Source organism: Vulpes lagopus, chromosome 6 (genome assembly GCF_018345385.1).
Source record: "Vulpes lagopus strain Blue_001 chromosome 6, ASM1834538v1, whole genome shotgun sequence".
Taxonomy (NCBI): domain Eukaryota; kingdom Metazoa; phylum Chordata; class Mammalia; order Carnivora; family Canidae; genus Vulpes; species Vulpes lagopus.
In genome coordinates this window covers 45371633-45515811 of record NC_054829.1, presented here as the reverse complement: position 1 = coordinate 45515811, position 144179 = coordinate 45371633, and the positions used below count along the sequence as shown (strand labels likewise).

The following is a 144179-nucleotide window of genomic DNA, read 5'->3' as shown; positions in this document are numbered from 1 at the left end:
AAGAATGTAACAGGAGCATGTAAATACAGTCCTTGAGTCCCAGCAACTTAAAAAGGGGCCTGTGCTAGTGAGAACATCATAGAAAATTCATCTCCAGCCCTTTTGGTAGCAATTTCCACATTTCCCCCCCAAATCTTTTTTCTCTTCTAAACATTCCATAAAAATCTCCATCTTTCACTGATTCTCCTTTCCCCATTCAAAACTTGTGTGTGTGTGTATTTTTTATTGTGATAAATATATGTAACACAAAGTTTACCATTTTAATCATATTTAAGTCTACAATTCTATGGCATTAAACACATTCACAGTGTCATGCAAGCATCACCACTATCCATTTCCCAAACTTTCCATCATCACAAACAGAAGCTCTGCATCCATTATACAACAACTTCCACTCCCCTCAGCCCTTGGCTCCTGAGAAATGCTTTTCTACTTTCTTTCTCTAAGAATGTGCCACATCTAGATGCCTCATATAAGTAGAAACACACAATACTTGTCCTCTTGTGTCTGGCTTATTTTATTTAGCATAATGTTACCTTCCCATTCAAAAGTCTCCAGATCTTCTTGGTCCATGAATTTCTTCTCCTGTCTTTCTAAAATAATTCATTGTAACATCTCCAACTTCTAGTCCTTGCTACCCATTATCTCTACAGCAAGAAGCAAAAAGAGCCCTTCTTAGAATTCAATAGTAATAGGATAAGATTGTGAATATGAAGATATGTGCCCCTCTCAACACTTACTCTTTAGGGGAAAATCCAATAGTTCTTTATACCAAGGTGAGAATGAGTAATAAAGCCTACATATAGCTTCAGGGATTTTTTTTTTAAACAAGAATCAGGAAGCCTTAAAGGAATGAAAACCACTCTGTGGAATTTCAGGTAGAGGAGATGAGGTGTGTGATATTTGAGGGTTATAAAGAATGGCAGTATTGCATTTTAGAAAAGCCACCAGAAACACACATTCAACAGAATATCACTCACCTGTCCCCATAACTGGTTCATTGCAACATCATTCCCATGTACCATCTGCTGGGATGATGAATGAAATCACCAGCAAATCAGAACTACCACCACTTCTCCTTGCCATTTTTTTCTCTCTTTTTACAATGGTATTGGTGGCTCTATGGGTAGTATGGGATACCCTGTGTTTTCCTAGCTTAAAGTAGCTGGCTTGAGATCCACTCAACATGAGCATCAGAATGCCTTTAAATCACTTTATCATACAATCTCAATTGAATTAGAAACATGGTCTGAACACTTATGAAAAGAGACAAAAAAATTGGCAAATAGATTTGCAGAATGTTGACTTCGGTCAAAAAGTGCATTAAATAAATAATGTACTGAGGCTTTTGGAGAAGATAACTAGATGAATGCAAATGCATATTTTTCTCTCTATAAAAAATCGTCCAAAGCATGCTGGTGCTCAGCATGTAGAAGCTGCACAGTGGTGCAGAGGTGCAGAGGTGATGCGCTGCTCTCCATTCTGAGCTTGCCTGACTTCTGCCTGCCCGAGCCTCACTGCTGACACAAGAGCCACAAGGAAGCTAGGCCTTCCCTGGTGACTGAGAACAGAGCTTGTCAACCAGCTGGGAGACAAGAGTCAAGCACTGGGAAGAGGTGGCAGATGAAAGGCTGGCTAATGTCATTTCCTCCAGAGGGTAGCAAATCAGAAGAAAGGTTTTCCTGCCTTGTGCAACAAGCTTTGTGTTCATGTGCCCTGTGGATGCTAGTGCCACTGGGTTGTGGGTAAGGAAAAACACATACTACTCAACACTGAGGCTGCTAAAGCTGCTTTAATTTTCCAGGAGAGTCCCTTTTATGGGGGAGAAAGAAAGCATCAGAGACATTGCTTAAGTGGATTCTGGGAACACATCTAGGGCTGTAATGAATGCAAAGTTATTGGGTACATGGCCTGAAGTACTCATTAATATAATGCAAATGTTCTGGAAATAGACTTTCTTTTCCATTCCCTTTAGGGCATTCCATTTATTTCTGCTATGTCCAAGGAAACCCATTTTTCCTTTATGCTCTCAGAACTCTTTATTATATGTCTGGTTTAAAGATCCCCTAAATGCCCACCCAGCTAATGTATAAACAGATAAGGGCAAATTCCTTATTCTAAAAAGAGTAGGCAACTCTGATGGTTAGCAGGGTCTTCACCAAAGTAGTGGAAGGCAAATGAACAGAAGGCGAACTCTGTGGAATTAGGTTTTAGTGCCTGGAATTATTACCAATGTTACATTTTTTTAATGCCCTCTGAGGAACAAGCAGAAGAGGAGACAAAAGAAAGCTTCGAGGCTAATCCGATGTTTATTAATGGCCCCAGGCTCAGTGGGAGAGAGAGAGGAGCTGAGATTTTGTACTTACCATGTGAAACAGGAAGGAACACTGAGCTAATCATATTAGATGAGAGACGTAAAGCCAGAAAATAGGAAATGAAGAGAAAAACCAAGCATCAAGGTCTCTTATTCTTTGGGCATCTACACCTACCTTTTTTCCCCCCAGTCTTTTATCTTGAGCAGAAGAAAAATTACTTTATATATTTAGGCCTCCAGATCTCTCAGCTCTCTTTACCTGTAATATTTCAGAGGTCCAGAGCTATATAAGTTAATAAGATAGAGGTTTTCAGAGTATACTCTCTCGTTCCCTCTGCCCTCCCTGCAGCTCCAGAAGATCACCTACCACTGGTCTGAGATACACTGACCCTGGTGTATCAACCTCAAACCTGTTCCTTCCCACGTTCCGTGCTCCTTTACAAACAGTTCAACAGATGTACCTAAAGAAAGACACGTTAAGGCAAACCTATATTCACTCCTGCCTCTTAACCTACAACTTCCAATTAAGGAAAGACCCAAATTTATGAGGCTCCCAAAAGTCTCTTCCTTTCAGAATTGGGAATGAATGTAAACATTTAACAAAATAGAAAATCTTAGCTTAACATACTGTTGTGGTTTTTTTTCCTACCATTTTGGAAATGTTAGTCTTGCTGCTAGTCATCAGATGTCTTGCTGACAGGTGCTTAAAAGGAAGCTCAAATGTTCAAGCTTGAATATTGCAGGATGAGATGCTACTGTGCAGGGAAGATTATGCTGCAACTGGATTTGGCACATAAGTCAAGGCAGTGTGGTGTGACAGGGCAAGGACTTTGGGTTGGTCCCAGCACTGTCGCTAATTTATTTACTGAAGGACCCTTTGTATCTCCATTTCCTTTTATACAAAATGGAAAAACACATTTTGTGGTGGTGTTCTGAGAGTCCCATGAGACTATGTATGTATGAAAAGCTTTTAGAATTATAAAAAGCCATACAAATAGTGTTTTCATAGTTAACTCCATATATCACTGCCTCACCAGTATTCCCTCCTCCCCACAATCCTAGCAAGTACCCAGTAGTCACCTACCATTCACTTTTGGGTAACCTGACCAAAATATATCACATCTAACCCACTACTCCTTCTCATGATCCACATTCCTCTACATGCTCTTAAACAGATGCACCTGGAAAAACAAACACACACCTTTGCAGGGCACATTTGTAAGATTATCCACTCTTGCCCCAAAGCTCCAACTTCCCAACTAAAGAAAGGACTCAAATCCAGTCTATAATAAAAGGCTTGTTTTTATAAATGCAATAAAATATTTTAGCATTATTTTTAAAGAAACTTAACATGGATAAAATAAAACATACATTAATTATAAAACCTTGTATCAAGGAAACACTTCATTTTATATTGTTTCACATGCCTAGACTTGAAAGGGGAAAAGTTGGATGAAAATAAGAGCTAAAATTTATTAAACATCACTCTGAGCAAAGCACTCTGCTAAGTATTATCAGGCCTAAAGTTAAAAAAGCATGACTCATTCAAATATAAAGGGAGCACATTTCAAAGAATTTTTAACTCATGAATGAGGGAACTGCAAGATAATTCAAGAAGAATCAGAAAGATGGAAGTATTTATAAAGACTGAAAAAGAAAGAGGAGCACTTGAAAACTTGAACACCAATAAAAATTAATTAAAAAAATAAAATAAAATAAAATTTAAAAAGATTTTTAAAAAAATAAAATTAAAAAAAAAAAAAAGAAAACTTGTAGTTTAAGTATTAACCTGGTTTATATCCTAGAGGGAAGTAACAGGATAATCTTGGGTTTATCTTTTCAATCCAGAAAACAGCGTCATCTCCTCTGGATAAAATTAACATGCATTTTTCTTTGACAAGAATCATTTGCATTGCTAGCAATTCTCTACAAATTAAATTTTACATTTAAAGAATTTCAAAATATCCTAATCAATAATAAATAGCAACTTAAAACAAAAGTACCCACCCAGAGAATCAGATAATCCACCCAACAGGTCTACCCACAACCCTTGCTCAATACTGAAAGGACTTATAGATTTCCAAATTTTGGATAACTGTGTTTAAAAGAATTTTATGCATAGTGTATGGAAGCATTTAGTATTTGTTATTTTGTGTGATCTACACAATTCTGAAAAGTTGTTATTCCATTTACACAGATGAAGAAACTAAAAATCAAGGAGACAAGTTTGTTCAAATTCAATGTAACAAATGATCACCTAGATCTGTTAAATTATAAAATCCTTGCTTTTCTAGCTACTATGTATATATTGGCCAAAGAATGTTTTGATTTTATTGAGATACAGCCTACATATGATAGTGTGCAGATATCTTAAGTACACAATTTAATGCTTCTTACATATACGGATGTGTGTGTGTGTATCTTTTGCCAAACACGTGTTACTATGACCCAGATCAAGCAATCGAACATTTCTAGTGCCCCATAAGTTCTCATGCCTCTTTCTACTCAATAGTCACTATCATCACTAACTCCCAGGTAACCATTTTTTTGGACATCTCTCATCATAAATTAGTTTTGTCTAATTTATTTGTCAAATTAGTTATGTTTTTCATAAAATGGGTCATACAGTAGATACTCTCTTGTGTCTGGTATCCTTTGCTCATAATTACATCTGTGGCACACACTTATGTTGTTCTTACATATGCTAGTATTCTTTTTAGAAAACTGTTTAGTATTCCATTGTATGAATCTTCCCAAACTTACTTATCTGTTCTCTTACTGAAGGACACTTGAGTTGTTTCCAAATTTTAGCTGTAATTCATGAGGCTATTCAGAATATTTTTGTCTGTCCTTTCCATGAACGTGAGCATATATTTTTGTTGGTTGCATACTCAGGAGTAGAATTGTTGGGTTGTAGATTATACATAATTTTAGTAGGTGCTGCCAAATATTTTTCTGAAGTGGTTGCACCAGGTTACAGTCCCCCACCAGCAGTTTATGGGAATTCCAGTAGGTTCACGTCCTTAGCAATACTTGATATTGTCACTCTTTAATTTTAACTATTTTGTGATATGAATAGGTATTCCTCTGTACTTACGTTTGCTACCTTTCCTGTTATAAAGGAAGGAAGTGATACAACAGTTCTATAAAGCATTAGATTTAAGAGAGTGAAAGCAAATAATACCAGCTGTATCTGGAGTGAGTGGATAGATCCCAGTGTTCCAATTTGGGGGCTACTTTAGATTTTATTTTTTATTTATTAATGAGAGACAGAGACACAGGCAGAGGGAGAAGCAGGGAGCCTGACGTGCGACTCGATCCCGGGTCTCCAGGATCACGCCCTGGGCTGAAGGCGGCGCTAAACCGCTGGCTGAGCCACTTGGGCTGCCCTGGGGGCTACTTTAATAGGTCAGTGTAACATACTAAAACAAACCTATATCTTTTTTAAAAAATATTTTTTAAAATTTATTCATTTGGGAGAGAGAACAAGAGAGTGAGAGTACAAGCAGTAGGAGAGGGTCAGAGGCAGAGGGAGAAGCAGACTCCCCACTGAACAGAGAGCTCAACTCAATCCTACCACCCCAGGATCATGACCTGAGCTGAAGGCAGATGCTTAACCGTCTGAGCCCCTCAGGTGCCCCAAAATTATGCCTTTTCTTGGTGTATTCCCTTCTGTTCATTTTGGATGCCATGATTTTGATGGTATTTACCAATCAAATCTACTTGATAAAAATATTTAGTAATATTAGAAGTTTTTTTTTTTTAATTTAGCACTGTATAAAAAGACTGTTAGGAAACTACTACTATGCAAAGAACTGTGCACATTTAAATAAATCTAACCATAAATAGAAACAAAATACAATTAATATAGAGAGATCTAACTTCAGAGTGGGTCCTTAGACTAAGGAAAGAGTAAACACATGGTGCTCAATAAATGTTTATGAATGATATAGATTGCATATCTCTCTTTTCATCATCTGTTCTGAGTGGGGCTTTGCCCTCTTTATTTCAGTGTTTTATGCTGGTCCACATTAGATCATTTACCTAAATCAAGGCAGCCTGGCTAATCTATAGAAAACTTACAGTTTCTGCAGATACCCTGAATTTACATTTTAAACAATCTACAACCATATTTCTAAATATGTAGTTATTTTCATTCCTACTGCACAAATTAATATAGCTTAGGACCCTAGGGAAGACTGCTTCCTTCAATGGCCAGACTGAATTTACTGACTCTTCTCTTTACTACTGTGGGTGAGTCTTCAATAGACAGCTATGATTTGGGGCAGGAAAAAAACAATTAAGCTGCCTGGCTTTAAATTCTATGTCCAGGGGCACCTGGATGACTGAGTCAGTTGGGCAATTGGGCATCTGCCTTTGGCTCGGGTCATGATCCTAGAGTCCTGGGATCCAGTCTCACATTGGGCTCTCTGCTCAGCTGGGAGCCTGCTTCTCCCTCTCCCTCTCCCTGCCACTCCCCCCTGCTTGTGTGTACTCTCTTTCACTCAAATAAAGAAATAAAATATTTTAAAAATAAAAAATCCTATTTCCATTACTTAACTATGTGACCCTTGGCAAGTAACTTAACCTCTGCGTACCTCAGTTCCTTCATCTGTAAGATGGAAGTAATAACTCCAACCTAAGAAGACTGAGAATTAAAGGAGTTTTTATTCATAGAGCATGTAGAACAATATCTGACACACAGCAACAATATATTGGTGCTTGTTAAGTAGAAGAAATTAAAAATTTTACCTCAAACTGTCTTCAATCACTCAAAAAAATCTCTCTTTGGATTCCTGTATGCCCTGTTCAAATGTCCCACCCTGGATCCATGTATCCTCTCACACTAGCATATACACAACACTCTTGATATCAGAAGAGCAAGATGCTCAGCAAGGGGGACCCAGAAAACACAACAACATGCGTGGATCACATGCATTAAGCTGAGTGAAAGAAGCCAGACACCAGAGGCTTCATATTGTATGATTCCATTTATTTGACATGTGGGAAAAGGCAAAACCACGTAGGATAAAAACAGATCAGTGGTTGCTGGAGACCAGAGGTCAGGGGAGTAGTTAACCACAAAGAAGCATAAGGAAATTGGGGAGTGGGGGAGGTGATGCAGCTGTTCTATATCTTGACTGTGGTGGTGGTTTAACAACTGCATGCATTTGTTAAAAGCTACAGAACTATACTATTAAGAGGGTGTACATTGTGCTATCTGCAAACTATACCTTAATTTTTCTAATGGAAAAAAAGGACCAAGATGTACCACAAAGTAAAAAAAAAAAAAAAAAGTCATTCAATTACACATAAGGAGTCCTAAAATATGTGGAGAACATGTCTAACTTCAGACATGGCCAGTTACTGCAGTTTGAGGAGTAGATCTCCAACAGTCCTGAAACTTTGGCCAGTCGCAAGATGATCTTGGAGAATTCATCTTTGCTTAACTATCTTGCAGGAAACATTTGAAATGTGCTATAGTTGTTTTGCATCCATTACTTACATCTGGCAACTAGAGGTCTGTTAAGGACTCAAGAAGGCATAAAAATAGCTTTAAGAATGGGCACGGTGAGTTCTCATGTCTGGTGAAACCGTTACTCCACCTGGATGGCTTCATCAGTAACTCTCTGGCATTGTCAAACCCTAGGAACCTATAGCCTGTCCCCAAGTCCGAGAGCATGTCATCTGGTCTTCTGCTTTGCTTGACTCTAAAATTTCATCCTTTATCATTTTAGCATTATGAAACTTCTTGTTCCTGGATTGTTTGTTGGCATCTTCCTATCAATCATGTCCCCTATGACATCTATGAAATGTTCCATGCAAAAGTCATCATCAACAGAAAATCAGAAATGGCTCCTTGAGCCTGTTGGACTGTCCCTCTTAATTGAGTAGAGTCTCAGATATACACTCTAGATGCAGCAAGTGCCAGTTCCCAGTCTCTTGAGGGAGTCCCTCTTTGGTTCTCTCCATTCCATTGGTCTCCCAATCTCCTAAAACCCTCTGATCTTTACTTTTACTCCTTCTTGTGCCTGGGTTGCCACTTATTCCATTGCTTCAGCATCTTTCCTGGAGAGAGCTGAAGAAGGCTTTGGATCCATTGAATAGATAAAAGAAGAAAGCCACATGTGCCCTTCTGCCCCTAGGTTTAGCATCCAGGAGGAGTCTGACTTTTCACAGCCCTCTAAGTGATTGCCTTTTGGCATCACTCCTGTGCTTATAGCTGGAAGAGAGACCTCCCTTCCTTCTACATAAGTTACATTATATAAACAAGTCCCTAAAACCTCTCTTACCTTGCAGGACTCAGAGCCCTGAAACTAAGTTCAGTCCCATGCATGTGCAATGCCAAAGGCATATTACTTTTGCCACCATAGAAAACATAGATTAATTGGAACCCTCATGTCTCTATCTGATCTTTTTTTATAAAAGTGGAGGTCACAGACACTGAGAAATGGCCAGAAATGTATAATATGAAACCAGTTTAGTAAGAAAATGGGTAGTTCTATGGAGGTCCACAATGGGTAGACAAATCAACAAATGCTGCAAAATCTGAGATTTGCCATTGTGGGACAATATGACATGGGAGAAGCTCAAGAGAGCAAGGATTGCACCACAGGAGCCAGAATTTTAAGTCATGGTTCTTAACTGCCACTACACGAATCAGCTGCAACAAGCCCCCTTCCAGAATGACTGCATCAGAATCTGTGGTGGTGAACCCAGGAATCTGTAAGTTAAAATATCTCCCCAGGGGACTCTGACCTTTGCCCAGATCCGGAAACCCCACGTGTAGAGGCTCCCCCAGGAAAGGAGCCCCCCACTGTTCTATGTGAATTCATATAGTGCTCACAAGGACTCTATAAAGAAGGTACTATTATCCCCATTTTACAGAGGAGAACACTAAAGCACAGAGGAAAGGTCTCACAGCCAGTAGGTGGTGGAGCTTGATTTGAACCCAGGTAATCTGGCTTCAGACACTATGATAATATTTCAACAGAATTATTAAGAGGAAATAAAAGAAGCAAAAATATGAAGTACATATTAACATATTTAAGAAAGGCATTTAACATGAGTTAACCTTTGCAATTGCACCCAGAAAGCCCCTACAAGGGAAACATGCGAATCTCTGAACATTCCACCTAAGGAGGTTTTTAATCCACTGTGTTTTATTTCCCATTGTGTAAAAGGCCTCCTTTTTTGTCTAACCTAGATGGACACCAATGATGTCATGCTTATTCGCCCTTTCCTGACCTAAACAGTAATGAAATTGAGGTCCTTGAAAAACTCTCCTATTCAGAGCCAGGACACTAAAAGCTTATTCGGATATGAGACAATTGTCCTGATATTATCTAGTCTAGACACACGGACTCATGAAAGAAGGTACAATTAAAATATTTTTGTCTGGAGTTGATGTCTTCAAATAAGTTTTCTAAAAATCCGATTTTAATATGTTTTATTTTTGTAAAGGAAGTGAGAGGGCAAACATCTTTCTCAGGTCTTCACAAGAGCACTTAATTGTGTTTCTTCTTTCTATATCCTCTAGAGCTGTCAAAGTCAGTAACTGAACCTGTGATTGGCAGGCAGAGAATTTCTTTGGCATCAGCCACAGGGCTCTGCACACCTAAACAAAATCGCTGAGAAGCTGGCCACTTACTCTCCCAGCATAGGAGTGGTGTTTCCTGAGATCCCACCAGAATAGTCGTGGACCTATTAATTTATTAAGATGGCAGTTTGGCCTATGTTGCCAGACAGATGGCTCACGTGTGACCCTTTTTCACAGAGCGCAGTTATTGACAGAACTGAAGACAGAAAAAAAAATCCTTTTCCTCTAGAGAACTCTGCTACTGATCTTGGTGCCACTAACTTAGTGGACTGAGATGCTATAACAAAAGACCCACCCATGTTGTTAGAAAGCAGAACCAACAACACAAGTTATAAATAGCTGAACTATTCTAAGTGCTTCTAATCAACACTATTCTTACTGTAAATCACAGGGAAGGTCTTCAGGACAGAGAGGAAAGAGATGTTGTTTCTATAATAATGCAAATCAATAATTATCGACTGGAGAGATGAAGGCACAACCATCCACTGTGGTTGTTTTGCTCTTGAGAGTACTCCTCACCTCCTCTTTCCGGTTCTTCTCCCCCTGTCATCTCCTCCCAAGACATTCTCAGATGTCTAGTGCTATGGAAACCACTCAAATATTTTGTGTGTATACTCTGCTCTCATCTTCCACCCTATCCCCTTTCAAAGCCCACCCCATATTGCCATGGAAGCATTTTTTTTTTCAAACTGCAAACCTGGTTATATCAATCCTCTGACTCAAATCTGTGGTTCTCATTTTTCCATACTGGTTGAAATGCCATTGAAGGTACCTCCCAAACTGATCCCAGCCCACCTCTACAAGCCACAGAGGACCTCTCCAGTGCAGCCCGGCCATTTGCTCCCACGATGGCAAACCACAAAGCAATGTCCAAGACCCGTGGTTTCTCCTCCCAGTCTCAGAAACCATTCATGGTTCACAGAATAAGGTCACGCTGTGCCCCACTCGCATTCTGAACAAATAGTTACCTAGCCTGCAAAACCCCTTTTCTTTTACTGGGTCCTCAGCTACCATCTCAATTGCTAACTCTGTTCTAAAGGCTCTCCTAGTAACCCAGGCAAAATAAATCTATCTTCTCTCTATGCTTCCTCTTCTCCATTTCCCCCATCTGTGCTCCTACACTGTTTACATGGCTGTCCCAGCTACTTAGCCAGTTTGATTGAAGGCACTCAACTTGTTGAGGTAAAAACATAGACCCATTTTATCTTTCCCATGGCTGCTAAGACAGTTTGTCCCATTCTGCTCTCTTTTCCCTCTGGGCAGCAAGCTCTCTTAACAATAGTTCATTCTATCTCAGAACTCTTCAGTTGCTTCTGTTAAGACAATCAGTTCTGGTAACTGGCTCCTATTTGGCATAAACCCCTCTCCATCTTCCCAGAGCAGACTAGAGAACACTGGGTTGGGGGTGCATCTGTTTTATGACATGGCCTGAGATGAAATCATTAGTTGGTCGCCCAACTGAGCCACCCAGGCACCCCCAACATAGTCCCCTTCTTTAAAGGATCAGAGTGAGGAGCAGCAGAAGTTTCCCTTTGTCACTTTTCCTATTCAGTAATAATGAGGCTACTGGCAACTCTTGTTTCTCACAGTTGGTTGCAGGGGAGGGAGGAGTAGTCTTATAAAGAGTCCCTGTGGTCAGATGGAAGCCCCAAAATCTCCATTGCAGAGAGTTCAGTCCCCAAAAGTCCCCTAAGCATGGGTGGTTCCTTCCCAGAAGAATCCACTGCAGCTTCAGCTGACCTACCCGCTGCCCCCACCCCCCTCCACCCCCCATGGAGGCATCATTTGAATCCCTCTTTGCTCCTTGCCACAACATTTGTTGAAACAATTGAAAGGTCTTGTAGAGTTTATTAAGAGAATCTCACCATTATACCTATAGAAGCAACAACATCTTGACAAAATAATTTTCTCATATGCTCAGGTTCAAAGTGAATATTCTAAAGGACACCTAATTTATGGTGGATTCTTAAAAGGTTTTTTTTTTTTTCCTCTTGGCTTTCTTAAGAATCTATGGGCTAAATTAGGGTTTTATGTGGAGTCAATCACTTTTTAAAATTTTGTAATTTTAAATCCTAAATACAAATTTGTGTATCTTTAACTTACAATTAGATTTTAAAGAATCTGGCTCAGCATTTCTCAAAGTGTGCTCTGAAGAACTAGAGATGTTCTGTGAAGACATTAATCAGTGGTCAGATTCATTTGGGAAACAGCATATTGTCTAGGGCCCCCTCCTGGAGAATCACCGTAGATACTGGAATATCAAAATCACTGAGAAGTTGTGCAGTAAATAACCTGCTGAACATTTTTGAACCTAACGTTTTGCAAAATTATTTGAGCTCTGAATTTCCTGCCCCAACTTTTTACCTTGTGTCACAGTTACTGACCCAATTTGGGCCATGCTGGCTTTTGCAATGAGGCAGCATTGAATGCCAGAAAGAATATTAAGAACTACAGTTACAGGGCCTGGCTTTGTCTGCTTTGTATCCTGGAGTACCCCAGGCATTTATCTCTTGCTGTCACTTCTCTACCATCTATAAAACATGGGAGGCTCATTGCAGCTCCAACTTTCCCCAGGATAGGCATTCAAAACAATCACTTTGTGATTCACCTGCCAAAAATTAATAGTAAAGCACCAATAGCTCTTTCTATATATGTTTTTAAGCAAACCTATGAAAATTCAGCCTGATTAGGTTTTGAAAACCTTTATATGACACATGAGTCAAAAGGCAGAAAGATTTTTCTGGGAAAGAAACAACAGATTAATTTAAAACTATTTGGTTCTAAGATATGATGAGAAGTCAAAGAGGTTAGTTATCAGAGCCTTCAGTTTCTGTATACCTAGAGTGATACAAAATATACATCTTTTCATCACAGTGCTTTTTATAGGTATTACTAAACACAACACCCAGGCTATGAAAATCCTAGAAATCTGAATTGATATTTGGCATCTGGTTTTATCAGGATGTCATAAATCCATTTTCTATTCAAAATAGAAAAATAACTGCACTTTATTTCTCTGGAGTTATTGAACAGAAATAAAAACCCATTCTCAAGCAGATATTAAATTGAGGCATTTGGAATCTTAATTCTAAAATTATAAAAGCAATTCTAAGCAATGTCCATGAGACTTGTTTTCTGTTTTGTTTTATTTTCAATTCAACTTAATTCTTCACTCCAGTCAAAGATTTCAGATTTCCTCTCTGTAGGACTCAGGCTCATTACTTACTGAGTAAGGGGTTCCTGCCACCTGAGAATGGCATCTGTCTTCCTGTCACCATGCCAACCCCACTACAAAGGAGGGATTTCCCCTCCCTTTTTTTTTTTTCCCCAGTCTTCCCTCCAGTGTGGGAGAGGCACACTCCTACCTCGGGGAAAGCACCATTTTTTTATTACAATTGGTGCCTTTCCTCTGCCTTTGTGTGAGAAAAAGGCTTGAGGTGAAACTGTTTGTCTTTTTAAATATGATTTTCATTCTCTCTCTACTCTTACTGACGTCTTTGTGTGGTGTAGTGGCTGGGATCCCACTGCATCGACATGGCAACCAGGAAATCAGTCATTCAGGGTTGCCATAGTAACCAGAGGGGGGCAGGGGAGAAGTCCATTTTATCACAGTAGGCTGTGCCCCTTCCAGGAAGCCTACAGAATTTTAAGAAAGAGGTCATTATGAACACAACAACAACAACAACAACAACAACAACAACAAATGCCGATTGACGTCAGGACAACCATGCACCAGCATCGCAAAGCTCTCTGTAGAGGAGGGTGCCAGTGAGCGCCTGGCAAACATCACAAGGAGATAAAGGGCGTTGCCTTCTCCCCTCAGAGCACTGGGTGCTGGCTCGGTCTCCTAGCAAGTCCATACAGGGAAGTCCAGAAACACAAGCTCCACACTGAATTGCCCAATTCTTTCTAAAATTTCAAGTATGCAGAGGAATGGCAGGTAACTGATGTTGTGCAAGCAGGGTGAGTGTCTTGTTTGGGTTGGGGCTCAGCTCTACTTTTATGGTAGAAGAGCCCTGAACTGCGGAAATGGGGCAAAGGGTGCTGTCCCAAGAAAAAAGGAAATGTCTGTTAAGTCGTATTTCCTGCCGCATCTGCTTCTGGAGCTTATGGTAGTCATATTTAAAAAAAAAATTTTTTTAAAGAGTCATGTGAGGTTAACCAGCGAGATTATCTTTTACAGGCTTGATCATTAGAATCCTCAACTGATAGGCAGATCATGTTTTAGGACAGACAACAGGGACCCTGGACCTGGGGAACAGACTTGGCTCCTGGATTTTATGTAGCCTGACCTTTGGGGATCCAGAACTGACTCATAACTAATTGCATTCATAACTAAACTTGAGAACGCACTGCATAATTTTAAAAAGTTTTCTGATGTCAGTACTCTCTCCAACAGACACGGACGTAGGAAATTTCCTCTGTAAAAGGAGATGTTCTGTTTTGCAAAGTGAGAAAAAAACCTCTCGCCTTCCTTTTTAACAGTAGAATGTTACCCTTTTCCTCTTTCGAAGTTGGAAGGAACCAACTCTTGATTCCTACCCCTCCTGCCTCCAAACTGCCCTCCTCCGCTCCCTGTGTTCATCTCAGTAAATGGCATTCGTTGTCCACTTTAGAGTCTTTCTCAGCCTTACTTCTCTCACATTCGATTTAACAGCAACTTCCTGTGGGTCTGGTTTCAAAACTTATCCTGAATTCCGTCTCTTCTCTCCACTTTAGTACCCATCGCACCCAAGCTGTCATCATCTTTCTGAGTTCTAAGAGCCTCCTGACTGGTCTCCCAGTTCCCATCCTGGTCTCCCAAGGCAAGGCAAGTTAGCTCATTCTATGCTACTGCTGAGACCTCTCCCAACCCACAACCCAAAACACTCAGAACGCAGTCACGACCTGGTGTGGCCCCTGCCTACCCCTCCATCCTCATACCCTCACACTTCCCATTTGTGCATTCTAACTCTCTTACACTGACCTTCTCTTCTTCGAACACATCAAGGATTCCCTCATCTCAGAGTCTTTACACCTGCTGGAATATTCTTTCCCACACATTAGGAGGCCTCCTTCCCTCACTTCTCAAGTCTCTAAATGTCCTCTCCTACAGGAAGCCTTTTGTATCAGCCTGAGTTTTGGCTGGAAATGAAAATCATGCAACTTTTAGGAGAACGAAGGGACTTGTTCCCCATTTGCAGGAATTAAAAAGCCAACAGTGAGATCAGAGGCCATAGCTAGTCTTGAGGGGGCAAAGGGAAGAAATAGTATTATAGGGGCACAAAGAGAGCTGCATCCTGAAGACCCATAGAGCTACCCAGAACAGAATGCTGAGGAATAAGACACTGACCTCACTTCCTGTGTGTTAGCCAAACACAGCTGGAAACCAGAGTCTGAGGGAGTCGAGGTGATACAGTATTGGGTGTTATACAAGTTATCTATGGTTGTACAGCAAATTGCCCCAAAATACAGTGGCTTGAAACAATAAGCCCTCATCATCTCCTTTCTTGAGTTGGGAATTTGGAAGCAACTTACCTTATGTTTCCAGCCCTGGGTCTCACATGAGACTGTGGTCAAGATGTTCATTATTTGAAGACTGGTGTGGGATGAAGGATCCATTTCCAAGGTGGCTCACTTACCTGGCTGGTGAATTGTTGCTCGCTGTCAGCAGGAGACCTAAGATCCTCTGCATGTGGGCGTCTCCACAGGGCTGTGTGGCGACTGGCTTCCCCCAGAGTGCTCCAAAAGGCCAAGATGGAAGCTACAATGTCCTTTTTGACCTAGCTTGAAAATCACATCAGCCACATACTATTAGTCACATAAAGCAATTCTGAGTCAATGTGAGAGGAGACCACACAAAGGTGTGAAAACCAGAAGCCAGTAATAACTGGGGGACATGTTGGAGATACCACAGCACAGAACAAAGCAAAGAAGGGTGGAGAATAAATTGAAAGGGGTGGGGAAAGTTAGAAATCAGTGAACAGCTAGCAACCTTTCTTTTTTTTTTTTTTTTGCTAGCAACATTTCTACTTAAAATATTGTATGCAATAGTGCCTGACTGGTAGAGTCAATTAAGTGGCTTGGTTTTCACTCAGGTCATAATCTGAAGGTTGTGAGATGGAGCCCCAGGCATTGGGCTCCATGTTCGATGCAGAGTTGATTTGGGGTCCTCTCCTCTCCTTCCCCCTCTGTCCCTTCCCTTGCTTGCACTTGCTGTCTCTCTCTTCTCTCTAAAATAAATAAATAAAATCTTAAAAATAATCGTGTACAATCCTGCCACTCTGTTCCCCTTTACATGGTTTTATGATTCTTCACAGGACTTGGTGCTACCTGACCTACATTTATGTGTTAACTACAGTTGACCCTTGAACAACGCGGGAGTTAGGGGCCCTGACACCCCATACAATCAAAAATTCACGCATCACTTTGACTCCCCGAAAGCTTTACTAATAGTCTACTGTTGCCTGGAAGCCTTGCCATAACATAAATAGTCATTTAACACACATACTATTTATGTTTTATATACTGTATTCTTACAATAAAGTGAGCTAAAGAAAAAAGTGTCAGAAAATTATTAGGAAAAGGAAAAATATTTGTAGTGCTGTATGGAAAAAAATCCACGTGGAAGTGGACACGTATAGTTTAACCTGTGGTGTTCGGGGGTAAACTGTGTTTTATTTTTGATTCCCCCACTATCCTATAAAGTTCATGAGATAAGAGAAGTAGTCTGTTTTGTTTCCTGCTGACACCTAGCAAGCTTCTAATAAATACTTAGATATTTGGATGTATAAATTGTATCCAATTTTAGATAAAAAGTAAATGTTTTTAAATGACCAATTCCAGTAACATCCCCTCTCTTTTTAAACTCACCACCACCCACCTCCACCCCCCCCCCCCGCCCCCCACCCCTCCACCCCTCCAGGAGCACTGATACGCAGTGAATTAGAATTTGCCTCTGTGAGCTTTGCAAGCAAACACAGTTGCCTTTGAGTCCTGTCTGCCTCTTTGGTTTGCTATTCCTTTGAGGTGTTGTTGTTAGTGTTTTCCCTTCATTTTAAAACCAAGTTTTCACATTTCTCCCTCTTAAAAGTAAATTAAATTGTCTTCTGTTTTCAGAGATCTTGTTCAAAAAATGGCTTTCGGGAGCAAAACAAGCACTTCCCTCCTAATCTTCCCCTTTATTCCTCTCCCACCCTCCTTCTCTGTTTCTTCCTGAAATCTGCCAGGAGCACCTGTGGAAATTTCTTGTCCTCTGTGGCATTTATGAGGTGGAAGAGATTGCTGAACTCTGGTTACGGACAGAAGAGAACAACAAGCAGAAAACATTTCTCTTGGGCCCCCAGGGCCACTGTGGAGTGCACGTTCATGATGTTTTATCCAACTGACTGATTGTAAGAAGATGACAGCCTCCAGTCTAGGGTAGGTAGAAGGAGATTTCTTTCCCTTGCATCAGCCCTAGAGGGTGTATTATAAATTCACACCTTTTTAAATAGGAAGTGGGAGAAATTAATCTGTTAACCATGAAGCAGTGACCCTTGGAGTGGGGGAGACAGGCTGGTTGTTGAGGGAACATGGTGAGCAGACATGACCGACCTAATGCCACATGTGCATACTTGTTCCACATGAAATCTACACAGAAGTCTTCCTTAGAATTCCTTTGGGTAATGAGGTGCACTATCTAGAATCCATACCAGATCCAATAGCTTTATCTCTTATTAATACCAAACCTCAAATACAAATAGTGAGTTTCTGTTATTCTTGCAAAGTTCGTTCACTTAACGAAGATTTAGCAAGCGCTGACTGCGTACCAGGTGCCATTGAGACACTGGCTAATCTAGAGAAGCACAAAGTTATCTTCCTAGAAATTTAGGGGTAGGAAGGTGTTTTGATTTTACCATCTGATGATTGTGAGAAATGGTGAGAAATGGTAAAAAAGCAAAAGTTTATTCTGAACACTTCTTCCTTAAAAACTTATTTTTCTCTACTGGCATCCCTTCAGTTATGGTCATATATAACTTTTTGTCCCTCTTGACTATATTATTTGAAGTTGTTGCTGTCACTTCTTCCGATATAAAACCACTGATACAGGTAATCCTTAGGTAAGAACAGGTCATGTAGTTTCCTGCTCTTAAATGTTAGAATGCCAAGTGTGTTTATTGGGTACTGGTGGGGTTTTTTAGTCATATTTATGCTATTCCTTTTTAGTTAGTATAAATCTACCTACTTTCTAGATGCAAAATTTGAGGTTGGGGAGTTAGGAGAAATGTACATAAATATTTTAGTAGCAAGCAAATGACTTGGCTGTGGTCTGGGTGAATTCCAGCATTTTGAGCTGGGAAAGATGCAATGACAGCAACTGATCTTGAACAAGTAACTCATTCTTTTCACTTGAAAACAAAGCCATAAAGAACCATGTACAAATAATGACAAACTTGCTTATCAACAAGATACTACAGGACTATATTAATTTTTTAAATTACAAATAAACCCACAAATGTTTGGCTTATAATATTCCTCCTAAAATTAATTTGTGTCCTTTACTTGGCACACTTTTGCCTTTATTCATACATGCAACAAATATTTATTGCATACCTACTATGTGCTGTGCACTAAACATTGAAGAACGTACTATAGTGTCAAGTAAGACATTACCTGTGTATTCTAGAATTCCACATACAGTAGAGGATAGAGAAAGAGAAACATACAATGACAATCAGGAGTGATAAGAACCATAACCAGGAGAAGCAAGAGCTGATTTGTGGAGGAAAGGGAAGGCTATGCCTAACCCAGCCATTTTCTTTAAAGATTTATTTGTTTACTTACTACTTGAGAGAGAGATCTCGTGAGCGACTGTGGGTTTGGAGGGGAGGGCAGGAGGGACAAAGGGAGAGGAAGGGAGAGAATCCCAAGCAGATTCCCCGCTGAGTGCAAAGCCCAATGTGGGGCTCCATCTCATGCCCCTGACATCAGGACCTGAGCCCAAATCAAGCGTTGGATGCTTAACTGATTAAGCCACCCAGGCACTCCTAACCCAGCCATTTTGTTTGAGAAAATTGTACATGTGAAATAGTAATTTCCTGAGGAATCATATTGTTTATTTTTGTCAAGTCAATAATTTGAGATTTCTGCATTTACCACACACCACCTAATTCTTCTCTGTTGAAATTTCCCTGCGTGATCATACCAATGATACCTATACAATGTTGAATAATTTCTTATTAAGATAACTGATATCATTTTGGTAACATTTCATAGGAAGTTATAGAAAATGTTTTGCATTACTGAAAATGCACGTTCAAGTGTACAGATTTGTAAGTAATCAATTGATAAAACTTTACAAGCACTTTCTACATACGGTAGGATTTCATTATCATCTGTGCAAATAGTGGATTTTCACGTTGGTTTAATAGTAGTCAGCTAGTACCTTCAGGGTCTGTCCCCTTTCAACATTGGTATCACATTTTCCATCTTGCCGTGGCTTCTTACTTTCCAGTTTCCGAGGACATTTTGAGTGTTATTGTAAGCAGCCGTGGTGGTTTGTTTGCACATTCTCTTAGAATTGTGTAAAATGTACATTCTCGTGTTTTCACAGTGGTCAGCAGTACTCATCACTGTCTCCCACAGGGCCTAATTGTTTAGATTCAGTTAAAGTCAACAAATGGGTACTGAGTACACGTGACACGCCGAGCACTATGGAACATGCTGGGCAGCCAGAGAGGCACAGCTGTTGTCCTCGGTGCCCAGTCTACTTAGTAGACTCAAGTGGACTCTGTGGGAGAGACAATGTCACCATGGAACACTGAACACCCCAATGGCCTCCTCAATGCCTGTGCTTCTGCTTCTGAAATTCTACCGTAGGAAAATTCAAAGTGCAAAATCAGGAGAAAAACAGAGCTGAAGGAGGGGACCAAGGTAATAAGCAACCTGTGAATCTTCTTTACAGCCAGGAAATCAACAAAGACACCAAGACAGAGGCCTCCAAATGTTTTCCTTTGTTCTCCAGCCTTTGTTAACCTATTTACTATTGAAATACATCGCTCTCTCTGGTTGACATATCTGGCCCAGAAAAATCAAGTGTGTTGCCTTTCTGCCTTGCCTGCAAATGATGAGAGTTCTTACTGTATCGCTTTTCTTTCAAGGCACTTCAAAATAGTCTACTTGTGTGATGTTAATCTCATCCATCCGTAGCCTTTAATTCTCATATTCCTTTCAACAGTCGTTTTTCCAAGGCTTTGCGGTGCACCGTGTTCTCTAACCTCTGTCATACTTTGTTGCTGACTCCCACTTCTTGATCCTGTTGCTGGCTTCCTGTTGTCCCTGATTTTCTGTGTGGATCTTCAGAGACTTTGGAGAGGGAACAGGTTGTATTTTGCAGAACTGCTGTTTCTGTTTTTAGGGTAACAATGCATCTGGTTTAAACTCTTTCATCAACCCCTGCCAGTGGTCCAGCCCCCACTTCTGCCGATGGAAGGTCTGGAACATTTTCACCTTCTGGGAAGACCAGAACTGCAGACACATTGCAGGCAGTGTCCACCTGGGGAGTGTCTAGCCTTCTTCAGCCTGGCCAGACTCCCCCAGTTGGGCTCCGCATCCAGGCCTCTCTGACTTACTTCCAGCTCTGGCTCTGCCTCCCTCTCCATCTCCAGGCTTCTTCCTTCCTGCATCCCCCCATACCTGGAGTCTTCTCTAGCTTCTGGGTTGGCCTCCTCCACTGCCAGCTTCCAGCAACCATCGGCCTCCCAACCCACCCCCATCCTTCCCATCAATAGTTGTGTTTGTTGGGATCCCTGGGTGGCGCAGCGGTTTGGCGCCTGCCTTTGGCCCAGGGCGCGATCCTGGAGACCCAGGATCGAATCCCACATCGGGCTCCCGGTGCATGGAGCCTGCTTCTCCCTCTGCCTGTGTCTCTGCCTCTCTCTCTCTCTGTGGCTATCATAAATAAACTAAAATTAAAAAAAAAAAATAGTTGTGTTTGTTTTCTCATGAGATGTTAGGAAAGCAAATTTCTAGAACTCATTCATGAGTGACAACCTCCCCAGGGCTGGATGCCTGAAACATACACATATATACCTATGGGTTAATGAATGTATATATGAAATTTCAAGCAATATCAGAGAAGTATTTGGGGCAAATCATCCTATTCCACTTAATCTGCTCATTAGCACTGCCCAGGCTAAAGGGAAAGTAGAATTCTTGCCTCTAGAGGAGGACATTTGATCCTCTAGAGGAAGCCTTTGGCCACTACTATGCAAACCCCTCATCCTACTAGCTTTTCTGCTGGACCATGCAACAGGGACTGCCATTTCTCATTAGTGAGGGGCAGCCACTCTCTCTTCAAGAAAAAGCTCCTCTCTCTGTCTCCTTCACCTCCTGACTCTCTTTAAACAAAACATGATTCAGTCTTCTTGATTCCTAACAGCCAGGGGTAGGCTCAGATCCCTGGGCAGAGGCAAGGACCCTGTGACACAGAGATCTGAGTGGGACAAGATTTATTAACATCTGCATTAAACCTTCTGCCAGGTTCACTCTCCCTTCCTTTGTGGCAGCCCACATGTGCACTCCAGGAGTGGCTTTTCTGGCACGGTTTATGGCTCCTGTCCGGTACAATAGAATGAGAAACGATAGGCATCCAAACTGAGACATGGACAGAAAAGTAGGGAGGGCCTTGTCAGAGAGTGCAAGTCAATCTAGTAAAGAACTAGTAGGCATGGCGAGGGCGGGGAAGAGAGAGGAACAATATTGTCAAGAGAGTGGAAAAGAGTTTGGGGATCTGGCATATGAGAGCCTCTGGGACAGCTGCGAGTTGGCAAAAACTGGAGCGTGCAGGAGGGAATGTGAAAAGTGTTTTTGGCTTATAAATTAGTCTCTTTAAAGTTCATCCAGAAATGCAAGTAAAGAACAGCTTTCTTTCCTTTTTTTTCTATTTCTTTTTAAAATTTATTTTTTAAAATCACTTTTTGTTGCCAGATTGTGCTTCCTTATAAGCAAGTCAGTGCAGACATAGAACTGGGATTCACCTATAACAAAAATTCAGAATTTGGCATGCAGGTACCATGATTTTCTGCAACTTGCAAAAAAAAAAAAAAAAATCAAGGGATTATTGTCTCTTATCCCATGACCAACTTCTCATATTGGAGACTTCCCTTTTCTTCCCCTCCCCTGCACCCAGAGGAATAAAGGCAGGTTTGGAATTTCTGCCAATGATGCCTTTTTATTATCCAAACATCAGTTCCCTACCTGCTCTGTGACAAGCAGAGATGAAGAGCACATGGGCCTAACTTTAAGGGGCTCAAATAGGAACAGGTGAAGTGGACATATGACAACTCATGAAGAAAGTCATGCAGCTTACACTGACATGGAGCTAGAGGCGAGGCACCGTGCCCTCCCCGAGCAGGAAACACGGGAACACCGGGCACTGCCTGTGTGGTCTGGGGAGGCTTAAGTGAGGCTGAGTCTGAAGGGATGAGGAGGGGTTGCCAGCAGGCAAGATGGAAGAAGGAATAAGGGCATTTCAGGTCAAAGAAAAGAATATGGTCCCTTTAGACACCTGCTGTGGAGGTGGAGGTGGGCTGGCAGCAGTTTGTATAATAAGATGAGAGTGTAGTCAGGTGACATTCTGGAAGGCCCTGTGTGTCGGGCAAAGGAATTAAGACTACTGTCTTGTAGGCAATGGGGAGGGGAGATAGTGACAAAGCTCCATAGGACAGTGACAGTATCAACTGCTCATTTTAGGAGTGTATTTCTAGTGGGCATAGCTTAGAAGAAAGATGGCGGTAGAAGGACAAAGTAAGGAGTCATGCGGTCACATAGGGGACAGCAAAGCGTTTATGTAATAAGACTGTGGCAAGGAAATAGAGGGGAGGGATTGGCTCAAGGGGATAGCTTGGTGGTGGGGGCACGAGGTTGAGGAACTTTCAGACACTGCGTAAGAAAGACAAATGATCTTGACAGCATTCTTCTATCCCTTCTGTGGGCAACTGGTTTGTATTCCTCATTAAATGGACTGGAGAATATAGGTTTGGTTGAGGCAATATATAAAATTTGGGGAATGTTAACTTCAAGGGACATTCAGCTAGAATGTGCAGTAATGCAGGAGAAATGTCAGGCCAAAATGATGGCTTCTTTATGGTCATCAACCTCTTCTACGTGGTAGATGTAAGAAATATAAGGTATCAATGCCTATAAATAGGACCCTTGATGAATGGTTTTTGTGTTATGCATTGATAAAATGCAGCAAGGACAGGGTCATATTTAGTTACTGATGGCATGAACTGTTAATGGTGAGATGTAATTATATCTCCTAAGAAATGAACACTTAGGGTGTCCTTACCATGCTTATGTTAAGAGATCTGAACTGGATTAATCTTGGCCAGGCCACACACTCATATATTTTCTTTCTTCTCCAGAAAAAGGGGCTTTTAGGAACAGTTGAAAGCAATGAGGTTAATGACAGAAAGAGACAATCTCAAAATCTAGTTTTCAGCTGTGAAGACAGGTTGGTTGGTAGTTCACAACAGCCAAGTGAACCCTACGAGTTTTCTTAGGGCCACAGGTGGAAGAGCTAATCAGAAGGCAACAGGACAAATTCCTGGCTGATTTCATTGTCTGAAGGAGATTTTCCTGTATAGATGTAAAGGTAAGTACCAACCACTCTCTACTGGGTTGAGAGAGTGAGTATGTGAGAAGGAGAGAGAGAAAGGATTAAAAAAAGGAAATAAAGAGACCTGTTGGAATCCAGAGTTAACACCAAAATCCACTAGTCTAAAATTAACCAGAGATTTGTTTCCATAATCTTTCCAACCATTAATAATTGTGCTGCTTATTTTTATTAGGCCTTGTATCACATGCATTGTATTTAAATTTTTATCTAAAAGCTTTTGGTAACCTTTGACATGAAGATTCCTGATTTGGAGGTAATTCACGTCTGATTTTCATTGGGTTGCAGGATGCACTGGGAATCTATGTCCATTCTCTGCCCCTACTACAATTGTTTGCTTGTGGTTCAAAAGTTGTTTCTTATTTACAATCTTAAAACAATTCTTTTTATAATTTTCTGATGTTAATGAGTCGATATTAGGGTCCTTTTTTGATAAAAAGATTTCCAGAAGGAAAAGCAAACTCTGTTCATGGGACATCCAATCAAAACACAGGGTATTCTGAGAAGGTCTCAGAACATTTCATAGAAATTAAGTTCTGTACCTTCCAGGTGACTGTGCTCAAGGTGGGTTAGGAAGACCTGCTAGAGGATTAAGGCAAGAATGGATTTTAAGAAGTGGAGTTGGGGAATTAACTCTGTTGCCTGGGGAGGATTAGCTTTCTAGGCACTAAAGCCTAGAGAGAAGTTTAACAGCACTGCCTGGATCCTGGAAAGATTTTACCCTGCCCCCAGGCCATGTTTAATCTGTAGCTTCCCCAAAGCACATTGTGTTCATATTGAGGGGAGAGTGACTCCCAAACTGAATAAATTGTCACCGAGAGCATTGGGGGCTTAGTGATGAATATACTAACTGTGGGGCATCCAGAAACCAAGGACAGGTCCTGGTGTGACTGCTGTCTGTGAAAGTCACTGCTGTCTCTGAGCTTCCCCATCCCCTAAGAATAGTAAGAGCTAATATGTACTGAACACTTCCTAAATCTAAGAGAACCATTAGCATTTTGTGTACATCTCATTTAATCCTCACATTCTGCTGTGGGACGTGACTATAATCCTCTCCATGTTGCAGATGAGGAAATCAAGGAACCCACAAGTTAAATAGTTTACCCAAGTTCATATGGTCAGTAATGACAGCATGGGTTCCAGTCCTGGTGGACAGACGCCCTTTCCCATAACATCACACCACACCCTAAGGTGAGGGGAAAGGACTAGAGGATTATGAGGGTCCTTAGAGCCCTACCAGTGGGAGTGTGTGTGTTGGGGGGAAGGGGGCAGAGATCTATTTGTAGGCTAGGAACACACAGCATTCAGCTCTACCCCATTCCTTCGGACCACGGAGAATCTTTTGGGACTATGTCTTCACTGCCAGGCTACAGGTAGCCGTGCAGGACTTGGTTTAGCTCCCGTGCCCCACAAGGATACTTAACAGGGCCATTGCTTTCTGAGCATGTGGGTTAAGCAAGATCTCCCTGGTAGTGGGACCTTGGAGAAATGAAGCTGCTGGAATGTTGGCCACAGAGCAAAATGCTGCAGCAAGAAGCTGCAAGCTGCAGGCTCCCAGCTAGCTGTCTTGAAAGGGACCACAGTAAATCAGGAGCGGCCACTGAGGCTGCTGCTGGATTTCAGGGCCAGAACCCGGCCAGGGGCTGTGGACCCCCAAAGCCAAGAGCAGCAGCCTCACTACCACCGACTGGTGGGGCCAGGCAAAGACGCTGACTGCGCCTGGGGAAGGGGGCCACTGAGCACTGGCTCTCTGGACGCTGCTGTGGAGGTGAGGGGGTGACAAGGGGAAGGAAGGAACCAGAGGCACCAGAGGGACTTGGAACAAAGGGGGAGTGGGGTGCTGGGCGCAGTAGGGTGAGCAGCACGGGAGGAGGCGAAAGCGTGAGCTTGAGTGAGAGGGGGAGAGGAAAGCAGCTAAGAGCTACCAAGAAGGGGAGGAAGTGGGAGATGCGCCGCTTCCTGTAGAAAGCACGATGACTGAAGACAAAGCTGGGTGGGGACTAGTCCCTGGGCTGCAGGCGCCGCTGCTCCACACGCACAGCGCGCAGCGGCGGCCGCTCGGTGGCAGCTCCAGCTCCTGCTCCTGCTCCTGCCCCTGCTCCTGCTGCGCTGGGCGGGCGCGCCGGGCTCGCTGCTCGCTCGGCTCCCACACCCCGCACCCGCGCCCTGCGACCCGCCGCCGGCCCCAGGTAAGGGGCCGCTCCTGCGCTCGCTCCCTGCCGGGCGAGGGAAGGACCACCGCCTGCGGGGCCAAGGGCAGACCGGGACTTTGCTTGGGCATTGGGGGAAGTGATGAGGCTGGGCTCTTGCAGAAGGGCTTTGGAGAAGGACCAAACGTGCGGCACGTTTGCCTAAAAGGAAGGCTCATTAGCGCTTAGCTTTGGCGATTCGTGGGGAAAACGCGCTCGATGTAAGAAGCCGGGTGCATAGTTCTCTTGAAAGAAAAGCAGGGATCAGTTGAAATCAGTTGGGGCTGAGGCTGTGGGCTCATCATCTGAGCGTTGCAGTCTCCTGGTTTTAAGGGTGTAAGTGGTGGAAAACGTTATCTTTCTTACATATTGGACTGAGGTGTCTTCTGTTCTGCCAGTTTAGTGACTGTGATTTAGCTTTTTTTTTTGGGGGGGGGACGCTGTTAAATCCTTTTGTATTCAGAATTTGCCAACAAAGACTGGAATTGCGTATTTGAGGGGCAGTAGTTACCGTTGAAAAAAAAAGGTGCCTTCCTCCTTCGGCTCTGTGCAGCTGCTTCCAGGATAGCCTCAGAAGCAAGCTACCATTTGCGGGTAGGTCTCCTCCTAAAGTTGCATCCTTTCTCAAAGGAGCGTGGGAGGTCTAACTTGTCCAGATTCAGATATGTATGGCTTTGATGCTTATGTAGATTTTATTCATCTATAGGTCAAGATGCATATTAACCTCAGTGAGGGATAAAATGTACAAGTGGAGCTGGGTTATCTCCTTACCTATATACCCCATAAACAGAGCCAAGTAGTAAAATCAGAATGTGATTTTGTTCTTTGGTTCTCTTGAGCAATGGATCCTGTTAATGAGAGTCCATGACCATGACTTGTTCATATTTATGAATGATATGTGAAAGTACAATAAAGGGCTCTAACAGATTGAAAATGAAATTGGAAGATTTCTTTGGCAGGTTACGTAGCAGGAAGAGTTTACTACCCAAGTGAAGAAATGATTTAAGAAATTAACCTTTGTCTCCAACAGAAAGTGTGGGTGAGCAATAAATGGTCATAGATAAAAGGTTTTTTTCTTGAATTTTTAGAATGAAAGGAGATAAATTTTCAAAGGAAAGAAATAACTGCTTATAGTGGAGTAAAAAAGAGTAAAAAGGTCATATTTAGACACTCATAAATTCTCAAAATGTAGGTTTTTTAAACACTAAATATGCCATTGAGAGTGTATATGCTTCCTCCTTTATCACCATTCTCAGGAAGAGCTGTAAGGTCTGTTTTTTAGTGCCATCTTTCTGAAATTGATTTGGCGTCTCAAAATTTGTGATGTAGCAGCACATTTTGAGAGATAAGAATCTTTAGGTACTAAAGAAAAAATATCTACTTTTCTGAGGTTACTTATTAAATTAAACTTGCACTCTGTCTAAGGGGCAAAAGATTGCTGGTGTTGAAACCATGGAGTTTCCCTGTGGACTCATTGAATTTAATCAAACCTGTAGGCAAGATAAGTCATTCTGTGTATTTCACAGTTGCACTTCCCATTTCCCTCCTAAAGTATTAAATATGGAAAGATAATCTTCCACAGAGGAGAGATATAGGGGTTGATGATCTTGGATCTGAAATGCTGCTACTTGGAGTTCCTGACTGAGCCACCTATCATTAAACGAAGTGGAAAGTTGGGAAGCTGGGCTGTATGAGGATGGGGCTCACCCCTTGGTACTTACTTATCTACAGGCCGTGTATTCACTAGATTGTGCCAACACCCTGCTTTGTTTGGGAATGTGTAGACAATCTGCGTTGTTCTCTGTGTGTGTTTCACAAAGAGTAAGAAAATGAAACCCTGGCCCTTAGGCACAGCAGAGTCAAGAGGGCTCCCTGTTCTCTTTCACAAAACGGTTAAGAGCTGCCTATTTTCTGTACTGCACAAAACATTTCCTTAATTGTTAAATTTCATCTTGAAGCACAACATGAGTGAGTAACAGCTGATCAGTAGCTGTGATGGTAGAAGGTTTAGGAAAAAGATAAAAATGCTTCTGTGCTATAAAATGAGGCTGTTTCCACTTGTTCTGGCCATATGGAATATTGAAAGACATAATGCTTTTGCCCAGAGTATTCAGGAGCTTTTGAGGGAGTCGACCTACACTGAAATTTTAATCGTACTTTTTTTTTTTCTGCCATATGGCCAATGGCTGAGTGGAAACATGACTCCATTATTTCATGGCCAGCCCTGGGCCTCATATGGTGGGCACACAGTGAATGTATTTGGTTGACTGACTTTTTCAGCCTACTTCAGAAAGCAGGTCTAACTTTTAAGTATAAAAGCTCTATCATCAAAGCAGAAAGCCAGTTCAAAAAGACAACTATGGGGTAGAATAAAAGAACATCATGGAATGAAAAGAACACTGGCTTTGGCTCTGAGAGTCAGGCAGATCTGCCTTTGAATCCTACCACTGGTTCTTACTACTTGACCTGGTACGTTAACGTTTAAACCTGAGTTTCTTTGTTGTAAAGAGAAGTTAATAGTACATAATCAAGGTTTGGGGTTTTCTTTGTTGTATTTTGTTTTGTTTTGTTTTGTTTTGTTTTTGCTGTTGTATGTGACTGTGTGAGTGCCTGCTATGAGTAGTAGGTACTCAGATGTCAGTTTTTCTTCCTGGGTGGTGAAAGGAAAATTTAGCATATTCTCAACCTTTACCACTACCTCCAAGGTTCCAGGAGACCTTTTTTTTTTCTTTTTTTTACTGGAGTAAAATACGTATAACATAAAATTTCCCATTTTAACGATTTTTAGATAAATTTTCTGTGGCATGAAGTATGTTGATGTTGTTGTATGACTATTACTACTTATCCATCAGCAGATCTTTTTCATTTTCTCAAACTGAAACTATTCCCATTAAAAAATGACTCTCCATTTTCTCCTCCTCACAGCCCCACGCAACCCACTATTCTTTCTGTCTCTGAGTAGGACTACTCTAGGTGCCTCATATACATGGATTTCTACGGTATCTGTCTTTTTGTGACTGGCCTCATTCACTTGCCATCATGTCTTCAGAGTTCATCCATGTGGTAGCAGGTGTCAGAATTTCCTTCTTTCTTTAGGCTGGATGATATCCCATTGTGTGTATATGCCATGCTTTGTTTAGTCATTCATCTGTTGGACACTGGGGTTGCTTGCATGTTTTAGCTATTGTAAATAATGCTGCTATGAACATGGCTGTACAATTATCTGTGTGAGTCCCTGCATTCACTTTTTTTGAGGCACACCCATAATTGAATTGCTGGATCAAATTGTAATTCTGTTTAATTTTTTGAGGAATGGCCATACTACTCCCCGGTAGCTCTACCATTTTACAATCCCTTAACAGTGCACCAGAGTTCCAATTTCTCCTCATCCTCACCAACACTTGTGTTTCTTGGGGGTTTGTTTGTTCTTGACAGTAGCCGTACTAATTAGGGTATGAATTGGTATTTCTTTGTGTTTGCAATTTTCCCTAAGGATTAGTGATGTTGAGCATCTTTTCTTGGGCCTATTGGCCATCTGTATATCTTCTTTAGATAAATGTTTATTCAAATCCTTTGCTCATTTTTTAATTGGATCATTTTTCAAGGAGACATTTTTAGATGGCAAGATCTCTTGACATAGAGTGTCCTAAAGATCCTGATTATAATATTTGAAATTAGTCTCCTGCATATACCAGTATTATCCCTGCCCAAGTAAAATACTTCTCTCAGGAGTAACTTTTAAAATCAAAAGGAGAGAGGCACCTGGGTGGCTCAGTGGTTGAGCATCTGTCTTTGGCTCAGGTCGTGATCCTGGGGTCCTGGGATTGAGTCCTGTATCAGGCTCCCTGCAGGGAGCCTGCTTCTGCCTCTGCCTATGTCTCTGCCTCTCTGTGTGTATCTCATAAATAAATAAATAAAATATTAAAAATAAAATTAAAAAGAGAAAGTAAGAAAATCTGCAGAGCTCCTGATAATTGGTGATATCAAGAATCTGATAGTGGAATCCAAATTCTTATTCTAGACAGTCACACCAATGACCCTGCTGGTCAAATGTGGACCAGGCTACTACAAAGAAGGCACTGAGGGACTGTTCCCACATCTTTCTAGTCTCCACTCAGTAGATGGATGAGAAAGAATGCCCCAATAGTTGGCAGGGTTGGAAAAAGGGGAGAGAATCTAAAGTATTAAATTATTCTTTTAGTTTATTCTAATGGAGAGGATTAACCTATGGAGAAAGGGCTATAGTAGTTAAACAACAATAGATTTCTGAGAGAGGCTTCTACCAGCAAAATGTGATTCTAATCTAGATTTCACTTTTGAAAATAGAGAATCCTTCTGAGTTTCATTTCCCACTATACATTTCACCCTTGATTCTGAAACTGATGAAGCAGGGTGTGAACAGGGCTGAGGGGAGTTGCGCAGGAAGATGAAGGGGTCTCTGTTAAGAGCAACAATATCTGAGGTTTATGGTGTGGGTATGGAGGTTGACCTTGAATAGTTTGAAGAGCTCCTGACCGATCATAGGTGAGTTTCTTGTAATGCAGTCTTTGTGTGTGTTGGTTGGTTGAGTAATAAACCCCACTTTATTTAATTTGCAAATCTATTTATTCTACAACTAGTGGGAGGATCCATGACTGGCTTTCTAGATCCAGGTGGAGAAGGGAATTAGAACTGTGTTAAGACTTAGTCCCTGGCTTGTGGCCTTCTAGAATGGTACAACTGAAAATGACCTAGGGATGAGCCTGGTGTGTTTCCAACCCTCCATGATGGATAATAGAAGAGGTCCAGAATTTAAGTTACCTTTTTAGAGCTGCACAGATGATTGATACCTTACCCCCAATTCAATCTCCATTTCACCTCCTTCATATTAGGGCAAATGGACAGAGAAAGCCTTTATACTCGGGATGTCTAAGTGGCTTGTTAGTTTAGCGCCTGGCTTCGGCCCAGGGTGTGATCCTGGAGTCCCAGGATCGAGTCCCACGTTGGGCTCCCTGCATGGAGCCTGCTTCTCCCTCTGCCTGTGTCTCTGCCTCTCTCTCTCTCTGTGTCTCACATGAATAAATAAATAAAATCTTAAAAAAAAAAAAGACAGCCTTTATATTCTGTCACTTTTAAAATTATAAGATGAAATTATTTTGTTTAAAAAGTAGACCATATTGGGGATCCCTGGTTGGCTCAGCAGTTTGGCGCCTGCCTTTGGCCCAGGGCATGATTCTGGGGACCCAGGAACAAGTCCCACATCGGACTCCCGCCATGGAGACTGCTTCTCCCTCTGCCTGTGTCTCTGTCTCTCTCTCTCTATGTCTATCGTGAATAAATAAATAAATTTAAACATTATGGTCTACTTTTTTTTTTTAAAGATTTAACATCCTATGTATGTATGCAGTTTCTGTGTTCAAAATTGTTCAAATGTAAAGATGCCACAGTGGAATTTAAGATTCAAGTAAAAGCATTGGAGATATCTATACATTTTCCCAAACTCTTATGTTAAAGAAAATGAGTTATATTTAATGGGAGTCATTGTTCAGACACTCTCTAGGGGACTTCATTAAGCACTAAAAAAGAGGGACCTCAATCTTAAACTCTAGTGATAACACATTTTTTAGAAATGGTTCCACTGTATACCAAGGTTTGAGATAAGACAGGATCAGCTCTTTTATCTCTTGGCAAATATATGTAAACAGTCAAGCTCTTACTGGACAGGCTTGGGAAAACCAGTCCCTTGACCCCTTCCTCCCTGTTCTTTGGCCTTTCCTTGCCTTCCTGCCAGCCTGCTAGTCAGGGTCAGACCTTCCCACAATCCTCTCCTCAGGCACCTGGCACTCTGAGCTAAGGAAAAGGGTCAAGAACCGGCTTCTACTCCACAGTGATTGCAACATCAGCAGGGCCATGTCTCTTCTTTGAAAACCCTTTTCTTCTTTTTTTTTTTTTTAAATTTCATATTTTACTGCCCCCTGTGCATTTTCAATAAATCTACTAAAACCAACTCCTACCTTTATTTATTACAGATGGCCTCATTTCTATTTATCTTAGAAGGCATATATTACAGGCTTTCTCAACCTCACTACTTATCACCTCAAAATTTCTCTGTGCCTCCATTCATTCTCTTTCCCTGTCTTCCTAGGTCAAATTAACACACCCTTTTGCTCAAGCCAGGAGTAAACTCTGTACTTGGACTCTGCATTCCATTTCCTTTTACTTGGTAGAGGACTATGTTTGGACAGTAATTCTATCTCTTTCCCATGTATTTGGTTTCTTCTCTTTATTGGCCCTTTTCTCTTTGCCTGCACATATGTTCATACACATAAATTCATACACATAAATTTAAAATTAAACCTGCTGCCAACAAAGCTTCTCCTTGACTTTTATAACCTCTACTAACCTGTTCTTCTACCTGTAGAGGCAGACAAATAGTTTTCCCACTACCGTTCTAGGTTCTCATCTGGAAACCCTGTAACAAAAGGCAGACTAATAAGAGAAAAAGCAAATATGTTTATTAACATGTATAGTTCTTGTATACATGGGACATAACCAGGGAAAAGTGAGTAACTCTCAAAGGTGGCTTAGAATTCAGGCTGAAATACTATCTTTAGCTAAAGACAGAGGAGGAAGAGTAGAGGAGGCCAGTTATGGGAAGATGACCAGGAAAAGCATGGTAAGTAAGAGTAAGATTTGGTGTGTAGACTTAAGTTCATGCCTGTCTACTGATGAGTCTCTAGTGATTTAGTCCTCCTTTCCTTTCAGGTAGGAGAGGGAGGCACTCTTATAAACGGAGATTCCCTTTATAAATGTAAATTTCCCTTACACAGTAACTTCTACTCTGTTTTCAGAATTTCTCCTGTGTCTGTTGTTTCCCAAAATAGCCTACTCAAAATAATCCTTATGTCAAAGAGGCACATTTTGGGGCAGTATATTGTGCCACCCATCACAGGCCACTAGAAGCTCCCAACTTCCCTATTAACTCCTAAGTTCTGCTCCCTAAAGATGTTTGTTCTTAAGACTTGATTTTTCTGCCACTTAATCTCTCCCTCTCCCTTGATCAAATCATTTACTATGATTTCAGTCATTGTCACCATGCAGGTCAGTTCCAAATCTCATCCTTCATCCTGAACACTCATCTTTTTTTTTTTTTTTTTTAAACCTACTTATTTTTTTTTAATTTTTATTTATTTATGATAGTCACAGAGAGAAAGAGAGAGGCAGAGACATAGGCAGAGGGAGAAGCAGGCTCCGTGCACCGGGAGCCTGATGTGGGATTCGATCCCGGGTCTCCAGGATCGCGCCCTGGGCCAAAGGCAAGCACCAAACCACTGCGCCACCCAGGGATCCCCTGAACACTCATCTGCTATCGAGACATGTACATCAAGCACCCTACAAATATTCAACCCACTGGAAATTAAACTCTCATGTCTAAATCAGTGCCATGATTGCCTTTCCCCACTCAAACCCAGCTCCTATCTGATTTCCTGACTTAATGACACCTCATTCTCTCAGTCTTTCACTTATGAAAACTCAATTTCAGTTTTTCTCAATGAACAGTCCAAGTTGTAACCAGTCCCACAGCTTTTTGCACTGTCCTTGGAAACACATTTTGACACTATCTACTCTTTTCCGTGTTGATAGCTGGTGTCTTAGTTCAGGCCCTCCTAACATCCAGCTGGGCTGGTTTGTTTGTGTTCTTGCTTCTCCCTAGAATAACTTTTCTACTTCCCCTTCCACACTTCATCCCAGTCTTATTTCTCCGAATAGCCAAATTCCATCTGTTCTGTAAGGCTCAGTTCAAATGCTACCTCTTCCTACCTCTTCTGTAAAGCCTTCCTCGGTACTTCTCTCCCCTCCTCAGTAAGAAACAATCTTTACTTCCCCTGAAAGCTTTTGTTTTTTCTTCACAACAGTAAGCACATTCTAGTGTGTATAATGGCAATCTGCATTTTTTTTCCCCTTTGGCTAGCTCTTTGAGGGTGATGGCCACACCCAATTCCATCTTTGTCTTCCTTATAGCACACAAATACAGTTTTATGGGAGGTTTTGGGTTTACTTGTTTTTAATTTCAGCTTTATTGTGGCATAACTGACAAAAGGGTAAGATATTTAAAATGTACAGTGTGATGATTTGATGCACTTATACATTGTGAAAGGGTCCCCTCTATTGAGTTAATTAACACGTCCCTCACTTCGCATATCTGGTATTTGTGTGAGTGTGTGAACGTTTAAGTTCACAAATGCAGTTTGTTTATAATTCATTTAATGAACTTTCTTTTGTTGCTTATTTTTTGGTGCAGACTGGGCTAGATACTCTAGAAGCTCTCTAGGAGCTCATAAACTACAGGGGAAGCAGGCAAATGCTGACATAATTATAATCCAGTTGGTCAGCTTGTCCACAAGTCTTAACTGAATGTCTGCAATGTGCCACGTGTCCTTCAAGAGGCTGAGGAGACTTGGATGAACAAAACAGTCCAGTTCTTTGTTTTCTTGGAACTCACATTCCAGTGTTGGGAGAGATCCAGTAAACACATAAACAAATGGCTTTTAGATCTGGCTGCACATTCAATATCACTGAGGAGTACTTTGAAACAAATACCCAGGTCCCAATCTCAGCCAGGCTGATTTGATCACAGCCAATCAAGTTCGGACCCCATCGAGAAAAACGCATTGTGATACAAGAAAATATCAGGTAGTGAGAAGTGCTAAAATGAATGAAAATAGAAACAGACTGAATATTGTAGATTGTGCATATGATGGTGGTGGTGATGGGTTTTGTTGGGTAATCCCTGAAAACCTCTCTGAGGAAGTGATATTTGAATTGGGACTGGTAGTGAGGAGAACTCCATGTGAGGATCTGGGGAGCAAGGGTTTCCAAGCAGGTGCAGGTGGCTTCCTGATGCAAGGATGGGGTGAAGTTCCAAGAAAATGTGTCCTTTTCACCCAAGTGTATGATGATCTATAGAAATCTGTCTTTCCTCTCCAGAAAGCACCTTTTTCCATTAAACTAGGCTGACTCCAAACACAGTGTACTTGGCTGCTCTGTTGTGTACTTGGTCTGGGTTAAATTTTTTTTAGATTAAATTGATTTACACAGTCAGGAAGACTACTGTGTTTAATTATATTTTTCTACAGTACAATCAGCACTACAGGGCTGTTGTCTGAATCAAGTGCCAGTTTTATTGTTTAAAACAACCTTAGGAACTTGGTATTATCTCTTCGATGAACAAAGTAGAGAAAGCAATGATTTCTGCCCTTAATTCTGTTTGGAGGAACCAAGGAAAATCGCACTGAGGAGTCTTTCAAACCACACAGAGTCAAGCACTCACTCATGGTTGAATGAGTGAAGATCAACGCATTTCAGCAATCATGATGTGAACTAGCATTTGCCAGGCATGCTGTTTGTGCTGCTGTGTGCTGGATACTTTATATACATTACTGTTTGATGAGAAGAGGGTTTTTTTATTAGGACACTTTTGGCTACTGGTAAAGGAACACCCTACCAAAAAGGCTTAAACAGCAGGGAGTTTGCTTCAGGACTACCTGATAGAAGGGTAACTCCAGAGTTATTCATAACTGGGCACTGTTCTTAGCAACCTGCATTCTTTCCTTCCTCCTGTTCTGACTTCCTCAGCAGGTTGGCATACCCTCTTAAAATGCTCCCCTCCCCATGCTGAGATGGCTGCTTTCAAACTATCAACTAGATTTCAATATCTAGAAGCACAGTGAAGGGTCTGGTTTCTTTTCATGCACCTATTATTAGTGTGACAGAAAAGCTGTCTCTGGCTGAATTCCCCCACAGTGCACATGCCTTATCTGTAGAGACGAGGCAGATGGAACCACTGTGACTGGATCATGTGTTTCCTCCTGAGGCCGTGGAGCAGCCCTGCCTCTATGAAGACCACAATCACCAGACCCCAGAGAAAAGATCTGGTTCTGTTAGGAAGGAAGGAGTTAACAATCATCAGGTAAGAAGTCAATGGAGTCTAATACCACTATTCGTCCCATTTTATAAGTGAAAATACCAAGGCTCAAAAGGGTTCAGTAACATCAAGATCACATAACTTGGAGTTGAACAGTGTTTCCATGCATTTCCCTTAGAAAAACACACACAGACACAAAGAGCTTTTTGTTAATGGTGGTAATCTAGGTAGACTGGAGAAAGAATTCTCAAAGAAAATACAAAATGGCTAATGCGAGACTTAGTGAAGAATAACCTTTTAAACAAATCATTCCAGAAGAAAAATCCATCAGGTACTATAAAGCAAGAAGAATGTCATTTAATTTAGACAGCATTGAATTTAGTCTTGGATTATCTGCATTGTAAAAAGTTTTTAATGGACATTAAAGTAGTTTTTTTTTACAGTGCAGATATTCATATGAGCACATATTCATATATATATATATAAATTATATATAAAATTAAATATATATAAATCAAGTTTTCCTGACTGGTCAGTTAAATCAATTTGATGTAAATAAAATCCACCCTAGGCCAAGACAGGAGCTAGAAGGGCCAAGGGCTCTGTGTATGGCACCTGTTGGACTTAAATGAAAGCCTTATTTTCTCTAGAGAGGTGTGTGTTTTGTTGGTTACAGCACCTGTAAGAAGAATGACTAATCTCTGCAATTTCTGATTATGAGTTATTTTGAAAAATCGGTTTTCACTTTCCAACTCTGGAGGCAACATGCACTTCCATGACTGTTGCTTTTTCTCGTGGTTTCCACTTTCTAAGGTGCTGTTGTATTTCAGAGGCTCCATATATGTGAGGCAGCCTGGTGAAGAGGGGGAATTTCAAAGTGGAATTGCTGACATGACAGTGTTTTGACTGCTTGTCTCAAGGTGTGCTTTCGTTGCACCCTCATCATTGCAGACTAAGGATTAATAGTAGGAGTACTTTTTCTGTAGTAAATGATGGAGTGCTTCCTACTCATATCTGCATTTTTAACAGGAAAGTACACTTAATTTCGAGGCTTTGCCAACAGTGCTCTGTTTAAGAGCACTGATCTGTACAGAAATGTGAAAAAAAATTAACAGGAAAAATGTCATTTTAGAGAGTCTTTTTGGAGAACTGAGCTATCGTTAACATTTTTTAAAAATCTCGTAAATGATGGTTGTGCTTAAAGAACATTGCTGTGGATGGACATAAAAGTAGTATCACTAAGAAAAAAAACTTTTGATATTGAACAGCCCCTAGATTTTCTTTTAATTGAGATAATACAAAAGTTAAATAAGAAAAGGTGAATTTTTTTTTTTTTACTATTAGTCTTAATCGTCAAATACTGTGGTGTAAAAAATAATATTCTAAGGCTTAGTACACAGGAGAGCATAGTAGTTAAAGAACACTATGGAATGGTGTTTGGAATCAGAATCTCTTGAGCAAGTTACTTTCTATGCCCCAGTTTCATCATCTATAAAATGGGAAATAATGACAATATCTGCCTCATAAAATTGTCAGGAGAAAATTATATAATATATTAAAATGTTTATGTAGCATAGTGAGTGACATATAGTAACTATTTAGAAGTATAGCTATTCAAGTATTATTGTTACCACAAAAGTAGAGTAGAACTTTTCTTTTGTCCATGGGATTTTTACCAAATTCTGGCAGAAGTGATTATTATGGCCCAGCATTGATCACAGATACAAAAACGGTGGAGTTAAGGAATCATTGCAGAAGGCCTATTTTTCTGGGATAGCTAGATGTCGATGTTTTGACTTAAGTGTCCACTCAGCCTTGGACTATTTGTCCAGTAATTTATGAACTTAGAATATTTCCAGTTTTCCTTCCCAACTCTTGATACGGTTGCTTTACATTTCCCTGTCCACTTTAGTTAGGTATAGCCACATCTCTTGTATTAGCCAGTGAAATGTGAACAGTAGTGCTCTTGACCACTTCCAGGAAGAACCTTCTAAGAACCAGGCTGTGAGTGAAGTCCTTGGCAGTTGGCAGTGGTAGAAGCATAGAAATGAGGGCTGCACTCTTAGGCCTGGGTCTTGGAGTCAAGACACCATAAGGATGGTCTCTCCACTGACCTGCAATGGACATGTAGTGGAAGTGAGAAATAAGCTTTGCTGTCTACACCACTAAGATTTTGGGGTTGTTCATTAACACATAGTATAACCTAGTCTATCCTGATAGATTCATTCTGATTATTCCTTCAAACTCTAGAGGAAAAGTATATTATTGGTAACAGTACATAAAATATGTGGCTATTGGGAAACTGTAATTTCTAATGACTATTTTGCGTGTGTTTTATACATTGTGTTATATGTAAGTATCAGGAGATAGAGTTTTAAGTTAAATAGTTTTAGAGTTTTAAGCCCTATAGCACTGTCCTGTTATAAACAATGACACTTGCTACATAGAGGGTCTTAAATAATGTGTATTAAATAAATGATTGGAAGTGGTCCACAGTTTTTCCATATACCTGGACTCTTTCATGTTTAGATTTTAAAGATTGATTTATTATGGAATAAATAATAAATCAATCTTTATGCACACACAAATGTGTGTGCATACAGGGGGGAGGGGTAGAGGGAGAAGAAGAGAGAATCCTAAGCAGGACGAGCCCAACCTGTGGCTCCAAGTCACAACCTATGAAATCATGACCTGAGCCGAAACCAAGAGTGGGACAGCCAACTGACTACACCACCCAGGGGCTCCCATGTTTGCATTAAAATTAAATATCTTTATTTTGGACATTGGTTTAAAAACATCTTGGTACTAAAACTTATGTTTATTCTTTCATAACACTTTACATGTGACTGACCACGTACCCACAGATTTAGGCTATTTTATTTGATATTTTTTACTGCTGATTTTATTTCACGTGATTATTTCATTTGGTTCTCTAAAACTACATTATGAAATACCTTAATTATTTAAATTAGGGACAGATTAATTATCTCCAGTGTACAAACTCAAATTAATTTCATTATTAACCCAAGTTTTAAATTGATTAATCTTGGAGTTAAGGAACCAAGTGGGGTTTTTTTTTTTTTTCATCTGTAAGGAGAAGAGCATATTTGATTTGATGAATCTTCTCTATCACAGCAGTTATGCTAATAGGAGCAAGAAATTTGCAAGAAAACTTTGAATAGCTTTTATAAACCACCCAGAAACCGGTGTGTCTGGGACTTCTGGGAGAACAATCTGTGAGTCATTTTAAAAAACAAACACACTCATAATCACAGTGCATGTTGTTACCATGGTAATTAGGCCTGTCGAGCTGGCTTGCTTATGTTCCTGTCAAGAGAAGAGGGGGAGAGAAACTGAGAATTCAGAGTTTGGACAATCAGCTTTATTTGCCTATTGCAAGAGAGAGTTAGGGGGTTCTTGAAAATGTACTAGCATAGTCATCCTAAGAGGGAAGTGAGGAAACTCTGGCATCCTGCCTTTGTTATTGAATATAAGTTAGCCATATTAGTGTCCGGTGTTGTGATTCACAGGAGAGAAAAGGACCATTTGGTATTCTCTTGGGGAAAAAAGAGGGAGAAATAGGTCCTTTATCTGATATATAATTACATATAAGTCTCTAAGGTCTCTCTGGGGAAGTGTCTCGTGTGCAGGTGCACAGAGCTTTAATGATCTTCTAAAAGGCACCAAATACCACTTGCATAATGTTATTGCAGATTAAAGGATCGTCACTGTAAAGTGCATTATTCTAATATGGGTAGAGATTGGTTTCAGGCTATTGTTTCAAAGCTGATCCCCAAGTAGATGAAGTATCTTTTCTCCATTTTATGGAGTAGATATGACTCCTTTATCTTGGACACCTTATAATACCGGCCCATGCGTCGCAGAGATTAGGAAGTTTATGTGAGTTCTGACAAATCTGTCACCACTCCAGAGGAAAGTAAAATCAAAATATAACCCTTGTTTAATGGACAGTCAACAGAGTTATTGGGCCAGTGGACTTACAGTAGGAGTGAGTCATTATGATTCTATCTGAGGAACAAACAACATCCTTAAATTAAAGGTATGAATTAGTGTATATAAAACTGTTTTTAAGAATGTTTCTAAGTTTACTTTAAGGGGTCTAGATATCCTCTTAAATGGATAATTATAGTATGTTGACTAGAGTTTTATTTTTTTAGAGTATTCCTCAAGCAGATACTAAAGCAGATTTTATTTAAAGCTAAACACCTTTTCTGTATTGAAACTATTTTTCAAAAGGTTTGAAATAAAGTGCCATGAAGCATAATGAGAAGGTCATAGAAACTCAGGAAGTTGGAATGTGATTTATGTCCTTGATAGGATATAATGACTACTTCTTGAAATTGTAGATTTCATTTTTTTCTCTCATATATGGACGGAAGGCACATGTTGCTTGAAATCAATCCTGTACTGTCTTAATTTTCTTAAAATTCCTAAACAGTGCTTAACTTAAATTTTTTTTTCTGGTATAGTAATTCATGGTGATTACTGAAAATTTGGAAAATACTTAAATTGTAAAGAAATGACCTCTTCTCTATTAGTTAGATTGTTGGTTGAACTGCATGTAACAGGGGCTTGATTTCACAGTGGGTGACAGAAGTTATTTCTCTTTCACATAATAATCCAGAGGTGGGTAGTCCAGGCTGGAAAGGTAGCTCCGTAAGATCATCCAAGGACCTAAGCCTTTTAGTGTCATGTTAGGCCATCACTCAGGCATGTTTCTCTTGCTTTATTATCTAACGTAGCTTTCCCTAAGGATCCCACCTATGACTATTATGAAGGGAGAGTGTTGGAAATGAGAGGGCATGACCCAGATGTTGCACATATCACTTTTGTAGTCATCCTATTGAACTATGTCTCATAGTCACGCACCTTGGGGCAATGGAGGCTGGGAAAAGTAGTTACCCTTGACGTGTACATTTGTAGCTTAAAATTCTATTATAAGCATAGAAGAGCAGAGCAGTTACTGGTCATATCTAGCAATTCCTGCTATTTCAATTATCCTATAGATGATAGGATAGAAGAGGCAATATGCTGTTTACATTTTGATGCATCTTCCAATAATTTTGTAGAATCTATATCAGAAAGATTATGTATACTATTTGCTAGAAAAGATTATTTGTGATGTACTAGAAGAATATTACATATTAAAAATATAAAAATATATTAGAAAAATATGTATTTGAAACCTATATATTAGAAAATTAACTGAGGTCACAACTATATACATATAATTTTGTATTTTTTTCACATTACTTTATGTTGTGTATTTTTCCTCATCATTTAAGTTGTTTGTAACTATCATTTCAAAGTTCCATCATGTACAGTTTTTGTTTTACTTAATAGATTATATTACTGATATTTAGGCTATTTCTAACACCCGGAAATACTTTTTTTTTATATAAAGTCAAGGAGTATTATCACTAAGACGGTGATTGAGAACATATTTGAGGATCTTGAATAGTGCCAAAATATTTTCCTGAGAGGCTCCTAGCACCAAAAATGCATGAGAGTACTGGACTCAGAGCACCCTTGGACAGGCTTATTTTGCAAGCCCCACTAATCATTGTTATCCCTAGGGTTCATTCTCTGAAATAGGTTGGTTTTGGCCCTTGGCTTTTTTTTTTATTTCTTTGCTGCCATTAATCATAAGATAATGTATTCCTAATAACTTTGGCTCATTTAAAACATATGATCCTTTCTAGTCATCTGGGAATAGGTTGGGCTGAGAATGTAGCATGCCTGCCAATCTTAAGCAATGTGAGGTCTTTATAGACAAGGATGTTCCTTTGGTCCTAGGACCCAATGTGAATTTGATTAAAATCTTCAGAAGTCATTGTAGCCAGGGGTATCGGTGTCTCTACTTTTAAGCAGCCTACAGAAACGTTAGATACCAATGATGCTTATATAATTACTAAATTGTCCAAATATACCCTCTTAAAGGGCTAGATACACACAAATGGAATATCTACCTCTGTTCATAACACCTGGAGCATCGATGAGTTCTACCTCTGCCCTTTTGGTTCTGTTGGGAGCAAATTGGGTTAGGTCAAGAGTGAAACTTGTTCTTAGTCATCTCACTTAGTCATGTATGTCACCAAGAACTCTTCTTCCCTTAGATTCCCAAGTTGACTTTATGTTTTGATGTTTTCTTGCAGGCCAGGGAAGTCCATAAAGAAACAGACTCTTATTTTCACATCTGCTTCTTAAAAGAAAAAGAATTAACAAATTGTTGCTTGGCTCAGAAATGTAAACCTGTGAGACTCTCTGCCCTTAGAGCTATTCAGCCATTACCACCAAACCCTATTTACAGAAACACTCATTTGCTTATTCAGCTCTTATGTATCGTGTTATTTTTCCTCTTTATAAAAAAAACATTCATTTTTCTCTTTGCTTTCTCAACAGCCCAGATCTGCCAGTGAGCCTCAGGCTTTGGAAACTGAAGAGGTAAGAATTAAATATTTTCTCCTAGGAGCTTCTTGAATCTAACCAGAACTTGAAGAGAAAAGAATATCTTAACTGATCCTATAGACGAATGCATTTATTATGTGATATTTATCAATAAGAAATATTCATAGGAGCTTTAGCAAAATTAACAGGACTTCAGGATTTTGGAAAAACAGTTATCCTTGATGATAGTTAAAATCAGATTTCTCACTCAGATTTTCCCATTTTTTTCTAAAAACACAAGTTGGAGAGTCTTGAGGTCACAGCCTTAAAATGTCTTCTTATGGCACCATACTCAGTTAATTGGTTGCAGCTATTGATGACATTCCCTGTGCAAGACAGACATCACAGTAGATTAGTTCAGAGAAGGGTAAGCCCAGTTCTTAATAGATTGGTTGTACACAGTGTAAGGGCTTTTCCAACAGCTAAAGCAATAATAACAAAAGGTCAATCTTATGCTGTAGGGGTTTCTTCTTAAAGAAGCTAACTTGGCGTTTGAAAGTAGCTAAAGCCATTTGAATCTGGTTGTAGACTTGAAAGGTCACCATATTGCTGAGACAGGTGATAATGTGTTTACCTGCCCTGATCTATAGTCAGCAACTTGGATTTTTCCCCCCATCTTAAAATTTAACATCATCAGGAAAAATTTCAAGGATATTCCAAAATAGAATAATAATATAATGAACTTCCCCATCACTCAATTTCCACAACTATCAATTCATGGCCAATATTTTTCATTTATCCGACCACCTATTTCTCTTCTTTCCCCCATTGGATTGTATATCAGTGGCTTGAATTTGGGTGTTGGATTTTAAATTGTTTATTTACAGAACTATTTAGTGGTTACAGAAAAGTACTAGTAAAAAATACAACTTACTTATGACCTGATTTACTTTACTGCAGCTAGTCTTTCATCCATTTATTTATTCAGCAAATATTTAGTACTTGCTAGTATTAGAATCCCAGAATCTCTGGTCTTGAAGGCTACTTGGGTGGCTCAGTCAGTTGAGCATCCAACTCTTGGTTTCTGCTCAGGTCATGATCTCACAGGTTGTGAGATGGAGCCCTGTGTCAGGCTCCACACTTAGTGGGGAGTCTGCTTAAAGATTCTCTCCCTCTGCCCCTCCCCCCATTTTCTGTGTGTGTGTGTGTGTGTGTGTGTGTGTGTGTGTGTGTGTGTGTGTCTCAAGTAAATAAATAAATCTTAAAAAAAATCTCTGGTCTAGAGCTTATTAGAAGAAAGGCTTGTGTGAGTGTGCTTTTAAGACCATGTATAGCTTTTACTATCTCATAATGAGGTTCTTTAGGATTTAAGTACTTAATATTTTACAATTGAGTACAGAACCATCCCTACATTCTACCAAGCACAGTAGTCCCCCCTTATTTGTGGGGAATATGTTCCAAAACCCCCAGTGGATGCCTGAAACTGCACTAGTACTGAACCATATATATACTATGCTTTTTCCTATATGTATATACACCTACAATAAAGTTTGATTATAAATTAGGCACAGTAAGAACTAACAACAATAATAAAGTAGAACAATTATAACAATATAGTGTAATAAAAGTTATGTGACTATGGTCTTTTTCTCAAAATATGTTATTGTACTGTACTCACCCTTCTTGTGGTGACATGTGATGATAAAATGCCTACATGTGAGATGAACTGAGGTGAATGACCTAGGCATTGTGGTCACCTGCTTCCTTGCGGTTGACCAAGGGCCACTGAAACTGCAGAAAGCAAAACCACGGTTGAGGGGGGACTACTCTATTGCTAATAATGAAGACTGTCATACAAGTATTTGATGTTCTCTGATGTTTATGTTGATTTCTTTCATGCTAATGAATGTACTTAAATGTTTCAAATCAATCCAGGCAGTGTTTCTCAATGGGAGTTGCTGGCAGGTGGAATGGGACAATTCTTCATTGTACTCTTCGGTATTCCTATTTTGGGGCTTTTAAAAGGCCAGTGGCATCTTCTGATCATTGTGATATCCAGAGCACCCTTAGGAGACATGGAGAACTACTGTGTCTTTGCACACAGCTTTAGAAAGGTTCTCTGTCATTTTCCTTTCTCATGAGCATTTTTGCTTCATGCAAATTTACTGATTTTGGTTATGCTTGATGGTTCCTCATGTAAGGGGTACTGTGCTAACTAAAGAAAGAAATTCACTGGGTTTTATACAATATGTTGGAAAATTGAATTTAAATAAAAAATTTTTTAAAAGAAACTAAATGAAGTAGACATGTAAAGAAAACTGGTGTTTGCACTATTGGAGGGATTTTGAGCAAATTTGCTCTAGTACCAAATCTGTTTTCTTTTAAGTCTATACAGAGAAGCAAATTAAACACTGGGTGAGAAATGGTCAAATATTGAGGTTAAGAGCAAAATACTATTAAGGTATTATGCAAATTAAAAAGCCGCAATGATGAAGGATGTATTCATTTCATGTTTGCTGCCATAGCAAATTATCACAAACTTAGTGGCTTGAAGCAATACAAATTACAGTTCTGCAGGTTAAGTTCTCTAGGGATCTCACTGCACTAAAAGCACACTATCAACAGAACTATGTTCCCTTCTGGAGGCTCTAGGAGAGAATTCTAAGGTTTACCTCCCTCTATCTTTAAAACTAACACTACATCTCTGTATGCTTTCTCTTTTTTTTTTTAAGATTTTATTTTTATTTATTCATGATAGACATAGAGAAGGAGAGACAGAGACACAGGCAGAGGGAGATGCAGGCTCTATGCTGGGAGCCCGACGTGGGACTCGATCCTGGGTCTCCAGGATCGTGCCCTGGGCCAAAGGCAGGCGCTAAACCGCTGAGCCACCCAGGGATCCCCTCTGTATGCTTTCTACTCTATCTACATCTCTTAACTCTGAACTCAGAAAAACTTTTGATTTTAAGGTCCCATGTGATAAGATTTGGCCCACCTGAATAATCCAGGATACTCTCCCACATGTGAAAGTCCTTAATTCAAAGTCCCTTTTCCCTTGTAAATGTTACACATTCACAGGTTCCAGAGAGTAGGACATGGACTTATTTGGGGGTTATTATTCTGACTACTACAAAGTAAAAGAGATTAGATGTTCAGAAAAGCAGAAAGGCTAGTAGAGGTAGGAGTATCCAACATTTCATTGCATACTATTGAGCAGGTTTCGGGTTCCCAGGTTTCTGAAGCAAGTTCTTTTATTGACTTTGCGAATCCTGTTTTGTAGATACAGGCCCTGAAGGTTTTCTTGGAGTATTTAGCATTGGATCCAGTGGACAGGTTGAAGTTCCACAGCTCCTTTCTTGGCCAGATCTTTTGGTACTATGGGTGTGGCCTCTGGAGAGTGTGCTGCTTTTGGAGTTTCTGTAACTCTGGGGAGTTTGCCCACAGTGTGCAGGTTCCAAAGTCATTGAATAGTACCAAAGAAATGTAAGATTTTTATTTTATGCTGTTATGTCTGCCTGTCATATTATGCTATATTTATTAGGCTCTAAAATGTGGAAATTGGAGGAAAACATAACGTAATATTTTAGAGCCTCACTGTAGTGGCATTTATTATAGCTAATTTCAAAGTATGGTTTCATTTCCATCATATATCAGGTAGGTCCTCCCCACAAAGTAAGAAACCATTTCTTGCCTAGGGAATGAAATAGACCACTGGGTTATTTTTTGAAAAGCATCTCTGGAGTAGAATGTAGCTAGAAATTTTAGTTGGAGATGTTAAATTTTTTCAGCTACTTTTGTAGCAAGTCCCTTTTCTATCCACTTCTAGACATTCCAACAATGCAAATCTGAAGACAAAACCTAGAATTAGTAATAGGATAACAAATCATTCTAATTTGTCCAAGACCAGGGGTTTCCTGGGACACAGAACTTTTGGTGCTAAAACTGGACCAGTCCTGGACAAATCGGGACAATTGATCACCCCACCAGATGTCTAACAAATGGCTATGTGGAAAGTATCTGTCACATCAATGAATTGTTAAAAATAGATTTTTTTTTAAGATTTTGTTTTGGGGCACCTCGTTGGCTCAGTCGGAAGAGCATGCAACTCTTGATCTCAGGGTCATGAATTTGAGCCCCACATTGGATGTAGAGATTACTTAAAGAATAAATAAAGGTTCTATTTTGAAGTAATCTCTATACCCATTGCAGGGCTTGAACTTATAACCCTGAGATCAAGAATAACCTACTGAGCCAGCTAGGTGCCCCAAAATAGAAATTTTAATTGACATAGATAATGACAATAACCCCCAGGGCTTAGGCTGAAGATAAGAGTGACTCCAACTCTTGGAAAATCTGTATCCACATATACATGTTTGCCCAAACCAACTTAAAAAAACAAAAAACAAAAAAGCCAAACCTTCAGATTGAGAACTAAGAAGGAACTGTGACATTTAGGAAGTGGTACATTTCAGGCCCTACCCTTTCAGTTTCTCAGTGTTAGTTACTAGCACCCTCCTACAAGATGCCTTCCATGAACCCATCTGTAATAACTTTATCACTGAAGTGACCACAGTACCTCACTGCATCTTTTCCAGCACATTGGCATGTATTTCCATACATAAAACCTGTTTGCCAAAGCAGCACAGAGCTCTCTTAGTCTGAATCCTGTCTTTGTGTGACAAAATTAAACTTTCCCACCTAAGAGACAGAAGACTGTTCAGAAAGTATGAGGAAGATGATCCTGAAAACCTCAGGGGAAAGGATTGGAGTGGATAATGTCTTGGCGTCTGACCCAGCTCAAGAATTTGGTGCTTCCTGACCTTCCAGCTGTAGAGCTTGAGCTACTTGCCCTGATCTAAGTAGGTGCATTTGGGTAAAGACTCTTGTTCGGTCCTTCCTCCCTGCTTCCCTAATTCGCTCCCCTGTGTTAGCCACATCAAGCCAGGTTGAGAAATCTGGAATACTGAAGGTCATAGAAGCTCATTTTTTACATTTATGTGAACTTTATTTGGATATTTTTGTTCTTTAAGCCATTGGGACAAAAAGGACTGCAAACGTACTTGAAAGAACAATAAGTTAGCTTCCCCAGAACAGACATTTGACTTTCCAGAGCTGGCAATCTCTCTCTCTCTCTCTCTCTTTTTAATGTTTTTTCATTGTTCTCCATCTTCCAAACTGCCTTAGTTGGTAGGTACAAAGAATTCTCCTTTAATACTTTTTTTCCCCCAAAAAATAGATTGAATACTTTCTGTCATGGAGGTAGGATCTGGGTTTCTGACAAGGATAGGTCTTGGATAGAACTGTGAATTATTTTGATATATTCCTCAACCCCTTTTTTTGGTTCCTGCCTTCTAGGACAACCAATCCTGGTTTCATTTTAAGACTAGCATCATTTCAGCTTCAGACCTCTGCTGAGTTTTTTTGAGGGGGAATCAAACAAGTTCCAGAAGAAATGAAAGCATCCCAAATCATTATGCTGTCATATAAACCCAGATTCTTTTATTCTTTGCCAGAGAGAAATTAGAGAGTAAATGTAAATAAGAGGTCCAAATGACTACTCTGGGTACAGAGTTCCTTTGGGGGTAATAGAAATGTCTTGAAACTAGAGAGAGGTGATGGCCTCACAACATTGTGGATGTAGTTAAGTGCTGTTAATTGTACACTTTCAAATGATCAGTGGTTAATTTTATGTTATATGAATTTCACCTAAAAAAAATTGACTGGATTTCGAGTGGGGAAAAAAAAAGACTTTCTCTTTAAACTCTGAAAGAAATCTTAGCCATTTTAATAAGCTCCTGTTAAATTTCTGGACCAAAATTGTTTATTCTATCCTGTCCCATTACTCAGAGAAGATATTTAGACATAAAAATGTCTGCGAGAGGGTGAAGAAGGAACATCTTTGAGAGTTAAGACACTAGTTGTTCATTAAAATGTATAGTTTTTGTTACTAGATTATAGACTGGCCTATACTTTGTAAAGCTGATCACAATAAAAATTTGTTTTTTTTTAAGTTGAATAATTTTAAACACAGGACATTATTCTGTCTTTCGTGGGATAGGATTTGTGTCAACTAGGTTGGATGGTTTTTTTTAATATCCTGTAGTTGCAGACTGCAATTGGATATGATAAAATGGAAAGAGTCCAGATGTGATAACTTTAATGAAATGTGAGCAAGGTAACAAATTTCAGATACAGAAATGCCTTTTATTAAAACATCTCCTTAGACATCCCCAAGGGCTGTCATGTGATTAGAGTCTGATGGGGACTTGTTGTAAGGGGTGCTTACATAAGGGCTCACACAATCCTTGGTTTAATTATGAAGCTTTAAGATTTTTTAATTCCTTCTAGATTTAGAGGGAACCATTTTGACCTTTCTACGGAGATGTAACTAGGCAACCAGGAACAGCACTTAGCCAGTGCACAGCATCCAAACTTCATAGCTATTGCACCATTTAAAAAAATACCATTTAAATCTGTCTTTTAGCTCTGGCATATGCTGCCATGTAACCTTTAATTTCTTAGAAAATATCATGCAAACCCCCAACTGTAAAATAAAGTGGTTCCTAGAAGCCCAGTATCCTCCAAAGTTAATAGGGAAGTGTGCCTACAAGAACAGCAGTAACAGAGTTGAGAGGTAGCTGCATACACTGTGCTTTATAATTGGGAATTAAGAAGGTAGCTCTCATTTTTGGTGTATGAAGGTGTAAGAGTTTAAAATCATATCATCAGCGGGTGGCAGTGAGCATTCCTCACAATATGATTAATGGAAAACATATACAGTCACTTAGATGAAAGCTGGCTTTTATTCTAATGAAGTTGATTTTACTTTGCTGGAAAGGTATATAAAAATACCTAGTTTGATCAATAAACAAGAATTGACTGAAAGCTTTTTATGTGTCAGAACTATACTATGTATGTACTGTATTCTTTGTGATAACCATGCCTTTAATTTAATTAGTTTTTGTTTCATGAAAGGAATAGATGTGTAAGATTTTAAAAATTCAAGCAGTTGAGGCAGGCCTAAATGAAAAATAGAAGTTTCTTCCCAAATGTTATTTTTTAGTCCCACTCCCTGGAGGTTATTGCTGTTAGTAGTTTCTGGTGTGTCTTCCAGAAGTGTTCATCTCTTGATTAATCTGTATTGAAAAGGTGAGTATGACAAGTGCCACTAAACCATCTTAGTAAGCTGCTCTTCTGAACTAAATGTTTTTTTTTTTTTTAAAGATTTTACTTATTTATTCCTGAGAGACACAGAGAGAGAGGCAGAGACATAGGTAGAGAAGCAGGCTCCCTGCAGGGAGCCCGATGTGAGACCAGATCCCAGGATCCTAGGATCACAACCTGAGCCAAAGGCAGACACTCAACCACTGAACCATCCGGGCGTCCCTAGACTAAATCTGAAGACACTACTTGGTGCTTCTATTTGAGCTGTGCCTTTTGAAAACTGAAAAAAATGTCAGCACCAAAGTGATGCCAATAGAGCATAGTGGGAGGGAGGACTACGCTGAGGAATGTTCCTGTGTAATTTTAGCCTTGTTCAAATTTACATATAGAACTTAAGTAATAAACTTTAAGGTAGTTCTTCATAATTTTCAAAGCCATCTGGAATACATTATCACCCTTGATCCTGTTGATGACCCTATGACACAGGAATTACTCATTTTACCATGGAGGGAGCTGTGGTTCTCCAAGGTTAAGTAAGTTGCCCACGAAGCTGACAAGGGACAGGACCAAGACTAGAACCTGAGTCTATTCCAAGTTTTATTCTTGAGCCAAATGATGCTGGTAACTGTGAGCAACAAAGAGATCCATAACACCTTAGTGCTCCTGCATGATGGGCTGTGCTGGAAAGCGGAAGGGAGCTCACCTTACTGCCCCCCCCCTCTTTTTTTAAATTCATGAGAGAGACAGAGAGAGAGAGAGAGAGGCAGAGAGAGAAGCAGGCTTCCTGTGGGAGCCTGATGCAGGACTGGATCTCAGGACCCTGGGATCACGACTTGAGCCAAAGGCAGACCACTGAGCCATCCAGGCGACTCGGGTGCTGGAGTTACACTCTGAAGATCTGGTTATGAAGTCATTTGCTTCTGCCTCAGGGCAATTGATTTAATGCTGTATATACAGATTAGGGTGGCTGGCTCTCTCCTCACAGTTTCCTCACTGGCTCTGTCTATCCCTGTTTTCTTTGTTTGTTTGGATAATACTGGCCACAGGGGTGGGGACTTGACCCAAGCTGAGAAACCACAGTATTTCATCCCCAGACTGCAGGAGTGGGTTCAAAGGGTGGACATGTGACCCAACAGGGGCCAGTAGGTTCTTTCCCTAGAATATGCAAACTCAAGTTGAGGATGAGGTCCCATCCTTTCTTATCTCAAGGCAGTAAGAGTCACATAAGGCCATGTTTCAGTCTGCTGAGAGAATGAAGTCTGATGCCCAGAAGGGAAGCAAAAGAGAGAGAAAGGGAAAGGAGAGAGAGCTTACTAACAATCGGAGACCATGAATTCAGTGGATGAGAGTCAATACATTTCCATTGCCGTTTTTTACCTAAGCTAATTTAAGTTGCTACAAAGAGTTCTGAATGGTATCTCCAGGTCTGTTTTCTCTAAAATGGGGATGATAATATTTGCCCTGACTATATCACAACTGCTGTAAAGATCAGTTGAGATAATGAATTGGAAAACACTCTGTAAATTGTAAAATGCTGTACAAATACAAAGTGGTATTATTCATTGATAAGTTGCATTGACTTAGGAAAAATCAAAAGCATGAATTTACCACTCATTTGGAAAATAAGAAGTGAGAACTTTGTAAGAGCCATCTGGTGTTATGCAAAATAAAATGGAAGCTGCCAGCGTCCTCCAGATTTTTTTTATATCCTTTTCAAATACTTTTTAAGTTCTTATAGATGTTCATAATGAATACAAGGATAAAGCTTACCTTGCTGGCTCAAGTTTAATTCAATGAGCTCTTTTCGATCTGTGGCTGTAATCTATGGCAAACATGCACAGTTAAACCAAACAAAAATAAAGTATCATATTAATATTTCAACATTTTAGCTTTTTTACTTAAAGAGCTTTGCAGATTTGTGCTACATGACATTTTGCCTTTATTAGAGAAAAATCATCAAAGAAAATCAGCCTTAAAATAATTATTCTAGTTATAGAATTTTCTTCGTTTGGGAATAATATAGTTGGGTTAATTCTGGAGATGGGAGGTTAGTTGTTTTGGGCTTAGATGGGATCAATATCCATCTTTTTCCTTATCCATTTTTTCCTTATATCAAAGATATAAGCTCTCAGTAATCAAAATCTGTTTGAGATTATAATTTATGTCTGACACAGGAAGCATCACTTCACTTTTATAGCATTTTTTTTTTTTTTTTTACTATATATGATAATACCTCTCAATGAAGGAAAACAGATGGTACCTCTGAAATCTGCTCTCTTTCTTAGATTTGCCATTTAGGCAGTTTTTATTGTAGCAAACATCTCTTCATATTGATCGTTAGACTCCCCCAAAAATGGTTTAATGTCTCAATCTAAGCAATATATGCAGAAATGTTGAAGGCACCATGGAAATATGATTTGTAAGCATGATGAAGGATGATATAGCAACCTGAAAATGTTTTACATATCTCACATTTTAAAATCTGAGGATTGCATCCACCACCTTGATCATAAATCTTGTGAATATGTCTTTGTGTTACATGATCGCCAATGCAATGAGTTTGAGCCAGTGCTGTTTTGAGCTCTCCATTCCACACCTCACCTAGCCATTGTTTATCTTTGCCTGGGTTTGACATTAACCCCACAAATGTCAGCATTTTCATATAAATCAAGGAGTTGGAATAAGTTCATTTTCTGAATAAGGCATACTCTTAGCCCTCAGAAATGTCCTCTGTACTGGAAACAGTTGGCATCCTCAAGTCAGTTAATTTTAGGAGAGCTTAATAAAGAGAATATTTACAAGGATGTGGGCAGAGTTTAGGGAAAGTGCACTTCTACAGAGCTCTTTTCCTATCTATGGGCTTGAAGGGATGAGGACTAGGAGGAGAGCCCTCCTGAGTGGTGCTTTAGCCCCCAGGAAAGGAGTGGAGCCAGATTATAACAACCCTGGAGGCAGAGATCCCAAGAAACCTATACATTGAAATGATTCTTTTTCTCTCTGAGCTGCTTGTGCTAGCCATTGGCCAAACCTGACTGAAGACAAAGAGCAAGGAATTCTGCTGCTGAGTCCATATGGTTTAGTTTCCTGGGGCATAGAGATTGGTGGAATGGGATGGAGAGTGGTTCCAAAGGGGCTAATGGAAGATATCTAGCATAGGGAGCCTTCCTTATGAAAGTCTTGCATGAAAGAAATGGCATTCCTTCCTCGCCCAAATTCAGCTATCTTACAAAAACAATTGTTTTGACCAACTTGCATTTTTTTCATTAATTTTGCTTAATCCAGGTTATAGCCCATGTTCCAATGGGCCCAAGCATGATGATAGCATTCGGACAAAATTTAGCTGTGTATGTGGTAAGATGATCTGGAGGCCATACAGAGGTGAGGAAGCTACCCTCATGCTTGTCCCATATAGAGAGGGGATGGCATCTTCAACCTAAAGCTCAAGTTTAGTGGTAGGCATGGCCAAAGGTAGATAGACATTTCAGAGCAATTTGAAGTAGTCCACGTTCTTGGACCTCCCATATTCAAAAGAGGGACCTATTGTCTGATGAAGTACAATGCTCAGCTAGTGAGCTGAATGGCTAGTTTTGTTTTGTTCAGCTTGCTTTTAATCTCAGTTGAATTATTTTCACTTCTTTGATCCAGGGACCAGGATTACTTGCCTTGATCTAATCCAGATTAACTCTTCTGATCCACTGAAAATGAATAAATCAACTGACTCAGACTAATCCCCATAATTGGAGAGGTATTTGTGGGAGCATACCATGATAGGCAAAAAGAAAACAAATTTGGAATATCACTCTAAAGCATAAACGTTTTCTGTGGGCCAGAAAATTCTCTGATTCAGGAAATGCTGGGACACAGGGATTCCAGGAAAAAAAAAAAAAAAAAAAAAAGCTGGATCTGTAAGAGGAACAGTGAGCAGAAGTGTGGTATAGAGAAAAGAACATGGGTTTTGGGGTTAAGAATAAGAGATCTCTCAGTTCAGTACCGACAGTGGCCACCTTGGCAAATTATTGAACTCTCTCAATCTCAAGTTTCATTGTGTATAAAATGAGAATAATTTCACTTGTTACAGAATTATTTAAAACAAAGGCAGTGTTTTTCACATGGTAATCAGTCAAATGCTTTTTTTGGGAGGTACACTCACTTTTTAAAAAAGTTTCTTAACAGCTTTATTGAGATATAATTGACATATGGTAAATGATACATATTTAAGGTTGATGAGTTTTGACTGGATACACCCATGAAACCATCACCACAATCAAGATAATGAACATTTCCATCTCTGAGTTTCCTCAAGCCTAGTAACTGTCTTTCCTTCCTATCCCCATATTTAGGCAGTCACTGATCTGCCTTCTGTCACTCTAGAAGAGTTTGCATTTTCTAGCATTTTACATAAATGCAATCATATTATGTATTTTTTTCTGACTTCTTTTACTTAGCATAATTACAGGAGACACATCCATATTGTAAGGATCAGTAGTTTGTTTCTATTATTATAGAGTAGTATTCTATGGATTGGTATACTGCAGTTTGCTCACTCATTAGAGGATATTACTTAATTATGTTTTATTTCATTCTCCCTTCTTCTTTCTTCATTAACAGTGTAAGAAAAACTTCTCACATCTTCCATGTTACCACAGTTGACATTTCCATTAATATCCTCTGGGGGTAGTGTGGCTTACAATTGGGTAGAAAAGCAGATGTAACAGTAATTGTGTTCATTAAGCCCTGGCTTAGGTTGATTCTGACCTGAAGCTCAGTTCTTTCTGCTTCTTTGGCTTTCTTTTGCTCTTTAACAGAAATAAGCAACCTGGAAGATACAGATGTCCTCACCTGATCTCTGGATGAAATTATGATACATCTATACAATGGAATATTATTTGCATAAAAAAAGAATGAATACAGATTCGTGCTTACAATATGGGTAAACCTTGAAAACATTATGCTAAGTAAAAGAAGCCAGACACAACAGGCCCCAATTTATAGGGTTCCATTTACTGAAATGTCCAGAATAGTCAAATCGATAGAGATAAAAGGTAGATTAGTGGTTGCAGGAGCTGGGGTGGTGGAGGGGAAAATGCAGAGTGACTGCTGATGGGTACGGGTTTTTTTTGGGAAGGTGATAAAAATGTTCTGGCATGATACTGGTGATAGATGCGTAACTGTGAATATTCTAAAAGTTACTGCACCATACACTTCCAAAGAGTAAATTTTATAGTATGTGTGTTATATTTCAATAAAGCTGTTATTTTAAAAAGCAATCTGTAAAACTGGGGAAAAAAGTTCAACAGCAGCAACTAATTTACTTTCCCTTTTTTAATTTGCTAAAGGAGAACTCAAAGCTATTTCCCTTATTGATCATGCTGCACCTGCATTTCCAGGTTTTGAGCACAGCATGGAAATTTCTAGCATTAGGAAGTAAAAAATGTCACGTCTGTAAGTAAGTCGTATTTTGGAGGTAGTTCAGTATCATATTGTTTTGGTTTACTTGAGATGATAAAGGGCCTATAGCGACACTGACTTTTTTTTGTCTTTTCCTTTCCTTTTAAAAATAACATGTATTCAGTTTGTCTAATCACCCTTTCCTCTGGCCCCAGTTAACTAGATGGAGGATATCCTGTCAGTAAAGCATCTTAGCTAAATCAGAGTATTTACCAAACTCCTAATAACAGTAGATAGAACAGAGTGAGTAAAGTAGGAGTCCAAATATTCAAAATAATCCTTGGAAAGGAAAATAAGCCAGAAGCTCAGAGTTAGTAGTGATTCAGTCAGAGGTATAACCTTGATTTCAAGCAGCTGTAGAGGATGGGAATCCAGACAGATTTCCTTCCTTTCTAATTGCCTTCCTTCACCTGGTAAAACACCTCCTTATTTAGAATACGCTTAGCTGCCCCCTACTGTGATTCAGGACTAACATTGTAATGTCTGGAAATAGAACTCCATGTGGTCTATTCCCAATAAATCAGGGTTTCCTGGGTACTTGCAATTTGTACTCAATAAAATCCCCCCCCTCCCCTTAGCAATCTTAATAGCCATGGTTTGAGTTTTGGCGTCATTTAGTTTAAATCATAATGTGAATGAAAGGTGTTAACCCAAGGTGAAAAAAAAAACCCATGGAACTCTACTCAGGAATGCTACCTTTGTTTTTTGCTGTAACTTACCAAATGAAGTCTTCCCAAGGTGACATGGTGTTTATCTTGGATTTTTCTGTGATATTCTGTCCAGCTTCTGGTGTACTACAAAAAAATTGCATAAGAGAAATTTCTGTTTTTACCTTGGCCCTGGAAGAAAATAGCCCCCCAGGGATGTCCATTCATTTATGTGGTATATCCATCCATTCTAGAAATATATATAGGGATATATTATATCCATCCATTCTAGATATAGATATAGATATATTGTAACTATTCATTCTAGAAACAATCCATTTATGTATTAAGCATCTATAATGCAAAATATGCCTGTAAGATGTTTAAGTGACTTCTCCAGTAAGTAGACAGACTTTGTAGGCATAAGCAGACATTGACCTAGATTCTTTGTGTGTGCATACACATCTCCATGAATGAGACATACCCTACTATAAGAATACATGCATGCACACACACACTCACACTAAAGATTACTAATAGGGGCAGCCCGGGTGGCTTAGCGGTCTAGCGCTGCCTTCAGCCCAGGGCCTGATCCTGGAGACCTGAGATCGAGTCCCACGTCAGGCACCCTGCATGGAGCCTGCTTCTACCTCTGCCTGTGTCTCTGCCTCTCTCTATTCTCTGTGTCTCTCATGAATAAATAAATAAAATCTTAAAAAGAAGACTTCTAATAAAACAAGCACACATATTTGTGCTTTATATTTTCCCCATATTTTCCCCCACTAGCTTTATTGATAAGTATCACTTTTAAAGACTCCTGTTTTCTTATTGTTGACCCTTTCCTCCTTTCTCCCCATCCCTAGAAAGCTGTAATCTGGACTTTTGATTTGTCATTCCCCTAATCTTTTTTTGTTTGTTTAATTGTTTAGTGTTGTCTGTTTCTGAAATGGAATCATGCCTTTTCTCTCATTTGGGATTTACTCAATATTATGTGTTGAGATGCATGCAAGTGGATATGTGTAGTTACAGTTCACTTATTTTCACCACTATCTAGTATTAATTAGTATATCAATATTATTCTTCCACTGTATGACATATACTACACATTACCCATTCTATCCATTTCGGTTGCTTCCAGCTTCTTGCTCTCATGAAACTGCTGTACTGTACACTCTGTACATATGTCCTGGTCGTTTTTGTCCAGGACTTTTCTAGGACATGAGCTTTGGAGTTCACTTCCCAGGTCATAGAATATGCAACATTCAACTTTATTAGGTAATGCCATACTGTTTAAAATGGGTACATCAATTTATTCTTTGATAGTAGTGGAAAAGTGTTTTTGTTCTTTTGCTCCCCTTGTCAATTCTTAATGTTCTCTGATTTTTTATTTTTACTACTCTTGTTGCAAATGTATTCTGAATTTTTTTTTTTTTTTAAGTAGCAAAGAATTGGCTGAGGTTTTCATTTTGAACTAGCTTGGTGAAAGAGACAAGGAAATAAATAGTTATTTGTTTGCTACATTTGCACAAAGTTAAAGAGATCACTGCTATGGGGCACCTGGGTGGCTCAGTTTGAGCGTATGCCTTTGATCCCAGGGTCTGGGGATCAAGCCCACGTAGGGTGCCCGGCTCATGCTCTCACTTTCTCTCTCTCTCTCTCTCTCTCTCAAATGAAGAAGAAAAGAAAGAGAGAGAGAGAGAGAGAGAGAGAGAGAAAGAAGAAAGAAAGAAAGAAAGAAAGAAAGAAAGAAAGAAAATTAAAGACCATTACTGTAGATTTTTCCCCTAGATATAGGTGTTCCAGTAATATCCAGCCTGAACATCTTCTTTGCTATTTTTTCTTTAAATTTTTTCTTTATTAGCTATCTTTAATTTTCAAGTTTGACAGGTAGAATGGTGCAAAGGTAGAATGGTAAAAAGCTGTTTATTTACTCTTTCCTTCCTTATCTTCTCCATTCTGCAGATAATCAGGGTGAGTGCCCTGGCTGTTATTATTTCACATTTTTTTTCATGCTCAGGCATATATAATAAAGGTATGTTAGGCTGTGACTTATGAAATTGCCATTTTATTAGATCAAAAGCAGTTGAATACCAGCGATTTTGTATGGCTCAATCACACACACATATCAGCAGTTTCCTATAGTTAAATAAAACACACGTGCGTATTGTGCTTTTGAAGATTTTCCAATATAATTATTATCATTAACTATGTTTTACATGATGAATGTCACAGGCATTCACCTAGCTCATTGGTATGGGTCTGACTCACTCATGTTAATGAGTGCATAGCATTCACTGTTCACTGCACTGTCACCCATGGAGAGAAATTAACATTGTTTCCCTTGGTTGTAGTTGTATTTCCCTTAACTAGTATGTCTTTATTCACCAAGTGCTTCATTCTTGTTGAGTCCCAAGGTGGAAGTAGGGCATGGGGTGGGGTGTTGTTAAGTCAAAGAGCACATACATCTCAAATTTCTAAAGTATGCTACCAGATTTCTTTCCAAAAGAGTCATACCAGTTCAGGTTCCCACTAGCAAGTACCAAACTGCTTGTTTTCTATATTCTGGTGATCACTGGGTATTATTATTCTACTGGGTGAAGAATGGTATTCTATTTTAATTGATATCCCTTGAATTTTGGTGAGGTTAAGCATATTTTCATGTGCTTTTGTTGCTCTTTTGCATTTCTTCTCTGAATTTTCATTTCTTTTGCCCATGTTTCTATAAAGTTATTTGACTCCTCAATTTGTAGGGGGCTTTTAGCTTATTAGTTATAGTAATACTTTGCTCTATGTGTTGCAGTTACTTATTTCCTGGTCTTTCATTTGCCTTTTTGTTTATAATCTCTTTTGCCATACCAAAAAATATTTTTTATATTTAGTGTATCTTTTTCTTTATGGTTTCTTACCTTGCTTAGGAAGGTTTCCTTTATCTAAGATAATATAAATATTCTCCTAACTCTTCTTCTGATACTTTTATTGATATATATCAATATATATTAATGATATATATTTTATATAATAATATATATAATATATAATTATATATATCTATATATATATTGATATATATATAATCTGTCTGGAATATATTTTACATATGGTGTCAGGTAGGAATATAACTTTATGTTCTTTCAAGTGCACATCCAGTCTGATGAGACCATTTATTTTTAAAAACCCTCTTTTCTCTACTGAATTGCAACACTACCATAATTCTTTACTGTTTCATATATTTCTGTACCTTGCATTATGGTTCCAGAGTCAATCTTCTATTCCTGTGTCAATATGACACTATCTTGATTCCAGTAGTTTTGTTTTAGGTTGTAATATATAGAAAAGCACCAAGTCCCATTTCACTCTTCTTTTTCAATATTTTTTGGTGTTACTCGGCTTTTTCCCCCCTTTTTTCCCCATATAGATTTTAAGTTCACTTAGTTACAGTCTAAAAAGAGGTTAGCAACCATTGATTAAAACTGCAATAAAATCCTATACTAATTTGGAAGGGATAAACTTTTTTTATATTCTTTTTTTTCCAGCCAGGAAACATGTTTCTCTGTTCCAAACTTGTTTTATATCTTTCAAAAATATTTTATAATGGTTTTCAAATAGATACTGAGCTTTTTTTAAAAAAAATGTGTTCCTCGGTGTATAAGTGATTTTGTTTCTTTTAGAACTGGTAATTTGGTTAAATGGCTAGATGTAAGATAAATATAAAAATACATAGCTTTTCTTCTCTTAGTGCTAAAACTTGTTCTTAGACTAAAATTCAGAGGAGTCCCTAGTTCCAGTCCCCAGGGATAGATGTGATAAATTGATTTAAAGAATATTAAAGAGGAGCTTTGTGCTACTTGATATCATTCCAACTTTGCTACAGTGGGACAACCCTCTTGCAGATGAAAGCAGCACTCTGAGCTTTGTGTGGTTAAGCATGTTGTTTCTTCATTTGGTTCAGGATTATCCAAGACATTCTTAAAAGTAAGATTTTTTTAAAAAGATTATATCTATTATTTATTCATGAGAGAGACAGTGAGAGAGGCAAACACATAGGCAGAGGGAGAAGCGGGCTCCCTATTGGGAGCTTGATGCGAGACTCGATCCCAGGACCCGGGGATCACACCCTGAGCCAAAGGCATATGCTCAACCACTGCGCCACCCAGGCATCCCCTTAAAAGTAAGATCTTAAGAGAGGAAACTAATTATTTACATTTCAATTTTCTTTGAAACATAACTTTGTCTGTTGAACAAAGGCTCATAAAGACAAAATCTTAAGGTATAAAGTAGATGAGGAATATTACTTTTGGGAAGAATTTTATCATCAGTTTAAAAAAATGTCTACAGTACTCTTGTATTTACTTTTAAAGAGTAGAATTTACAAGTAGAAATTTTTTTGCCTCTTAGAAACCAATGGCTTAAGTAGCAGTATAAACAGCCTTCATGGTAAATCTATTAGAATGCCAGTGAAAATGTCTCAAAAATATTCAAAAAAATAACCTCAGTATCAAAAAAAAATAAAAACAATTGAAAAAGAATTTTCAAAATAACCCAACTAATTTTTAAATGTTGGAAGGCCAAAGAACAAAATTATAAAAGAACAGAAAAAAATATAAACTTTAAAATTGATACAGAATGACTGAAAAGTCTCAGTGTAGGAATTCAAGAAATGACTTAGGTATACTCTAAATAATAAAGAGGATAGAAAGCCATGAAACAAAGGCCATGTAGTAAAAACTGCAATATCACAAGAACATTTCTAGAAGTAATAAAGAGTTTACATAGAGAACTTCCAAATACTTAATTAGGGAAGTATGCTTATTAACTATAGATTCAAATCCGACATTAGATGGCTTACATAAGTATGTATAAATAATGGCAGACCACAATGACTCATTTCTAGAATTGAGCAGTGTTTTAACTTAAAAATAATAGAGTAAGTACTTAAGCTAATAGAAGAAATATGTTTTACAGAATCAATAGTTGAAGGTAGGAAGTGTTTCCAGAACTGATCAAAGGCTTAGCCTATACGTGGATGTTAACATCTAGAGGAAAATATCAAGAAATTACTTTTATAACATTTTCAAACTTCAGTGAGGAAGAAATCCTAAAACATCTGGAAGAAAGGCCAGATAATATTCAAAATACTGATTTCAGATGCAGCTGCAATTGAGACCATAAACTCCCCAGGGAAATGAAACATCTGCAGTTCCCTTTATGGAAAAAATTATCCAGGCAAGATGTCATTCATTTGGGAAAGCTAAAGAAAGATTTTCACATATCCCACCCCCCTAAATAGTCACTGACCTTACACTTTGGGTCCCAAGCAGGGATTTCTTCATATTGTGGCTGCCTTACACTTTGGGTCCCAAGCAGGGATTTCTTCATATTGTGGCTGCCTTATTAACTCTCAGTATGACAGACTAAAAACCCTTAGTAGGAAGGATTAATGCCTCTGACTGCAGAATAAGGCTCATTGCAGAATAAGACTGTGAAATTTGAAGGATACTAATATTTAGAGAGCATCTGCTATGTATCAAGTTCTTTACAGTACATCATTTCGTTTAATCTTCATACCCCTGGTAGAATGATCTCCTTGTTCCAGATGAGAAAATGGTCTCAGGCTAAATACCTTGCTTTGTTAAGTAATAGTCAGAATTTGAATACATGTCTTTCTGACCTCCAAGAAAAGTCAGAATTTGAATACATGTCTTTCTGACTTCCAAGAAAAGTAGAAGTTTCAGAATAACAGAACACAGAATGAAATAAGATGGAGAATGGCTGCAGCCCATAGCTCAAATGTTCTTTTTTACTCATTAAAAGAAGCCTAAGAATTTTGGGTTTTATTATGGCTATAACCAGAAATCAACAGAAAAATGAATTTGATGATTGTCATGATTGGGTACGTGTGTGTTGGTGTACAAATCTGATTTATGTAGAAGTAGTTTTATTCAATGCTTTCTTCCAAAGATATTTAGAAAGAGATGAGAGTATTTATACAGTGTTTAATTAATTCCAGTGGCATATATTAAGCAAAAATAAGAGGAAATAGTGATAGATGATGGTCCAAATATAACAATTATAACATATAAATTAATTATCCCATGTGAAAAAGATGCAACATATAAATTAATTATCCCATGTGAAAAAGATGCACTTACAACAAAGGTCATATATTAAAATATAAGAAATATGATACATTAATTAAAAGGGAAACTGAGAATAGTGATGTCTGAGGACTAATATCACAACAAAATGACTAAAGGGGAAAAGGAACAAGCAAATAATGTTGGCATGCACAAATGGTGGTATTAAGTTGGGGTCTGCTTTGGGTGGCATCGTTCCAGGAGTGAAGGTTAACTTATCATGGGGTATATTCCAAGAGCCCTGAAAACCAAGAAACAGCTTTGGCCTCTTGAAATTTAGGAATGAATATTGTATGCCTCCTGGTTTACTAATACAGAGTAGAGTTAGACAGTCAGGCTTTATCTGGACTGAGATAAATCATTAATTCCCTTATAGTTAGGAAACATATGAGTTTCCTTGGTTTGATCATCTTATAGAGAAAGACACTTCCTAAGGTCAGCCAGCTGTAAAAGAGATTGCTCCTATGGCTAAGGAGAATGGACTAGATTCAAAGGCAAGGTTGCCGCATTGCACAACTCCATGGAGAACAACTCTGATGTGAAAATGGTGATATTAGAATTAAGCGATGTAAGATGAGCAGATTATACAGTTGCAACCAAGTTTCTGGTCAAATCTACACTCTGACAGTAACTTCAAGGAGAGATAGTTTGGGAAGGTTGATTTAAAAAGTTCTTAGGTAGGGAAATTAATGATCAACTTTGCTTCCTAGGGACATAAGCTTATCTGTCATGTAGTCTGTCTTTTCCTGAGTAGACTACCAGATAGTTTGGGATCCCTTCTCACCTGGTTCTGAGACAACAGGGAACTCCTCCTTTGGTAAAAAGGTAGTTGGAAGAGAACATGGCCGCGTAGACAGAGCATGTTATTGGCCTCACCATGTTTGAGGCCAGAGTCCCATAAGGTTATAACAGCTGCATGTCCCACAATGTGTTGAAGGAATAGTGTAAAGGAAGGTCATGGGAAACATCTGCATAATAGCAACATTCTTTTCAAGTTCCACTTTGAAATGAAGCTCTTAGGAGGCAGGCCAATATGAAAGGGGCTCTATCAGCAGAGAGACCCTCTGACTGTGGATTTAACACTTTTCAGCTCTTCTCTACAAGGTTACTGTTCTCTGGGTATTGTTTTACATTTATCCTATTTTCCATCCATGGCTTGGGCTTCTCCAGAAAATTGTCTCTGTCCTGTGGTTACATATGTTAGAGACCACAGATTTTAGTTTTCAGATCTCATATTCTGAAAATTTTGGAATGGTGTAATTCCAACCATTTCCCCAAAGCTGCCTTTGAAGCTAATATTATTGCTTACAAATGATTGTGAAATATTTAAATTATACAGGAAAGGACAGAGAATTTTTTTTCTTAGTGGTTGTTTTGAATGACTTGCATAGTGAATTTCAAGGGGAGAAATAGCTCCTGCATTTAGGTTTTGCTGGATCTCCCATTGTAGAAACACCACAGACTTGGCCAGAAGAAAAGGTTGCCTTCATAGTTTTCCCTTGCTCCCTTATCCCCACTTAATAAAAGTGACCAAAAAAATGGAATAAAGTAACATGAAACAAAGCTAAAAAGATCACTCATTAAAAAAAGAAAGAAAATTGTCAAAATAATAGTGCCAGCAAAAGCCCAATGGAACAAACAAAATAGCCACAGAAGACAAAGGAAAGTTCTTCGTCTGAATTAAAAATAACTAAAAATGGTATGATATGCATTGAATATAAATGTGGGTTTCACTGCAGAGCCCGCTAGCTCTATAACTGTGCAGACCCTGAGATCTGAGATAGAGGTGCCTTTGCTACATTACGGAGCAACTCCCCAGACAAGTGCTACCAAGTCACTGTCCCTGCCTTCTTAGACAGTACATTATAGTACCTGAACATTGTCAGTCCTGCCTTCAAGATTTCTGCCCCTAAACCATAAAGATTTGATGGAAATAAAATAGGTAGGGTGGTCCAGACCAATATTTAATTAAAGACCTAAGGTTTGGATGTATTTTTCCTTCAGCATCAGTGAAAGATGGTAAAGAAATGGAAGGAAGGCTGTTTGTGGTAAAATCTCCATCTCTGATAGTGCTCTGTTGGATTCCTAGAAACCTATCTCTATTCTGGAATTGAAAAGTCAAGAACTTGTGCCCCAGCTTGTTTGAGACTCTCCCCTGTCTCTGCAGCATACCTCTGGTTCTGACACCTTTGCTGACAAATAAGAGTTTGCTTCTGTGCTCTTTGGAGGAACTCAGTGTTTTTTCCTTGTCCCAGACCATCTCTGTCCATCCGCTCCTGCCTGGCCTTGCCTCTGCCAAGATCCAACCATTCTTGAGTGGAGCCCGCAAACTCTGAATGAGCTCCTTCCCTGGGGCTCAGGCCATCCCCAGCCCAGATCTTAGTTGGAACTGAAGCAAGAATGGTACCAACAATAAGGCAGAATTGTGATTTACATCAAAAGTAAGGGTAGAAAAAAGAAAATAAACATCTTGGGTTTTTTTGAGGTTTTGTCTTTTGAAATTCTGGTAAAATACCCATAACATAAAATTGACCATTTTAAAGTACAGTTCAGTGGTATTAAGCACATTCTCATCTTGCTACCATCACCACTATCCATCTCCAAAACTCTTTTAATCATGTAAAACTGAAACTCTGTACCTATTAAACAACAATGCCTCATTCCTCCCTCTCCCCAGTCCCTGGCAATCACCATTCTACTGCTCTATGAATTTGACTACTCTAGGTGCCTCATATTAACTATTCCTATACAGTACTTGTCTTTTTTGACTGGCTTAACACTTAGCTTCACATCACTTAACACTTCACTTAGCTTAACATCTTCAAGTTTCATTTGTGTGTCAGCATTTCCCTCCTTTTGAAGGCTGAATAATAATATGTATACTGTGTGTACATACCACATTTTGTTTATCTCTTCATCTACTGATGGGTACTTAGTTTCCTTCCTCCTCTTGGCTCCTGGAAATAATGCTGCTATGAACATGAATGTAGAAATATCTCTTCAAAACCCTGCTTTCAATTCTTTTGGCTATATACCCAGAAGTGGAATTGCTGGATCCTATGGTAGTTCAATTCTTTATTATTGAGGAGCCTCCATACTGTTTTCCACAGCAGCTGAACCATTTTATATTCCCACCAACAGTACAGGAAGGTTCTCTTTTCCCCACATCCTCACCAACACTTAATATCTCTTGTCTTTTTGGTAATAGCCATTCTGACAGATGTGAGGTGATATCTCCTGGTTTTGATTTGCATTTTTCTGATTATTGAGGATCTTTTCATATGCTTATTGACCATTTGTCTTCTTTGGAGAAAAGTCTGTTCAAGTCTTTGCCTATTTTTTAATCGGGTTTTTAAAATTATTATTAAGTTTTTTGTATCTTCTGCATATAAACCCATTATGTGATTTGTTGTTTTTTATATCTTCTGCATATAAACCCATTATGTGATTTGCAAATATTTTCTCCCATTCCATGGGTTGTCTTTTCATTCTGTTAATTGTGTTCTTGTTTGCACATTTTTATCTTTAGTGTAGTCTAGCTTACCTATTTTTTTTCTTCTATTGCCTGTGGAAAATAAACATTTTTTTCTCAGATGCATAGGAAGTTCTAAAAATGTATTCTTGAACACATGGAAAGTTTCAATAAGAACGAGGAAATCAGAAATCATATCAGATATCACGTTTTATGACGATAGTATACCTCACCCCAAAACAGTTATAGTGAAAGTACTATATATAAAATAATTAAGTCATAGGTCAGCAGTACAAAGGAAGAAATGTATTGCTTTCAGGATTATTTTATTCTTCATTTATTTCATCCCTCGAATGAAGAAAACTGCTACCTGGATAGAAAAGAGAAGAGGTCTACAATGTTTAGGATAGGAAGAAGCTAAAAGGTAGTGACATTTTGGAGAAAATGCAAATAGACAGGTGGTTAGCATATAGTGTTTTACTGATTTCTTACAGCAAGCCTGCAAGGGAGGTGTTGGTATTGCCAGTTCACAGGGTAAGGCCCCAACCCACAGCAGAGCTGAGACGGGAATCAAAAGCCTATTTTTTCTTACTCCAACACCAAGTGAACTAATTGTTAACTAATTATTAACTAATAGTTAACAATTTCAGCTGAAATGTTAATAGGACGCTTGATGGAATATAACAAAATTATTCTAAAACCAACTGGTAAGAATTAACTTTCATACCATACAAAGAAAAAGAAATAGGATGATTCACTATGTATTATAATGTCTCATAATTCAAAATAGTGTGATATGAAATTAGAAATGGAAATAGATAATTGTGACAGAGACCTCAAGAATAAGGCTTCATATACTCAGGGTTTAATATATAATACTCTGAGCTTAAACAGTTATCAGGAAAGAGCAAATCATCATTTTCTTAAGGCTGAGATTAATATAAGTCCGCTTTTAGAAAAAGTAATAGACTGGGATCCCACACTAGCTAGTAGAAATTTTGTTTGTCCAGAGGTATGTGTGTGTATGTGTATCCAGATTTGAAGGTTCCCATGTTGGACATCTAGGCCAGTTTGTCAAGGAATTTACCATTCCTTATAATTCTTTTTTTTTTTAATTTTTATTTATTTATGATAGTTACACAGAGAAAGAGAGAGAGGCAGAGACACAGGCAGAGGGAGAAGCAGGCTCCATGCACCGGGAGCCTGATGTGGGATTCGATCCCGGGTCTCCAGGATCGCGCCCTCGGCCAAAGACAGGCGCTAAACCGCTGCGCCACCCAGGGATCCCCATTCCTTATAATTTTTATCTGTCACAATTACATTTCTGTGCCTACCAGGCCCCTTTGCCATTTAAGCTTATGACTAATAATGAGTGTTTTACATCATAAAATTGATCAAGCATCAGAATTACATGGAGTCTTGTTAAAACACAGATTACTGGGCCATAGCCCCAGAGCTTCTGATTTAGTAGGCTTGGGATAAGGCCTAAGAATTTTCATTTCTAACAAGTCCCCACATAAAGTGTAGCCCCTGGACTTGAGATAAGTGCATAAATTGTAATTAAGCATTTAGAGACTTTTATACTTTTAAAAGGAACTTCTGTATTACAGAGTAATTTGGATTTTATTGACTCTAGTAATAAAATACAGGCCTATATTTTCTGTGACTTTTTAAATTTTATTTTTCTGGAAATATATTTTTATTGAATTTTATAAAAGCATTGGTCCACAGGAATTGGAAACTTAAAAACCAACAAGTGAACAAATAGCATGTCCATAGCCACAGGTTGCCTGAGAAGCACTGTCACCAGAGTTCTGACCAGCTGGTTTTTCCCTTGATTGAATCACATGATCTGGGCTAGGCCACAGCCTGTAGGCCAGAAACTTGATCTAGTAGAAGAACCACAGTTGATTTAAGTCACAACACAGACACATGCTGTCAGTTCCACAAAGAACTGGAATGGAAAACCATATGCCAATGGCAGCTATTAATCTACAGAAACTGAAAAAAAAAAAAAAATCTACAGAAACTGCCAACTGGATGGGTTGCTCATATTGGCCTGACCAGTGAATCATTTCCCTGCCTAAGAAACCAACTTATAATCCAGAGGTTACTCAGTGAGCATGAACATGGCAAAAAAGGGGGCTAGATAAATGGTTTGTTTGTTGGTGACATCAGGCTGGTTGCCTACTGAAGACATCGGGATACACCTGCCAAGTGGACCCCACATCCCCATAGTCGGTGCTTAGTTGGATGAATGTTTACTTATGAAGCTTCCATTGCCGATCTACCAACTTCCCCTTCCTAACTGACAGGTGATGAAATTAATTCAGTCAAGCTACTGCCGTCAACCTACCCAGCCGTATCTGGAAGTAATTCTGTCTTTTTGATATGCCTTTGCACATCTTCACCACAACCCATTAGGTTATGAATGTCAAAGTCAATTTTGAAAAAGTTGAGAACATAAATCTCATATACATACATAGTGAGTCCATGTCCAGTATTTAATTAATTCGTGAAAGGAAACAACAGATGAAAAACCTGATTTGAAGAATACAGAAAGTGTCAATGGAAGAAAGAATGCTGAATATCACCAAGTTCCACATCAAACTGGCTAATACTCTATTTGGCAATAAAAGTGTAAGTTTGGGAGTTAGTTTTCCAATTAAGTAATTTGTGTTTCTACCAGAAAAAAAAATCCTCTGTAATTTATCAGTCTTTTGCCAGTGAACATCTAGCTTTATAGAGTCTGGACCCTAATCAGCAGTAAATTAAAAAACTGTGCTCCTCACAGTCAGATGAAGCTGGGTGAGCTTGTTAGACCATGCTCTTATATCACATTGAAAGGGCACATGAATCTTTTTTCCTTATTTCTGAGTTTTGGAAAAAATTTTTTTGTAGCAGACTTAATAGTTTTAGAGAACAATCAGTTTCCTTGTTCCCATGTGCTGTGGAAGAGAATAAGGTGGTCTGAGGGCAGAGCAGAGGGAAGCTTTTCAGTTACTTGTCACCTTTTTGAGATCTTTCCAGCCAGAATGACTTGGCTGGAATTTGCATCTACTGGTTGTTTAATTGCCAGAAAGAGTAGTTCAGTATTCATAACTGGATAAAAGTGATGGTGTAAATTTACCCAGAGATATTTAAATGCTCTCATCAGCTTGACTGTAGGTTTGTTTATTTAGGTTAAATATTCAGTCAGTGCATACAAATTTCAAATGTGGAACATTGAAGGATGATTCTAGTGTGTTCCCATGTTCCTGGAAGGTTGATCATCTTAAAGTGTTTGAGAATGCTTGGGATCTGTTATCTAAGCAGATGTCAAATCTGTAGGAATTATATTTCTGAATAATCATTTCATATAAACACTGATTTGGGGTTAGCTAGGCCTAATAATCAGCTGGTACATGGTAATAGAGCTGCATTGGGTGTTAAAATACTGAAACGTTTTCATATTGGTTGGTGAAGAGAAATGATCTCTCCACTGAGATTATAAAGTATCTAATGATGTTTTCCATCAATGGCTGTGGAGGTAGTAACATGTCTGGGAGAAGCGTGACACAGGTGCACATGGCCCCAGCAGCCACTGAGTGTCTGGGAGGTGGAGTGGTGCACAGCACTCTGCCTCAGACCTCTGGCTGCCCAGAGTTGGTAGGAGTGGCAACGTGGGCATGGGCCCTCTGAGGGGCACTGGCATCCAGGTATATACCAGTGATGAAAAGCCTTCAGATGTTCAGCTGCAGCAAAGATACTGGAGATTTAATGACTGTTAATATAATGTTGAAATCATTGATGTGGTTCCTATGTGGTGTGAACAGGAGCATTGCTTAGCTAGGTGATGGCTACATCAACTAAGATCGCAGCAGTTTGTAAAAATCAACAAATGATTCAGAATTTTCTAGGATGTTTTGGTAAATTATTTTCTCCACAATGTATTATTTGTAAATATTTAAGGATATAGTTAATTTAGCAAATAAAGGAATGTTAAATATATTTTGGTTTATTATATTACATATTAATATTTTCTCTTGCCAGGTAAGTATTTTGAGTATGACTTTTATTTCTGGCTATATAAAAATTAAAATTATTCAATAAAACCATCAAAACTAAGGAAAAAAATGGAAAGACATAGTAGATAATGATTTATTGTCTAACTTTAAATAAATAAGGTGCCTATTCAAAGCTAAAAGGATGGCATAAGCCTCCAATAGGCAGATAGTTGAATGTTAGCAGGCAGGAGAGAGATTCCCTAAGGGCAGGGACGGTGTCTGACATGGACCTGGTCTCCTGGTAGGGATCTGATAAATGTAAATTGACTAAGCGAATGACTGAATCAATATATGGAAAAGCTCTTCATCCTCACCAGTAATTAAGTAAATGCAACTAAAACATTCATGAGATATAATTTCACACCTATTAATTTAACAAATTAAAGAAATAAGACCAATGGCAGAGAACCACTAGGGAAATAGGAAAACTTGTCACCATATTCTGAAAGGACCTAATTAATTTATTACTAGCAATCAGTAATAAATTAATTTCCTCACCCATTTTAGGGATTTATCCTAGGAAACAATGTTAAAGGAAATGAAAACTTTCTTTGAAAACATTTATAGTAGAGCTGTTTATAATAGCAAAAATTGGAACCAATCAGAATATCCAACAGCTCGGTAAAATAGTATGTACTCATTTGAAATGATACACGTGAGCTTTACATAGAGAGGCTTAGAAAAAATGTTAACTAGTACACACTTTGTGTTTGCAGCCATGTTTGAAAACCCCACAACTTCTACCTGCAGAATCAAAGTGTAAGGAGCAATGGAGAATATCTAGATGAAAAACTATCAGGGTATAATTTTATTAAGCTGCTTTTGCTTATGAATGAACAAGATATCCTAAAGAAAAATTTACCACTCTTACAGGTTGCCAATTTAGGATGTCACTAAAAATCATCATTAGCACATTAATATTTAAGCCCAAATGTATTTTCTGAAGATTGTTTTCTCTCTGCAATTTGCATTGCTCCTCAAAGATTTATGATGAACTTCAAAGATTTATTGATGAACTTCAAAGTGATGGTGTGCAGTAACAATATTCAAAGGCAGTTCATGGTATCCAGTAAGATTTTTGTGAACAAAGTACAGTCAATCCTCATTATTCATGGATTCCATATTTGTGAATTTGCCTACTCACTAAAATTTATTTGTAACCCTTAAGTCAGTCCTCATGATACTTCCATGATAATTTGCAGGCATAAACAGAGTGAAAAATACTGAGTTTCTCAACACACATACACCCAGCTGAAGTCAAACCAAAGCAACATTCTGCCTTTTTGTTTTAGTTCTCATACTGTAAATAAGTGTTCTTTCCATGGTCCACTTAGTACCATGTTTTTCATATAATTGTGCCTTTTTTGTTGTTGTTGTTAATGGTGATTTTACTGTTTAAAATAGCCCCCAATGAGTAGTGTTAACATGCTGTCTAGCATTCACAAGTGTCAAAAGGCTGTCTGTGAGGTGCCTTTTGGAGAAAATATATATGCTAGGTAAGCTTTGTTTAGGCATGAGTGATAGTGCTGTCAGCCCAGTGTTCAGTGTTAGTGAATCAATAATAAAGTGTCTTTTTCTTTTAAGTAGGCTCCACGCCCAGTGTGGAGCCCACCATGGGGCTTGAAGTCCCCCTGAGATCAAGACCTGAGCTGAGGTCAAGAGTTGGACACTTAACCGACTGAGCCACCCAGGTGCCCCTAACGTGTCTTAAAAATATCTTCAATAGGGTGTCTTTAAACAGAAATACACATAAAATAAGATTATATATTATCAATTGACCGAGTATTGTGACCACAGGCTCCCAGGAACCTAGCCCTGTATTTCCCTTAGATGCAATGCTAATCAGCATTTGCTAATTCATTGTTTGTAGTAACTTTATAGAACACAACTACTATGAATAATGAGAATTGACTGTGGTTTTAGTGGGAGCATAAACTTATGTGTTCACATCTGGTCCAATATCATCAAACAAAAACTTGGGCAAGGCAGAAAAAGACATCTGTTTTTTAGATTATGGTAAATTGTTTTACTCTGGTAGTGAACACACATAGTTCTAGACCTTGATTACTTTCAATCCCTTTTTTCCTCCAAGATCAACATGAATATTATCATTTGAGTAGTGTAGACCTGCATAATAAATCCTAAGAAGATGGCAGGAACCTTAGTAGATGTATCCTGTATTCCTTAAGACTCCACAAGATCAAAAACCGACAACTACGGATTCTTTGGTTTGGGAAGAACTCAGATGATGACAGGGTGCCTGTGACCTAAATCCCAATCGGATAGCCTGTGCTGGATGTAAAAAGACTCAAACCTCAGAGAGCTGTGCTCTGTTCCTCAGCTCTACGCACTGTGGGTATTCTTAATTATAAGCAGTAATAACTAGGGTGAATTTTACCACAGAAGGACTTTATCAGAAAGATACGCAATGATCATAGAATCTCTGGGAGAGGTGGGGGTTCTTTATATATGGAGGATTGATAGTCAGAAATAATACCCAAATCATACCACAGAGCTGGTCCAGAGAAGATGTCACTATTGCTTTTACTGGGAGTAAGCACTGTAGCTCACACAGCTGCCACCCAGATGGTGGGCACTTGGATGCTGCTGCTGGAACCGCTACCACAGCTGTCTCTGAAAGCTCGGAGCAGCTGCCACCACCACCCACATCCACCATCCCCAGTTCTCCATGTTTCAAGCTTCCATTATGGAATCCAGGCAGCTACTTGAGTGATGTACTTTTGCTGCAAGAAAGGCAGGGAAATGAATTTTAGCTTTTGCCTCAAAATGTAGGAAGAAAGATAGAAAAAGGAGGAGAAAAGAATGATAAAAGCACTTTACCATCCTGCACAGCCTATGTGAGAGGAGTTCACTTGTGACTCAGGCCCCACAAGGTATGTTGTTGGAAAGACTCACCATCCTGTCCTGGCTGCTGGAGCGCAATCCATACGGGAGCCTGGGCCTCCCACACTGTAGCTTCTCAGAGCACATCCCTCTTTCACTCTGCTGCTAGGAGGGAGAGAGAAAAAAGCTATATACAGTGATTAGGAAACACACACACCAAAAAACACTTTTAAAGAAATACCAAACAGACTCCAATCTTTTTGACTTCTGCATGTTCCTAAGACATGCCCCAAACCTAGGCTCTCAAAGTCATCTGCCTCCACATCAATTGTGAAAGGCAAATACAATTTTCAGGGCCATGTTTATGTCTTAGAACATTTTTGATCAATTTCATTTCTTAAAAACATTATTCTTCAGAAAGCACTTTATGCCCATTGATAATATAAGACATCTTCACACGGTTTGAATGAGTGCCTGACTGCACAACTGTCTGGGGACACATACAATACAACACAATGATTTGGATATGATGGATTTTGATGGAACTTGACAGTGAAGACATTTGCATTAAAAAATGCTTTTCTTTGGGATCCCTGGGTGGCGCAGCGGTTTGGCGCCTGCCTTTGGCCCAGGGCACGATCCTGGAGACCTGGGATCGAGTCCCACGTCGGGCTCCGGGTGCATGGAGCCTGCTTCTCCCTCTGCCTATGTCTCTGCCTCTCTCTCTCTCTCTGTGTGACTATCATAAATAAATAAAAATTTTAAAAAAAATGCTTTTCTTTTACCATCTTGTTTATTATTCTCACTGTAAATTCCTTGTTATGGGAGCGTGAAGAAGTGAGGGGCAGCTGGTGTGTTTTCTGCAATTCCTGGCAGGGCTCACTGCAGCCATGCTCCTAAATCACTCCATCATCCATTATGGAAGTAGTTAGTCCAGAATAATTATTTTCCTCTTCCTGTATCCCCAGTTTTTAGAAAACTTTGTTATTGTTTTCGCCAGAGACTTGGGATCTAGTAATATTTCATTTGAAAGAGTTTTGCTAGGTCACCTGGGTAGCTCAGCAGTTAAGCGTCTGCTCAACTTGATCTGGGGATCAAGTCCTGCGCAGGGCTCCCTGCAAGGAGCCTGCTTCTCCCTCTGCCTATGTCTCTGCCTCTCTCTCTGTGTCTCTCATGAATAGGTAAGTAAAACCGAAAGAGGAGGGAGGGAGGGAGGGAGGAAGGGAGGAAGGAAGGAAGGAAGGAAGAAAAAGTTTTGCTTATAAAAACAATTTTTAACTATTTTAAATTCTGAGATAGCAATGTGAGGTAGCTAAGGTTTTTTCTCTTTGCGGGGTTTGTCATCTCTGACTATTAACCACATAACTAAAAGTGATATTGGGTAGATAGCTTTAAAATAAAAATGCTAGTTATTTAGGTTAACATTGCAATGAAAATTTCACCCTAAGTACCTCCCCTACATGGTTTAGCTGAGTTTTTCTGAACACATCTTTAGATTATAAATGAAAAATTAAGATAAAAATAAATTTAGGGAAATTGAATTCATTTTAGTTAGCTTTGCTTTTTCACTTTGAACTGTAGACAAACTCAGGAGCAATGGAGGCCAAATATGCCATAGAAAAGGGTCACTCTTACTGACAGAGGGGGTATTCTTTGGCAGTGCCGTTAAGTATGAGAGAGACCTAAGGCAGACAACGTTCCTCTTCACTCACTCTTCTAAGCCAGGAAACTCAGAGGGGACTACTGCTGTTACTTGTTCACTGAAGTTTCTAGAATATTCCACATGAGGCAGAGGTTTCTACACCCTGCCTTTCCCACCACCTGGCCTCAAGGGCTTTGCTCTGTTACTTATTTCCTCTTCCAAATTTTATCATTTCATATTAAAGTTTTTGACCTACTGGAAATAATGACATATTTTATATGCCATTCTTACTGTATAAGGAGACTGCTTTTTGTTTAAAATGTATATTCTATAAATGTAAATCTGTACATAAAGCATGATTTGTTTAATCAATGTATGAAATCTTCACATTTGGGGAGTAGGTGAAATGAAATTAGAATGCAGTTACATCTCAGTGGATAATGAGAAATTTTTTATGTCCCTAGTCTCCCTGTAGCATCTCCAGAACAATGGCTCTCCATATGTCAATTGGAAAAGTCTTTTTTTTTTTAAGTAAAATTTTACAAATCTCAGTGTATAAGTTGTACTTTTAATATCCATTGGTTAAGAAAGCTATTACTTGAAGAGTGCTTTTAAATGAATTTGCATTTGATGATCACACTGGCATCTCCTTATATTTGTGAAAATAGAAAAACACATATGTGTAGAATATATCTTACATGCCCCCTGTTTGAGAGCTCCTTGTAAGGACTCCATGACTTTATGGAGATAGAGGCACACCAGCTCCAGAGTTTATTCAGGTTGGTGGTCACTGCCAAGTCTCTTTGGACCAAGCTAGCAGGGAATCAGTGGTGCCTTGGGAGAGACTGGTTCTCCTTGGACATGCTGGCTGTGCCTCCCTGATCTCTCATTGATTTCGAGGCGGTGGTTCAAAGCACACATTTTTTTTTCAGTTACACAAAAATGTACAATTCATGTGCAAGCCATTTTAAAACAGCAAATAAAAGCCATTCCTAGAATTATTTGAACAGATGTTCATGGCTCAATTAAAAACCAAGGGTCTTGAGTGAAAACTCACCAACAGTATAGCAGAAAAGTCTCCTACGACAATGAAAGCTCATTTCCCTCTCAGTGCTTGGCATTAAGAATTAAACCTACTTGTGAAAGGGTCCATTTCTTCTTTTATCAGAGACCCCACTTAGCAAAGAAATAATGGGCAGCTTTTCAGCTGCTGTCCTTTTCTCTTAATTACGGTGATCTCTTGTGACATTTAATATGAACCATTCCCTGGGTCAATGACGTAATGGTTTGATTGGACCGGATTAAAAAAGAAAAAGGCAGAAGTAAAACACAGGATTTTAATTTGAAGGTTTGAGGCCATATCAGTTCCAGCGTCCTATGTCTCTGGTGACCTCCCTTGGATTCAGTCCCCACTCCTCATTATTAGTGATACCCTCTTGAGGACAGGACAATATGCCCTATACTAACTTTAGTTGCTGGTCCTTACCAATGCAAAACTAAGTTTAGAGCACAAAGATGGTATCTTTATTTATTTATTTATTTATTTATTTTTTAAGATGGTATCTTTAAAAGGCTGTTTGGGGACACCTGGGTGGCTCAGCAATTGAGCATCTGACTTTGGCTCAGGGTGTGATCCCGGAGTCCCGGGATCAAGTCCCACATCGGGCTCCTTGCATGGAGCCAACTTCTCCCTCTGCCTGTGTCTCTGCCTTTCTCTCTGTGTCTTTCATAAATAAATAAATAAAATCCTTTTTTTTAAAGCTGTTTGTGGGGACGCCTGGGTAGCTCAGTGGTTGAGCATCTGCCTTCCATTCAGAGGTGATCCCAGAATCTGGCATCGAGTCCCACATAGGGCTCCCTGCCAGGAACCTGCTTCTCCCTCTGCCTATGTCTCTTGTCTCTCTCTCTCTCTGTGTCTCTCATGAATAAATGAATAAATCTTTACAAAAAATAAAAGGCTGTGTAATTAGGAGACAGGCGCTAAAAATTATATAGTAGATCAGGTCCTGTATTAGTGATCTATGGCTACATAAAAATTAATCCAAACAGGTGTCTTCAAACAACAAACATTTATTATGTAATGGTTTCTATAGGTCAGGAATCCTGAACTGGCTTAGCTGGGGAGTCTGGCTCAGGTGCTCTCATGAGGCAGCCACTAAGGTGTCAGCCAGGGCTGCTGTCATCTGAGACTTGACTGGGTCTGAAGGATTAGTTCCAAGCTCATTCATATGGCTGTTGGCAGGAAGCCTCACTTCATCACCACAGGGGCCTCTCCATGCAGCTGTTCATGACATGGCTTCCTCCGGAGTGAGTGATCCAGGAAGGAGAGAAAGCAAGACCAAAGCCGTAGTCTTTTATAACCTAATTTTAGAAGTAACATCCCATCAATTCTGCCACATTCTCTTGATCACACAGAATATGAGTACCAGGGAGCAGGAATTACTGTGGGTCATCCTGGAGGCTGCCTACCACAGGTTCAAATGACTAGCTTTCCTAGAAATCATGGATTGAATAGTTGCCTTCTTTGTAAGTCTAAGGACAGTCTCTTGATCAAGTTAATAATAATGACCTGTCATACTTTGAAATAATTTTCATATCTTTGTTTGAAAACGTAAACTTGACTATTATTCTTTTCAAGTAAAATGTAGTTATAAAGACTGTAAATAATAGACACTAGTGTATGATACAGAAATTTAAAGTTTTACGTGAACTCCTTAGAACCACTATTTATAACATACATTTATATATCACTATGAAATATATTTATTTTTAAAAATTATATTCTGAATCTTTTTTAACTTAACAGGATATTGAAGTCAGAATATACATTCATTTTGTATAAGCTGCATAATATTCTATTAAATGACTGTAGCAAATAGAATAAGTGTTCTGGAATTATCTAACCAGTTCCTACTGTTGGATGTTGAGTTTTTCCCCCATTTTTGGACAAAATAAAAATCATATTTGTACATATATCTTTGCATGCTGTATGAAAATCCTTCAGAACAAATTTTCAAAGTATATTCTTGAGTGAAAAAGGATGGGCATTAAAAATCAACTAGATATGACTGAATTGTCTACTAAAAATATTGTATTTACAATATTTTGTGACAAAAGTATACCAAACACCTGCCATCTACTGTCAGGATTATTTTTACTTTGCTACACCTTGATGTGGTTTTGAGGAAGGCAATGGTGGTGTACTTGGCAGAGAAACCTCAGAGTCCAAAAAGGTGGTGGTGGGGAGGAAGGCTACATTGTGATCAGGCAGTCATCAGGAGAATGAAGAGGATCCTGTGAGTGGTTGATTCCTAGGTGGCAGTAGCCCCACCAGAGCTCACACAGCACTAGACCCCCCAGTGTGGCTTCTCTGCCTTGAGTATGAACATTGGGGATATTTGCCCTGTTTATCTCTTAATTAGATGACTCTGATGTCTTCAGATGTCTGACCATGCATCAGTGAAGGAAGGAATAGAACAGACCAGACATAGATCAGAAAAATCCAGGTTCCCCAGTTCTTCTCAACAGCCTCCCACCTGAGAATCTCACCATTGCTTTGCCTGACACCTTGGATTCAAGATCCTTTAAATTGCACACAAATTGCCTTAGAAAAGTAATGTTGACATCAGTCACTCATGTGCAAGCAAAGGTAATATTAGTTGAAGAGACTGAAACTCTGAAAGAATGGAATTCATTCATTCATGAGCCCATTCAACAAATAGAAACGATTGAGTACCCACTGTAGACCAGAAACTATCCTAGACCCTGGTTATAGAATCAGGAGCCAAAATAAGCACCAACATGGAGCTGCCAGTCAGTGGAGAAGGTAGACAATATTCAAATAATTTTGTGATTTTATATATCAGGGAGCCAGGAAAGTGACAACCTTTTATTTTATTTATTTTATTTTATTTTGTTTTGTTTTTTAAAGATTATATTTATTCATTCATGAGAGACACAGATAGAGAGGCAGAGACACAGACAGAGGGAGAAGCAGGCTTCCTGCAAGGAGCCCAATGCAGGACTCGATCCTAGGACCCCGGGATCACGCCCTGAGCCAAAGGCAGAACTCAACCACTGAGCCACCCAGATGTCCTAAAAGTGGCAATCTAAAGGATGAGTTGGAGGGTTGCTGGAGGGGTCAGGGGTGGGGGTGGGTGGGGTGGGGTACCTGGTGACAGGCATTCAGGAGGGCACATGATAGAATGAGCAGTGGGTGTTATATACAGCTGATGAACCACTGAACTCTACCTCTGAAACCAATAATATATTAGATGGATTTAAGTTAAAAAATAAAAAATAAAGGATGAGTTTGAGGTCAGTAGGAGAGACCCTGGGAGAATCACACTGGGCAGAAGACAAAGTAACAGTAGCATGCTTGCAAAGGACTTGAGGAGGGAAGTAGCTAAGTTGTTTGATAAACTGTAAAGGTCTGTGTGGCCAGAGGGAGTCACGGGCAAGAGATGAAGCTGAAGAAAGGACCCAGAGCTGGATCATGCAGGTCCTATACATTTTGTTAGAAGAAGCGGTTTGAAAAAGGAATTCAGCATATGGGAATACTGTAAAGGCAGATATAGAGGAGAATGGGGAAAGTGATGGACATGGAGCTGGAAGGAGAAGTGTCAGCTGGACAAGAAACTCTTCTGCTCCATTAGCCATGCACCTCCTGTACCTCAGTGTCTACCTGGTTTTCATAGGCACAGTGCTGTTGGGCTGGGACCTGTCAGTACACATGGCATATGCTTAGGGGCTGAGCGGCCTTGCCAGGACCTACCTTTCTTCCCCTCATAGACTTTCAAGTCTGTGCCCCACTTTGCCTGGAGGCTGCCTGGGAGGATTCCAGTGAAAGTCCATGCCTGGTTCTATTAATTGAATTACAGAGGAAAGGCCCTAGTGCATTCATCAAACCTTAATCCATCTCCACGTTACCTTACAATGTTCAATGTTTTAAAAAGCCCACTGCAGCATGCCTCTAAAGCAGCACATAATTGACATAATATGGGTCATCTGTCTACATGGAATTAGCTGGCAGAGCTTCCAGAACAACCTACTTTTCCTCCCCTTTGCCTTTAGTTTTTGAACTTCTGAAATGCGTCACTGCTGCTCAAGACGGTTTTGAGCCATTATTTAATAAAGAGTGGAGAGCTGTGCTTCTGGCACCAGCATTTGTCTAGCGATGCAGTTGGGGGTAAGAAGAAAATGTGGCTAGGGCCTTGGGAACTGGGCCAAGGACCTGTTAGTGATGCTCTCCATCCTGGTCAGCTTCAGCTTTCGCAATTGTGTAAAATATAACATGGCTTGACGTCATGCTTTTAATGTCAAGCTTTATAAAAACTGCATGTGTGTATGTTTGGGATGGGGAAAATGAGTGAGTTCTGCTTTGCAGTGGGGAAGGGAATGCTCATCTAGCCCTGTGAGAATGAGATAGTCCCTTAGCATAGCTTGGTGTTCCTGTATCCTGATCTGGGAGACCACAGAGCCACGTGACTAAGTATGTGGCCTAGGAGAAGCCCTGTCTCAACTCACATCCTGCCCCCCGCCCCACTTGCTATGTGGGAAAACTTGTAGATTTAATGACCTTAACTGAGTTTCATTTTCTTCATCTGTAAAATGGGAATAACGGTAGCCTCCTCTCATGGAGGTTTTGTGAGGATTAAAAGAGTTGAGGCATGAAAAGGCCTCTGTTTAACATGATTATTTAGTAGATTAAAAATACAGCTTACAGTGCCAGGCACCGTTCTAAGTGCCTTGAATGTATTAACATGTTTAATCTTCCAAGATCCCAGGAGGTATGTGTGATTATTCTCATCATCCCTGCCCCCTTTCCAGATGCCCCAGATCACCTGGCTAGGAGAGGACAGAACTGAAACCCAAACTTGGACAGTTGCGCTCTGAGTCCAAGCTCTTCACTGCATTGCTACACTGTCTATCAATCCTATACAAATGTCAGCTGTCGCTATTCTTGGGGAGGGAGGAAAGAATGAGAGAAATACAGTAGATAACGGCCAGAAAAGGGGGGAATGAGAACACTAAGATTCCTTTGGACCTTGGACTGGACTGTGAGCCTCTCCGCCATCCACCTACCACCGCTACCCCCTCACCCCCCACTCTCAAATCCCTCAATTCCAGTGTCTCAGACTGAGACACTGGGTCTGGCCTGAATGTTAAACCCCATACTGAAACCGCTTGACCCCACTTAGATGAGAGATAGACTGTCACTTTCTGCTGTGGCTACAGCTGCTCTGATTAGTGAAGGCTGGCCAGGGGTCTGTCCAGGGGTACTTGCCACCACGCCAAGGGCAAAGCCCCTCTTGTGGGTTGAGTCCTGTCCACTTTCATTGCTGCCTGGCTTTTTTGGACAAACCAGAAGTCCCCGAGTGAAAATCTCAAAAGAAAATTGCATGATTGACCAACTCTGACATTCTAGAGAAGAGTTATTCCCTGCAGGGTTACCAGCCTAGATTCTTTCTTCTAATATGTCAATGATTCTAATATAAGGCCAAAGTCATCACACTGGGGAACAACATCATGTGGGCAGTCCTTTACAAAAACCTTACACCAGACAAAGTGTCATCCATATCTCAAATACTGCAATCCGCATTTAAGTTACCTGGCTTGGTTTGGTTTTGTTTCCTTGAGGTGGGAGATTGCCTAGGAAAAGCTAAAATAAATATTTAGGTAAAACTGCTGAAGCTCACTAACTTCTGCTGGGAGTTATCTTAACCTGTGATCGCATAGTTCTGCTCTCAGAGTGATGCTGTCGCTAAAAGGTTCAGGGATGGAGTCTAATCACATCTGCTATCTCGTTTCAAATGGTGGTTGGGAGGCAGAAATCAGAAGTGATGATGGTCACATCTAGGTCGATGGTATATGGGTGTTCATTGTTTTATTTTAACTTTTCTGTGCATTCGCAATTTTAAAAAATAAATTGGGGGAAATAAAAGCATTAAAAAATAAGGTTTATGGGAAAGGAGTAAAAAAATACAATTGCTACTGATGGGATCTGTACTGTGGGAGGGCAGTACAGGGTTAGTGGTGTTTGCCTCCCCATCATCATCCATAGCACCAGTGGGAGCAGCCGAGACATGGAAGGGCTGTAGGGAGGAGTGAACAAATGGAAAAAGATGCTCCAGATGAAGAAATGTCCTGGCTGTTCTACTGTCACAGAAATCAAAGTTACTGTGGGAGTAAAGGTTGCAACCTTTAAATTGCACTCATAAATCTAATATTAGGATCAAGGTACTACATATACTTCCTTGAAACTGATTCAACAATAACAGAAATGTTGCATATATGCACACATATCCAGACAATTTTTTCATTTATGTATTTATATATATATATGTGAAAGAATAGCACTAAAAATCTTTAGATAGTAGGATTACAAATTATATTACCTATATTACCTCTAAATTTTATAGATTTTTTTCAAGTGACAGATTATTTTATAATCAGGAAAAAGTCATTATTATATGAAAAATAAATGTTATATATGTAGTATCTCCACATAACTTGTTTTCTGTATTTCCCACTATTAACCATGGCATCAAATGGAAATGTATTCCTTTAATCTGGAAATTAAAATTAGAGATTTCCAGAGAGTATGTCCTGTATCTTAACAGGAGATAATGAAAAAAACCTTTGATGGCTTTATTCCTACTTCTGATTTTATAAATTTTGACCACCTTAAAAATTTGCCTACTTTTGAGGAGTTTTACACATTTACTGATTTTTAACAGTGCTTTGGCCAATACTTCCACAATTTCACTTTTATTTTTAAACTCTTGAGTAGAACCATCCTGGTCTGGTAGTTTATTTCGATGCAGTTAGTCGGTCTGGTCAAGAATATGGTACACATTTACCATTGTTTGATTTCATTGTTCAGACATTTCTCTGTCGCAAGATTATTTTCAATAGGAATCTCTCCAGTGGCTTCCTCAGTAAAGATCAATGCCAATAATTCATTTCATTTCTTGACATATTTTTATCCTTAGGCCCATATTCTCTCCACAAATAACCAAATGATTTTTTTTAATTTGCATGAGTCAGTTTTATAAAGAATATACAAAGTCATCCTTTGTGATACAAAGGATGTATCCACAAAGGATACTTTGTGATACAAAGTCATCACAAACATTATATATATATGTGTGTGTGTGTGTGTGTGTGTGTGTGTGTGTGTGTGTGTTTTATTTTGTTTTGTATTCCCCAATCTGCCATGTTTAGTAGACCTCTTTGAGCTGGGTTTGGGTAGGAATTTCTACTTGTATGCTTAATACTGGGAGTCACTGTACAAGGTTCAAGGGTTTTTGCTTGCCTGCTGTTTTTTTATTTACTTTTGCAGGAGGTACTTAAGCACTTTGTAGTCCTTTTCTTGGCTCTTGTGTGGGTCTGTCACTATTTTTATTCCAGTGACAGGTTGCCATACATGGTGGCGCCATCGCACAAGGTACATTAGGCAACATGAACTAGACATCAGACCAAGGGAAAACGGAAGAAGACCTCTATCTTGGGCAGCTTCATTAAGTCCACAGAAATCATGCTTTCTTCCTTTCTCCCTGAATCTTTCTAAAGGATTCTCCCTGTTTAGGAGCCCAGGGTGGAGGAGGGGTTAGAATAAATGCTGATGGTTTTAGGAAAAGGTTTGGTAAATCATCTTGTATGCTAAGCCCCTGTGTAACATTATCTGATAGTAAGGAGATGTCAGCAATCTTTATCTATTTAAAGCTTTAAATAGACCACATGAGTAATGTGTTTCAGGTGCTTATCACTAATTAATTCATTTGTAAGTGAAATACCTAATTAAAGCAGTCTAAGGGAGCTCCTTCGTGGCCCTGATGTGGTAGGCCCACTGACAGGGATTTTAGTTGGTGAAACTTGTTGGACAGATTCCCATGGGCTAGTTAACTTGATCAGATTTTGTTTGAAGTGTTTTTGTGTGCGTGTATGTGTTTTAAGTATAGATAGTGTAGGTTTGAACTGGTATTTAATGCTGACCAGAGTCACTCACACATTCTCAGCTTTGGGAGAAACCTGAAGATAATGTGGTTGGGATCTCATGATAAAGCAAGGGAAATGGACAAAAGATATGCATGAACTGGTATCATGCCTTACTGCCCTGCATGCTGCCATCAGAAAGGGCCAAAGGGCCTGTCCCTTCATGACTTCTTCCTTGGACTTGATTTCAGGGGCATTTCTTTCTACTTAAAAATTTACTTTGCCTCTACCCTGCCAGAAAACTACATAACCCAAAGTGTTGACTATTTTGCCTCAGCTAGTAAGACATGTTAGCCATGTTTAGAGATCAAATGTATTCATCAGTTTAATTATCTGTTCCCTATGCTCCCTTTCATCTTCTTTGTTCTTTTCTTAGAATAAGGACATTGTCCTTAAAGGAGAAGAGCATTATAAAGGCAGTTAACAGGCTCATGGATAAGAATGCAATTTATGGGGACGCCTGGGTGGCTCAGCGGTTGTGTGTCTGCTTTCAGCTCAGGGCGTGATCCTGGAGACTGGGATTGAGTCCCACGTCAGGCTCCCTGCAGGGAGCCTGCTTCTCCCTCTGCCTGTGTCTCTGCCCCTCTCTCTCTGTGTCTCTCATGAATAAATAAATACAATCTTTAAAAAAAAAAAAAAAGAATGCAATTTTGGGTTGAGAAATTTGTATTTAATCATCTTGCATCTCTGCTCTGTTATGAGGGGAAAAGACACATTTGAATCAATAATTATGCCTGACTTATAATGTGTTTTCTTCCTTATAAGGTATTATTGCCTCAAATAACATAAATAGAATAAAGAACATAAACAAATGCACCAAAGATACCTAAACTGCTCTCAGGATATAGGATAGATTTAGAGAGGCCGCATGAAAAGATTGAACTTAGGAGAAATAGAAAATTAGAGGGAAAATGGATATAAATAGAATATACTAGAAGCTACCAGTTCTCTCCCACAGCAGACTTCTCAGTATGGGGTCTGGCTCACACTACCTTTCAAGCAAACCCCAATGCTTACTGACGCCTTCCTCTCTAGTCAGAGCTAATGTGACTTTTCATTAAAAACAAAACAAAACAACCCTTCCTCTATAAATTTTAGGTTCTTAAAAGATTTGCTCTGCAACAGAAAATGGATAATTTCCTAAAATGTTTTATAACAAAATGTCATTTGAAAAAAAAAAGTGGCATTGCTTTAGTTCTTTGAAAAAACACATACTTACCATGAAATGTTCTATTCTGCCTATCTATGTGAATTAAGAGTATGTGCTGAGAACTTTGGAAATAGTTGCTATACTCTTTTCTCAGGCAGAAACACATCAAAGAGCACCACACCCTGGCTTTTTTGTTCTCCTGGGAGTATGGCAGGAGGTAAAAGATGCAATAATATTTGTTGTAAGGTAAATCTATAATTACTATCATTTTTAGAGAGGGAGGCATTAGAAATACAAAGGATACAATGGGACTATAAAGGAGTATAAAAGTCAGCCCCAAAGATAAATTCCTTAAGAACAGGAATCTCTTTTTGTTTATTTCTTTATCTCCTATTGTACAACATACTATATAGGGAAGGCATCAAATGCATAAAAAATGATTGACTTGGCAGTTGAAATTATGCATCATTCCATCTACATAATCATTTTATTTCTGTGGAAAATTCTTTGTGTCTAATGGTAGCTGATAGTGTCTAACCAAGGGCTAATTTTAGATGGAAAGTCATATTTTAGATCTATTATTATTTTAGCCAGAAGAAAACACAGAAATTGAGTGGGTGCTGGAACATATCCATTATTTGCCCCCTGGAGATAAATGGAGTAGTTGAGAACAGTGTACCGTTGGCAGAACATGGTGGGAAAATTTGCACATTGGCTTCCCATAAGGACCTGTTCTGTGCTGTTATTTCATGTTTCAATCACTAGGATGCCAACATTATAACATCTTAGAGTGTTAACATTTCACCACCAAAATAATTCTGAAAGAAAGAAATGGAAATTAATCAAATTAAACACACTCTCTTGGGAAAACTGGATTTGTAGCTATTGCATCTTCATTGATGGCCAAAGAGAGAGGAGGAAGCCAGGAGCAGAAGAATGGGGCCCAGGGAGACCTAGCTGCATGCAATGTGGTGGGATCAGTACAGGGACACCTTGAACCATACCCAGGTTGGTATAGATACACCAGGTGTGCAGTATGATGGACAGGGGGTGTCAGGGAGAGAATAGCGTAAGGTTCCAGGGTCATGTGCCAGCTGAAAGCTGCCTCCTATTTAATAGTGTTTATTAAGATTCAAGGAGGAAGTTCTGGCCTGGCAGAAGGCCCAGCCACATAGGTAGAATGCAGGAAACATTACCTGGATGCCTAGGTGTTCTTCAGTTCTCTGGCTATAAAGCTCAAACCTCACCCATTGCTGGAGTTCTGATTTTATATATAGAGCCCGGCTTGTTCAGGGCTGGGTTGGATACCAGGTGAGCAGAGCCTGCTGAAAATACAGCTGTCACTAGAAAGGATGAGATGGTGCCTAGGAAATACCTGCCTAATGGACTTGACCTAAACCTTTGGTAGCCCTTTGGCAAGGAAGCATATCTCCATCTCCTCCCCCTTCCTCTTCAAAATGATATCTCTGTTCTGAAATTTCTTCCATCAAAATAGAAGCAGTCCCCAAATGCTCTCAAGTCAAAAATACACGGTCACCACAATGCCCAGTGAAACCCAGCCACTGCTGGGAAGAGGGATGGAGAAGGAGCAATTTTTCCATAGAGGTCCTTGTGCAGCCCCAGGAAGAAAGCACAAGAAAATTGCATCCCATTTGTCAGACGGTAATGACATGACTGGTTTCTTCCAATCTCCTCTGAAATCTTCCTATAAGATGTAACATCCTCTAGGAGATTAGAGCCAGAACCTTAGCCCAGTGCCAGGTTTATTAGAACCATGTCTTTTTTATTACTTAACATCAAGAAAATGGTATAAATCCTGCACACACTGAATTTCCTCTGATTAAAGGTATTTAGGATTAATCAAGGGAGCTTTTTGTTCTGTGAGGAGAAAAGTCAGGCTTGTTTGTTTTTAACCATACATTGGGCTATTTTGCGATGATTATCTCAATTATAAAAGCAAATCATATTTTTTCACTTTCTTATCAGAAATACTGTATTATTTTTAAAACTAACAAAACAAGCCCCACCTCTCTCCCAAAAAGGAAGAGACCAAAGCTACGGGGTAAAGAGCCAGAGGGACAGGGGGAACAGTGGCATAGAAGTGATCCCTAAAGCATTCTTACTTAACAGTGTCAAAGACACCTGCCGAAGCGATGCCCTAAGATTTGGCCATATGACCAAGATATAATCATGCATGTTGGCAAAGAGCTACACTTTCTCCACCCTGCAGAGAGCAGCTTTCTGTTAACTCTGCTTCTTGGTTGCTCTTATGTAGATGTTAAGTTCCAATGGAGAGCACTTAAAAATACAAAGCTGACTTTTATCTCCTTCATTCCAAGAAAAGAGCAGATGTTGTAGTTTCATCTTTATAAGATGAGCCTAAGGTTGAACTCCAATTTAAAAAAATATCTATCCATACCAACTTACACAAAAGTCTTTTCTAAAAATAAAAGAGCAGTTGTTCATGTCTGGCGTGGTCCCCAAGAGAGTGCTTATTTACTTCGTGTTTTGCAGACTCTTCTCAAAATCAGTAAGTAAATAAATACACTAACCTATATCACACAAAAATAAGACAGCTTTTACTTGGAACTGGCTATGGAATAGGAACTAAAGCATATTGGTTACTTAAGCACAAAATGAACCTTCCTTTGTACTGTGTTCCTTGGCTTTTCCCGTAGAGGTACCACCTGGATTCAGCTACATTATGATAAATTCTTATTAAATATTTAATTAACAAACAATAAATCAATGAGACATCATATCCCCTTCTTTTCTGTGTATGTGTGTGCATAATCATGTGACAAACACGCAAGTTGTAACCTCGATCTTTTTCCTCCATACCCCTCAGATTTGGGGATGTCTGAAATAGTTTAGGAGATGATGCTTCTTTAGCGGGAGAGAGAGAAACCAGGAGAGTACGACGGGAAGGAAATTGCTTATGAACTCATGAAATAGAAAATTAGCTTTTTAGATAAAAAGGAAAGTAGAAGAAAAAGACAAGAAGTGGAGTCTATTCGGGAAAACCCTCATTCCCAGGCATTTTTCTGGAGGCCAGCGCACTAGAATCTCTCCTAAATGGTCCTTGTGTGGGTAGCTCCCATTCTGGGGGAGAAGAGCCAAAACGGTTGTGAGCAGCCAATGCCTCTTAGCCCTGACCCTGCTCCCTGTCAGCCAGAGACACTGGAGGTTTTACCAGAAGTCTGACACTTGGCACTGCCCCTCCTTTGTCCCTGGCCGAGGAGCATGCCCCCATGGAGCCTCCTCCTCATCTTCAGTTTCTCCTCCCTCTCCAAAGACTGCTCAGAAGGAGCTCAGTTTTTCCTAAAGAGTAAGAAACAAAAAAGTCTTTATGTGGGAGTCTGTTTAAGAAATAACCGACTCCTGTTTATAAAGGCCCCTTTCATTCTGTTTGCTGGTATGTGCTTCCTGAGCAGCCGCGGGTGGGACGGCTCAATGGGGCCCAGTCAGAGTCTGCAACTGCTCACTTCCAAGGCTGCCGTGGGGGTGGCGGGCAGGGGAGGTGCGTGTGGCGGTGGAGGTGCTACCCGCAAGAGTCACTCAAGGGGCCCCGGGAGCTCAGCCTTCAACAGGCCACAGACGTTAGCAGAGCAGTTCTTCCTGCCAAATAACTTGCTTTATGCTTTCCCATGTACAGGGTGGTTTTCTTTTTCACAAAATATCCTTATTTAAAAATAACAACGGGGCAGAGAAAATAACAGGCATTAAGTAGGAAACGGTTGGAACCCAAGGGTTCTTTCCATTGCAGGCCAGCAGAGCACTGCCCTGGGAAGCCAGAGGATGCCATGCCACTGCCACTGCCACTGCCATGGGATGCCATTTCCTGTGGAAGCCATCAGGATGGTGCCCAGAGTCAGGCGGAGCGCGTCGGCAAAGAGTTCCTCTTGGTCTTGGCTCATAAGTTAGAATCACTTAGAGGTCATCAAGCCTGGAGAAAATCTAGAACTGTAGAAGGATAGAGAGGGTTGGCTTAGTGATTTGCAACATTTTTGAAACTGTAAAATCAAACGGTTACTTTCTATTTTCCCCATACACACAAGAATATGTATGCAAACACATTTACATTTTTCCATTCTGTACTGGTATGTGTATGTGTGTGTGTGATTTAGATTTAAGTGAAAAGACATTTGCTTGTGAGACTCTAAATGGATTTCATAGTGCCTTCCTTTTTATTTTTTTTTTCTTTTTCTTTTTTTTTTTTTGTGCCTTCCTTTTTTAAAAAAAACTTATTCATTTATGAGAGACACTGAGAGACAGGCAGAGACATAGGCAGAGGGAGAAGCTCCTTGCAGGGAGCCTGATGCAGGACTCGATCCCAGGACCCTAGGATCATGACCTGAGCCAAAGGCAGATGTTCAACCACTAAGCCATCTAGGTGCCCCTCATAGTGCCTTCTTAAACTGGGAGAATGCAACCACATACCAGGATTAATATGGTAAAAATGTCACCTTATTTAAAAATTATTTTATAGTAAAGTAAACATGGAATAAAATGCAAAGTAGATACAGATTTAAGATAAAAATGGGATGTAGACTTTGCTTGTGACTGGAAAGGCCCACAGATTCCTGAGTAGCATAAGTTTACTCTCTTCTCTCAGCTTTAGCAAATACTCTGAGGCATCTCAACTTATATTGATGACCATACAGGTCAACAAGAATGGACAACAAAAATCAAAAAGATTCTCTGCCCAAAGATACTTAAATTCCCCACCCTTACTTTTGTTCTATAATTACAAATTTATTAGCCTTTCAGGTTTTTCTTTTTAAAAACATGTCTCCTGGTAGGTTTAAGCTATTGGTCATTCACATTTTAGTATGAATTACCCTATTAGCTTTATCTAATTAATTACCTAACTAGCTTTCTGTTTTGACTGGTTTCACAGGCCAAATCAGAAACTGTGAGTTCTTGGGGTGCCTGGGGAGCTCAGTCAGTTAAGCATCTGCCTTTGGCTCAGGTATGATCCCAGCGTCCTGGGATCTAGCCCCACATCGGGCTACCTGCTGAGCAGAGAGCCTGCTCTCTCTCTCTCCCTCTCCCTGCTGCTCTACCTACTTGTTCGCAAGCTGTTGTGCGCTCTCTGTCTCTCTGTCTCTTTCTCTCTTTCTGTCCATAAATAAATAAAATATCTAAAAAGACAAAAAAGAAACTGTGAATTCCTAATTTAGGGTCACAACTTTTGTGGACTAGAGAAAGCAAGTTCATTCATTTGAGCCCCAGTTTCCTAATCTGAAAATAGGAATGCTAGCATCTGCTTTGCCATCAAAGAACAGCTATAAGATCAAAGTGACATCATTTACATGGATAACCTCTATTAAGTTTTAGAGTACTATTTAAATATCTGTCACCACTCAGTACTTTTAGTTGAGATTAGAGGTACGTCATCATGGTTATTAACACATTTTCATTGAGATTAGTTAACAGATGAAGAAGAGTGGCACAGGGAGAAGTAATTTTAAAATAGAATACATTTGGGAAGATCAGGCCCACAGCGTTACCTCAGTGATGGACTTCGGTATTTGAAAGTATTACGAATCAGAGGAGAGAAGGGAGAGAAAAGAGGTGAGAAAATGCCAGAATAGAGTTCTGTTCTGCAGTTCAGCACAGGAGCCCTTGGAGTAGACAAGGGCTTACTTACTTACACCCTGATGGCCCCAGCTGCTATCAAGGAAAATGTCAATAGTAGAGATAGAGATTCATCTTCAATTGTTAGGCAATCCCCAACACACACTATGCGGTTCTGAGTGTAATGTTTCTCAAAATAAGGATCTGCCAAAATTGTACATAATTTAAGGTAAACACCGGTCCTGCTTAGCTTTCAAAATATATAATGCTCTTGTCTACCTCTGATAATCCTGCCCATTGTCTCATGTTTGGTGTGCATCGTCTAATAATGGCAGCAACCCTATACTATGTCCTGTGTATGTACTGTGTACATGCACTAAGCATGTGCTATGAATGAGGCACTATTCTAGCACTAAGAACTAGGTATGATAATACCCCAGTTTACAAGTGACAAAACTGAGGCTGAGTATTTAAGTAACTTGACCAGTTAGTGTATGGAGAAGATCCAACTGAAATCAGGTAGTGCTGACTATAGAACTAGACAGATTCCATGTCTTCCTCCTCCCAATCAATGGCATTAAAACCTTCAGAAGACAAGAAGCGCTTCTATGGAATCTGCTTCTATGAAAATCAAAGGATATTCTCTTCTTTGGGACCTGGTGCTCAGATTCTCTTATACAGGACTTGACTTGAAGCCTTATGTATACTTGGAGAGGTGAGGATGGAGTAGGGTCAAAAAGGAAGAGACTCCAAAAAAGTAGTTGCCTTTTTGTTTTGTTTTTTAAAGCTAAATAAAAATTTGGGAAGAACAGAAGTCTAGGGACATTGAAAATGTAAAGTGACCATTTTTTTTAAAGGTTTTATTTATTTATTCATGAGAGACACACAGAGAGAGACAGAGACACAGGCAGAGGGAGAAGCAGGCTCCAAGCAGGGAGCCTGATGTGGGACTCGATCCTGGGTCTCCAGGATCATGCCCTGGACTGAAGGCAGGCGCTAAACTGCTGAGCCACCCAGGCTGCCCTAAAGTGTCCATTTTTTAAAGAAGCATCCCCTTTTGTTAAATAAGTGAATTCTCAGGTCTGCTTGTTAGTCATGATAAGTTACACTGAGTTGTTTTGCTGTCTTGCAAATCTTCTGAAATCATCAGTTTGATATTGTGTTTGCTTCTACCTCCAGGCTTCACCAAGACATGTACATCTAAATTTATTTACAGAGAAGTCATGAAGAGCAAAGCAAAATAGTGGAATTTAAGCCTTAACTTCTAAAAGTATGCTCTCTTCCCTTCTAAACAAGTCATAGAAATTAAAGGCAAAAGTAGATTCACATGTAAGGGGAAAGGCAAAGTCTTTACATCTGACTCAAGAATGAACTCTAGACTAATTTGCTCTGATTCAGTGGGCAGAAATGAAGGCCAAAGTTTGATGTTTCAGCACCCTGTGACAGACCCCAAATCACTGCTGCCACAGAGGGGTGTCTCCAACACAGTCCTCTGCCATAGATTTCTATTTTTTAATATTTGGTTATAGTTGACATACAATGTTACATTAGTTTCAGGTGTACAACATAGTGATTGAACAAGTCTATGTATTACACTGTACTACACCATAAGCAGAGCTACCATCTGTCACTACACAATGCGATTATAATTTCACTGACTCTGTTCCCTATGCTGTATTAGATTATTATTTTGTGATCCTTAACCAACTTTTCTTAAGTCCATAGAAAATAGACTAACATTTATAGTCTAGGTATCAAAGTCACCAAAAGATAATAGTCTTTTTCAGAAAATACTTGGGTATGGTGCCAGATATTTGCATTTCTCTATTTTCAGAACTCATTCATGTTAAACAACTTTTTACTTATGGCCTGATCAATAATAACTGGAGTGTGTGGATACCTTTCCTAAGCTCTTCATCAATCAGAAAGAGGCAGTTCTGGGAGGCAGATGGGAGTGTCTAAATTGAGGGAAGTTGCCAAACACACCTCAACCAGTTCCTTTCTTTGGGCCATTAATTAGTCTTTCCTCACTCCTGGGCTTGCTGGTCTTCTCATTTTTTGTCTCCCCTGACCATTAGCAGTTCCATTTGGTCAGGTAATTCCATCTGAGTGCATCGGCAGTCCAGCAACATGGTAAATAATTTTGTCTGGAATCAAATGTCTCCTGTTTATCTGGAACTGATGTCATTTTGAATTACAATCACTATACTTCTCTTCTCTATTCCCCTTTCTCAGTTTAATAGCATTAAAATTATTCAAACTCAGATTTTTTCTTTTATAATTCAGAGTCTTCAGTTCGATTAAGACCCAGCTGCCATTAGATGAATAACAAAATAACATCAGACCTCTGAAGTCAGTCAGGTCAGATTCTTTTTTTTTTTTTCTTTTTTTTTTTTTAATTAATTTTTATTGGTGTTCAATTTACCAACATACAGAAAAACACCCAGTGCTCATCCCGTCAAGTGTCCACCTCAGTGCCCGTCACCCCTTCCCCTCCATTTGCTTCAACATGGATGGAACTGGAGGGTATTATGCTGAGTGAAATAAGTCAATCGGAGAAGGACAAACAGTGTATGTTCTCATTCATTTGGGGAATATGAATAATAGTGAAAGGGAATATAAAGGAAGGGAAAAGAAATGTTGGGAAATATCAGGAAGGGAGACAGAACATAAAGACTCCTAACTCTGGGAAACGAACTAGGGGTGGTGGAAGCAGGTCAGATTCTTTATGTCATCGGCTCAAATTGTGATTCCACAGTGTCCCTTACACAGGAATTGCAAAGCATGTTCATAGTAGTGCTTATTTTGTTTTCTACAGGGACTCTAAATGCACCAGATTCTTCTTTTTTCCCCTCCAGCTTTATTGAGTTACAATTAGCATGTGACATTGTGTAAGTGTAAGGTGTACAATACGATGTTTTGACTCATGTACATAGTGCAAAATAATTACCACAATAAGGTTAGTTAACACTTCCATCACCTTACATAATTACCTGTGTGCGTATGTGGTGAGAGCATTTAAGATCTCTCTCAGCAACTTTCTTTTTTAAAAATATCTTTATTGTTTCTTATTTCTTTTTTTTAAATTTAAATTCAACTTGCCAACATATAACACCCAGTGCTCATCCCATTACATGCCTTCCTTCCTTAATGTTGTCACCCAGTTACCCCATCTCCCCCACCCACCTCCCCTTCCACAATCCTTTGTTTGTTTCCTAGAGTCAGGAGTCTCTCATGGTTTGTCTTCCTCTCTAATATTTTCCCACTCAGTTCCCTCCTTCCTTTATGTTCCCTTTCACTATTTCTTATATTCCACATATGAGTGAAACCATATGATAATTGTCTTTCTCCAATTGCCTTATTTCACTCAGCATAATACCCTCTAGTTCCATCCATGTCAATGTAAATGACAGGATATTCATCTTTTCTGATCGCTGAATAATATTCCATATCCACATCTTTATCCATTCGTCTATCGAAGGACATCATGGCTCCTTCCACAGTTTGGCTATTGTAGACATTACTGCTATGAACATTGGGGTACAGATGTCCCATTTTTTCACTACATCTGTATCTTTGGGTTGTAAATACCCAGTAGTGTGATTTCTGGGTCACAGGGCAGCTCTATTTTTAAGTTCTTGAGGAACCTCCACACTGTTTTCCAGAGTGGCTGTACCAGCTGTATTCCCACCAACAATATAAGAAGGTTCCCCTTTCTCCACATCCTCGCCAACACTTGTTGTTTTTCTGTCTTGTTAATTTTAGCCATTCTTACCGGTATAAAGTGGTATCTCATTGTGGGTTTGATTTGTATTTCAAATACAAACTGATGCCAAGTGATGTGGAGCATTTTTTCGTGTGCCTGTTGGCCATGTGTAGGTCTTCTTTGGAGAAATGTCTGTTCATGTCTTCTGCCCATTTCTTGACTGGATTATTTGTTTTTTGGGTATTGAGTTTGATAAGTTCTTTATATATCTTGGATATTAGCCCTTTATAGGATATGTCATTTGCAAATACCTTCTTCCATTCTGTAGGTTGCCTTTGAGTTTTGTTGACTGTTTCCTTTGTTGTGCAGAAGATTTTTATCTTGATGAAGTCCTAATAGTTCATTATTGCTTTCATTTCCCTTGGCTTTATAGACGTATCTTGCAAGAAGTTGCTGTGGCCAAATTCAGAAAGGTTGCTGCCCGCATTCTCCTCTAGGATTTTGATGGATTCCTGTCTCACATTTAGATCTTTCATCCCTTTTGAGTTTATCTTTGTGTATGGTGTAAGAGAATGGTCCCAGTTTCATTCTTCTGCATTTGGCTGTCAATTTTCCCAACACTATTTGTTGAAGAGACTGTCTTTTTTCCATTGGCTATTCTTTCCTGATTTGTCAAAATAAGTTGAACATAGAGTTGAGGGTACATTTCTGGGTTCTCTATTCTTATTTTGTGCCAATACCATGCTATCTTGATGACCACAGCTTTATAATACAGCTTGAAGTCAGGCATTATGGTGCACTCAGCTTTAGTTTTCTTTTTCAGCATTTCTCTGGCTATTTGGAGTCTTTTCTGGTTCCATACAAATCTTAAGATTATTTGTTCCAACGCTGTCAAGAAAGTCCATGGTAATTTGGTAGAGATTGCATAGAATGTGTAAATTGCTCTGTGTAGCACAGACATTTTCCCAATAGTTATTCTTCCAGTCCATGAGCATGGGATGTTTTCCCATCTCTTTGTGTCTTCCTCAGTTTCTTTCATCAGGGTTATGTAGTTTTTAGAGTACAGATCCTTTACCTCTTTGGATAGGTTTATTCCTAGGTATCTTATGGTTTTTGGTGCAATTATAAATGGGATTGATTCCTTAATTTCTTTCATCAGCTCATTGTTAGTGTATAGAAATGCAACTGATTTCTATGCATTGATTTTGTATCTTGCCACATTGTTGAATTGCTATATGACTTCTAGCAATTAGGAGGTGGATCCCTTTGGGTTCTCCATACACAATATCATGTCATCTGTGAACAGTGAGAGTTTGACTTCTTCTTTGCTAGATTGAGTGCCTTTTATTTCTTTTTGTTGTCTGATTGTGAGACTAGGACTTCTAGTACTATGTAGAACAACAGTGGTGAGAGTGGACGTCCCTGTTGTGTTCTTGACTTTAGGGGAAAAGCTCTCAGTTTTTCCCCATTGAGAATGATATTCTCTGTGGGCTTTCTGTAGATGGCTTTTATGATATTGAGATATGTTCCCTCTATCCCTATACTTTGAAGAGTTTTAATCAAGAAAGGATGCCATATTTTGTCAAATGTTTTTTCTAGATCCCATTGAAAGAATCATATGGTTTTTTTCTTTTATTATATGATCTATTGCATTGATTGGTTTATGAACATTGAACCACCCTTGCATCCCAGGAATAAATCCCACTTGGTTGTGGTGAATAATCATTTTAACCTACTGTTGGATCCTATTGACTAGTATCTTGGTAAGTATTTTTAACATGCATGTTCATCAGGGATATTGGTCTGTAATTCTCTTTTTTGATGAGGTCTTTGGTTTGGGGAGCAAGGTAATGCTGTCCTCTTAGAATGAGTTTGAAAGTTTTCTTTCCATTTCTATCTTTTGAAACAGCTTCAGTAGAATAGGTATTATTTCTTCTTTAAATATTTGGTAGAATTCCCCTGGGGAGCCATCTGGCCCTGGACTCTATTTTCTTGGGAGGTTTTTGATGACTGCTTCTATTTCCTTGCTGGTTATTCATCTGTTCAGGTTTTTTATTTCTTTCTGTTTCAGTTTTCATAATTTATAGGTTTCCAGGAATGCATCCATTTCTTCCAGATTGCCTAATTTGTTGGCATTTAGTGGCTCATAATACATCTCAGCAACTTTCAAGTGCATAATACAGTATCGTTAACTATAGTTACCATGCTGTACGTTAGATCTCCAGAACATATTCATCTTTTAACTGAATGCTGTACCCTTTGACCAACATCTCCCTACTTCCCTTACCCCCAGCCCCTGGCAACCACCATTCTACTTATAGAGAAATATCTTATTTAACCTAATTGATCACTATATTTCACAGAAGTACTATAAACTATTTTTTTTCTTTTTCTGCAAAAAAAAAAAAAAAATGGTTTAGATGCCCCTCCTAGGAGCTTCCATCATACCATGAGCTTTCTCCTGCTTTAACACATAAGACACCATGTTGCAATTGCCTATTTATGGGTCAGTCTTTACCTTTAGAGAATAAGCTCTTGAATACTGAGCTCATGTCTAGTTCCCTGGCTTCCAGCACTGCCTGGCACACAAGTCTCTAGACTGCATTGATATTTGATAGAAAAGTAGTGCCAGAGGGCTGGCAAGATTTCTGTTAAATAGCTCAGTTAGATTAAATAAGGCCACCCAGATGTTAAGGAAGAATGATCTGTTATGTAAAGGAAGACTGAAAGTTTTTGAAACCAAGTATTCCAGTGTTCTTTGCAAATGATAGTAAGAAAGATGAACTGATCCCTTTATGTCAGTAGAATCCTAAGTGTTTGCCATGACACCACAATACTTCATGGAAACCAAGTCTTCTCTGAAGCCCCTGTTGGGTGTTTGCCTTCTTTCAACCTTGTACTATCACAGTAGCTGGTATGAACTGAACCATTGACTCATATAAATCATGTACTCTTTGTTCTCATCAAATCATAGCTTTAGTAATTTTAAAAGGCTTCTATTAAATAGCCTGTTCTGTCATTTGTATATATGTGGAGCTCTTAGGAATAGAAGCATTTCACAAGCAAGTGGGATTACTGACATTAGGGGTTTTAGGACCAAATCCTAGGAACTTCAAATGACTCAGTAATGTCAGAGTATTAATTATATCTCTTTAAAATGAATTGGGCTTATTTTCTTAATCAGGAGTCACCTGAATGACAGACCTAGCGAGTAAGCTGGCTTAGATCCTGGGTTTTGGGTTGTTTCTCTTTCCAGCTATTTTAAACAGCTGCCATAAAGGGACAACTGTTTCTGTTCATCCCATTCCTACCTAGCCCCAGTGGTGGTTGCAGTTCCTATCTGCATGACCCATCTAACATTAGCTGAAGATGGGGACAGCTGCAAGGGTGCTGGGAATCCAGTCACTCATGAAGCAGCCTTTCAAGGCATACAGCATTTCTGAAAATGAGTATCCATAAACCACAGAGTTTTCTAGCAGTTCCAGCAGAATTTGCTTCTCCAAGAGAGACAAAACATAAAGAAAGAATACAAGGTATTAGTTATGAATATAAGCTTTATGTGCCTAGAGCCAAAAGTAATTGGGTGTGGGTGAGGTTAATGAATATCTGAGTGTTGAAACTAAAAGTCTGAGTCTTTCCTACTCATTATTCTTTTGATTTTCATGGAAATATTCTTTAGGATGAGAAAAGATAGAATCTACTGGCCACAGGGACTCCCTTGATTCTTCTGTGCTTGGTAGGGCAGGAAACATAAGAAAGCTGGGGAACTGGCATTGAAAGAAGAGAAGATGGAGGTTATTCTGATGCCAGTTTGGCAGGTAAATGAACATTTTTATAGACAGTTCAGTGCCTCTGGAAAACTATTTGCCGGGATGATATTATCTGTCCTCATCAGCCAAAAGAAAATGTATCATCCTACTTTTAAACTCACCAGTAATGAAAGCATCTATCTCTAGAGATTCCACAATGTGTTTCTATGCAGATGACTAATCACCACCCCTGTCTGTGAAGTATCCCATTCATCCTAGTCTCAACCTATAGACTCTGAAGAACCCCCATCCAAATAATGATCCAACCAGGCACGAGTTGCTCTTCTGACTTGTATGTGTCCTTCCTTTGTTAGCACACTGTACAAATATGGTTGGAACACTCTCATTCCTCTTCAGCAGGGTCAGCTTTGTTTTGTTGCAAGACCACAGAAGTGCTCGTTAAATCCTACCCTGCCATGTCCCTTGGTGATAGGGGACATAGTAGTCATGAGGCTGACTAATCCATTACTACCATAAGCAAAGTGATTCTGGATGTCAGTTTTGTCCTTAACCCTACTTTATGCAGGAGACTAGTCATTTTCACAGGAAAGACCTCATAAGGAATTGATTCTATTTTCTGGGGTAAGTGAAAGTATTAGTTGTCAGAAACAAAAGAATTGACTTTTATATTCACCATCTGTGACCTTGGTCAGGTCACCTGATCTTGCTATTGTTTCTTCATCTGCAAGTTTGTCTCAGAGGTATTTCCCCCAAACAGTGGAAAATACAATACAAGTTCTTGAAAGTAACCTTCCACTATTATACTTACTCTATATTGATGGCCTAAAATTAAATAGAACAAAATAAGCCTCAGGAGTATCTCTGACAAGTTAGCATCAAATCCCCTACAGGTAAAGGCAATGTTTAGAGGAAACTTGTTTTGAAGCTAACTTCCTGTAAGGCCTTTTTAAAAGTTCCAAAGTGCCTATGCTCTCAAGGCCCAACTACAAATAATCAATAGATGCAAACCTCCTTCTGGGAAATGACTCTTTTTACAAAGACATTAGGCACCTCATTCATTCTATAAATAGTTACTGAAAGCCTACCATGAACCAGACCCTGTTTTAGGCACTAGTAATTCAGCAGTGATCAAAACAGACTAATTTTCTATGCTCATGGAGCTTATATTTTAGTAAGCTATACTAAATAAATGCAGGCAATACAAATAAAAATAAATAAAGATAAAATATGTCAGGTGGTTCCAAGTACCAAGAAAAAACATAAAATTGGATAAGGAGCATGAGCATTATAAGAAGAGGAGGTACATTTTTAGAGAGGGGAAGCCAGGGAAAGGCTCTGATAAGTTGATGTTTGAACAGACACCTGAATAAATATAGTGAGGGGGAATATAAGAAGTACATTCCAAACAGGGGGATCAGGAGATGCAAAGGCTCTGGACAGGCGTATGCCTGCCATGTTCAAACAACAGCAAGGAAACACTATTGCTCTATTAGAGTGAACAAGACACTGGTGGAAGATGAAATTAGAGAGATACCTATGGACTTTATCATTCAGCTCTTGCAGACCATGTAAAAGCCTGAGCTTTTACTCTGAGTGAGGTGGGAAGCCATTAGAGAATTATAAACAGAGGACTGACATCATTCTGACATACACTTTATTAATGCACCCTCTAGTTGCTATATGAAGAACACACTGAAAGGGGAAAGGGCAAAATCAGGGAAGACAGGATGATATTGAAATGTTCAAGCAGGAAATAAAAGTGGTAAAGTTCAGACTATTATCAGTGGAAGGAAGGAGAAGGGGTTGGATTCTGGGTATATTTTGAAGGAAGTATTCAGAAAGTTGCTGGGAGATTGGTGATGAGCTATGAGACAAAGAAGCAAGAATGTCCTCAAGTTTTTAATCTGAGCACCCAGAATAATGGAGCTGCCATTGACTGCCATTAGGAAGACTGTAGGAAGAGCAGGTTTAGGGGAGAAAATTAAATAATTGGTTTAGGATATATCGAGTCTGAGATGCCCACTCTTATGGAGAGGTTAAATAGGGAGTTGAGTCTAGAGTTCAAAGGCAAGACTAGTAATGGAGATAGAAGTTTGATAGATGTAAGCCAAGGGCTGGTGATTCAGCCATGGGCCTGAATGAGATCACCTGGTTTGAGGGTAAATATAGAAAAGTGCAAACTCACTGAGATCTGGGGATTGAGAAGATGAATAAAACCAAGAAGGTAGACTGAGAAGAACCTGACAGGAAAGTAAGACAAGAATCAAGAAAATAACAAGTGTTGTAAGGAGGTGGAGAAATTGAAACCCTTGCGCACTTCACTGTTGGTGGGACTATAAAATGATGCAACTATTATGAAAAACGGTATGGGGTTTCCTCAAAAAATTAAAAACAGAACTACCCTATGATCTAGCAATCTTACTTCTGGCTGTATATCTGGCAGAATTGGACGTAGGATCTTGTACATCCATGTTCATAGCATCATCATTTCCAAAAGCCAAGGGGGTGGAAACAACCCAGTGTCCTTCAGTGGATGAAGAGATAAATAAAATGTGGCATATATATATATATGTATATGTATACATATATGATGGAATACTAGCCTTAAAAAAAAAGAAGGAAATCCTGTCACATATTATAGTGTAGATAAAATAAATCAGTTGCAAAAAGACAAGTTCTGTGTAATTTCACTTACATGAGGTGTCTGAAGTAGTCAAACTCATAGAAACAGAAAATAAAATTGTGGTTGCCAGGGGCTGGGGACAGGGAAAGGAGATGTTCAGTGGGCATAGAGTTTCAGTTTTGCAAGATGAAAAAGTTCTGGAGATCTGTACAGCAATGAGAATATAGTTAACACTGCTGTACTGTACACTTAAAAAGATGGTTAAGATAATAAATTTTATGTGTCTTTTACCACAATTATGAATGAATGAATCAAGCAATCAGTCAATCAGTCAAGAAAAAGCAGCATCCCTGGAGTCAAGTGAAGAAGGTATATAAGGAGAAGGGAGCAGTCCATTGTATTAAATGCCAGAAGGTGGTCATATCTGAATAATGGCCACCAAAGATCTCAGGTCTTAATCCGTGGAAACTTAAATGTAACTTATATGGGTAAAGAGTCCTTGCAGATGTGATTAAGTCCTTAACGTGAAATCTATATCCTAGATTATCTTGGTGAGCTCCAAATCCAATGATAAGTATCCTTACAAGAGAGAGGCAGAGGGAGATAACACATAGAAGAGAAGAAGGCCATGTGACCACAGAGGCAGAGCCCAAGCAATGGTGCCACAAGTCAGGGATCTCCAGCAGCCATGAGAAGCTAGAAGAGGCTAGAAATAGATTCTTCCTTCCAGAGTCCAGGAGGGATCATGGCCCTGCTGGCACCTTGATCTCCCCTCAATGGAACTGATTTTGAATTGCTATCTTCCAGAACTGTGAAAAAATAAATTGTTTTAAGCATCGAGTTTGTGGTAGTTGGTTTCAGCAGCCACAGCGGACTGAGACAGAGATCAAGTAAGGTGAGGACTGAGAAGTGGTCATTGGATTTGGAAAACTCCCTACAGGGAGCCTGCTTCTCCCTCTGCCTATGTCTGTACTCTCTCTATGTTTCTCTCATGAATAAACAAATAAAAGCTTAAAAAAATTTTGAGCCTTAATAATGCTTCTGATATTAGACATACTTAGGAACCAGTCCCTGGTTCTCACACTAGGTTATAGATATGTTTTGAAGGCAGTTCATTTTATCACTCTGGCCTTTAAATTTTGTTGTTGTTGTGAAGTAAGATCTTGTTTCAGTGAGTTTCAAATGCCTCATATTTAGCCTTTCTTTATGGGTTAGTGGCATATATTTGCACAGGAGCCATCTTGGAGCCATTTTTTTAACTTCCTCATTCCTAGAAAAATCCTCACCCCTCACCTTGGAGAGGCCTTCCTGCCATGAGCCCCGGGGGAATACCAAAACAGAACCAAACTTGTTAAATAAAACACAGTGCCACCGCAGGCTCCATACATTCAGAGATATTTTTGAAACCTGTATCACAAGTGATTAAAGTGTATTAAATCAGTGATTATAAAAAATATTTGTTTTGGATAAATGGTCCTGCAAGATAACTTCTGGGTCCTGCTAAGCTCTGAGATTTCGTACTCCGTGTCGAGGAAGGTCAGTCAGTTTCACAGCCTCTGCTTTCTTGGAACTGTTCTTGGTACCTGGGGACTGATCTCTAAGGTGTGCCATCTGTGAGGCCAGACTAAGAAAGGAGGAAAGAGAGCAGACAAAATGGTTAAGAAGATCCTGAAAATAGTATGTGCAGTTTTGAGGTGGTTTCAAGACTACACATATACAGTTATCAAATCCTTTCATTGGCATGCTAAAAACAGGTGAATTTTAATGTATATGAATTATATCCTGATAAACCTGCCTTTAAAAAAAAGTATCTGGGGCAGCCCGGGTGGCTCAGTGGTTTAGCACCGCCTTCAGCCCAGGGCGTGATCCTGGAGACCTGGGATCGAGTCCCGTGTCAGGCTCCCTGCATGGAGCCTGCTTCTCCCTCTGCATGTGTCTCTGCCCCGCCCGCCCCCCGCCCCGCCCCATGTCTCTCATGAATAAGTAAATAAAATCTTTTTTAAAAAAAAGTATCTGTAAGATGGTCTTCTGGTCCCCAGGTCAGCATTTCAGAAAAAATCCCTTTACCTTTTGGAGACGGCAAGTAAACAGCTGTGCTGTGGAGAAGGGTCCCCTTCTTGGTTCTTGGTTCTCCTCCCCTCCAATCAAGGGTACTTTGCAGGGGAATCAGCGTGGGCAAGAATTGTCTGTGTCCTTACTTAGTGATAAAGTAAAAGAAAGGGTTACCAGGGCACCTGGGTAGCTCAGTGGTTGAGCGTCTGCCTTTGGCTCAGGTCGTGATCCTGAGGTCCTGGGTTCTAGTCCCACATCAGGCTCCTTGTGGGGAACCTGCTTCTCCCGTCTGCCTATGTTTCTGCCTCTGTCTCTGCCTCTGCCTCTGTGCCTCTCATGAATAAATAATATCTAGAAAGAAAGGAAGGAAGGAAGGAAGGAAGGAAGGAAGGAAGGAAGGAAGGAAGAAAGAAAGAAAGAAAGAAAGAAAGAAAGAAAGAAAGAAAGAAAGAGTTACCTATCCCTTCGTCTTTAACTTTTTACATTTTTTCTCTACTCAGTTCTTATAATCAAAGGATATTGTCAGGGCAATTTATTTTATGCACTTAGAGCAGTCGTTGTAAAAACAATATTGTTTAGGAGAATAAAAAATGGCTCTGGACTCCATGTCAGAGATGTTTAATAGATTTAAAAGAGGATATAAAATGTGACAGTTGAGTAATGGGGAAACATTAAAATAACTTCATTCTCTTACGGATGTTGGGAGCGGAGGAGAGGGATGGATAAATCTTACAGTGTGCATAATGTGAAAACATCTCAGAAGATCAGCATTGATGCAAGGCCCAGAAAATGATTATGTATATTAGTTAATATTATCTTCTAAATATGATACTACAGACCCTGAAAAATAAGCATTCCAAGTTGAGGAAAGGCACTTGAGAAATGTCTGTCAAGGTTCCATTTGGTTGTCTCTTGATGGTAGATTGTAGGGAGTTTTTTGCTTTCTGAATCTCTGTGTTTTTCAGTTTCTCAATAATGGGTGTGTATTTTTAAAAATATTTAAATAGTTTTAAAGTTAAAAAAATTTTAATATTAATTTTTAATATTTTAACAATATTTTTAAGAAGTCAGTTTGAGACAAATGTGCTCCTTGCTGTCCCTGACACTAAACTAATAAAAAGGAGCCAAGGCCTCTGTGCTGCTGTTTCCAGGGCTGCGGCCTCACACTGGGTTTCTGCCTGAGTCAGTGGCCACCGAGGGGTGGAGGTGGGGGATGTGAGGCCAACGCTACAAAGGAGCTTTCAGCATCAGATTTACCCTTTCAAACAGTGTGTTTGTGTAACTTTGCAACTGGGGAAAATTATAGGTGATTTATATGTTGCCAAGAACAACCCAGATTGCATGTGGTTACCTGAGGATCTGTCCCTTTCTTGGCAGTAGCCAGGAAATGGTGAGAGGGAAGAAGACACGAGTCCAAGGTTATCTTTTGCCCCAATTATGTGAGGACACTTAAAGATCTGATGAGATAATAGTCTGAGAGGTGTCCTTTCTGGGAATATGCTTTATAAGCCCATTTGCTACCAAACAAAAGCTGCCATTAGCAGCCCGTCTTGAGGATCAATGTTTGGTGGGGCTGCAATGAGGAGCATGGATGATTCTGTGCTCCAGGTCCCCATCTTCACAAGTAGCAAACATTTACTGATGCATCTAATATCCATAAGGCTGGGTGCTGGGGGTGCTAGCTGGGGGACTTTCATTTATTTAACAAATGTTTATTGAGCATCTACTGTGAACAGAATTTGCTCTTAGTTTACATTTGGAAGAGGAGAAAGATGGATGATAAAAAACTTAATTCAGTAGCTTCAGATTATTATAATGCATTGGGAAAAAAATAAACAGGGTGCTATGCTGGAAGAATGACAGGCTAGATGGGGCACTTCATTAGATAGTATCATCAGGAGACCTGGCATTTGAACACAGGTTCAAAGAAAGCAGCAGCCATGGAAAGTACCAGCCAGAGCAATACAGCATGGCAGACAGGGGAAATAGCAAGTACAAGGGTCCTGAGGTGAAACCTGGCTTGGCCTGTTCAATCAGTGAAGACAGACAAACAGGGCAACTTTGGAGATAGAAAGGTAGGTTTAATAAATACTTATGGGAGAAAGTCTGCACAAAATACTAATAATTAATTATAGCCCTCAGCATACAATTTTTAAAGAGGCCAGAGAAATGGCTTGGTTTCTACTATCATAGGCTCCTGGGTTGGTGTGAGTTTGAGGGAGTGAGGAGGTCACTGCAGTAGGTAGTTGCTAAGGAAGGGTTCTCCGAGGAAGAGAGGCTAGGTCCTGGCTGCAAGATATAGGTGCATGTGAGGGAATACGTGGTATGATGAAATCATGGCTGCCTTGGGCATCTGCTGTATTGGGAGAACAGAGAACAGGCTTTTTTTGGCTAGAAGTTAGAGCTAATGACGCGCGACAGAGGCAGGCACTGTAGATTTTGATGGAAAAGCTGCTATGTGTGCTCAGACACTCTGCCGGCCATTGCATACAGGAAATAGACCCAAGGAGGAAACAGGAGACAATTAGCCTCAGGTGGTTGGCTTGCAAGTTAATTCTGTGCACACAGGAAACCCTTACAAATGCTATAGGTGGACGTGAACCTTTCCCTCCAGAAGATACCAGTGAAAGAGCAGCGCCTTCTTAGAATTATTGAAGGAGCCTGTAGGGTTCTCACGTCCACTTAGTGGCTGGTTTCCGTAGAAACTTTCTAACACATGCACATGCTTCTAAGTCACACACATTAAACATTTAATAAATCCTTGATTATGAATTTTAAATCACAATTGATTTTCAAATAATTATTGCCTCTTTAAGAAGCCATCAGTGCAAATTAGAAATTTCAAAATTGGATGTGAAGATTTACCCACTTTTCTCCCCATAAGTTCCCAGTTAATAGAGGCACAGTTGGTCATAATCCTAGACTTTTCCCTTTGTCTTTCATAGTCCCTGATTCCTTTTCCATGTTCCTTGTGAGGACTGGGGATCATGTATGTAATACTTCTAGGTTACAGGGCTCAGTAGTTGCTCAATTAATGGTGGTGGTCATTTCCTGTTCGAGCCTGTTCCTTCTATAGCACTCCGTACTTTATAATGTGTTGTCACAAACATTAGGCACACTTGTGCAATCCTGCAACCCAGCTGAGCTACTGAGGCCCAGAAAGATTAAACGATTTTCCCATTTAACAAACAGCTAGGAATATCAGAATAGACAGGATTCAGGTCTAGTGTCTTCTAGTGCCTAGTACCTGTTTTTCTACTCTTGTACCACCTGTCAGTTACATTACAGAGAATACTCCTAGACAATACGGTGATAACAGACTTGAATGGATGGGGTCCAGTTATTACTGGGGGAACTGCATTGAGGATCTTGACCAGAGGACTTTGGGTGTTACCATTTTGGGAGCCCAAGGTCTATTTGAGCAGAGGCAAGGTAACTCAGGCAGCCTACTCTCTCTGAACTCCAGGGGTTGCCTAAGGTCTGAGATCCACTGAGAATTTAGAATTGAAGCAGTGTTTTTTTTTTTTAGAGAAATTAATTAACCAATAAATAATTTCCTACAAAGAGGCAGAAGGCCACTGCCTGTCAGATATCCCTTGCCTGCTGTTGTAGAGCATTAGACATCAGTAGGTTAACAGAGCCATTTCTATGGAAACAAGCTCGTTATTTCTCTTTTGTTGAAACCCTACTGGTTCATGGTAGAGGCTTCCTTTTTTTTTTCCCTAAAGAAAACCCAACATATACCATACAAAATATGAGTCTTTTTGCCTCGGAGTGAACAAAGCCCATCTAACATTTAAGAATGCCAGCTCCCATTTGTGGATATAGCCATTTGCATTATCCAAGGCTCAGGTAAAAACTAAAACTCACATGTAATTTTTAAGTTGCAACATGGTCTATTCATTGTTGTTTCATTTTATAAAATCTGTGAAATTCATGACTTTGAGCCAGCATTTTTCAAGGACTATGTTTTTGTCAAAGTCATTAAAAGCAGCTAACCAGTGATGCTCTTTCCAAGCAGAAGGCTACATCTCACAGAGATGTTGTTTCAAAAACAGCAGTTTACTGGAAAACAGAGCACTGTCATTTCAAATAATGGTTTCTGGCACCCAAGTAAGTCAGGGAAGCTGTGTTGTGTCTTACTCTCCACCTACACAGCATCAACGGCTCCCATGCTGAGTAGAGCGAAATTAGATGCAATGTTGTCTTTCTCCCATTTGGTAAGTGGCAACGTCCCAACAAAACCACATGGAAATAGTCCAGAGTAGAGTTTAAGTTGATATGTTGCTCCCTTGGTTCATGTTCTTCCCCATTGGCCCTGTAGCATTTTTGTTTGGTACAACTTCTGTACCACATCTCATTCTCATCAGCTCTCTCTGTAACTACAAAGACCGTAAAAATTTCTATTATGTTTGTGAAATGGCCAAACATATACCACAGCCCCCAGATTAGGATCAGTCTGTAGCATCTAAAAATGTGAATTGAGAAGGGCTGAAAGAACATCTTTCCCTGGTGGGGGCTTGCTTTAGAAACACCCCTCTCTCTAACGTTCTGACTGAATCCATGCCTTTGTTTCCTCCAGCTAGGGATGCAGTGCTTACTTTCCCGGAGTTGTAAGGATCAAACAGGAACTTGGCCCAGGGCCTGTCACGAGGCAAGCCCTCGGTTTATAAGCTAATACTCATTTTTAGTATGAGTTCCTGGTCCTCTGGTAAAAGAACAGAGCTTTTGGCCTGTAAAATCAAATTCCCGGAAATGAGAAGCACTGAAACATGGGGAGGGGAGAGAGGAAGTGGGGGAAGGTGCTTAGAAAATTACTGTTTTGTTTTATTTACAAAGCCATCCTTAGCCAGCACTGTGGGGTCTAGCTCTCTACATTCTGGGTGCTCATGAACAACCTGGGTCTTCACAGGGGAAGTTATCTTTCTGTGCCTTTTCTCCTTCCCCCAGGCTCTCCTCCCCTATTCAGATACCAACTAGCATCCTCTGGTGTCCGATATCATTTCATACCTTCTATCCCCATGCCAGAGTCTGTGTGGACATACTTTATTCTACCCGCTCCCTGACACCCCCCTTCCCATTCTCATCTTTTTCATTTGCCACCTCCAACCTCCACACTGCTGCTCAAAAATGAGCAAAGGCAAGTGAGGAAACCAGGACATTATGACACCCAGAAGATATCTTTGTGTCAGCTCCAGTTGTTGAAACACATGATTGGGAAAGAGTGAACATGTGAGGTGGATTCCAGCCCTGACACCCTGGGGCTTGAAAGTGTTGAGGGGGAAGCAAGAAGCTTCACAAATAAATCCTCTATTGATTTAAAATATTCCTAGTGGTGGGATAACCAAAAAGAAATTAGTGTTTGCTGATTAGTAGAGACTAAGATGTGCTATTTTGGTATTTTCAGATCAAAGTAGCCAACTGGTAATAGGAAGAGATCTCTCACAGAAAAAGTACCCTGAAACCTGGCAGGCTGTTTCTACAATTATTGTTTGATTCACATTGCAGCAACAACTCAGAAATTCACTTGTGTTCTGACTGTGAAAGCCCTTCCCTGGACTCTTTGGATATATACTCTAATCAATTTGATGATGGGGTTCTTACTTGCTACAGAATCATATAGAGTAGGGATCCAAAAAACAAAAACAACAACAAAGAATGAGTTTGGCAAAATGACCAAGCTAAACTTGTGTAGAGGTATGAGCAATTAGCAAAGACATGTACCCAGGTGACTAATTATAGGGGTTCTAAAGAACTATAAATTGAAATTGTTAGAAATTGGTCCTCTCATTCAAAAGCAGCTAACAACAACTCACCAATGATATGGCTTACTGACAAATGAGAATAATAAAGATATCAAGTGACTGGGAGACTAGAGACTGTAAACCTCTGATTTGTTTTGTAGACCAGAATTGTTTGTTTTATTGCCCATATCATCCTAACTTGTAAATATATAAAACAAGTAAATCAACCCTCTTTGCACCAACTGCAAATATCGAAACACACAGTGTTTTCTGAGAAACACACAGTGGTAATTAAAATGAAAGACCATAAGAAAGCGTGCCTGAATGCCATGCTTAAAAAACACCACTAGAACCTGAAAAGAATGGGAGCCTCCACAATTAACCTATACTCTCTAAGGCAAAGATCTCATTATCAAAAACATTTATTTATCTTTGTGCCAGAGAAATAAAGAGTTGTGTGTTTACTTTCAAGCCTAAATGACGAGAAAATGTATGGTTTCTTAACAGAAAAGTTCCTCCTGAAAGAAATTAAAATACTGGATGTATTTTTAGAAAAAGAAAACTCATCTAATGCTTATTATTCTATAACAAGCCTATCTCTCATGTTCAGGGGGAGGGATGCTCCTCTCATCAGTGAAAAGAATAAAATGCCTTCTGAATTATTCTTGGGTTTGGAATTCAGGTGGGATAATTAGGACATTCTCCCAGAGTCCTACCAATCGCTCTCACATAAGCTCTATAATTGTTCTAGGAGCTTTGGTTGTTTGTATTCTTTTTGTTCACTGGCAGATATGACCCAGCATGATCTCATTCCACCAGCACATTGCAAGAGATTGTGCTCTCTTTTAAATAAGCAGGGACTAAATATCCATAAAGCATAATAATGCTAATGAGAATTATGAGCACTTAACACTTATTCATCCCTGGGAAGGTAATAGGGATCCTAAGACATAATATAAAAGCAATTTAGTTGAACCTTTCCTTGTGGAGTTACTTTCTTTGAGCAGATTCCTCATGCATGGATCTATGGCTATTTTTTTTCCAGTGTCCCTTCTCACTGAGGGACCAGGAGCAGTCCAATTCATTGTTGCCTGGCACTCTACAGGACATTAGAATTTCTGCCTCTGCTCTCTAAGTGCAATACCCCTCAATACTGTCATAACCCAGGTCACTCCATATATTTCCAAATACTTCAAAGGGTGGCACTTCCTTTCATTGAGAACCATTGTCAGTGAGGCTTAGAGAATAAGTTAAATCCCACTTGGAATTTCCAGAGGATCGATTGTTAGAATCTTGAAAAGAGATCTTGGCTGTAGAATTCTGAAAGAATTAATCTGCAGTATTATATTCTCTGATTCAAATTCAGAGATGTGTAACCACCCATTTCAGTACTTGAGAAGGGCAGGCTACTGATTGCTGGGCTGAAGAGTGTGTCACTCCAGCACTACCAGCATTTGATCATTACCCCAGTTGATTCCCAGACATGTTTTGCGATTCTGGAAGCAAGCTCTGGAATCTAGAGTCTCCCCATGACAGCCAGACTCTGACTCTATTTCCCTCTGCCCCACTGATTTCTAGAAGAGTTAGGGTCCACAGCCAGGTGCATCTTTGAGGTGGGCCTCTGGTTCCAGGGCCAGGCTGGGCCCCTGCAAAGGTAAAATATGGTGCATCACAAGGCAATCCAAAAACTAGCTGATGAGGTGAGGGGGGAGTGGTGTATAGAAATTAATCACCCTCTCTTTTTAACTAAAGGTTTTTTTGGGGTGTGTGTGTGTGTGTGTGTTAAAGCTTTGTGTACGTGATCTTTTCAGCAGAATTTTTTTTCTTTTAGCTATCTCAGTGGTTGGTATAGTCAAACCATTTCCTTCCCTCTTAAAATAATATCTGCCCAATCTCTGTCAGATATAAAGTGAAACAGGAACATTAGCAAAGGATATCTGATATGCATCTATGCTTCTGCCTAAGCACCTAACAGGACTCTGTCAACACTTTCTCTTGGCCTGATATGCTCACAAGATGCAACACCCTTTTCTCAACAACATTTCCCATTGTATGCAATTGCTGTCAACTTAGGTAGGGACAAAAGACAAAAGTTTTTGTCTTCCCTGTTGGAAATCTATGATGTAGCATTTATACACCAACAATGAACAATATGGGAAGGATATTAAGGAAACAATTCCATTTGACAATAATGTCAAAAACAATAAAATATATAGGGACTTAGAATTAACTTAGGAACAGAGAGCCCAGAAATAAATCCTCACCTATGTGGTTAAATGACTTTCAATAAGGGTGACAAGACCATTCAACTTGGAAAAGGAAATCCTTTCAACAAGTGGTGCTGGGAAAACTGGATATCCACATGCAAAAGAATGGAGTTGAACCCTTACCCAACACCATTTACAAAAATTAACTCAAAGTACATCAAAGACCTAAACATAAAAGCTAAAACTATGAAACTCTCAGAAGAAAACATAGGGCAGAAACTTCACAACATTGGCTTTGGCAATGATTCCTTGAACATTACACCAGATGAATGGGCAACAAAAGAAAATTGCACTTTATGAAAATTAAAAACTCTTGTGCATCAAAGCGCACTATTAGCAGAGTGTAAAGGCCATTTATGGAATGAGAGAAAATGTCTGCAAACCCCGTATATCTGAGAATAGATTAATATACAGAATATGTACAGAACTCCTAAAACTCAACAACAAAACCTTGGTTCAAAAAAAGGCAAAGTTGGGGGACCTGGATGTCCTGGTCAGTGGGGTGTACAACTCTTGATCTCAGAGTTGTGGATTTGAGACCCACATTGGGTGTAGAGATTACTTAAAAATAATAAAACATTTTTTTAAAAAAGGGCAAAGGACTTGAATAGATATTTCTCCAAAGGAGATATGCAGATGGTCAACAAGTATGTGAAAAGATGCTCAATGTCACTAATCATCAGGGAATGTAAATCAAAACCACATTGAGATACCACCTAACATCCATTAAGGTGACTACGACCAAATAAAAAACAGAAAAACAAAAATGGAAAATAATGAGTGCTGGGAAGATGAGAAATTGGATTCCTTATGCACTTTTGGTGGGAATGTAAAATGGTATATCTGTTATGGAAATCAGTATGGCTGTTCTGCAAAAAATTAAAAATAGATTTACCATATGATCCAGCAATTCTACTTCTGGGTATATACCCAAAAGAACTAAAAGTAGGGGTTTGAAGAGATATTTGTCCACCCATGTTCATAGCAGTATTATTCACAGTAGCTAAAACATGGAAACAATGAAAGTGTCTCTCATCAGATGAATGGATAAGCAAAATGTATATACACGCAGTGGAATATTATTCAGCCTTAAAAAGGAAGGAGATTCTAACACACGCTACAATATAGATGAATCTTGAGGACATTATGCTCATGAAATAAGCCAGTCAAAAAAAGATAAATGCTGTATGATTCCACTTCTACAAGGTGCCCAGAGTAGCCAAAATCATAGAAACAAAAAGTAGAAGGTGGTTTCTAGTGCTGAGGAGAGGAAAGAATGGGACTTACAGTTATTGGGTACAGAATTTCAGTTTTATAAGATGAAAAGGGTTCTTAGTGTGTGCATGTGTGTGTCTCTGTGTGTGATGCATTGTCCAAATACCTCAAGCTTAGGAGACAGACTAACTTTTCTTATTTACCATAGACACTTTTTAGGAAAACACGTATTTCTTTGGAACATTGGCTTAGGACTCTATAGTGCTTTCAGTCTTCAGGAGGAGAATTTTGTAGGAAAGCAGCTGGATGTGAAAAAGAAGACAATGCCCAAAGTAATTCTAAAAGTTTAGGGTGTCTGGGTGGCATAGTCAGTTGGGCATTCCACTCTTGGTTTTGGCTCAGGCCATGATCTTAGGGTCCTGGGTTTGAGCCCTGTGTCTGGCTCTGTGCTCGGCACGAAGTCTGCTTGAAATGATGGGGTCCCAAATCAGAGTTGTTAAAGTCTTTTTGTTTTTTTTGTTTTTACATAAAGATCCCTCCTCTTGTTCTTCAAGGATATGAATACAGTTCAGAGATCTTTGTGGCTTCAGAATCCCTTCAATCTTCCTTTCCATTTTATTCTCTGATGCCTTTGAAAATGAGTTAAGGGAATAGGTGTTTTTTTTTGAGGGAATAGTTAATTATCTTCCAATTATACACTAAATGCTGTTGGGGTGGCTGATTTTGCAGTATTCTTTATAAAATAACACTCACTATGAAGGGACCTCTTTGTTTACAGTGTTATATGTAATTTCTTCTATTGCCTTGAAGAACAAGATGTTGAGATATAAGAACCAAAAAAGATAATTTCCATATTTATGCTTTTTTGGTAATTAACAATTTTTTTCCTGAATAAGTAACAGTCTTGTATTGAACTTACTGTGGGTTATACCTCCTTCCCTGGGTTTTCTATGTATCTTCTTTCCTTTCTGAGATAGTAGCCTGATTTTTTACTTTATCCCTGGATAAAAATATTGCCCCAAAGCTGTAAGTCATGGTTTTATTTAATATGTCTTCAGAACAAGATTCGACTGTTGACTGAAGTAAGGCTTTAATGCGTCTCATTTCTTGGGTCATGCACTCTAGCTAAATTGCTGCTCTCAGACATTGCTTCACTGTGGGGTGCCAGTGACCTCAAAGGGCACATTTACACAGACAGTCCTGAAATAGCATATGACACTTTGACATAGAGCGAGACCTGATCAGAATGTGGAGGAAATGGGCACCAAAAATAAAATAGGGTACTTTCCAAGATGAACAACAAAAATAAATTGAGATGGTGGGTCAAGAAAGAATTAGAAGAGGAATGAAATTGGGATAGAACTTGAAGCAGGTGGAAGAAAGGATGGGGAGGTGATCTGGCAAAGCCAGAGGCAAAGAAACCATCTCATAATTTACATAAGTATGAATTCCACCCTCTAAACATTTGTGTTCCATTTCCATATTTATAAGTACTCTTATAAGAGTAAGTAAGTCCGTTATACTAAATACAGAATTCTGCTGGTGAACTCATTGATGCAATTAACAATTTAGACATGGCAGTCCTTCCCCCTTTGACATTACAGATGAAGAATTGTGAGTTAAGTAAATAGTTGTGTCTAGCCATATTTCAAATAGAATAGAGAGAAAAGACTATATTTTTAAATGCTGGATAAACAACACTGAAAAGCGACACATCCTTTGCAGGGTCTCTGCAGTATAATAGATTGAAGTGGTTACAGTTAACTATAAAGCTGGTATTGGAACACATCAGGAGAACATTGTAAACTTGGTGTTTTTAGTCCTAAAGGATTATATAATTTACCATTCCTTTCTGTTTGCTTTCATTCTTCAGCCCCTGAGGGCACTTAAACAGAGTATCTGACAATAGTAGAACCTGAAAAATAGCAACAGTAATAATGCATCCTGCCACCCTTCCCATTTCAAACTCATTTCACAAATTAAGATAGTTTTAATGACTTGCTTTCTTAATTCAGCAGCATGTCTTATTCTAACTGATGGTTCATTGTTTTTCCCTGAAGAAGGGATGGAAGTACAGAGGTGTGTGTGTGTGTGTGTGTGTGTGTGTGTGTGTGTGTGTGTGTGTGTTGGGGCTGTGTGTGGGGTGTTTGGAAAACCACACCTCATCTCCTGGTCTGCTGTAATCAGGCTTGGTCCTGGATTGGTGATGTAGAGAGCTGGGAGAGCCAGGCCTGACCACAGCCACTCTTTTAAATTTCCCCCATCGTGATGAACCTGCTCTTTTGGCAGCTCCTGAATTCCCTGATGCATTCTTTCTTCCTGTTTTCTTTCCTAGTGTATCCGAAAAACCCACCCAGCATTCCAATGGCCAGCAACAACACCGCCAGCATAGCACAAGCCAGGAAGCTGGTAGAACAGCTGAAGATGGAAGCCAACATTGATAGGATAAAGGTGAGGACCACATAACCCACATAGATCTTAGAGCCTTGACTATAAGGAACATGATTTGCAGCCATCTATCACTTGACACCCCTTCTAATAAGAGTGATAAAAAGCAGTGAGAGCAGGAGAGAAACTTAATAATTGGGCAAAAGTTCATTTTCCCATGTGTCTGTGCCTTCTCCAGATTTCTCCAAAATAAAAAAACAGCATAAATTAAAACAGGTTCTCCACATAGAATTCAAAGCAAAACAATAACAGCAAAACAAACAAATGAGAAACAGGCTCTTGGTTGAATTCTAGCCAAGGAGCTTGGAAACCTTGCAAAACTTACCAGGTCACCAGCTGACCTCCCTGACTCTGTACTGACTGATTTTTCATTTGGATTTTAGATTTTCTGTCTTGGTGTAGGTTCTCAGTTAAGTGTCTCTCTGACATGGTTAATCTTTCTATTCACCACTTCGGGTTGTAATTATCTTCTTTTTAATACCTCATTGGATTTTTTTTTCTTCAAAACACAAAAATCACACATGGTCTCCCTAAGAAGTCAAACAGTGTAGTGGGTTAATGAAAGTACTTTATCAAATGGAACTCAGAAACATATCTCATTTTATTAAAATAAAGCTAGAACATTCTTCCAAATGCCAAATTCTTTTTTATTTATTTATTTTTTAAAAAAGATTTTTATTTATTTATTCACAGAGACACACACATAGAGAGAGAGAGGCAGAGACACAGGCAGAGGGAGAAGCAGGCTCCATGCAGGGAGCCTGACGTGGGACTCGATCCAGGGTCTCCAGGATCATGCCCTGGGCTGCAGGCAGTGCTAAACTTATGCTGCACCACCGGGGCTGCCCCCAAATTCTTTTTTAAAACTAGAACATTTCTCCTATTTTCTCCATGCCAGAGTTAGCAACCTGAACAACCCACCCAACCTTTGGAGTATGCTTCTAGAGCAAAGGTCAATAGACTAAGGCTCATGAGCCAGATCCAGCCCATTGCCTGTTTTTATAAATAAGGTTTTATTAGAACATGGCCATTCCTTTACATATTGTCTATGGATACTTTCCCACTATAACAGCAGAGCAGAGTAGTTACAGCAGAGACCATGTAGCTCATAAAACAAAATATTTCTCTCTGGCCTTTTACAGAAAACTTTGCTGACCCCTGCTCTAGAACAATGATTCTCAGTCCACCTGTATACATTCAGATTACCCCAGAAACTCTGTGGAAAGACCAATTCCAAGACCACCCTCTATACCAATTAAATTAGAATCTCTTGGGGTATGATTCAGGCACCAGGCTTAGTTTATTTATTTATTTATTTATTTTTGCATTTTGTTTTTAATTAGAGAAGCTTCTCTTCTCTCAGCAGCTCTAACTCTTATTATTCATGAATGAGATAAATGAAAGGTCCTCACTATCTGCCTTGCTCCTTTACCACCTTCCTCTTTTCCCTTTGCCTCTTCTTTTTCATTCCCTTGCTGAAAAAAGTACAGTGTGGAAGGTGGGCACAGAATGTGCTGCAGGAAATGAGGTGGCTCAAGACCATGGCATCCAAAAGTATCATTTAGTCCTTCCTTGGGAATGGTGGGGAGAGAGGAGTCTTTTGCCCATGGACCTTCTGGAAAATGTCACTTTGCCTTTTAGGGTGGCCCAAGTAAGATAAAAGTAGTTGTGAAGCATCATTGTGGTTGGCTTTTTCTGTTACTCCTCAGCATACTCAGATTTATCTCCTGAAGGAGGAGGTGATGGTATTAGAGGTGATGAAAAGCTGGCAGTGGGAGGAAGAGGACAGAAATAGGTCTGTTCAGCCATAAGTCAGACCTCCTTCATCCCTCACTCGAATTACTGACTGCAGGGGCTCCTAGTTGATCCCTGAAATCCCATCTCAGCCCTGTTTCCACGCCTGCCATCAATTGCCCTCCACATTGCTACCAAAGACAATTTTCTCTAAGAAAATCGTATTACATTCCTCTCCTACAGAAAATCTTTTTGTGCTTCCCATCACCTGTAAAATAAAATTCAAACTCTTTAGCAGAGTATGCAAGGTCCTTCTGGCCTCTGCTCTTCTTCTCAGCTTCATCCCCTCTTTTTGCCCACCTGCCTTACTGAGCCACTTCTGGTGCTCTTGATGGAAATTTCAAATGCCTGGAACATTCACTCTCCTTTCTATCCTTTATTAACTCTGGCAACTCCGTGAAGACTCAGACCAGTCATGACATCCTTTGTGAAGGTTTCCCAGACCCTCATCTCATCATAAGATTGGAATTTTACTGATTTTCAGTTGTTCTTTTATTCTTTTGTCTAATAAATATTTTATTGATAGCTTTTTAAATGGCCAAACCTTGTAAGATCCTAGAGATACAGAGATGGAGAAAGATGAAGACATGGCTCTTGCCCTCAAGGATCTCCTAGTCTAGGAGGAAGTTACAAAAAAAATATGAATGAGACCTATCACTGATAGAAATAAGATATCCAAGAGGCATAATCATCAAATATTATCAGAAAGAAGCCAGCACCACACCCTGACTCCCTTTGTATACTACTTCTGAAGACACCAAAGGAATCGCCACTATAAGAGAGAAGAAGTGTTCATCTAACAAACTGAGCGCTAGGTGGTCATCTTCCTAGGTCATCTTCACATCCAAACCTCTGGACCCTTGCTATATCATTAGACCTCGCATTGTTGGAGATACAGCAGCAGCTAGTGTTTCAGCACTTCTCCTGCACATCAGAGCCAGGCAGGCATGCTGTGGCAAAGTGTCAGATTATTTTTAGTTCGGCCGTTGGCTAAACTGCGACTGTTGACAGAGTTGTCAGCTAGCTGGTTTAGGGCTTGGTTATTCTGCCTTTAGGAATCCCTTCAAAGGCTTCTGAGCCCTTGGGCTTCTCCACCTACTTCGCCTGTGTGATCCTGTCAGCAAGAAAGGGCTTCTCTCTCAAGATCCCACGTCTGTGATTCTGCAGTCAGATAGTGACCTCTTCAAGCTCGGGCAGCAGTGTGTTATGTACATCAGGCGGAGCCCACTGTGGCTGAGGCCATGAGGAGCGGGGGGCAGGGAACACAGCTGGCATTGGAGCTTTGAGAGTCCCATCAGCAGGGGTGGCTGCAGAGAGAAGCTGTACCGTAGGAGGATCTGCATAGCATATTCATTTTTAAACCTTCTTGTGTCCTATCCCTTTGCATCACACATCCCGAGAGAATTGAGCTAATGAACCCATTATCTGTTCATAAGCCTCAGGCATATATAAATTACACTCCCAGCCTTTCTGTGTTTCTTTGTTAGCATTTCATTCAAGGACAGAAAGTAAAGAGAATCAAAGGAAGCTGCTGGGAAGGGATCTGGGGACAAGGAGAGAGAGGGGCATAGAGACTGTGACACTCAGATGTATGAGACAGCAATGTAGTCACACTGATGTCGAGTGAAGATGGATAAAAGGAAGCTTGTCCTTAGAGCACAAGTTGAGGAAGCATGTCCAAAAGTAAAGGACAGCAGGACTTCAGTAAATCTATTTGTTCGCCACTGTATTAGGCCTCATTGGGTTTCTAATAATAGAAACCTAGCCCAAGTTCACTTAAGCAGGAAGAGGGGATTGATAATAAAAGATACAGTGTGTCTCAGATTCCAAGAGCAGAAATATAGCTGGGTAAGCAGTAGGAATAAGAGCTGGAAACTGGAGAGCTCTGTTACATGTCTCTGCCTCTGTGTGTCTGCCTCTTTCTTTTCCTGGGAAGAATAGATTTCTCAGCTGCCTATTCCATGTGGCACATATGATGGCTGCTCACTGCTCCCAGGATCCCATGTCTCTTCCAGTTCCATGAAGAAAGAGATAGGTTGATTCAATTCCTTTTAGTTTCAAGTGCATATTCCTGGAATGGCATGTCTGTTCTAGCAAGAGTGAACCATCTGCAGCCCCAATAACAGACATTAGAATCAAACCACATTGCACAAGCATTGCTCCTAGGAGCTAACCCACCCATATGAATGGGAAAGGGTTAGACAGTTAAGGAGGAGTGAGAATCACTGTAAGCTGGAAAGATGCTCCTTGACAGTGGGCATCATCAGCATCATGAAAAATGATGTAAATGTAAGAAAATAAAGCCAAGGCTAGGAGCGTGTCTGAAATGATTGCTTCTTAACTAATTGTATACTCCATCAATTGACCCCATATAAGAATGTCATTTATTTCTTCTTTCTCCCAAATATTCCTAATAGAGCTTTCCAACTTGCTCTATTATCTCAAGAATATACTATGTAAAGTCCCATCTCTCTGGTTACTCTGGGTCCCTCAATGAGAATGCCCTTTCCCTCATTCTTTTCCTATCCACTACAGAATGAATGTTTGTAACCCCCAAACATTCACCCCCAGCCTCCAAAAAAATTCATATGTTGACATCCCAGCCCCCAGTATCATAATATTTGGAGGTGGGGCCTTTGGCAGATGGTTAGCCCTCATGAATAGGGTTAGCGCCCCTTTTATAAAAGAGACCCCAGGGGGATCCCTCACCCTTCTACCATGTGAGGTAATAGTAAGAAGACATCTGTGAACCAGATAGTAGACCCCCACCAGACTCTCAATCTGCCAGCACCTTGATCTCAGACTTTCAGTCTCCAGAATGTGAGAAGTGAATTTCTGTAGTTTATAATCCATCCATTCTACAATATTTTGTTACAGGAATTTGAGCCCACTAAGACCCTGTCTAAATCTTACTTTCCCGTTAGGGGTCAGCTCCAGTCCCCATTTGTCCATGAATTTCTTGCCATTCTGCCCATATTTATTAATTGGTTTCATTTTCATCAAATAAAATTTTCTAATTAGACCACAGTCCTCAAAGACAAAGACTATGTCATTTACTTCTCTGTATTTTTCAGGGTGCTGGGCTACAGGGATTCAAGAAACTTTTTTTTTAGTGAGTAGCTTTAAGTTCATGTACTAAGAATGTCATATAACAGGACATCAGGAGCTGTAATTCACATGACATTTCCAGTGACATTTATGGTTTAGGAAATTGCAAGCATGAGTATAATTGGCCAAATAAAGCCATGGTCATAGGGGCACCTGGGTGACTCAATCAGTAAAGTGTCCAACTCTTGATTTTGGCTCAGGTCATGATCTCAGGGTCCTGGGACTGAGCCCTGTGTCTGCTTGAGGATTGTCTCTTCCTCTCCCCCTGCGCTTCCCATTTGTACTCACTTGCTCTTTCTGTCTGTCTCTCTCTCTCTCTCCCCCTGAAATAAATAAATAAATATTTAAAAAAGAAACCTGTAGTCATAGGGGAAAATTCATTGAAATACAAAAATGAAGAGAAGACAGGTGAAGAGTTTCATGTCTTGTGTTTGATTATAAGTAGCCAGAATCTATCATATATCTTCTCTTTAAAACAGGTCAACATAAAAATAGACTGATTTTCATAACTGACAAATATGTATAAATTATTAAACCAAATTTTATAATGATTAAATCATCTTTCTGATATTCACTCATAAAAGATTGGAATTGAATTTCACAGAAAATGGTACTGAGAAATGGACCAGTTAAGACATTATGCTTGGTAGTAAAGAGGAGACATATATCCTAGGTTTGGGACTTTTGAAATCTTTTTCTAGCATTTGAAATGAAAGTTTTAACACCACTCCCCTAAAATGCTTGCATTTGAGGAGCACCTGGGTGGCTCAGTCAGTTTAGTGTCTGACTCTTGGTTTCAGCTCAGGTCATGATCTCATAGGAGCCCTGCATCCAGTTCTGTGCTCAGTGGGGAGGCTGCTTGAAGGTTCTCTCTCTGCTCCTTTCTCTCTCTCTCTCATATATATATATATATATATATATATATATATATATATATATATATATATAAACATATATATAATCAATCAATCAATATTTTTTTAAAAAATGCTTGCATTTGATTTATTAGGGAGAATGAGATACTATCTTCCTCATAGGCCAGTTGATAGTATTTTCAGAGATAATAAAATCAGTATAATATGTCAAAGGACTTAAAGAGGAAAGGGTTGTGTGTTCATACTTGGCCAATCCTAACTCATTCAATTTGCTAAAAATGAAGCAAAAACTTTAAAATTGAATTCACACATATGTTAATAATTGAGCTTGACATTTCATTTTTATGAGAGTTGATATAACTTTTAAAAATTCAATAGATAATTTATTAAGCATCATGTACATGCTTAGCCTTATGCATTGTGTCTAGGAGCTACAGTAGTACTGGTAAACCTTGATAATTTGAAATTTGTAAGAAATGAATTTTTCTGAATAGCCCAGTTTTCAGGCCAGCTGAAGTCTCTTTTCTTAAAAATGTAACTATTTTGGATGACACTTTGAATATCTTTTTATATTATTATTAAATAGAGTAAATGAAGTATAATGTACTTTTTTGATAATTCTTTTGAAGTTATTAATTTCAAAAATATTATTCTATTTCCTTTTTTCAAAAAAATCCTTAATACCATTAGTTTAACACCCCCATGGAGGAGAGGGAGGGGAGGACTACTTAGAATATTCACTCATGGGATCCCTGGGTGGCGCAGCGGTTTGGCGCCTGCCTTTGGCCCAGGGCGCGATCCTGGAGACCCGGGATCGAGTCCCGCGTCGGGCTCCCGGTGCATGGAGCCTGCTTCTCCCTCTGCCTGTGTCTCTGCCTCTCTCTCTATCTCTCTGTGACTATCATAAATAAATAAAAATTAAAAAAAAATTTTAAAAGAATATTCACTCATTATTTTATAAATAAAAAAGGCAATATCTCTCCATGCGATTTTACTTCCTCTAGTATCACAAAGTTTGAGCCTAGGTGCTCTTCACACCCAAGAAAGATCCCTTAGACTACATTTTGGCCATCAGCAGTGATGCAGGCATGATGATGATGTGAGACAATAGGTGACTTGCTGCCTTTCATTCCTGACTTTAATAATCTTACTGTCCACAATGCCTCTCATATTTTCAGTATGGTTCCAAGGCATGTCAAAGAATACTAAGGTTTCCTCTGCATTCACCAGTGTTTAAATTGAATATTTTAATTTTTTCTTACTTAAATTATGTATTAGTGATTCAAAGAAAAATGAAGACTTTAAAGTGGCCAGTTGCTTTTGACCTGAGCAAAAGATCTTTCTAGACAAATGTCAGACCAATCTCTCCTAGTTTGAAAATTATTAAAAAAAAAAAAAAAAGGTTTTATCTATTTAGTCATGAGAGACACTGAGAGAGAGGCAGAAACGTAGGCAGAGGGAGAATCAGGCTCCCCATAGGAAGCCTCACGTGGGACTCAATCCCAGGACGACCCTGGGATCACAACCTGAACCAAAGGCAGACACTCAACCACTGACCCAGCCAGGTGCCCCTACTTTGGAAATTCTATCTCTTCCCAGATGTTTGGCAGTTTCTTTTGTCTTAGGGTATATTGCCAGGCCTATGACAATGATAAACTTCCCATTTCAGGCCTCCATTGCAGCACAGTCTTTGAGGTCCTTTTAAGCAACAAAGTTAAGTCAACCCTGGGTGGTGCCTTTAATGCAGGCAACTCAACTGAAGAACTTGGCTGAACGATTGATTTCCTTAACACACATGTGACTTCCCACATATAGGCAGTGACCACCTGTCAGTGCTTACTTCTTTGCCTGATGAGAAAAGCATTTTGCAACATCAATTTTAAAATGTGTCTTAATTTCAGAATGTAATGAAGACAGAACTATATCCTACATGCTGTAAATTCTTAGGTCTGATTTTTATCCTTACCAACAGCTGCTTCTCAGAGCTGTCAGGGTGTCTTCCTAGAGTGGGCTCCTACATTTTCAGAGCCAAAATCATAGTTTGGTGGCCTTCATTGGGACTGTCTAGGATCATCATTTCTTTACTTCCAGTGTAATTTAGAGAGGTTGCTGGAGAACTGGGTTTCAGTAATGGTCAATCTGAAGAGACCCATACTCTTATCAAATGTAATTCTTTCACTTGTACATCAGATCTCATCTCTCTAACCAAGGTCATGCTCCACCACCTGTCCATCCTGAATCATCAGTTTTGGTTCTCTATTTCATCATTTCCATCAGTGTACAAACACAGTATTATTTCTCCATCTTAAATAAAATTTTAATTTTTTTTCTCTGAATCACCCACTTCCTCTTCCAGCAACTGCCTCATTTGTTTGCTATGCTTTGTAGAACTTCCTGAAAAAGTTATCTATATTCACTATCTCTAATTTCTCTTTTCCCTTTCTTTTGAAAATTTATTTTTACTCTGGAAATAATCTCAAAGGTACAATAGGATTGCAAATGCAGTACCAAGAACTTTGTCTTCCGGGCAGCTGGGTGGCTCAACCCATTGGGTGTCTGCCTTCAGCTCAGGTCATGAACCCAGGGTCCTGGCATCAGGCTGTGTCTGGCTCCCTGCTCAGTGGGGAGTCTGCTTCTCCCTCTGCCTCTCTCGCCAGCTTGTGCTCTCAATCTCTCAAATAAATAAATAAAATCTTTTTTTTTTAAAAAATAAAGGTTTTTATCTTCCCCTGAACCATTTGAAAATAAGTTGCCGGGCAGCCCGGGTGGCTCAGCGGTTTAGCACCGCCTTCAGCCCAGGACCTGATCCTGAAGACCCGGGATTGAGTCCCACGTTGGGCTCCCTGCATGGAGCCTGCTTCTCCCTCTGCCTGTGTCTCTGCCTCTCTGTCTCTCTGTTTCTCATGAGTAAATAAATAAAATCTTTAAAAATAATAATAATAATTTGCCAACAGTTACCCCATCACTACCAAATACTTTAGTGTGTGGTACCTATAAATAAAAACATTCTTCTACATAATCATAATATAGTCATCAGAATTGGGAGGTTAACATTGATATGTTACTGATTTCTAATCCTCAGAGCCCATTTAAGTCATGCAAATCACCCTAGTAGTATCCCTTTTAGCTAAAGGACCCATGTAGTGACCCAACACAGCATGATGTGTTACATTTAGTTGTTCTGACCATAGACTTCCTTGACTTTTGTGACCTTGACACTTTTGAAGATTATGGGCTATCCATTTTGTTGAATAGCACTCAATTTGGATTTGTCTGATATTTCCTTATGATTAAATTCAGGTAACAAAACTGGGACATTAATATAGAATTGATGGGGTTATTTGTCTCATTACATTTTATCATTGGCATATGATTTCAAATTGTCACTTACTGGTGATGTTAACTTTGACTACTTAATTAAGGTGTTAACTTCCAGTTTCTTCATGTAAAGTTGTTCGTTTGTTTTTCATAGTTAATAAATATTTAGATTTTTGGAGAGAGACCTTGAGGCTGTATTAACTATCCCACTCCTCATTAAACATTCTGTTTTTTAAAGTTTATTTAATTATATTGATATGGACGCATGGTTTCCTCTTTTATTCTATGATTTACAATCTGCTATTATCATCGTATATTTTGATATTTTAATTGGCACAGACTAAAAAACTAGGTACCGTGTGCTTTTGACATGACTCCATCATTCTATGAGTGCTTCCTTAGTGTCTGGCACAAAAAAGATGATGTAGGGTCCTCTTGTTATTTCCCTGCCCCAACCCTGGAATCACCCTTTTCTCCAAGAGCACTAGTTCCTTTGATTTTTTTTATTTAGAAATGAAAATCTGGATGCTAGATGTTCTCATTGCTGAAGTGTTTTGAAGTGTTGCTCTTCCAGGTTCCTCTCAGTGGACAGAGTTAGTGTATACAGTGTGTATACAGTGTGAATACTGTATACACACACTTTTACATCTGCATTTATTTATTTATCTTTGTATCTGTGTATACTTAACCACGAGTTCATACCAACACTACCAGGTCCTGCCCTACACCACAGAGTATATTCTGTCTTTCTACTTCCCATATTTATAACTCCCTTCACTGACCATGAGGATCCTTGATCCCCTTGTCTTTATTTGGCCAACTATCCTGTAGGGAACTGAAGTCCCATTCCACAACATCTCCTCCCAACGTGGATGCATTCACATCCCCCTCAGGCTCCTACACTCTTCACCTGGCTATTTTCTGTATAGATGCTCTCCTCACCCTCCTCAAGCTCTGACATCCCACTGTGGGTTCCTAACCTCCTAACCTATGGATTCCTCTTTGCTTAGTCCCACCCAATCCCTTAAAGGCTGAATTATTCATGAAGAAGGAGGAGGAGGATGCCCCATTTGTTTGTAAACCATATGAGATTTTCACTCCCACCATTCTCTTGAACCTTCTCTCACCAAGGTTGCTGATGACTGCAGATGGCTAAACCTAACACTTAATTCTCAGTTTCATCGTACTTGACCTACTGGCAGCATTTGTCATGGTTGATGATTCCTTATTTCCTGAAGCATTTCCTCCAGCATTTGGCTCTCGTCTGTCCCCATTCTCACAGGCTACTGTGTCTAAATTTCCTTATCTGGCTCCCCTTAGGCTCCCCAGCTTCTTACATTGAAGTGTTCCAGGGTTCAGTATTTGTCTCTCTCTTTCCTACCTAAATGTACTTACTCTCTTGAGGATCTTGTTCATTCCCAAGGCTTTACGTACCTTCTATATGGCCTTGATTCTCAAATTTATAGATCTAGTCTGTATCTCTCTCAAACTCCAGCATTGTATATCTCACTAACAGATATTTTAATTTCAAACTAAAATTATATTCCTGATCTCACCCCAAAATTCTTCCCTGCAGCTTTCACCAGCTGAAATGAGAACAGTTTCATCCATTTGCTCAATCCAAAAACTTTGATAAGAGTTATCCTTAATAGTTCTTTTGTATTCATACCCTTTCTCTAGTACATCATAAATTCCTGGTGATTCTATATTCAAATACTGTTTATCCTGAATTATACCATTTCACACCACCTCTGAACTACTGCCACCTCTCTCTTAAATTACAGCAATAGTCTCCAGGGCAGTCTCTACTTTGACCCTTGATTCCCACAAAGTACTCACTGTTTTCCACACAGCATTTAGAGTGCTCCTTTACAATGCAAGTCAGTGCCTCCCCTTCATTCTGTAAGTTTTTATCAAAAGATTAAATATCTTCTCAATTAATCCCAACTATTGCAATCTGTTCCCCACGCCCCTACACATACACATTTTTAATCCCTTTTACCCTGCTCTATTTTTCATTTCCTTATAAAACTTACTACCTTTTGGGGCACCTGGGTGGCTCAGTCGATTAATATCTGACTCTTGATCTCCACTCAGGTCATGATCTCAGAATTGTGAGATTGAGCCCTGTGTTGGGCTCCTTGCTGGGTGTGGAGCCTTTTTGAGATTCTCTCTCCCTCTCTGCCCCTCCCGTCCCCTCTCTTCCTCTCTGAATTTACTAATTAATTAAAACTTACTACCTTCTAACATTCTCTGTAACAATTATGCTTTCTTTTCTGTTCTCTCCATTCTCCCATTTAAATACTATATAGGCAATTTGATTATACTGTACACTGATATAGTTTGATTCATGTTTCTTCATTTGGAGTTTGTTGAGTTACTTGAACCTCTAGGTTTGTTCGCATCAACTATTATGTCTTTTTCAGCCACTGTCTTCAGATATTGTTTCTTCCTTCTGCACCCACAGTTATATGTGTATAATTTTCTTTCTGTCCTTCAGAGACCCCAGTTATATGTGTATTCAGGTCCTTATGTTATCTTCTAGCTGGGTGCTCTGTTCATATTTTTTCTGTCTATTTTCTCTATACTTCATTTTGGAGAGTTCCGATTATTGTCGTCAAGTTCACTCATCTTTTCTTCTGCAGTGTCTAAGTCTGCTGCTAATTCTATCCAATGTATTATTTATCTCCGGAGATTTGATTTGAGTCTTCTAAATATCTTTCCTGTCTCTTTTTATCATGTTTTTCTTTTCTTTTTTTTTTTTTTTTTTACACCTTCTTGATGTTATGGGCACTGTTTACAAAAGCTTTATTTATTTATTTATTTATTTATTTATTTATTTATTTATTTATTTATTTTACAAAAACTATCTTAACAACACCCTTATCAATTTTATTATCCTGTGTCACTTCTGGGTCTTCTTTGTATTAATTTTTCTCCTTATATGGGAGAGATTTTTTCCTACTTAATTATATGCCTGATTTTTTTATTGGATTCTAGACACTGTGGCATACTGAAATTTTTTGTGTTCCTTCTAATATTCTGGGGTTTTGTTCTATGGTGCAGTTAAGTTACTTGAAAACATTTTGATCTAATCAAGGCTTACTACTAAACATTGGTAGTCCATATCAGCCTTTAAGCTAGACTAGTTTGATACTACACCTAAAGCACTACCCTTTTTAGGACTCTACTCAACCCCCCAGTGTTATGAGATCTTTATACTTCATCAAGGGAGGTACAAACTATTCCAGTCCTGTGTGATCACCAGGGATTGTTTTATTTGATCCTTTCTGATTTTTTTTTTTTTTTTTTTTTTTTTTGCATAGCCTCAAGCAGGTTCTCTCACATATGTGCTAATCAGTATTCAGCTAAAGACTCAAAAGAAATCCTTCGGAGGCCTCCAGAGCTCACACGTTCTTTCTCTCTTCCTCTCTTTTTGTGTCTGTGTAGCTCTTTCTTCTCTATTTACTCTCCCCTCAACTCAAAGAGTTTCCTTAATTCTTTTTTGGTGATCCCTCCCTATGCCATGGCCTAAAAACCCTTTTATACAGTAAGCTGGGACAATCATGGGGCTTATGTTATCTCCCTTCTCTCACTGATCAATGCCTTGTGCTGCCTGTTGCCTAACCTTTAAAAACTACTTGTTCCTATATTTTCCCAGTGTAATTGGTGTATTTTTTTCATCATAGTCTTAATTTAAAAGTCTAGAAAATTACATAAGTTCCACAAGAACAGAAATCTTTGGGTATTTTGATCCTTTATTATTCCAAGTATCCAGACCTATGCCTGGCTTATTAGGTACTCAGTAAATATTAGTTGAACAGAATATTTGTTGAATAAGATTATCTTTGAGAACTTCTTCAGCGGTTATCTGAGTGTCTATCACATGTCTGGCATTGATCATACAGTGGTAGATAAAGCAGATATAGTTTCTGCCTTCATAGACTATACTGCCTAAAGTGAAAGACAAATATCAAACAGCAGATAAACAATGGTTGTCATTATAAATTGTGAGAAATGCTTTCCTATAAAGGAAAAGAATGGGATGAAAGAACATAATGAGGAAAGTCATTATTGGATGAGGTGGTCATTAAAGACTCTGCAAAGAGGCAGTATTTCAGCTGACTCCTAAAGGAAGATAAGGAGTCAGGCTGTTGAGAAAATAGGGAAAAGAATGTTCCAGGGAATTGTATGTGTGAAGCTCTGAGACAGAAAAGAGTTTGGAGCTTCTATAACATTAGCGGAGGCGTGTGTGAGGAGGGAAGAATGCCACACATGAAATTGGAAAGATAGGCAGGCCCAAAGCGTGCAAGACCCACAGGCTGTTTTAAGATGTTTTGGTTCTCTATGAAGTACAATGGGAAACTATTAGAGGTTTTGAGTAAGAGAGTGGTATGAGCCAATTTATATTTTTAAATTAACTTTCTAGCTGCAATATGGAAAATACTACTCTTGGCACGGTAGTCAAAGCAGGGAATTCGTTTACAACTGAGATTCTTAAACTTTTTTCTGCCCTAGACCTGTTTGGCAGCCTACTGAAGCATATGGTCTCCTTCTCAGAGTAATGTTTTCAATTATAAAGGAAACTAATCATATGGGAATACAATTTATCAGAATATTTTCTAGAAAAACATTTGTGATAGAGTTATATATGTACTCCTTTATTAACTTTATGAGATCTTATAGTGGGTCTGTAATTATAAAGTAGGCGAACATAAATGAAATGTTGAGATATTTGTAATAACTTTTAATGTGATGGGAAATACCTGATTTCTATAGCTAATCAAGTCAGAGGGACTGCTAATGCTAGTGTTGTGTATTGTCTACATCTGGGAATGTAATGGACAGAGATGCTTGAGGTTAGTGAAGATAGAGATGTAATTTTTATCATCAATGTTCATAAACCACCCCCTTAAATTCTATCTGTTGACTCTGTGTTAGTCCATTTGAGCTGCTATAACAGAATACCATAGACTGGATGCCTTTTAAACAACAGACATTTTTTGTCACAGTTCTGGAGACTGAGAAGTCCACAATCAAGGCACTGGCAGATTCCATGTGTAATGAGAGCCTGCTTCCTGATTAGTAGATGGCTGACTTCATACTAGGTTCTCACATGGCAGAAGGGGCGAGGGAACTCAGTGATCTCTCTTATACTCTCTTATGGCACTAATTCCATTCATGAGAAACTCCAAATTCCATCACATTGGGACTTAAGTTTCAACATATACATTTTGGAGGGCACAGACATTAAGTTTTTAGCAGACTCCTTTGGAAACCCAAATTAATCACTTTTTATTTAATGAGTTATTTCTGTAAACATGGAGCAAGAAGATGGAGGCTTAAACTTGGGTAGTCACAACAGCCATGACAATAAGGAGACAAATTTGAGATATTTTTGGAGGAATAATCAACAGGACAGAAAAGAGAGAGATTGCCTAGGGTTACTGGGGAAACCTTAAAGGAAGTAGGCCTAGGGCTATATAATGTAAAAGGCACTGTGTGCAAAATGTTATAGTAGAGATAGTCAGAAAGAGACTTGCCAGGCAGACTACTGCTTGACTCATTTAAGGTAGGGGACAAGGATGACACTATGGGTTAGAAAGGAAGAGTAGCCATAGGATTAAGTCAGGAACACTAAGACTCACTGCTCAGCCACTTGTGAGCTATGACACCTATGGTAAACACCTTCCTAATGAAGCCTCAAATTCACATATTTAAGATGAGAATAATAGCTTGTGACCCATAATATTGTTGTAAGGATTAAATAAGATACTGTATGTACAGTGGTTAGCACAGTTCTGACATGTGGCAAGGGCAGATAAATATTAGTAATTATTCTCATTACTGCTAGGATTCTGACAATGTGTTGGACTCTCACTCACATAGAATTGCAATCTAGTTAAGGAAACAAGATAAAAGTCATACAATATTTTGAGAAAGAAACCATTCAGAATCAAGTGTTCAAATATAAGATATAAGCAACTCTTAAGCTGTTAATTTTGCCCAATATAGCACTTACTATATCATAAAAAGATTTTGAACATTTCTGCCACATGCAGGCATACCTTGTTTTATTTTGCTTTGCTTTATTGCATTTCTTAGCTACTGCGGTTTCTACAAATTGAAGGGTTTTTGGCAACCCTGCATTGAGCAAGTCTATTTGTGTCATTTTTCCCATAGCATTTCCTCACTTGGTGACTCTATGTCACATTTTGGTAATCCTTGCAATATTTTACACTTTTTCATTATTTGTTTTGGTGATCTGTGACTAGTGATTGTGACTTGCTGAAAGCTTAGATGATGGTTAGCATTTTTTAATTATGAAGTATTTTTGAATTAAAGCATATACATTGTTTTCTTAGGTATAATGCTATCGCACACTTAATAGACTACAGTATAGTGTAAACATAACTTGTATATGCCCTGGGGAACCAAAAAATTCATTTGACTCATTTTATTGTGGTATTCACTTTAATGCAGTGGTCTGGAACTGAACCTGCAATATTTCTAAGGTAGGGCTGTGTTTGTGTGAGCATTGCAGAAGAGTAGGGATGGTGCTGGATTTCTGCTTAATAAGTGAATTTTAGATATTACTGTTGCCTAGTCTTTGCTGCTTACAGCTGAGCTCCTGTTTGGGATAATAATGACTATGGCTCAAACAAGTAAAAGGCACACACATTAAAAAAAAAAAAGTAATTGAGATTCAGTCTGAAAGTCTGTCCTTTGCTTGCATTTGGAGGAGCTAAGACAAGAACAGGCTGTTTTCTTTCATTCTATCATAGTAGCATTTCATAAAGATGCACAAAGAATTTCAAATTCAACCCTTAGAACTAGCCCTGCATTTGAGTAGCTCATATGTAGATAACTGTGGCTTAATGGCAAAACATCAGGGTTCAGTTTTTTTTTCCTGCCATGTACTTTGCTGTATGACATTGAACAATTCAAGCAATCTGTTGAGCCTTAATTTTCACCTATGAAAGGAATTTAACAATTCCAACCTCAGGATTATTGTGTGGATCAAAAGAGAAAACTCAATGTCTGAAACATAATAGGAGCAAAATAAAAATATTTTTACAAGCAATGTAATGTCAATTAAAGAGCAACACTTTAAGCCAAAAGATGTAGCAAGAGACAAAGTCATTATATAATGTTAAAGGGGTCAATTCATCAAGAGGATATAGCCATCATAAATAAATATACATGAACACAAGAATACCTAAATATATTAAGCAAATATCACCAGACCTGACAAGAGAAATAGACAGCAATAAAATAATAGTAGGGAATATCCCACTTTTAACAATGGATAGATCACCCAGACAGAATATTTATAAGGAAACATTGGACTTGAATATATATTAATTATATATATATATATATTATATATTAAACCAAAAGGATCTAAAAGACATATACAGACCATTCCATCCAATAGCAGAATACACATTTTTTCCAACCACAGTGGTATGAAACTACAAATCAATAACAGGAGGAAAATTGGATAATTCACACATATATGGAAATTAAACAGCACATTCCTGAACAGCAAACCAATAGATCAAGAGGAAATTAGAAGGCAAATAAAAAAAAAAATATCTGGAGACAAAAACGTGGAAACACAACATCCCTAAACTTATGAGAAACAGCAAAAGCAGTTCCAACAGGGAAGTTTATAGCAATAGTCACCGGCATTAAAAAATAAATAATTAAAGATCCTAAATAACCTAACTTTAAACCTCAGGAACTTAAAAAAGAACAAATTGGAACACCTGGGTGGCTCAGTGGTTGAGCATCTGCCTTTGGCCCGGGGCATGATCCTGGAGTTGTGGGATCAAGTCCCATGTCAGGCTCCCTGCATGGAGACTGCTTCTCCCTCTGCCTGTGTCTCTACCTGTGTCTCTGCCTCTCTCTCTGTGTGTCCTTCATGAATAAATAAATAAACTATTGAAAGAAAGAAGAAAGAAAGAAAGAAAGAAAGAAAGAAAGAAAGAAAGAAAGAAAGAAAGAAAAAAAGAAAGAAAGAAAGAAAAACAAATTGAGCCTGAAGTTAGCAGTTACGTAAAGAAATAAAGATAAGAGCAGAAATAAATGAAATAGATATCAGAAAAATAATAGAATAGATCAATGAAACTAAGAGCTGATTTTTGAAAAGATGAACAAAACTGACAAATCTTTAGCTAGGCTGAGGGAAAAAAAGAAAACTCAAAAAATGAAAGAAGACATTACAGTTGATACCACAGAAGCACAAAGGATCATGAGACTACTGCGAAAAATGATATGCCAATAAATTGAATAACAACCTAGAAGAAATGGATAAACTCCTAGAAGCATAACACCTTCCAAGACTAGATCATAAAGACATAGAAAATCTGAACAGACCAATAAAAAGTAAAGGGATTGAATCAGTAATCAAAACCTCCAAACAAGGAAAAGCCCAAGACCAGATGGTTTCCCTGGTGAAATCTACCAGATATTTTAAAAAGAATGTATGCTAATCCTTCTCAAACTCGTCCAAAATTGAAGAGGAGGGAATACTCCCAAAGGAATTATAAAACGCCAGAATTACCCTGATATCAAAGCCAGATAAAGATGCTACAAGATAAGAAAACTATAGGCCAATATCCCTAGTGAATAGATGCAAAAAATCTCCACAAAATATTAACAAGCCAAATTCAACAGTTCATTTAAAGTATCATACACTACAGTTAAGTGGGATTTATCCCTGGGAGGCAAAGATGGTGCAACAAATCAACAAAATGTGACATATCACATTAATAGAATGAAAGATAAAAATCATATGATCATCTCAATAGAGGCGGAACAAGCATTTAACAAAATACAACATTCTTTCATGATAACTCAATAAATTGGGCATAGAAGTAATGTGCCTCAACATAATAAGGCCATATATGGCAAGCCCACAGCTAACATTATCTTCAATGATGAAAAATTGAAAGCTTTTCTTTTAAGATCAGGAACAAGACAAAGGCTCCTACTTTCACCACTCCTATCCAACATAGTACTGAAAGTCCTAGCCAGAGAAGTCAGGTAAGAAATAGAAATAAGAGGCGTCCAAATTAGAAAGGAAGAAGTAAAATTGTCTCTGTTGGAAGATGACATGATCTTATATATAGAAAATTCTAAAGATCCCACACACAAAATAACTTAGAACTAATCAACAAAGTAAGCTAAGCAGTAAAGTAGCAGGATACAAAATCAGCATCAGACATCCATTATGTTTTTAAATAAAAAGAATTAAATAGCAAAAAAAGAAATAAACTCTCATTCATAATAGCACCAAAACAATAAAATACTTAGTAATAAATTTACCCAAGAATGTGAAAGGGCTGTACACTGAAAACTAGGACTTTAATGAAAGAAACTGAAGACACAAATAAAAGGAAAAAATAGTCTGTGTTCATAGATTAGAAGAATTAGTATTGTTAAGATGTCCATACTACCCAAAACCGTCTATAGATTCAGTGCAATCCATATTAAAGTTCCAATGGCATCTTTCACAGAAATAGAAAAATAATAATAAAATTCATATGGAACCACAAAAGAACCTGAATAGCCAAAGCAGTCCTGAGAAGCACAAAAGTGGAAGCATCACACTCCTGATTTCAAACTCTATTACAAAGCCATAGTAATCAAAATAGTATGGCATAAAAAATAGACACAAAAACCAATGGAACAAAATAAAGAGCCAAGAAATAAACCCTAGTATATACCAAAAATTAATATTTGACAAGAATACTTAATAGGAAAAGATCATCTCTTCAATAAATGATATTGGAAAAATTGGATAATCATATGCAAAAGTATGAAACTGGACCCATATCTTACACCACCACAAAAATTAACTCAGAATGGATCAAAGGCTTAAATGTGAGACCTGAAACTCACTCCTAGAAGAAGACATAGGGGATAAGCTCCTTGACCTTGGTCTTCGCAATGATTTCTTGAATATGACACCAAAAGTACATGCAACAAAAGCAAAAATAATTAAGAAGGTCTACATGAGACTAAATAAAAAGGTTCTACACAACAAAAGACAACAAAATGAAAAGGCAACCTATGGAAAAGGAGAAAATGCTTGCAAACCATATATATGGTAATGGATTAATATTTAAAATATATTAAGAATTCACACAAGGAAAAAAATCTGATTAAAAATGGGCAGAGGAACTGAGTAGAAATTTTTCCAAGAAGTCACGTAAATGGCCAACATGTATGTGAAAAGCTGTTCAATATCACTAATTAGGGGAATGCAAATCAAAACCACAATGAGGTATCACTTCACACCTGTTAGAACGGTTATTACCAAAAAAGACAAGTGATAACAAGTGTTGGGGAAGATGCAGAGAAAAGGGAACCCTTATCTGCTGTTGGTGGGAATGTATAATGGTGCAGTCAGTATGGAAAGCACTATGGATGGTCCTCAAAAAGTCAAAAGTGGAATTACCATATGATCCAGCAGTTCCAGTTCTGGATATATATTCAAGGGAAATGAAATCAGGATTTCAAAGAGAGATATCTGTGCCCTCATATTCATTGCAGCTTTATTCACAATAGTCAAGATATGGAAACAACCTAGGTGTTCATCTTTGGGTGAATGGATTAAGAAGCTGTATTATATACATACTAATGGAATATTATTCCACCATGAAAAAGGAAACGTGGCCATTTGTGATATATGATGGACCTTGACAGCACTATGCTAAGTGAGATAAATCAGACAGAGAAAGACACTCACATGTGAAATCTAAAAAAATTGACTCACAGAAACAGAGTAGAATAGTGGTTGCCAGGGGCTGCATGGTGAGGAAAGTGGGGAGATGTTCGTCAAAGGCTATAAACTTCCAGTTATAAGATGAGTAAATTCTGGGGATAGAATGGACAACATGATGACCACAGTTAACAATACTGTATTATACATTTGAAAGTTGCTAAAAGAGCAGATCTTAAATGTTCTCACCACATACATACAAAAAAAAGGTAATTATGAGAGCTGTTAATTAACCTACTGTAGTTATCATTTCACAATATAGTAGTGTATCAAATCATTACAATGTACACCTTAAAGTCACACTATTATATATCAATTATATCTCAAAGCTGGAAAAAAGGTAAATAAGAGGTCATTTTAAATGCAAAAAAAAAAAAAAAAAGGTAAGACTGACTTTTACATAACTATATTGTACTGCCTTGAATAGTGCCCCTAAACCTACCTGGAACCTGAGAATGTGATCTTATTTGGAAGTAGAATATTTGTAGATGTCATCAAGTTGAGATGAGCTCATACTGGATTAGGGTGGGCCCTAATCCAAGGATTGGTAGGTAGGAAATTTGAAGATAGACAAAGAAGAGAATGCCATGTGAGGACAGAGACATACAGGACAGAAGGCTATGTGAGGATACGGGCAGAGATTGGAGTGATGCATATATAAGCCAAGGGACACCAAGGATTGCTGGAAACCACCAGGCACTAGCTAAGAAGCATGGAGCAGATTCTCCTTAGGCCTCCAGTGGGAACCTTGATTCTGAACTTCCAGTCTATAGCACTGACAGGAAATAAATTTCTGTTGTTTTAAGTCACCAGTTTGTGGCAATTTGTTAAGGCAGACTGAAGAAACCAGTACACATCTAATAATACCTATATCTCTTTGTATAAATCAGGGTAGATGAGGTTTTGTCGTAGTAACAAAAGGTCCTCTCATCCCATTCTTAGGGGCTTATAACAACAAAGATATACTTCTTATTCCCACCACATGTCCTTTACAGATCAGCTGCCACACCACACCATGTCACTTTGATCATGGACCCTGGCAGATGCAGCAGCCTCTATTCAGAATATTGCCTCTGTCTGGCCTGTGATGAAAGGAACAGAGAGTCCAAAAATTCAAAGACTTATGGGATTAGAAGATGAAAGCAGTAAACTATAAAATTGAAAGGCCTTTAAGTGACAAAGCTGTAATCAACTCAGCCATAAGGCAAGGCAAAAATCAAGGATATGGCCACTATGCCTTTTGTTAAAACCTCTGAATCAGGGGGATCCCTGGGTGGCACGGCGGTTTGGCGCCTGCCTTTGGCCCTAGGGCACTATCCCGGAGACCCGGGATCGAATCCCACGTCGGGCTCCCGGTGTATGGAGCCTGCTTCTCCCTCTGCCTGTGTCTCTGCCTCTCTCTCTCTCTCTCTCTGTGACTATCATAAATAAATAAAAATTAAAAAAAAAAACATGTTTCAAAACCTCTGAATCAATTAAGGTGATTCTCAGCAAATAATTTCAGCTGGAAAAATTGGCAGAGAGAAGAGCATGACAAACTATGTATCGGTTCTTGATACTTCTGCCCCAAAGTGATCCATATCATTTCTCTCATACCTCATTGACCAGAGCAACTCTGATGTCATTGTGTGGGTATGTATAATCCACCTGTAGGGTGGGGCAGTGAATTTTTTTTGGCAATAATATAATCCATCCCGCTCTCACAGAGGATTATCCTTTCAGTGGTCACTTTGAAAGACTATCATAGTAGTACAGTGATGTTAAAAAATCTTTTGGAATGATCTCCAGTGCAAGTATATTATGTCAGGTAAACTCCTAAACTCCATTTAGGGTTTTTGAGCCCAAATGACATTCCTCAGGTAGATCACCCACCTAGTTCCCAGATGTGGTCATAATTGACCTTTAGTTTATTTTCCCAAATTAAGTCCACCCTCAAGTAGTGAAAATTTGCCATTGTCAAGGCTGGTTGAAAGAAGGTATTCCAGATAATTCTCAAGAAGAAGCTACAGAAATGTGAGAAACATTAGCATTAGTGAAATCACTGACCAACCTCACAATGGGATTCCCTAAGGGATACAGTATTGGATTGAAGTAATATATTTATCAGATGTATAATAAATTATATATAATGATATATATGTATATATTGTAATATATGAAAATACATGAAGTTATATATTTTATATATGTGCATTTTTTGTTTTATATATACCACATATATATTCTGATGTGTTTGTTTAAAAAGGAAATCAGGGGCACCTGGTGGCTCCAGGGTGTTAAGTGCCTGCCTTCAGCTCAGGTGGTGATCCCAGAGTCCTGGGATTAAGCCCCACATGGAGCTCCCTACTCAGCAGGAGTCTGCTTCTCCCTCTCCCTCTTTTCCTGCTTCTGTGCGCGCTCTCGCGTGCGCTCTCTCTCTCTGATAGATAGATAGATAGATAGATAGATAGATAGATAGATAGATAGATAATAGATAGATAATAGATAGATAAATAAATAAAATCTTTTAATAAATAAAAATAAAAAGTTAACCAACATGGCTTCATGCATCCTAACAATTCCAGAAGCAAGGAGGTACAACTATGGAATAGTAATCATGGCTAGGCCATGTGGAAAGCCTAGTATGTGCCAGGCACTAAGCCATTTGCCTGGACGATCTCATTTAACCCTTGCAGCCAGGGCAGGGAGTAACTAGAATGAGGTGAGTAAGGAGGCACAAAATTTAAGCAGACCCCCTCCCCTTGCCAGGGCTATACCAATGCCAGGTTGATCCTCACAAGACCCGAACAATGAGCAGCACTCCATTCTGTTTGTGCCTCGCTCACCTCGCCTGAGACCCGGACCTGCTGGAGACAACCCCATGAGATCGAGATCACCAACCCCCTTCTTTGCAGATGAGCAAATGGGGGCCCTAAGGAGGTTGAGGGCGCAGCCTCATTTTCCCGTGAGCTAGTGATGCGTGCCCCTGGGAGTTGAGCCGAAGTCCTGGGAGGGGTGGGGGTAGGTAGACTCGGAAGTCTGGGCCCTGGCTGCATGCACCTGAGTGGATGCTTCCGCAAATGCTCCTCTAAAGGTCCCATTGTTCTTGTCCTCCTCTCCAGGTATCCAAGGCGGCCGCAGACTTGATGGCCTACTGCGAGGCACATGCCAAGGAAGACCCCCTGCTGACCCCCGTCCCGGCCTCAGAAAACCCATTTAGGGAGAAGAAGTTCTTCTGCGCCATCCTTTAAGTCTTCACGAGGAGCCTGAAGAGCCTCAGGGCTCCTGGGACACTGATGTCGAGTTTTTAGCAAAGTGGGCGCCTTTCTAGTCCACAGCATTTAAAGAGAGGGAGGAGAACCATCCTGGAAACTCCAGGCTATGCATGTTTAAAGAACTGGTCCCCTTGATGACAATGAAAGCCAAACCACATCCCGAGTTAAGAGATCTGATCACTGCAGAACCGCCTGGAGGAGGGGAATATGTAAAGATAAAATCCGCCTCATTTCTTTTCTGCTATCCCTCCCCAAACCTTATGTTTCTGCTTCATATTTAAAAAATAAAAATAAAACAGACAGCTGTACTGAGCTCAGATATGTATGACCTTCTTGGAATGAATATTGCCTTTAGAATACCCTTTGATAAGCTGAATTGTCCAGTGTAGCCGCAGTTTGGTTTAATGGCATTGATGTTTAGTCTTTGTGCCTTTTTCTTTTGTTCTTCTCTCATCCCTCTCCTTCCACCCCTTCCCATTAGAGTAGTACAGAGATAAGACTGGATTTGTCTGTAAGACTGAACTCCAAGGATGAGCACCCAAATATTTAGGGAGATGTTCCCCGTGGTTGACCCTCATGGTAATAACAAAAAAAATGCCAGTTGTCTGTGTTCTCTTATCACACTTCTTAACATTTGTACATGATAGCTTTGATTCTGCAAGTAAAAGTAAATCATGTGTTGTGACTGGTGCTTTCATATATTTGTGACAATTTTTGAGTAATACTGCATGAAAATGTCCCTATGTTACATCCATTCAGAAGGTTTGTGGTTTTAACTAAAGTTTGGAACCAAAATGAGAGAGAAAAGAAGCTAAAAAAGAAAAAAAAACTCAGTGTCTTGAAAACTGAGATTACCTCAGAGCCTTACCCATGCCCAGAATACCTCTGAGTTCACAGTGGTGTAGACACCTCTTCCACGCATTTTCCAGAATCTGAAGCATTTTGGTTGTATCTAGGATCCAGGGCAGTCCCAGAAACAGCAAGCAGGAGAAGGGAAGAATTCACCATCATTTGGGAGGCATTCTTGTCATAGTGTAAGAGCAAATCTCATCTTTCCCTGAATCGTGGAAATTCTAGATTGAAAGAACACGTTCTATTTGTTCAAGTATCTGGAGAAATAAACCAATGGCTCCAGAGAAGACCCATTCTCAGAATCCTGGCTGTTCACCTGCCAGGTGAGGGGCAGGGAGAGGGGCAGATACGACCCCCTTTCACCCCACAGTCAGCAACACCAAAAGGGGTTCTGGCTCTTTTTGCCTCTGAGATGGTCTTCGCTTTTCACTCACAAAATTTTTCAATAGAACCATTTCTAGTTTTGTTCTCCATCTTGTTTGTTAGAGTCTCTCAGTCTTTATTTACAACTTGCTTGCAGCTAGAGCTCTCTCTCCCCAAGAGATAATATTGAAAGTGATTTTTCATTACAGCTCTAGCCTTCTTCAGTAATGGAAGGTCCTGGAAACCTGTGTCACTTTTTTCTGTGCCATTCTTAGGCAAAAGAGGACTGCTCTTACATCTCACTGTTAACTTTAAAATTGCAAAAGACCATTTCCAAATCAATTCTACTTTCTTTTCATTCTCTTCTGTTTAAAAAAAAAAGATGGAAAGGAAGAAAAAGAGAAGATATAAAAGCTTAATATGCCAAGGACAGATTTTGAAGGGGTTAGTAAATATTTTCATTAGCTCCTTTTATGGGCATGATGGTAAAAGAATAAATACATCCAATTAAAGCTCACACCTAGGGCAGGGAACAAAGGAATGCTGAGATGCTTGCAAAATGTATGAATGTACTTCTATAACCAGATACTTCTGTTCAAACCTTGGGATGTTGTAATAGTCGGTGAGCGGTGAGACACTAATGAAGATTTAGTAGGAAGACCTTGGCAGAGTATTTATTAAACTATATGCTGTATTGTACCATTAGCTTAGTAATACTGTGGAATCAGCTAAAACTGTATCACATTTTTAAAATTAGCCAAAACATGAATTGAATATGTGGTCACATAAAAAAAAAAAAAACTTGAATAAAGCACCTTTTGATGGTGATTATGGCATCATTGTAAGGATTTTCATAATCCACACCATTTATTTTCCTTAGAGGGATGTTTTATATTTTTATGTAAATCTAGATCTTTGGAGCAATTAAAATGGAATTAAAACTTGAAGGAAGCACCATAATAATATGGCTCTGGTAATTAAAAGTTAAGGAAGTTCCAAACTGCATGTGACCTTGTTTACAAAAGAAGAGAAAGAGCAGAAAATACACAGCCCCTCTGAATTTAAGGAAAATGTTTCAGCTTTTTCATATTCATGTCCTGTAGTATGGTATTATAATTCCAGAGTGTCTATATGAGTTTTTGCTTATTGGTATTTTTACTTGTTAAGGGGGAAAGAAATCTTTTGATGACTTATACCTCTAAAGAGCTTTAATTCTGTTAGAAATCCAACAATCATTTCCACCAGCATAACTATCTAATAGGAAATTTTAACTTAATTATTCAAGGCCCTAATTTCTGTGTATAATGTATTGGATAGTAATGAAAATCTGCCATGCAGTTAAACTATAACAATAACCCTCATGTTAGGAAAAAAAATCTTGCACATCTGCAATATTAACTCTGATTTCTTTTTTCTCTTTTTTTTTTCAGTTTCAAATCAAGTATTATATCATTTAAATTAGAAATTGCAAAATAGTACTATGACCTGAGACTAATTTTGATAATAATATTTGAAAGAGATTGCTCACCAAGAAAAAATTAAAAACCATTTCTCCACATGCTCCTATTCACAAATGGGATTTGGGGAAATTAAGCATGTTGTCTTAGATTTTTGTAGTTTTTTTTTTTTTAATATTTGCTTCAAGCTGCTTCTGGCAATGGTAAGTTATTACGTATCATTAATGTTTTCCAACCCAAGGATTGTTCACATTTTTCCTATACAATATCTATGGAGTGTGTCTTTCAAAGAGAGGAAAATACAGAAATGTGAAAGCGGGAAAAGCTGAATGTGATGTGCACATTTTCATCCCATACAATGTATTTGTTTTAATAAATGGAATTTTCAAATTCATTTCATATGCAGTCAATTTCATTGCAAGGGCCTATAGGGGCACCTCACCCATTGATTTCATGGTTAACATGAGAAGGATGATGACACATAACAGGATGGGTGGGGAAATAGGAACCCATTGATTTACCTTAGAATTTTGTTAATAGAAGTGCCCTAAGGAAGGAAAGACTCACAGGAAACTTTAAAAGCCTTTCTCCATGGGGCTCTACATCTCAGAGACCCACGCCTGAGGATAGAGAAAGGTGAGGGGGAAGAGCCCAGGGCTCCGGCAGACTGGACGATGAGGACAGATGAGCTCTGATCATGCTCCAACGTGCTGTGAGTGTGCCACACTAGGATTTTTCCTTCACCAAAATTTAATTAATTAATTAATTAATTAATTAAAAGAACACAGAGAATGCTGTTCTCCATAAGTTGTTCACGATTGAAAAGGAGTACTGTAGAAGATGAAATGCTTAGAATTCTGGATTCAGCAGCTCCTCAGAGGTATCCTTAGTCAACAAAACCTTTATGTCCCGCAAATTATACCAGTGAGGACTAGACTCTGTTAGTCAAGAAAATGCTGGCTCTCCCAGGGCTTGTGTCAGTGACAGCAGCATCACAGCAGTGACAGCCCCTGATAAAGGGGCCACTAGGAGTTGGTGCACTTGTACACTTAACAGCACTGTTTCTCAGACAATGGTTCCTCGACCATCTGCCTCAGAATCACCTATTAAAAAGGCAGATAAGGGGCCCCAACCAACTCAGAATTTCTGGCGGTGGCACTTAAATACATGCACTCCACTGCATGCAATAGTCTGAGGACCGCTGACCGCTTACTTATGACAGGTAGCTTTTCATACCGCCTAAGGAAAGGCACAGACCAATCGTGTGTATGCTCACTCTTATTCCCACAGCCATGGGAAGTGCCTGACCAGGAGTAGACGTATAACCTGTGGGTGAAAATCTAGATGGATCCTACACATGAGACATGGTGAGTAGGAAGCTGGTGGGCTCTAACTCTGCTCCTGTTTTGTTTGAGCCCATGTGAAAGGATTGCCTCCAGCTCTGGTTCTTTAATAAGCTGGTCACATTTTAGACAGTACTCACAATGACGTGGGAATTGGAGCTGGGTCAGCTCCAATCCACAAATTGCAAATAATTTGCCAAGGGAAATCCCTTTCCCTTCGGTTCTGCCCCAAATCTACATTTTCTTCTATTTAGAACCAGGAGACTCAAGCAGAATTTATTTTTAATGAAAAGGGTCATGGGCTCCCGGGCCTTTCCTCGGTAAGAACTCCTACTGTTTCTCCATGTCCTGGGGGTGGGGATGCACCTCCGTCCTAAGGTGACTGAAAGACGGTGTGCCTGGTGGCTTCACACAGGACCCATGCAAGAGGCCATCTAGTGTGCGCTAGAGAATCAAAACCAGCCCCCAGAGTTCCCACATGACCTCGGGCAAGTCCTTGAACTTCTCCAACGCTATAAAATGGTGACAAGAATACCTGCTTCATTTGCTTCACTAAGTTTTCAAAACCAAATGAAAGAGAAGGTACAGAGGCATCATGAAGGAAGAGGTGATAAAGAATCATTAGACACTGCTTGCACAACTTTTGAAGGGAAGAAAAATCTAGATAGTGCCTTCTCATTGCTTGACCTAACTCCTGTCCTCTTGGCCCTCACATCCCTCCCCCCCGCCCCCCACCGCCGGTTCAGACCCTCGGTACCACACATCTGAATCCCTGCCGCGTCTGCTGGTGTGGCCACTCCAACTCATCTCCCATTTTGAGCCACCCCGCTTACCCTGGATATTCATTAAGCAGGATGTCTTTGGTTGCAAGTGGCAGGAACCTAAATGAAACTGGCTAAGAACTGAAGAGCTCAGAAATAAGTCCCACTTCAGGGTCAGCTGGATCCAGATGCTGAGATGATGTCATCAGATGTCTTTCATGTTCTTTGGCCCTGCTTTCCCCTACACTGGTTTAAGAGTCAGACAGACTCTCCCCAGCAGCATCAGTATAGTGTCAGCACTTGCAGACTTCCTCTCACCAGTTTAGTAATCACAGAAGAAAGATAATATCAGCTCCAGCACAAGTCCCCGGCTGTATCCCTGCAACACTTCCTGAGACTCTCCTCGGCTGGATCTGGTTTGAGATCCCAGCCATCCCTGAACCTGGGCATGGAGGTGGGGTCACTGTACCCCAGGGACAGAACAGCGAATCTAAGGAAATTGAAGTACTGCCACTCAGGGAAGAGAGATTGAAGGTTAAAGGCAAAAACAACTGATGCCAATCCCATCTTGCCAGACTCACAGAGGCATCCTCCAGTTTCAGCATACTCAGACACCCAGGGTGCACTGCCTTGTGCTGCTCTTACCAACCCAGTAAAGCCATACTCTGGCACCTGGGGAGTCAAGCCCCACCCTACTAATTCCACCTTGTTTCCTAAACTTTCTTGTGGTTGATCCTGTCTCCCATAAATGTAATATTTTCAATCCTACCTCCATGTCTTTGTTTAGGATATTACTGCCCTGGAATCCATTACTCCTCAAACAAATATATCTTGCTCATTTTTCAAACCTAGTCTGAATTCCATATTGACAGTGAATGACTTCAGGAATACTTACCTCTTTCCTCTCAACTCCTATTGCTCTTGTCATCAGTCTCAAATAATTTACCATTTCACTGCATTTGAGGCATTGTGCTGGGATAGACACTACCTCTCTGCCTTCATGGACTTTGTGGTTTAGTGGAAGAAGGAGACCAGGAAATAGTCAATTACCAATCTGAATGACAGGTTGTAAAGTACAAAACACTGTAGGGATGAGGAAAGAGGAAGTGATGCCGAAACCCTTGGCTTATTATATGAATATCTTGTCTTTCTGGGTAACCTATAATTTCCTTGGGAGTAGAAAACACCGGGTAAACAGGCCTTGGTCTAGCACAACACTTGAGAACATAGTAAGTACTCAGCAATGATTGTTAATGGATTCAGCACAGCCCACATGCCTGCAGAGAGAAATGGAGCCACACAGAAGCACAACTGTAAAAGCTGGTCTTGAGAGCTTGCCAGAGACAACTAAGAATTCAGCTCCCTGCCCCGTGATGGTCAGCAATTGGCTCTGTGCTCGCAACAGTGCACTAGGCTTACGGCCTCTCTTCTCCCAACCAGAGCCAGCCAGTGTTCCTGGGATTCCATTCTCTTCAGTCAGCAGCCCTTTGGCCCCCATTATACCACCACTCTCCAGGCCAGACGTGAGGTCTCGTGAGCACTGGGGGGCCCAAGGGCCAGATGAATTGCACCACTGGCTGTACTGCCTTAATTCTAGCACCAGTGGTGGGGTCATTTCCACTATGCCCTGGGAACACTCTCTTCAAGCGCTCTCCACTGTGTCTATGTGTGGCTAAACTGAGACATAAATGAACTAGAATTGAATATAATTAAAAATTCAGTGATTCAGTCACACTAGCCATATTTTAAGTGTCCAAGAGCCATGCGCAGCTAGTAGCTACTGTTTGGGATAGCAGAGATCTAGAACATTTCCATTGTTGCAGGAAGTACTATTAGCATTGCTCCAGAGCAATGGTTGGCAGCCTTTTTTCTACCCCATACAACTGACAGAATGTGCCTTGTCTTTGTGCCCAAATTTTGTCAACACACACACACACACACACACACACACGGAGAAAATAAAAGTACTGTGATAATCACAACAATTGGCCATATGTCACAGTAAATCATACAGGCTTGGTACAGAAGAGATAGGTTGTGAGTTATGTATCATTCCCAGAGTCTCCAAGCCATGAAGTTACCCCCATGTCTGTCATTCAAGAAAAGGCAATGATCATGGTCATGATGATAACCGCCAGAACAGCAGTGGCAACAATCAAATGAATGCTTGTTAAGCACTTGGCCATGTGTTAGGCACAATGCTCAATATGTTAAGACACCATTGTGTTTCATGCTCACAGTGACTCTATGACATGAATAACATGTATCTCCTATAGTAGATATCTTAGGTGCCTCATGTCACATCTGGTGACCCACTTTGATTTCAGCCACAGTTGCTGTGGAGATTCATTTTTCCTTGGGGGAAGTTCACTCCCCACCAGGGCAATCTTCAACCTATGAGGGATGAGATTAATGTCTCAGGCACCCACCCTTCAGAGGATAATTCTGGGATAGATTTCATATGGTTTCTCAGAGGGTCACCAGCAGGAAGGAGCCTCAATTGTCCAGAATAGATAGTACCCAGCCCAGGAACACACCCTACTTTTTCCATCTTACCTCATTTTTTTTTCTTCCTACATTTCTCCTTTCTGAGCTTACCCTCACCACCATTAAATTATGTTCACCCCTTACGTCTAGATCCAGGCTCTGTTTTAGGGGACACTCAAACTAATTCCCCTCCATTTTACACCTGAGGAATCTGAGATCTAGAAAGGTCAATGTTTCTCCCAAGTTCCCATTGCTGTTGAGTAGAGATCAAGAAGAACCTCTACCTGTCTTGATTCCAAATACTTAACGCTTAACTACTATCTTATCGTGGAAATTGTAATGCAAGTACTTGAGAAGTAGGTTATTAGAAAGTTCTGAATCTATTCTCATTTGTAGAATAAGTAGATTGTTTGTAAACGTCCAACCTTTTTTCCAGATTGCTTTTCGGGAAGGAAGAAATCAGGGAACTCTTTCATGTTGATACTTACCTTTTCTCCACTGTGGTCATTTGGTACCTAGAAAGGGTCACTTGCACAAGAAGCATTTCCTGGTATGGAGGAGCCTGTGTATGGAAAACCATGAAAGAGGAGCCTCACAGCGAAGGTCCGAAGTCTGTCTGTCTTTTTTTTTTTTTTTTTTTTTTTTCAGGACTTTCAGGAGGAGAAAATCCCTTCCCTTTCCAACTGCTGTTCTAACAACTGCTTCTCTGTAATCTCAGAGCCCAGTGACCCTCGAAGGGTCAGAAGCAGGGTCTGGGTGGCAGTGGAGGCTT

The 144179-nt window shown here is 39.4% G+C and overlaps 1 protein-coding gene across 2 annotated transcripts; it reads left to right on the top strand.

Moving 5' to 3' along the window:
- Positions 1-25101: 25101 nt before the first annotated feature.
- On the top strand, positions 25102-139210 carry GNG2 (G protein subunit gamma 2). Of its 2 annotated transcripts, none has more exons than XM_041759834.1 (4): positions 25102-25321; positions 42070-42111; positions 112891-113006; positions 135992-139210. In XM_041759834.1, exons 3-4 carry the CDS (start codon positions 112920-112922, stop codon positions 136118-136120), a joined length of 216 nt encoding a protein of 71 aa, XP_041615768.1. In that variant the 5' UTR covers positions 25102-25321; positions 42070-42111; positions 112891-112919; the 3' UTR covers positions 136121-139210. The 2 variants fall into 2 exon arrangements, with proteins under 2 accessions (XP_041615768.1, XP_041615767.1); XM_041759833.1 differs by lacking the exon at positions 25102-25321 and adding an exon at positions 25411-25742.
- The last annotated feature ends 4969 nt before the right edge of the window (positions 139211-144179 follow it).

What these genes read in the sequence shown, in the direction of transcription:
- GNG2 (XM_041759834.1), top strand. Translation starts at nt 112,920, where the DNA reads ATGGCCAGCAACAACACCGCCAGCATAGCACAAGCCAGGAAGCTGGTA. An exon ending in CCAACATTGATAGGATAAAG is followed by an intron (nt 113,007 to 135,991) that starts GTGAGGACCACA and finishes CCTCCTCTCCAG; the next exon opens with GTATCCAAGGCGGCCGCAGA.